The 144,179-nt window shown below is 35.7% G+C and overlaps 13 protein-coding genes and 1 pseudogene across 14 annotated transcripts; 5 read left to right on the top strand and 9 right to left on the bottom strand.

The window, feature by feature from the left end:
* Positions 1 to 27,151: 27,151 nt before the first annotated feature.
* LOC145586438 (imidazole glycerol phosphate synthase hisHF, chloroplastic-like) lies at positions 27,152 to 43,220 on the bottom strand. The gene is made up of 20 exons (XM_081643277.1): positions 43,086 to 43,220; positions 42,052 to 42,231; positions 41,867 to 41,949; positions 40,189 to 40,283; positions 38,938 to 39,041; positions 37,548 to 37,717; positions 37,333 to 37,447; positions 36,093 to 36,145; positions 35,960 to 35,998; positions 35,450 to 35,548; positions 34,497 to 34,559; positions 34,351 to 34,413; positions 34,088 to 34,170; positions 33,899 to 34,007; positions 33,761 to 33,814; positions 31,882 to 31,969; positions 31,104 to 31,141; positions 28,915 to 29,020; positions 28,088 to 28,254; positions 27,152 to 27,714 (listed from the first exon to the last, which is right to left on the bottom strand). The coding sequence occupies exons 2-20, from the start codon at positions 42,227 to 42,229 to the stop codon at positions 27,655 to 27,657; spliced, it is 1,767 nt and encodes a 588-aa protein (XP_081499403.1). The 5' UTR covers positions 42,230 to 42,231; positions 43,086 to 43,220; the 3' UTR covers positions 27,152 to 27,654.
* Positions 43,221 to 45,299: 2,079 nt separating this feature from the next.
* On the bottom strand, positions 45,300 to 50,006 carry LOC145585215 (FBD-associated F-box protein At5g60610-like). Its single transcript, XM_081641937.1, has 6 exons — positions 49,820 to 50,006; positions 49,327 to 49,458; positions 48,332 to 49,225; positions 48,053 to 48,196; positions 46,788 to 47,137; positions 45,300 to 45,622 (listed from the first exon to the last, which is right to left on the bottom strand). Exons 2-5 carry the CDS (start codon positions 49,369 to 49,371, stop codon positions 46,799 to 46,801), a joined length of 1,422 nt encoding a protein of 473 aa, XP_081498063.1. The 5' UTR covers positions 49,372 to 49,458; positions 49,820 to 50,006; the 3' UTR covers positions 45,300 to 45,622; positions 46,788 to 46,798.
* A 2,978-nt stretch (positions 50,007 to 52,984) lies between these two features.
* LOC145585213 (uncharacterized) lies at positions 52,985 to 59,340 on the bottom strand. The gene is made up of 10 exons (XM_081641936.1): positions 59,172 to 59,340; positions 57,074 to 57,165; positions 56,690 to 56,902; positions 56,295 to 56,516; positions 56,086 to 56,225; positions 55,389 to 55,685; positions 54,963 to 55,253; positions 54,542 to 54,805; positions 54,136 to 54,408; positions 52,985 to 53,978 (listed from the first exon to the last, which is right to left on the bottom strand). The coding sequence occupies exons 1-10, from the start codon at positions 59,172 to 59,174 to the stop codon at positions 53,182 to 53,184; spliced, it is 2,592 nt and encodes an 863-aa protein (XP_081498062.1). The 5' UTR covers positions 59,175 to 59,340; the 3' UTR covers positions 52,985 to 53,181.
* A 320-nt stretch (positions 59,341 to 59,660) lies between these two features.
* Positions 59,661 to 61,799, top strand: LOC145584204 (protein FAR1-RELATED SEQUENCE 5-like). Its single transcript, XM_081641102.1, has 3 exons — positions 59,661 to 59,763; positions 60,326 to 61,619; positions 61,717 to 61,799. The coding sequence occupies exons 1-3, from the start codon at positions 59,713 to 59,715 to the stop codon at positions 61,797 to 61,799; spliced, it is 1,428 nt and encodes a 475-aa protein (XP_081497228.1). The 5' UTR covers positions 59,661 to 59,712.
* Positions 61,800 to 61,836: 37 nt separating this feature from the next.
* On the top strand, positions 61,837 to 63,157 carry LOC145585212 (uncharacterized). Its single transcript, XM_081641935.1, has 2 exons — positions 61,837 to 62,348; positions 62,436 to 63,157. The coding sequence occupies exons 1-2, from the start codon at positions 61,868 to 61,870 to the stop codon at positions 63,059 to 63,061; spliced, it is 1,107 nt and encodes a 368-aa protein (XP_081498061.1). The 5' UTR covers positions 61,837 to 61,867; the 3' UTR covers positions 63,062 to 63,157.
* An 8,283-nt stretch (positions 63,158 to 71,440) lies between these two features.
* On the top strand, positions 71,441 to 73,438 carry LOC145584203 (L-type lectin-domain containing receptor kinase S.6-like). Its single transcript, XM_081641101.1, has one exon. It carries the CDS (start codon positions 71,441 to 71,443, stop codon positions 73,436 to 73,438), a length of 1,998 nt encoding a protein of 665 aa, XP_081497227.1.
* A 4,176-nt stretch (positions 73,439 to 77,614) lies between these two features.
* Positions 77,615 to 78,398, bottom strand: LOC145586436 (putative NAD(P)H dehydrogenase subunit CRR3, chloroplastic). Its single transcript, XM_081643276.1, has 2 exons — positions 78,144 to 78,398; positions 77,615 to 77,931 (listed from the first exon to the last, which is right to left on the bottom strand). Exons 1-2 carry the CDS (start codon positions 78,353 to 78,355, stop codon positions 77,667 to 77,669), a joined length of 477 nt encoding a protein of 158 aa, XP_081499402.1. The 5' UTR covers positions 78,356 to 78,398; the 3' UTR covers positions 77,615 to 77,666.
* Positions 78,399 to 80,133: 1,735 nt separating this feature from the next.
* LOC145584201 (PHD finger-containing protein 1-like) lies at positions 80,134 to 82,673 on the top strand. The gene is made up of 5 exons (XM_081641100.1): positions 80,134 to 80,669; positions 80,859 to 81,077; positions 81,158 to 81,282; positions 81,429 to 81,628; positions 82,227 to 82,673. The coding sequence occupies exons 1-4, from the start codon at positions 80,134 to 80,136 to the stop codon at positions 81,488 to 81,490; spliced, it is 942 nt and encodes a 313-aa protein (XP_081497226.1). The 3' UTR covers positions 81,491 to 81,628; positions 82,227 to 82,673.
* On the bottom strand, positions 82,637 to 84,149 carry LOC145586435 (protein MITOFERRINLIKE 1, chloroplastic pseudogene; annotated as a pseudogene).
* A 28,917-nt stretch (positions 84,150 to 113,066) lies between these two features.
* LOC145586434 (glycine-rich RNA-binding protein RZ1A-like) lies at positions 113,067 to 116,578 on the top strand. Its single transcript, XM_081643275.1, has 4 exons — positions 113,067 to 113,131; positions 114,689 to 114,807; positions 115,641 to 116,223; positions 116,301 to 116,578. The coding sequence occupies exons 2-3, from the start codon at positions 114,697 to 114,699 to the stop codon at positions 116,202 to 116,204; spliced, it is 675 nt and encodes a 224-aa protein (XP_081499401.1). The 5' UTR covers positions 113,067 to 113,131; positions 114,689 to 114,696; the 3' UTR covers positions 116,205 to 116,223; positions 116,301 to 116,578.
* A 5,888-nt stretch (positions 116,579 to 122,466) lies between these two features.
* On the bottom strand, positions 122,467 to 124,047 carry LOC145585211 (U-box domain-containing protein 28-like). Its single transcript, XM_081641934.1, has one exon. The coding sequence runs from the start codon at positions 123,990 to 123,992 to the stop codon at positions 122,814 to 122,816; it is 1,179 nt and encodes a 392-aa protein (XP_081498060.1). The 5' UTR covers positions 123,993 to 124,047; the 3' UTR covers positions 122,467 to 122,813.
* A 5,761-nt stretch (positions 124,048 to 129,808) lies between these two features.
* LOC145585210 (uncharacterized) lies at positions 129,809 to 132,191 on the bottom strand. 2 transcript variants are annotated; one of them, XM_081641932.1, is made up of 6 exons: positions 131,447 to 132,191; positions 131,180 to 131,354; positions 130,921 to 131,052; positions 130,690 to 130,827; positions 130,384 to 130,575; positions 129,809 to 130,294 (listed from the first exon to the last, which is right to left on the bottom strand). In XM_081641932.1, exons 1-6 carry the CDS (start codon positions 132,100 to 132,102, stop codon positions 129,992 to 129,994), a joined length of 1,596 nt encoding a protein of 531 aa, XP_081498058.1. In that variant the 5' UTR covers positions 132,103 to 132,191; the 3' UTR covers positions 129,809 to 129,991. The 2 variants fall into 2 exon arrangements, with proteins under 2 accessions (XP_081498058.1, XP_081498059.1); XM_081641933.1 differs by lacking the exon at positions 130,384 to 130,575 and having other exon boundaries at positions 131,447 to 132,190.
* Positions 132,192 to 139,019: 6,828 nt separating this feature from the next.
* Positions 139,020 to 139,823, bottom strand: LOC145584200 (zinc finger BED domain-containing protein RICESLEEPER 2-like). The gene has a single exon (XM_081641099.1). The coding sequence runs from the start codon at positions 139,821 to 139,823 to the stop codon at positions 139,020 to 139,022; it is 804 nt and encodes a 267-aa protein (XP_081497225.1).
* LOC145584199 (zinc finger BED domain-containing protein RICESLEEPER 3-like) lies at positions 139,823 to 140,590 on the bottom strand. The gene has a single exon (XM_081641098.1). It carries the CDS (start codon positions 140,588 to 140,590, stop codon positions 139,823 to 139,825), a length of 768 nt encoding a protein of 255 aa, XP_081497224.1.
* Between the last annotated feature and the right edge of the window lie 3,589 nt (positions 140,591 to 144,179).

Below are 144,179 nucleotides of genomic sequence, written 5' to 3'. Positions count from 1 at the left end.
TGGTGTTTTGAAAATTAATATAAAATCCAAAAAAGAAATAAAATTAACTAAAAATAATTGCTATATTTAATTAATTAATTAAGAAAAGGATAGAAAAAAATATTTAGAAAAAATTAAAACGGGGCCATAAAGTCATTAACCGACTCAAGTTTAATATCAAAACGCAACTGAGCACGCGCGGCCTCCCTGCTGACTTGGCGCCATGCGCTACACTTAGCGTGTGGCGCCAAGCACTGATGGGTGGCGCCAATGTCGGGGCTGTGATGCCAATTGACGCTGACTCTGTATTTCAGTCAGATTGAAACTCCTCGCAATTTGTACATAAATAGCCCCCTGCTCAGCCGATTCTTCTCATAGTTCCAGCGAAAAAAATTATTCTCCTCCTTAGAGAAAAATAATAACCATGTCTTTAGCCACTAAAACTTTCACCCAATATTCTCATGAATGGTGTCGATCTCTTAATGCTAGAGGAAGAAAAGAATTGGATTTATTTCACTTGGGGGGAATTTATGGCATCAAAGGGGTAGATTTAGACATAGACTTCATACATACCGCTTTAGAATTTTGAAACATCGATACACATTGTTTCAGAATAGGATATGATAAAATTAGCCCTTTGCCAGAGGAATTTGGTGCTATTTTAGGCTTCCCTGCAATAGACCTGGTAGTAATCCCTAGAGTAGATGCATATTACTATAAGGATTTTGAGCGCTTCTTTAATTTGAAGGAAAGGGATTTATCAAAAATAGTAGATGGCAATGTAGTGAACTTGAAAGAATTCGCATGCTACTATTTTGATAAACCTCTTTCTGAATCTTTTCACATATATAGAAGAAGGGCGTTCTTATTCTGCATGCTTAATCAATATTGTCTTAGTAGTGGTAAAAGTAACGAGGGTCAATCAATTATAACCACTGTACTAGAACAAATTGAATCAGGGTGAAATCCAATGCCATTGATAGTTGGAGATACTATGATTAGTCTAGATGAATTGAAAAGGGACCCAAAAGCACCTCTTCGCAGCTCTCCAATTTTATTACAGGTAGAAAAATAATATTTTTAATTACAGAAATCAAAAAATATATTTTTGTATTGTAATATTAATTTATTTGCATTGCAATTTTTTACAGATGTGGCTAATGGAGAGGCTAGGATTAATTAGCCCTGCGGACAACATTGAAAATTATACTCCCACCTGCTTCGTGATAAGGAAGAAGCGCATCCCTAAAATTGGGCGCCATGGGTGGAGGAAAGTCTTTGAATCACGTGATTTTACTATCAAGTGGGTCATCCCATGGTGGAAAATAAAAAGGATGGTTGGTGTCAACAAGCAACCTTTCTGCCGTCTCCCAAGCTTGTCTCGTGTAACATACTATTATCCCTGCAGGGTAAAAAGACAATATGGCTTGCTTCAAAATATTCCTTCCAGGGATCTTCGTCCTCCCTATGAGTACCCCGTATCTCAAGAAGTAGATAAATTTGACATTTACTGGAGCGCTAGACCTTTATGGGAAGTGATTACCCAAAAGGTGCCCCCTTCTTTACCTAATGATGTAAAGAAGTAGTTGCTGAAGAAATCTTCAATTGATCAGGGTAGAACCGATGTGAAGAATCGTCTAGGTGACAGGGTGACACTGGCCAAAGAACGCTTAGGTGCAAGAATTGAATTCAAAACACCTACAATGCCTAGGAAGAAGAATACTACTAAAGACAAGGGGAAAAGGAAAGCTACCAACACAGACAAAAAGGTTTGGGTGGAAAAGATGCATGGGGTGCTAGCTGAAGGGGAAACAATCTATTCCAAAATTAAATGTAGGTCCTCTAAAGGATGCCTACTAGCTAAAGTAATGGATGAAGAGGAGGAAACAGAAAAGAATTGGAAAAGAGCTAAAAAGGAGAAGAAAGATAAGAACATTGCTTAGCTTTAGATTTATTAGATTGTTAATCTTTATTTAAAGTTAATTTATTTGAGCATTATTTAAATTCCATTAACAATGTAGTTTTATTTTATTAATGAAATTTCAGCTTTCAATTAAATTGTTACTTTAAATTTATTTTATTAAAGCAATGAAAAACCGAAAAAAAATTAATTTTCCAGAAATTTTTCGAGTACGGAAGTCGAAAATTTTCCGAAAAACACCGAAATTCGCCCAGATGTTATTGCTGAGTTGGCGTCAGTAATTACAGTTTGGCGCCAGCTATTGAGGTCTAGCGCCAGGCGCCAATACCATCGGCTGGCGCTAATGACCTATTGCTGGCGCCAGACTCTGTTCTGCGACGCCAATAGTTTTCCGCCTTTTGTTGAATTTTAGTTGATTCTGGAACGCGGAGATGTCGAAGAATAAAGTGGCCGCACCCGTAATGGGTTGCCTACGTATCCTTTCCTAAGGATTCAGGCCGAACGTAGCTCTCTTGAGTGTCCTACTCAAGTAATTATGGGTAGTATTTTTTAAGTTGGTCAAGATTGGTCATGTTTGAGAATTCATTGCCATCCATGTCAGTTAATTTTTCCGCACCACCTGACAGGATTGTTTTGACAATGTAAGGGCCAGACAATTAGGTCTAAACTTTCCCCTTGGATCTAAAACATTTTTCCTTAGTGCTTTTAATACCAAATCTCCTACTTTGATATTTCTTGTCTTGATCTTCTTATTAAAATGTCTAGCCCTACGAGTTTGATAGCACTGAGTGTGATGTAGGGCTTCTAGTCGTTTTTCGTCGAGTAGGATCAATTCTTCATATCGTGCCCTAGTCCATTCAACTTCATCTAGTTTACTCTCTAGCGCAATGCGTAGAGATGGTATTTCTAGTTCGACAGGTTGTACGGCATCCATTCCATATACCAAAGAAAATGGTGTATTTCCTGTTGACGTACGGATTGACGTGCGATAACCCCACAGTGCAAAATGGAGCTTGTCAGGCCAATCCTTATAATTTTCTGTCATTTTCTCGATGATAGTCTTTAAATTCTTATTAGCTGCCTCGACTGCTCCGTTTGCTTGAGGTCTATAAGGGGACGAATGATAATGTTGGATACCATATTTATGTAGCAATTCTTCACATTCGGCTTGAAAGTGAGTTCCATTGTCACTTATCATTTCATGTGGGACTCCATATCGGCAAATGATATTTCTCTTGATAAAGAGTGCTACATGTTTTGCAGTGAGTTTAGCATATGATTGCGCCTCAACCCACTTTGTAAAGTAATCGATTGCTACTAGAATAAATTCGTGGCCTCCAGTCCCTGGGGGAGTGATTTTGCCAATTATGTCAATTCCCCATGTAGAGAATGGCCATGGTGATGTGTAGGTGTAGAGCAAAGATGGAGGAACATGTTGTAAATTGGCATAAATTTGACACTTAGGACATCTTTTCACGTATTGATGGCAGTCCCTAATCATGGTAGTCCAATAATACCCTTCTCGCATTATTTTCTGGACTAACATCTTGCCATTTACATGAGTTCCACAGATTCCTTCGTGGACCATTCTCATTATTCTTTGTGCATCCACCTTTCCTACACATAGGAGAGCTCGACCTTTAGGTACCCTTTTATGTAGCTCGTTGTCTATGAGTACATATTGAGAAGCCAAAAGTCTTAAGGCTCGTTTTGCTCTTTTGTCAGCATGAGGAGGGTATTCTCCATTGGTGACATAGTTGAGAATGTCTGTGTACCATGGTTCTTCTTCTTGTTCTTCTTCTTCGTCTTGGACTGGGTCGTCGTCTTCTATATCCTGTATATATGCTGGTTTGTGCCTTTTTTCGATAGTCAGAGGCATTTGCTCGATATCCGTGGGAATCCTAACCATTGAGGCTAATCTTGCCAAGGCATCAGCAAATTGGTTTTCTTCTCTAGGTAGATATGTGTATTCTACCTTCTCTAACTGGTCGGTAAGAGTTTCCAGATAAGTTTGGTAAGGGGCTAGGCTTTCGCTCCTTACTTTCCACCTTTTAGATATTTGATTGATAATCAGAGAGGAATCTCCGAATATCCTTAACTTCTTTACTCCCAATGCCAGGGCTGTTTCAAGGCCTACCACACATGCTTCATATTCAGCAGCGTTGTTGGTAACGTCGAAATCAAGCTTTATTGAGATTGGGACGTGTTCTTCTTTAGGTGATACTAGTAGCACTCCGACGCCACATCCCTTTTGGTTTGAGGCTCCGTCGAAATACAAGGTCCAAGTATCATCTTCGGTGACCATCAAATCTTCATCTGGAAATTCATTGTCTTGTATTGGTGTCGAGTCTTCTATTGGAAAATCTGCCAGAAAGTTTGACACCACGGATCCTTTAATAGCTTTTTGTGGCATGAACCGCACGTCGAACTGGGCTAAGTTGACTATCCATCTTGAAATTCGTCCATTGAGTGTTGATTTCTCGAACAGATATTTGAGTGGATCCAATCGAGATACTACGAAAACGGTATGCACCAACATGCAATGTCTCAACTTTGTTGTGGCCCATACCAAAGCGAGGCACAATTTCTCGAGTGGTGTATAGCGTGTTTCGTATTCGAGCATCTTCTTACTTAGGTAATAGATTGCATTCTCTTTGTTTTCTACCTCTTGTGCTAGCATGGCTCCCATTGTCTCTTTGGTAACCGTCAAATATAACCTTAGAGGTATTCCAGGAAGTGCTGGCGCTAATACGGGAGGATTTGCGAGATAGGCTTTGATCCTGTCAAAGGCTTTTTGACACTCATCATCCCATATTACTGGTACATTCTTCTTGAGCTTTTTGAAGATTGGTTCACATATCGTTGTCAGTTTTGATATGAACCTACTTATGTATTGCAACCGGCCAATGAATCCTCGAATCTGTTTCTCGGTCTTGGGCGGTGGCATCGACATGATTGCTTTAAGCCTGGTTGGATCTATCTCTATTCCTCTAGAGCTTACGACGCATCCCAAGAGCTTGCCTGAGGTGACTCCAAAAGCACATTTTGATGGATTCAACCTCATATTGTATTTTCTTAGCCTTTCGAAAAATTTCCTTAAGGCTACTTGATGGCCTGGACGGTCCTTTGATTTCACAATCATGTCTTCGACATATACTTCAACTTCTTTGTGCATCATGTCATGGAGTAAGGCAGTTGCTGCACGTTGATAAGTAGCACCTGTGTTTTTCAACCCAAATGGCATTACTGTGTAACAGTAAGTGCCCCATGGTGTGATAAAGGTTGTTTTCTCCATGTCTTCTTCTGCCATGAGAATCTGATTGTACCCTGCATATTCGTCCATGAATGAGAGAAGCGCGTGATTTGCCGTGTTGTCTACCAGAATATCGATGTGTGGCAAAGGAAAGTCGTCCTTTGGACTTGCCTTATTTAGATCTCGATAGTCGACAAACATCCTTACCCTTCCGTCTTTCTTTGGAACTGGGACGACGTTAGCGACCCATTCGGGGTATTTGGATACCTTGATGAAACCTGCAGTTATTTGTTTTTGAACTTCTTCTTTTATTTTAAGTGCCACGTCGGGTTTCATTCGACGCAACTTTTGTTTTACAGGTTTCATTCCTGGAATTAATGGTATAGTGTGTTGAGCTATTTCTCTGTTAATGCCTGGAATATCTTCATATGACCAAGCAAATACATTGATAAATTCTTTAAGCAAGTTAATTAAATCGGTTCTTTCTTGTTTATTCAATGTTAGTCTGATTTTAACTTCTCTTTTATGAGTTGAATCATTTGAGGTGTCAACTGTTTCAGTCTCTTCAATTACTGGTGTTTTCTTTTCAAGTGTTTCCATTGCTTTAATAATTTCTTTATCTTTTTCATCGTTAGCTAAGCAATGTTCGTCATCTTGGGTTGGGGAAGAACACGAGAAGTAAGGAGAATGAGAGATATAATTATACTCTGAGATCATTACATCAAAGAGTGATATGTCCTCAGGGATTGGATCACTAACTATCCTAGGAAAAGAAATAGGAAGGGGAGGCATTATAGCTAAGGACTTAGAAGATTCTAAAGGAAAAGACTCTGACTCAGACTCTGACTCTAACTCTGACGATTCTTCAAACATCGGCCCTTGCCCTGTCGTGATTGATATCTTCCTTCCACTCGGAGTAGTCACCTTGATAGTCTTGCGCCACCCTTGCACTGATCCTTCAGCTGGAGTAATTAGCTTCGAGGGATCAAAGTTTTCGCTTTGTAGGACCGTTTGAATGAGTGAGGAGTTATCTTCCTCATAAACTGGCTCATTCTTTTCTCGCCCAAACAGTAATCCCATGACGTTAAAGTTAAAGCATGGGGGTGCTTTCTCTTTATGGACGGGAGTTGGGATTTCGTCAGTGAAGTAACAATCCAAGAAAATCTCAAATCCTGGTTGTCGTATGCCATTTACAACAAATGGTTTGGGAAATTCATGGCATGGATAGTCCTCTCCTTCTTTTATAAACTGACCATTAAGCGTAAGAGGGTACTAATCCATTGGAATTGCTTTCTTTTGAATGCGAGCGTCCCTACGTGCTTTCAACTTGTCCTGGGCTCGCTTGAGATCCTTTCGAGTCGGTTCGAAACCAAGTCCGAAAGTATCAAGTTTAGGGAGGCCAGGTGACTCCACCGATTTTGCTATCCCCTTCTTCTTTCCTAAAGTCATCCCAGGGAAGTGTCCTTGTTTCTTCAGTATGGTGTTGATAATCATGTTGGAATGGGGGTCGTGGCAAAGAGATGTCCTTTCATCCTCTTGGATTAAGGAGACTTCTTCGTTAAAGCCCCATAGGTCTTCATCATCTTCGTCGTGTTCCACATTGATGATTGGATTTTCTATTGATTTGATCCTCATCGGCGAAGCGTCAATAGTGATTGGAATTCCTCCCACTATGGCTTTCACTTGTTGGTGGAGAGATGAAGGGACGGCCTTTAGATCATGGAGCCAAGGGCGTCCTAACAACAGATTGAATGAGGCTTTGATGTCCACCACTTGAAAAGTAGTAGCATGTTCTATTGCTCCTGCCGTCACAGTTAGGGTTATTTTGCCAAGAGCTTGACGTCGAGTATTATCGTAAGCTCTTATTCCTTGTGTGGACGGAGTTAAATCCTCATCCCTTATGCCGAGCATCCTCGCGGTCCTAAGTGGACAGACATTGATAGCTGATCCATTGTCTACAAGAGTCATGGGAACATTCATCCTTTTGCAGACTACCGTGAGGTTCAGCGCCTTGTAGTGTTTGTCACCTTCTGGGGGTAGATCTTTATCAGAGAAGGTGATTAGATTAATCGGACTAGGGAGGTCACTTGTGAGGAAGTTAGCTAGTCCCTCAGGAGTAGTGTCAGAATCTATCCCGATTTTATCCAAGGCATTCATCACAGCCAACCTATGTTCTCGAGAGGTTGCCAGAAGCTTCCATACATTCATCTTGACTTTTGTATTCTTGAATTGTTTAACAATGTCATTGTCTTCGATGATAGGTATGGGAACTTGTTGTACAGTAGGCATAGGTTGTGTTGAGACGGGAGGTTGCATTCTTCCGGATCTTGTAAGGACGTCTATTGATGAATCTTCTTCAGCCCAAATGTCGTCCGTGGTGTATGATACAGAAGGTGAAGGTCCTACTATGTCTTTTAGGTAGACATCTTCTTCATCACTGTCCCATACTCCATTAACAGTTATGTCCTCTTCTTGTTGAACTTGGACTAATTCCTTTTTATCAATCATTTTCTGCACCAAATCCTTGAATTTGAAGCAGTTTTCTAGGGTGTGCCCCCCCTGACTGATGGTACTGACAGTAATATCTATCTGTCCTTTTTAATGATTCAAATGGTCTCGGTTCGAGAGGTTTGACCTTGCCACTCTCGGAGAGCATTTCAAACATTTGTGCATACGGGATCCCAATTGGAGTATAAACTTTATTGCTCTTCTTGGGTCTTTCGGTGACTTGTAAGGGAAAATACTTTGCCTCATAATTCGTTTTCACTGGTGTGGATTCTCTTTTAGGTTCTTCTTTTGGACATGGAAGTTCATCATATTTCTTGTGAAGTTCGTTCATAATTTTGAGAGTTTCACGTAACAGTTGCGATGTCTCCCTCATAAACAGTGTGAGCAATCGTATGTCTTCCTCGTTTGCTGGTTCTGGAAGGTTATCTTTGACATCGAAAAAGATCTCTTCTTCTCCTTCTTCGACATTGGTTGCTTTGACAGGCTTAATGAGAGATGAGGGGTCAACTTCGCTTTCTTCATCGGAGATAGCCAAAGTATGAGCTAGAGGTACATTGTCAATACTCGGCTTCTTACTGGCAGGGGGCAACGGCAGCTTGTTATTGTCAATTAGGTCTTGGATAGCTTCCTTAAGCTTCCAACAGCTTTCAGTAGAATGGCCCCTACCTTGGTGATATTTGCAATGTGCGTTGGGGTTCCAGTTAGGCGACCTTTTCTCAACTGGTGGATCTCCAAATGGTCCAATGGGAGTTATAAGACCTTTTGCATTTAATCGATCAAATGCGGTGTCATAACTCATGCCAATAGGAGTGAAGTTTCTCCTAAATGGTTTCTTTTGTCCTTGGTTATTCATGGCGAGGACTTCTCCTAGATTAAAGGTGCTAATACTATTTGAGTGGGCGGTTTTGGAAGAAGAAGGATTGTCGCTCTTCTTTCCTTTCCAGCCACTGTTGGAGCTATTGTTGGCAGCTTTAGATTTAGCCAAGTCATCTTCAATATTAATCCCAATATCATAAACAGCCTTAAAGGTATGAAGGTTATTTTGATATTAAGATGTTTTGAATATTTTTCTTGAAGGTTTTTAATGAACAGTCTCACGGACTCTTTTTCACTTGGTACCTCGATCATTTTAGCTGAGGTTTCTCTCCACTTGTTAAAGAAAGCAGTGAAGCCTTCATTCTCCTTCTGTTTGAGGATTTCAAGTTCTCTATGGTCAGTTTCGACTTGAATGTTGCATTTGTACCTATCAACGAAAGCGTTTGCTATGGATTCCCAGGTAGAGGTCTTTTCTTTTTCAAGAGAAAAGAACCATTGTTGGCAAACGGTCTCGAGAGATAGTGAGAACAGAGAAGGGAAGACTTTCTTATCGATACCCTTGATACTCATTATTGTTTCAAATGCTCTTAAGTGGAAGTAAGGGTTGTCGATTGCCCTAAATTTTGGGATGTCGTTGGCACTGAACTTCTGTGGAAGAAGATCTTTATCCACCGAGACCCCTTGGGATGTGAGTTATTGAAACTTGTAGTCGCTGGACAACTTGCTTAGGCTCTCTTGCATGAGGTCCATTTGTTGTTGCTTCACGGGATCATCGATCTTAAGTGCGAGAAGCTTCAGTGTCTCAGTTACAGTAGCCAGTTGGTTCTTGAGATCATTGACTTCTTCTTGAGTTGCCATTATGACTCTTGCTTTCCTCTTGCGGGCTATAGGTTTGTCGAAAAGTTGGACTTGCACGAAGAGGTTATCTTTGATTAATCGTCCTTCCTTTCTTGACCACGCGCTGTAAATTAAGCCAATTTGCGTTTTAATTACTTGACTCGAATCAACTTGACTTTATGGTTTTTATTTTTTATAAAAAAAAAGTATGCATATTTTTAGGGAATAATAATGTACATGTGTTTAGGGAACTAAGTATTATTATTTATTGGAGGATTAATATCCGACTTACCCCCCTAAAAAAATGACGAAAAAGGCGCGCACATAAGACTCTCTTAATCATGGTCAAAACATGTGTATTAGTGTGTGTATTGAGTGTAAGTGACATGCTTGGACTCTTGTGTAAGACCATGGGACTTAGTGCCTAAACTCGAATATTAGTTTAATTAAGCATCATTGTCGGCAAAATTAACCGAATTAAACAGAAAACTGACTAATTAGACAGTAGGTGATGACTCGACAAATAATCCGAACTGTCGGCCAAGCGACAGGACTGGCGTCACAATATAGTGATTGGCGCCAGACGTTTTAGTTAATGTCTGGCGCTACACACCATACAGTGGCGCTACAGCTCAGACCTTGGCGCCAATATTGGAGCTTTGGTCTGGGACTGTTTTCGGTATTATTAGTCAAATGGGGTATGCCTAAAGTCGTACTAGGTCAATTCCGATTAAAAAAAACTTTATTGACTCAAATTAATTAATTAATTAATTAGTTAGGCAAAGTTCTTTAAGTCATTAATTTTAGTCTCAACACAAATCAACAAACGGTTAGGAGAGACATAGAATATATATGCACAACATATAATGCACAATTAGTCAAGTAGGCACAATATGATGCAATGAGTTCGCAACCTAACCATGGATCTAGTTCTCTAAAGTTCGGGATATGATTTAGTCAAATAGGGTCCATGGTTAATTGTCCGGATGCACCGCGCAGAAGCCTAACCGTAAAGGGTTAGCGCGTGTGGATGGGACACCGCGAGTTTTTAGAAAAAACTCACTTCCATGGTCTGGTGAATTCAACCTCTCAGATGTACCCTTTGTTGCCAGGAGCGTTCAATCGGGTACTGTAGACACCCATTTGTGTCTCCCCAAAACCAAACCCAGTGATGAATACCTTTCACGTCTAACCATAATCGAATAAGGTGAAAGTGTGAAAAGTCTAGTGTTGCGGTTAGTTTTTGTTAAAATTCTTTCTTTCTGTTTTCGAAAACCCACTCTATTTTATGAAAACGTCCATTACAGTTTAGTTTGGTCCATGATAAGGGTCCAATAATGGTGTAGTTGGATGGGTCTTGAAAATACCTTTCCAACGATATATTATAAGCTTAATTCCGATGGATAATGAGGAAGTTATGGCCAAAATACTAAACTGGGCCCAAACCGGATTTTACCTACGACCCAATGATCATGAGGAGGGTCCAAAGGTTTAATCCTATTCCTAAACTAATTAGGATTGATTAGAAACTTCTATAAGTTTCTAAAATATCTTAATTATCCTTTTTTGAAAAGATAAGATTAAGGAATTTGATTTAAATATAAACTTTCCTTTTTTATAAAACTTTCCTTTTTAAAAGTCCTAATTCTATTCGGATTTAAACATGTTCAAAGACAGTCAGATATTATTTTCGTGCCTCATATTTTTTATCCAAATTTTATATGGTTGGATAGATCTTGAAATTATCTTTCCAATGATATATTATAATAATAATTCCGAGCTATAACGGAAAAAATATGAATAAGATATCAAACTCTATCCAAAACTGATACCGTCTCACTATTTCGTTTATATCTTTTATTCTACAACATATTTTAATCTGATTTTAATTGTGTTAGAAAGTAGACTTCAAGATCTTTCCAACGACATCTTATTCATCTTATTCCGATTTCTGGATTAAAAGATATGATAAAAACAAAATCCGCAAATACTGTTGTCTACGAGTTTTATTTCGATTCGAATTTGGATTCTTTTCTTAATTCTTCGACCCTCTTTTTTCCTATAAATAGAGGTCATATCTACCCTTTTTCAATCACCAACTCTCATCAAGATTTTCTTCATTATTCTCTCTCTCTCTCTTTTTTTAAACTAGCCTTTTCTCAAATACAAAATTCCGCATTCACAAGATCTAGAAACACCTAGCCATATTCGAAGTTGCCTTCGCCCTAGACGTGAAAGGTTTTAATTTCTGAGGGTTTGGTCCCAAATCTCTATTTCAATTATTTAATTTAATTGCTTTGATTATTATTTTCCTTGAAGTTACTAACGTGTGTATTTTGTTATTAGAAAGAGGTACGAGGCACCCAAGTAAGTACTTTAATTGATTTATTGATATTATGATGTAGAAATCATGTTTAGATTGTTATTTTGATTCCTAGTGTCATGTTAGGATGTTTTCCTTAATTTGATGTTTAGGGTGACAACAATAAATTCCTAGTATCATGTCTAGGGTATTTTTAATATCAAATATGATTGTTGCGATGCCTCCTATGTTCTTTCTAATATTTATGATTGTTAGTATCATGTTAGGGTTAAAGATTTGATTTTTATTGCTTAGTGACATGCTAGGGTTTGTTATTAATCTTGTTAGTATCATGCCTAGGATCTTGCAATTATTATGCTTTAATATTAACATGAACATGATTATGATTATAATCGTTATAATTTATGATTATGAATATTATTATTATTATTTTGATGATAATTATTTTATTTATGATGATATTATTATTATTATAATTATTATTCATGATATTGATTATTTATTATGTTGCTTGATATTTATTTTATTGCTTGATCACCTTTTATGCATGTTTAAAGGGAATTTTTACTTGTAATCACGCTTAATAAGATATTAATAATCTTGTTAGGGCTAATATGATTATAATTCAAGTGATCGCCAATAATAGTTTATTTGTGCATTAATATTCAACCAACATAGATTAAACAGGTTTAGGGTTAACCTATTGATTGTATGTTAATCAGAAAGCGCACATGAATACGAGAAGAATAAAGTAGAGGCCTATTATTAGGGCAGGTTCAATCTCTTTTAGGTTGGATTTGTACCATCATCCCCGAACCCTTATTTGGTTCATGACCTTATGGAGTTGACGATCTCTTGGATCGTTAAGGGGTGTAACCTTCATCCTATGAACGGTTTACAAGTTCCTTAAAAACTTGTTGGCGACTCTTTTGCTCTATCTTCTTCCCTTTTGGACGCCACCGTATTTTAGTGTATGAACACAGTGGGGTTCAAGCTAGTGGGATTTTAAAGGCTTGAAACTATTCCCTACAGTTTTTGGCGACTCCACTGGGGAGGATTTCTATTTTAATTCCTAAATTTGTTTCGTCAATGATTTAGAATGAGTGGATGAGACTCGAAAAGTTCTCAGTATTTCATGTGCGTAATTTTGATTAACATTATTGTCATATGCATAAAAAGGTTCTCATTGGAAAGACCATCCGTAATGAGTCAAAAACATAGGATTTTACACGTAGGAAATTTGAGAAATGTCTTTCACAACTAGGACTGAAATAACACCACGCGAAACTGGAAGATTTTATCGAGCACAGAAAGCTGCTGAGGCATGTGGGAAGTAGCGTCAGGGGCCAGAGCTTGGCGCCACACTTTTAGCCGTAGCGCCAGATGCCAGTATTGGCGCCAGGTGCTACAGTTAATAGTTGGCGCCAGTCTCTATTTGCTGGCGCCAATTTCCCCCAATACCGAGCCAGAAATATGCGTTCTAATTTCGACCGGTTTTTCGTATTGTTTGCTCGATCCTACTTCCTGATTGAATTTTTTCTCACTTTTCTGAAACCCATATGTGTTCTACATATGGACATAACCCTCTGAGAATTCATGGTCCATCTACCCGATTGAACGCTCCTGGCAACAAAGGGTACATCCGAGATGTTGAATTCGCCAAACCATGGAAGCGAGTTTTTTTCTAAAACTCGCGGTGTCTCATCCACTCGCGCCAACCCTTCACGGTTAGGCTTCCGCGCGGTGCATCCGGACAATTAAACATGGACCCTCTATTGACTAACCCATATCCCGAACTTTAGAGAACTAGAGCCATGGTTAGGTTGCAAACTCATTGCATCATATTGTGCCTACTTGACTAATTGTGCATTATTTGTTGTGCATACTCTATGTGATTTTTCCTAACCATTTGTTTGACTTGTGTTAAGACTAAATAAACTGATTAATGACTAAAGGACTTTGTTTAATTAATTAATTAATTAATTTGAGCTAATAAATAAACATAAAATCGAGTCAAAGTTTCTTTAAGTCAACCCGGATTTTTATTCCCGTATTTTGCACAAACGTCAACTTGTTATGGTCATAGCTGGAGTTCTAGAAAGAACTACGAGTCATAAAACCTATGGATCTGTAGCCCCGAGTTTTTTTCTTTAATTTGGCGTTGGTTTCATCCCAATCAGAGTCGCAGATCAAAAGTTATGACTAAAATACCACAGTCTGTCTAGTTTAATGCATATACGTGAAGTCTTAACTTAGACTTTGCTTGAGTCTAGTCACATAGTCTAGCCACATGGTCATGACACGAGTCTTAACATGTCACCTACACTCACTAGTCTTAGCACACACTTTGAGTATACATCACCATGGCCATATTTTAGGTTCATGCATGAGTCGGTCTTTTCCGTCATTTGAGTTGGGGGGTATATTCTATTCCTAATTCTTCATATCCCTCCATCTAAATCTTCTTTCGCATTCTATTCCAATCTTTCTTCACTTCTTCCATCCATGTGTGTTGAATCGAGTTTGAGTCATATGATTGACAAACAAAAAATGAGGGTAATGATGAAACAACACAAGACAAGAGGCGAGTTTCAACGACAAGATTTCGTGACCTCTTTTTCTATTTCTTTTTCTTTTTTTTCCTTTCCCCAATAAGTCTAGCATAAGCACCTTTCTTTTCCCTTAGATTATTTTTGTAGATTCCTTATATATTTTCTTTTAATAAAAATGAGCATTTATTTCCTTACATATGATCATTTCATTATAAAAAAAAAAAATCCATGTTGAATTAAGCACAAGGTATACCAATGATTTGAGGCACCCCTTGTAGCCACATCATATCTCATTTCACCCTTCAATTATACATCCTTTCTTCATAAACCACTTTAAGCCTCGTCTAACGATAGACCTTTCTTTTTTTTTCAACCCACATCTATCTAACCTTGGGATGGGATGGTGTGCAACTTATGCAATTTTCAAAGAACAGAGCTTGAGTGATTCAAAAATTAAAATAGCAAAAATAAGCAAAATCAAAAAATAATAAATAAAAGTGTACAAAAGGGCAAGTGTTCCAATGTCTATGATGTGAAAATATCTTTGATATGAGCACGTCTCAGATTGCGTCTCTTATCGAGTGCTCGGTACCGTGCCTGAGAAACATGAATGCCAAGTGAGTGATAGACCGCATGATCGAGATTGCCCACACTTACTAAAATAAAATAAATGCTAAAGCAAAAAGAGCTAAAAAAAGAGTAGAAAACCTCAAGCATGAAAATACAAATATTCAAAAGCAAGGTTGCACACCTTGGGGGCTTATCTAGGGTCTTGAACCTTTTTTATCCCCTTCTTCTTCAATCCTTTAGCCTAACCACGTTACAACCCTTAAAAAGACCTTTTTGAGGTATACACACTTGTGCGAGGTTTGGCTAGAGCTACGTTCGGCCTGATTCCTAACGGATACGTAGGCAACCTCACATCGAGGTGCGGCCATAATAAAAATGCATTCATATTCACATTCACACACTTCCACCATGATCATATCAAGGGATTTACTATGCTCATCCCTTTTCACTTAGAGCTAGACTTGGGGGCTTGATCCCTACATCATTAGCTTACCTAGCCTAAGAGTCACCACCATTTGACTCTTTTCAATATATTTTTCCACACACTTAGCTCTTGCGGCCTAGATTTAGTGTCACTTTCACACACTGCACAGATACATGACCAAATATATTTCCCTTATGACCCCTTTGTCACGAAATCTTAACGCTGAAGCATGCTTCGTCAAAATCACTCATAATTGTCATTGCATCACGAAGTATGAAGTGCTTAGCCTCCGTGCCTAAGTTACCCAAATACTTTCATCATGGAGTCAACCATTGAGATAGCCTAGGATGGATTAATCCTTGAACCTTGAGAGATAGTATCAAACAACATTTGACTAAGCTCATTCAACATGCATCTTCAAACTTTTGATTTTCTTTTTCACGTCTTTCTTTTTCGGGAGAAAGTCGGTACCCTCCACAAAATTAACGGAAAATTTTTGCTTTTTTGCATTTTTCGAGTCGAACGATCACATTACAATGCACACACGAGTCATGTACACATTGAGTCATGTCGTGTCATATCACTTTGATTTGATTCTAACACACGTGTCATTTTACTTTGAGTCGAGTCAACCTTGAGTCAGTCAATCATATTGAGTTAAGTTTATGCCTTGAGTCGTGTTAAGTCAATGAGTCAAGCAATGCTAAACCTTAGGTCAACCCTAAGATAATTAAAGAAATTGGCAAAGTTCTATAGTCAAAAAATAAATACAGGTGCAGCAGAATAGGGAAGACCCTACTCCAATTCTTGGCGCCAGAGATATCTCAGCAACGACAAAGCTCGAAGCCTCTTAGAAAGGTGATTTCGACCTCATGCAGCAATTTCGGGTTCCTTGGTACGCCAGTTAGCCCCTATAAGCAATTTGAAATGATTAGTAGTCGGCTCGATTACAATCGTAGTAAGTGATTGACCTGACAAAAGATCGTCTCATTTAGCTTAAGCGCCTAAGTATTGGCTCATCACATGCGCCAAAGCATCGGTTCAAAAGCAAGCACTTAAACGACAATATTTCCAAATATGGATTGTCGTGCATTCTTATTAAACGACAAAGTTTTCCAAAAAATTGTCATCCCCAACTGACAATATTTCCAAAAATGGATTGTCGTGCATCTTCTTCAACGACAATTTTTCCAAGATTGGATTGTCATCTCTGGCAAAGTTTCCAAGCGTGGATTGTCGTGCTCCTTCTTTGTTTGGCAATTTTTTCCAAGTTCGGATTGTCATCGCTGGCAAGTTCTCCGAAATTGGATTGTCATACACCCAGTTCCCTATAGCAAAATTTCCCAAAGGATTGTTGTAGGTTTCTATTCATCATAAATATCGGCAAAAGTTCCTCAACGTGGATTGTCATTCATTTCAGTAAGTGGCAAATTTTCCCGAAGTGGATTGTTGGTCGACTCTTTCTTGCAAATGTTCCAAGACGCGGATTGTCAATAGTGACAATATTTTCCCAAAAGGATTGTCGCATAGCGTTGGCAAATTTCCAAGGTGGATTGCTTTCAAGAGTTATATTCCAAGATGTGGATTGTCGATCGTAGCAAAGTTCTTATGAAAGATTGTTACGAAGCATTGGCAACTTTTCCAAAGATTGGATTTTGGCAAATTTTTCGAGGTACGGGTTGTCGCTTCATCGTGACAACATTTCCAAGGATGGATTGTTACGTGGCATTGACAACTTTCCCTAAATCGGATTGTCATACATCATACAAGAGTTATGTTGGCAACTATTCCCAAAGAAAAGAGGATTGTCATCACAGCAAAAGCACCGACATACTGGTTCACAAGCAGCAAAGCGCCGACGTACTGGCATGGCAGTATTAAGGATTAAAAAGCAGTGATCTTTTCGAAGACTATCACAGCGGAAATTGAACATATCAAAAAGAAGCTCTTTGTTCAGAGACGCGTGAACATATCAAAAAGAAGCTCTTTGTTCAGAGACGAGTGAACATCGAAACAACAAGGTGGCGTTCCCTAGATTGTGGAGAGTTGTCACAAACAACTGAGGATTGTTTCAAGAGAAGCAATCTTCGATAGAATTCCCTTGGATGTGGAATATTATCAAAGCGGGGAGGATCGTTTCAGGCGAAGCAATCTTCTGATTTGGAAGCAGTTACAGGCGTAGCGGTTTTCAAGCGGGATGGCATTCTCTAGCTTGTAGGAGGTCATCAAAACAATTGGTTACTTTCAGAGACGTGTGCTCGACGGTGCAAGATACGCGTTTCTTAACTCTTTTATCTGTTTAACTAACGCTAGTTTTGCAGGTATCGACGTTATAAGATTGATTTAGGATCGCAGAACGTTCTGAATCATTCTCCGTCCCTATCGATACTTTGACTTTTGTTTTCGAAACATGCGTTTCTCCAAACTCAGTCAAAGTGGGGGCTTCTGTAGACACCCATTTGTGTCTCCCCAAAACCAAACCCAGTGATGAATACCTTTCACGTATAACCATAATCGAATGAGGTGAAAGTGTGAAAAGTCTAGTGTTGCGGTTAGTTTTTGTTAAAATTCTTTCTTTCTGTTTTCGAAAACCCACTCTATTTTATGAAAACGTCCATTCCAGTTTAGTTTGGTCAATGATAAGGGTCCAATAATGGTGTAGTTGGATGGGTCTTGAAAATACCTTTCCAACGATATATTATAATCTTAATTCCGATGGATAATGAGGAAGTTATGGCCAAAATACTAAACTGGGCCCAAACCGGATTTTACCTACGACCCAATGATCATGAGGAGGGTCCAAAGGTTTAATCCTATTCCTAAACTAATTAGGATTGATTAGAATCTTCTATAAGTTTCTAAAATATCTTAATTATCCTTTTTTGAAAAGATAAGATTAAGGAATTTGATTTAAATATAAACTTTCCTTTTTTATAAAACTTTCCTTTTTAAAAGTCCTAATTCTATTCGGATTTAAACATGTTCAAAGACAGTCAGATATTATTTCCGTGCCTCATATTTTTTATCCAAATTTTATATGGTTGAATAGATATTGAAATTATCTTTCCAATGATATATTATAATAATAATTCCGAGCTATAACGGAAAAGATATGAATAAGATATCAAACTCTATCCAAAACTGATACCGTCTCACTATTTCGTTCATATCTTTTAATCTACAACATATTTTAATCTGATTTTAATTGGGTTAGAAAGTAGACTTCAATATCTTTCCAACGACATCTTATTCATCTTATTCCGATTTCTGGATCAAAAGATATGATAAAAACAAAATCCGCAAAAACTGCTGTCTACGAGTTTTATTTCGATTCGAATTTGGATTCTTTTCTTAGTTCTTCGACCCTCTTTTTTCCTATAAATAGAGGTCATATCTCCCCTTTTTCAATCACCAACTCTCATCAAGATTTTCTTCATTATTCTCTCTCTCTCTTTTTCTAAACTAGCCTTTTCTCAAATACAAAGTTCCGCATTCACAAGATCTAGAAACACCTAGCCATATTCGAAGTTGCCTTCGCCCTAGACGTGAAAGATTTTAATTTCTGAGGGTTTGGTCCCAAATCTCTATTTCAATTATTTAATTTAATTGCTTTGATTATTATTTTCCTTGAAGTTACTAACGTGTGTATTTTGTTATTAGAAAGAGGTACGAGGCATCCAAGTAAGTACTTTAATTGATTTATTGATATTATGATGTAGAAATCATGTTTAGATTGTTATTTTGATTCCTAGTGTCATGTTAGGATATTTTCCTTAATTTGATGTTTAGGGTGACAACAATAAATTCCTAGTATCATGTCTAGGGTATTTTTAATATCAAATATGATTGTTGCAATGCCTCCTATGTTCTTTCTAATATTTATGATTGTTAGTATCATGTTAGGGTTAAAGATTTGATTTTTATTGCTTAGTGACATGCTAGGGTTTGTTATTAATCTTGTTAGTATCATGCCTAGGATCTTGCAATTATTATGCTTTAATATTAACATGAACATGATTATGATTATAATCGTTATAATTTATGATTATGAATATTATTATTATTATTTTGATGATAATTATTTTATTTATGATGATATTATTATTATTATAATTATTATTCATGATATTGATTATTTATTATGTTTCTTGATATTTATTTTATTGTTTGATCACCTTTTATGCATGTTTAAAGGGAATTTGTACTTGTAATCACGCTTAATAAGATATTAATAATCTTGTTAGGGTTAATATGATTATAATTCAAGGTAGTGATCGCCAATAATAGTTTATTTGTGCATTAATATTCAACCAACATAGATTAAACAGGTTTAGGGTAAATCTATTGATTGTATGTTAGTCAGAAAGCGCACATGAATACGAGCAGAATAAAGTAGAGGCCTATTATTAGGGCAGGTTCAATCTCTTTTAGGTTGGATTTGTACCATCATCCCCGAACCCTTATTTGGTTCATGACCTTATGGAGTTGACGATCTCTTGGATCGTTAAGGGGTGTAACCTTCATCCTATGAACGGTTTACAAGTTCCTTAAAAACTTGTTGGCGACTCTTTTGCTCTATCTTCTTCCCTTTTGGACGCCACCGTACTTTAGTGTATGATCACATTGGGGTTCAAGCTAGTGGGATTTTAAAGGCTTGAAACTATTCCCTACAGGTAGATAGAGCATGAATTCCCAGAGGGTTATGTCCATATGTAGAACACATATGGGTTTCAGAAAAGTGAGAAAAAATTCAATCAGGAAGCAAGATCGAGCAAACAATACGAAAAACCGATCGAAATTAGAACGCATATTTCTGGCTCGGTATTAGGGGAAATTGGCGCCAGCAAACAGAGACTGGCACCAACTTTTAACTGTAGCGCCTGGCGCCAATACTGGCGTCTGGCGCTACGGTTAAAAAATTGGCGCCAAGCTCTGGCCCCTGACGCTACTTCCCACATGCCTCAGCAGCTTTCTGTGCTCAATAAAATCATCCAGTTTCGCGCGGTTTTATTTCAGTCCTAGTTGTGAAAGACATTTCTCAAATTTCTTACGTGTAAAATCCTATATTTTTGACTCATTACGGATGGTCTTCCAATGAGAACCTTTTTATGCATATGACAATAATGTTAATCAAAATTACGCACATGAAATACTTAGAACTTTTCGAGTCTCATCCACTCATTCTAAATCATTGCCGAAACAAATTCAGGAATTAAAATAGAAATCCTCCCCAGTGGAGTCGCCAAAAAACTGTAGGGAATAATTTCAAGCCTTTAAAATCCCACTAGCTTGAACCCCACTGTGATCATACACTAAAGTACGGTGGCGTCCAAAAGGGAAGAAGATAGAGCAAAAGAGTCGCCAACAAGTTTTTAAGGAACTTGTAAACCGTTCACGAGGTGAAGTTTACACCCCTTAACGATCCAAGAGATCGTCAACTCCATAAGGTCATGAACCAAATAAGGGTTCGGGGATGATGGTACAAATCCAACCTAAAAGAGATTGAACCTGCCCTAATAATAGGCCTCTACTTTATTCTGCTCGTATTCATGTGCGCTTTCTGATTAACATACAATCAATAGGTTAACCCTAAACCTGTTTAATCTATGTTGGTTGAATATTAATGCACACATAAACTATTATTGGCGATCACTTGAATTTATAATCACAATTAACCCTAACAAGATTATTAATTATCTTATTAAGCGTGATTGCAAGTACCAATTCCCTTTAAACATTCAATAAAGGTGATCAAGCAATAACAATAAATATAATATGTATCAAGAAACATAATAAATAATCAACATCATTAATAATAATAACATCAATCATAATTAATAATCATAATCATGTTAAAGCATAGCAAGATCCTAGGCATGATACTAACAAGATTAATAACAAACCCTAGCATGTCACTAAACAATAAAAATCAAAGCTTTAAGCTTTAACCCTAACATGATACTAACATCATAAATATTAGGAAGAATAAAAGGCATCATACTTTTAATCATACTTGATATTAAAGTTACCCTAGACATAATACTATGAATCAAAATAACAATCTAAGCATGATTTCTACATCATAATATCAATTAAACCATTAAAGTACTTACTTGGATGCCTCGTATCTCTTTCTAATAACAAAATACACGCGCTAGTAACTTCAAGGAAAATAATAATCAAAACAATTAAATTAAATAATTGAAAGAGAGATTTGGGACCAAACCCTCAGAAATTAAAACCTTTCACGTCTAGGGCGAAGGCAACTTCGAATATGGCTAGGTGTTTCTAGATCTTGTGAATGCGGAATTTTGTATTAAAAAGCAAGAAAGAATTGTAGAAAGAAAAGAATGTTATAGAATTAATATTATTGATGAATGAGAGAGATGAATGAATTGCGAATGAAGACTTGTGAATAAAGAGAGTTGATGAATGAAAACGGAGTTTTTAATACAATATTTATAGAGAAAATCATCCAAAAAAGATAATTTAACAAAACAGAGTCTGAAGATCGAAAAACAGCATTGGCGCCAGCCCTGGCTAGTTGGCGCCAGCACCAGTGGCTAGCGCCTGGCGCCAAACCTGGTTCTAGGCGCCAAGGCCTGGGGTTGGACACCAAACTGATTTTCAACGCGTTTTCGAAAATCTGATAAATTTCCCGTACTGGAAGATAAAATAATATAATTCCATCGAAAATGCTATTTAATCTTGATTAAAACTCTGAAGAGTCCTAATTGAATTAGGAATGATAAGGACCTTCTAGAATGTTCTAGAAGACTAAAACCATTCCTAATTGCATTAAGAATGATAAATTATATTAGGCCCTCCCCTAGATCATTAGGCCGTACATAAAGCTCAAACCATGCCCAGTTTAGTAAATTGGCCATAACTTCCTCAATATTCATCGGAATTGGGCTTATAATATATCGTTGGAAAGGTCTTTGCAAGCCCCATCCAAATACACCTCTATTGGACCCATATCATGGACCAACCAAACTGGATTGACTGTTTTCTTAAAATAAAGTTTACAAAAACAGGGAGGAGAGAAAAGAAATAAAACTTTCCGCAACACTAAACCTTTCCACACTTCGTTTCATTCGATTATTATTCGACGTGAAAGGCACTCAGCTCATCACCGGGTTTGGTTTTGGGGAGACACAAATGGGTGTCTACATGTATAAAGAAGTATTAAACATCGTAAATTATATATGTATGTAGTTTTGTTATAACATTTATTTAGTAACTATTAGCAATGTTTGTTTTAGTGTAATTTCATAGCTATACTATTATATATATTAGATTTTTTTTGTCATGTTAATGCTTCCATTTTACTTTATTAAAGATTTATTTCATCATCTATACTATTTATATAACCTTTATACATGTGCGAGGTTGGATCAATGATGACATATTATGTAAATTATTTTTTATGCCCACTTCAATGATGTTAAAATGTAGGAAATGAACACAAGATACACAACCATGTCGTTGTATTACCCTTACGACATTGAATGTGAATATGAGAGTGCGTTTATTATGGATGATCACTGAACAAAGTAGAGCTAGAGGTACAAATTACGTCCATCGTTCATGGAGTATGGTATTCATTGACTCAGAGGTTTGAACTATATTTTTACTTAGTGCTTACTTTTTTTTCGATTTATTCATTTATTTCACACTCATGTATAAAATTTTAAATTTCTAGGGGGACAAAGTTCAAATTACATTATTTAATACTGACATTGATAAATATTAGGAGATCTTGAAACAAGGAAAGGTTTATTCAATTGCTCAGCTAGAGCTTATGCCTCTAGATACATCTTACAAATATGCCAATAACCAAATGAGGTTGAAATTTGGCAACAAGACCATGATAATAGAAATTCTTGATAATTGTGATGATATCCCAAGGTACAATTTCAAGTTTATTGAATTTTGCCCCATTCCACAGTACCTTCACATGCGCAATTCTCCTCTCATCGGTATGTGTATTTTAGTATTTAAAATAAATAGTATGAATATTGTTTGCATTTTTAACATTAATTATTGAGTTTTAATGGTCATATCCGATCTTTTTTTTTTTTTTGATGATGAATGTACACAGATGTTATTGGATTGGTTATATATGTGTCTGGATCATATAGAGTCTCGGGTGGGAGACAACAATTCAAAAGAGATGTGTTACTCTGCAACACAAAGTAAGAGCATATTACATAAGTTACAATATATTTATGTAATTATAACAACTTATGCAATGTTAAGGTTTTTTTTTTTTTTTAATTTTTATTTACAAATAAAATGACATATTTTGATTTACAACATGGAAACAATGAGGCTAACTTTATGGGAAGGGTTTGCTCATGATCAAGGTCGTTTCTTATTCTATGAGCTTAATCAAGATCATGTGTTGGGTGCATCCATAGTATCAATTGGCTTCTATTATGGTAAAATAAGGTTTTTAAAATTAGATAACCATAGAAAGACGATGGTGTCATTTTCATTATTATCATTGCTTTGAATACTTTTACTAACCTTCCAATAGGTGCATGTCTTCCGACTGTTGGACGTACCAGACTTTTTATTGATCCTGATATTGATGAAACTGATGATCTACATGGCTGGTAAGTGATGCATATCTAGAGGATATGTAGAAGAGCCATTAAAATGATATCTTTTGTTAATAATAGTTATCCTTTGGGTGGTTATTATAGATAATATTTAGCAGTTATCTATCTTTTATTATGATAGATTTAGTTGTAAAATTAGTTTATCTTTTGTTTTTAGAAAGTTCCATAGTTTATTTTGCCTATATAAAGGGCTTTAGGTTGTAACGTTTTCAAGAGAGATTTGAGTTTTGATTATCATATGAAAACCGTGAGCTTAGCTTGTGTTTATGGTTTGTTAAACCTTGTCGTTGTGCTAAACTTTGATTCTTGAACCGAGCCTTCAAGTATCGCCTCTCAACCGAGCCTTGGGAGTTCTATCATTGTGTCACAAATATTCTTTAACTTTTTTTTTCCTCAAGAAAGACGAATACATACAACTATAAATCTATAATCGTATAATAAACATATTAAATCCAAGAAAGGTTTAAAGATTGTTTCTTTTATTCAAGAAACTCAAAATAGCTGCGTAATTACGCATCAAATTGGTGTGACTGCTGGGATACTTATGTAAGTTTATGTTGCATACTTATGTACTTATATAACTCATATAGGTATGCGGATGATAGATATGTCCAAAAACATATCAGCTGGAGTCAGATATTAGCCAATAGTATCTCTGAAATGGAAATGGTGTTTAATGCTAAAAGGATCAAGTTAAATCAGTTTTCAGCTGCTCATAATGTATGTATATCAACAATTATTTTTTTTCATTTTCTTATACATGAGATATTAATACTTCCTCCGTTCTTTTTTTATTGCACCATGAGGGATTTCAAGCTTACCAACGCATTTTTTTAGCTATGAATATCTTCAATTATACTTTTGTAAAAATAATTAAAAAAAAAAAATTGATATTTGAAAAGAAGATTTCGAGACGAATCTAACTAGATCCCACATGACTATATTTTTCCAAATGGATAAATCACAAATGATGGTCAAAGAAGATTAAGTGAATAGTGTGAAAGTTTTAATGGTGCAATAAAATAAAAACGGATGAAGTATTTGATGTGTGTTTGCAGGTAAAATATTTTCAAATACTAGCAAAAGTGTTATCCATAGATTCTTCTATGCCTATTTGGTATGAATCATGTGCTCGGCACTTAAGGAGAGCTGATATGTGCGTGGAGTGTGACCCCTCCTTCAGTAGGCCAAGGTATTTTCACTTTTTTATTTTAGGAAAATTTGTAAATAATAATCCCAACTTTGCTCCATTTTTTTTTAATAATCCCAACTTTGGATTATTCTGGAATAATTCCAACTTTGGGGGTTATTTATTTTCTTCAATCCCAAACCGGTCAACAAAAGTCAATGACTTATTATATCAGGTAACTTGACCCTGATTGGTCCAAAAAATAAAAAATAAAAATTATTTAAAAAAATAAAAAAAATCCCAGCTCCTCCCCTTTCCTCCAAATGACCACCATAGCCCATTAGCCCACATCTCTACCGCCCATCCCAACCCCCTACCTCGTCGGCCTGACACCCCTCCCCCACCCCTGGCGCCGCCCCTCCCCATTCCCTCTAAATCACTATTCTGCCTCCCCGAAACCCCCTCCCATTCCCCACACAAACACCAAGTAAACCGTCACCACCATCACCATACTACAACAACACCACCAAAGTCGAACATCACCAACAACTACTCCATCTCTTCCTTACCGTTAACAACATCACAGCAGCCCGCAAAAGTCCCAACTTTAGCCCATTTCAGAATAATCCAAACAAATTTTAAATTTTTTTAAAAAACATTGGTGTTTTAAGGGAAGGGGGTTACGGGAATTGGTGGAGGTGGTTCAACGGGGAAGGGGGAAGGGCTACGGGATAGGAGGAGGGGAGTGGGTTTTCCGGTGCGGGAGAAGATTATTAGGGTAGCTAGGGTTCCGGTGGCGGTGGGGCTGGGGTGGTCAGGGAAGGGGTGGGGCTGAGCTGGGATGGGTTTCTGATTTGTTTATAATTTTTTTCTGTTTTAGTTTTTTTTTTTTTGGCTAATTGGCACTTGACATGTGGCATTTAAAGAAAAAAAAAAAGAATTTAACTTGTTCAACAGGTAACCGGTAATTGGGATTGAAGAAAATAAACAACCCCTAAAGTTGGGATTATTCCAGAATAATCCGAAATTGGGATTATTAAAAGAAAATGGAGCAAAGTTGGGATTATTATTTATAAATTTTCCTTATTTTACTAAAAAATATAATTATAACGTGCTTTACATATCACTATACCCAATTATTTCATATCAATAATAACAGATATAGAATCAATGTAAAAATTGGTGACGCTACAAATACCTTGTCTATTACACTCTTTGGCCAATATGCTGAGATGATTATCGGTTGTCCAATATCAAGTATTTAAGCGATGACAAATGATGTAAGTATATCCTTTAATCATATATATTAAGGAATTACTCACCTGCATAATGGCTACATTTGTTATTTAGAACAGGAATTTGGAGACTAGAGACTACTTTCTAGAGGAGTATCTGAGTGAACGATTGATGAATACATTCACTTTCATATTACATGTTCCTGTCTTCCTGAGATAGGACATGATGATATCATAGTTGCATCTGTTTTACAAGTAAGATGGGAGGAAGAATTCTATTATCTGAAACGAGAGATGTGTGGATAATCTAATTGAAGACTTAGATTTATTTAGCATAATATTTCAAGACTTAAATTATTATTATTTTTTTTTTTTTTTAATATGAACTCAACACTTGTTTTTTTTTTTTTTCTTTCTTATTTGTAATTAATTTGTTTTTTGTTTTTTTCATTATTTTGGTTTTTGTTGTTATTATTTTTGAGTTTATTTATATACTTTATATTTTTTTTAATCCTATCCTATAACCCGTGCATTAATACGGGCACATTCTAGTTAAATTAAATTGTAAGCATGTAGCTTACCATTGGAGTGACAATATTGATGTAGCTACATCAAGCTTTGCTTGATTTTTCAAAGAACACTTCATCCACTTATATTATAATATGTGTATAATTAAAATCATTTAATTTATTTACTTATTTTTTCAAGCTACAACATTCTATTGCTCACCATTAAAGCACCTTGTAGCTTAATAATATATACTAGCTCAAAATTTTGATGTGTCAAGGTAAGCAACAAGCTCTTGTAGCTTACCATTGGATATGCTCTTAGGTATTGTTTGATTACACTAATTTACCGACACCCAAAATTCCTAGGAAATGCAAATGTGGTAAGTTGATTAGTTCACCAAAAAAGTGCAAAATGGAGGAAGTAATTGGAATTTAAAGTTAAAATTCCTAGGTCATTCAAGATTCTCATAATACAAAATTAGGGGAATGGTAAGTGAACATTCATTGCTCATAAGTTAGGCAAAATGTATGCCAAATCAACATTTATTGCTCATAAATTAGGCAAAATGTATGTATTACAAAATTAGGGGAATGGTATGTGAATCAAGCATTAGAGCTGCAAAAAAGAATCCAATAAATTCACGCAATTGCCCTGACAGTAGAAACTCTCGAGGTTAGTTGATTATGAAAGATTATCAACTTGATCCTCTGTCCCTAAAAAATTGCGCTCTCTATCTCTTTCCTCATCACTAAAATTGCCCACCCGTGATCACAGATTTGGCTTTGCCTTAAACAAGTGAAGAAAAGGGTTATAGACAATCTGTTGGGGCCAGAGCGAGTACTAGGCAGAAGACCATTATAAGTACAACATACAACACCAAAACAGAACTATCAATCTGACTTCCACCCAAAAAATAGACGACTTTCCCTTTCAACCAGGCTAAGGTTCACCCCATATCAGTAGGATTACTTCACATTCTGACTTCAACGCCTTCCTTCAATAAATGCTCCTTCACAGATTGAACAGGTACCTGCCCACAAATAACATGTTTCAATATGCCTATGTGACAGATTATGGAAATTAAATCAGATTTAGGATGTAAATGTTCAAAAAGAAAAACTTCAACAAGTTGTCATATACTCTTATTACACCACCAATACTACTTTTATTAACAGGCAGAGGATGTATTTTATATTTCAAGGAAATAGGCACAGAATTGCTTATGATTTCTGAATTCTGATAGCCAGTAGGGTTGTAAACTTATAAGCATTTTTCAAGCAGAAGAGGGGAAACAACAGGAAAATCCCAACTACTACATGAGATATAATACACAAATCATCCTTCTGAAGTGTCATTTGGAAGCTTGAAAGCTATTAAAAGAGGAATCCATGGGTAAAATTTACCTCCTTGCGATGGAATATCCCAGCAGCAAGAGCAGCAGAAGCATTTGTCTTCTTGAAAACTTCTGAAAAGTGTTCAACAGAACCAGCACCACTACTTGCAATTACAGGGATGCTAACAGCATCAGAGATGAGGTTTACAAGATCTATATCAAATCCTTTTCCTTGACCTGGCATAATGAAACATATCACAAGAAAGGAGGTAATGAGAATCATAATTCACGCGATGCAATTTTAATTTTCTGGTCAGGAAACAAATTGATGTCAATATTATCATGTAAAACTGCCAAATCAGAATCCAAACTTTTACCCTAGTGAAACGAGAGGGAAAAAAAACTAAATAAACAAAGAAATCCTACTGTGTAATCTTGAATACAAAAATAACACCCAACTGCAAAAGTTACACAAGATGACTAAAGAACCCAGTCAAGGATCATTTGAATGCATAATATGACCTCTAAGACTGGAAATGTGAAGTAAAAAGCAAATTGACATTGACAAATGGCTAAAGCATGAGTATTAGGGGTTCTTCAATGACAGAAGATCATAATCAATAATTGTTTTCCGTTAATGATCATGAAACAACACTTATTAGAGAAGAATAACAGAGCACATTCATGCAACTACTACTGATCTAGAAGGAACAGTACAATAGACCAAATCCAAACAGGAAAAACATACAAGCAGGGTTTTTAAGTCAAAAACATGTCCATAATACATGCAGCACTACTCTTAATTCAAAGTATACATGTTTCTCTCAGCTATGTCACGCCAAGCATAGTATTCAGAGTCTTAGGACATTCAATTCTATGTCAAGCAGGAACGCCTACCATCACAATCTATGCAGTTCAGCAATATTTCACCAGCTCCTAACTCCTGCACAGCTTTTGCAAGCTCATACGCTCCGATTGGGCGGCCTTCTCTCCCACCATTGACCTTAAGAAAGAAAAAGCATGTGCACCATTGTATTAATAAAATTTTAGACACCAACATAGCACCATGCAAAGCTTAGACAATTCAGAAACATTATTCAACTGACTTTTATGAACTCCTGCTTGATAAAGGAGCATAAACATGTTTGTTGCCAATCAACATAAGAAAGTGCAATATCTCATTGACTAGTTATCACGTAGCATTTGGAACAACATTGAATTGTGTTTAACGATGAGTAGACCAACATACAAGTCTAAACATATCAATTGATGAAAAAAGTAATTAGTACGGAGTATTTCATATTCTATATAAACTAGATGAAAAGCTAATTTTAATACTCTTTTTTTTTAGTTCAGTTAGATAGATAAGAAAGTTAATATTTTGAACATTATATGTTACATAAACACTTCTACCATGGAAAATCACTATACACCAAACTATTTGTTGATTTCCCTCATAATCACATTAATGGAGTTGACCATACAACATTTAAGAGAAAGGGAATTCGATTTATCTAATCCTTGTGTAAAGTTATATAGGGACCAAACTCCTTCATACAACATCTTCATCCCAATGACCCAATGGACTGAAGGTGTATACCACCACCTCATGAAGGTGCAAGTAATAGGCAATTTAACAAGTGGCACCTAGGTAAAAATTCTTAAATAGGATGATACATGAAGCAAAAGAATGGTGCCATAATTAAGTGTGAATTATGATTCATGTCAAGAAAATGGTGATTCATAATTAAGCCTATATTATGATTCATGTCAGGAAAGTGATGATTCATTGAGTCTAAAAGATAAAAAAAAATTAAATAAATAAATAAATTTGGTGAGAATCGGATTTTTTTCTTTTGTAAAATCTCTTTTGTTTTTCATTTTATAATATACTTCCTCTGTTCCCCAATATTGCAACAATTAACATGTTAGGAAGTTTCACAAGTATTGCAACATTTCCTTATTTGTGCATGCTTTCTCTTTATATCTCTCTCATCACATGGGTCTCTAATTCTATGTCTCTTTATCTCTCTCGTCATCTTAAAATCCGTGCACAATCCCCATGTTGCAATATTATGGGAACAGAGGAAATATGGTTTTGCATCATAGTCGTAGTGGTTGGTTGCTTAGTTCCCTGGATTTTAAAAGGAAATCACCAAGATGACTTAGTTGGTTCAATTCACCAAACACATTACAAAATTGCCAGAAAGCAATGCACCACCACATCATATCCTTGTCCTTACCTAACCCTGCAAAACAAATGTGTAGCCAACAATCCATAATTTTGAATACTAGCCACTCTCCAGTCTCCACCTAAGGTAGTATGCAATTTCACAATGAAGGAAAACTGTGAACAAGAGACTAGCACTAGAGAAACATCAGGTGAAGGAAATAGTCAGCCTATGCCTTTGAAGAATGTCATTAGTATTAATTCTACGATTCCTACTGCCAATGTTAGAAAAAAGCTTCACCTTTGAAGGAACTTTTGCCTTCCGTCTCAAATTTGCAACCAGGAAAAATAGAAAAACTTAGGGGGCTGAGTCAAGCAACAGAGAAACTGTTAACATGAAAATGTTCCTTAAGAGTCTCTCGTCCAAACCTTTGAATACACTACTGCAATCAATGGGAAGTACAACAGCTTCTCTAACTCTTCATGTGGAGCAACAATGGGAAGTACAACAGCCCTCATTCATGCATTGTCTACAACTCATACCCTCTTATATTCAAATTAGATGTTCGGTCAAAAGATTCAAAATAACTTCAAAAGGACCTACTATGATCACATGTATAATAAAACATAGCAAAGCCTAGAATAAAAATCATTGCTAATTCCTTAGAGAGCTCAAGCTTAGGGTAGGTGACATCAAACTAAAAAGGTTAGGAGTCATAATATACGTAATATTTAGTTCTATTTGCATCTAAAATTAATAGTGATAGAGAATAGCTATTATCCATGATTATTTGAATGTGAGGAAAACATAAATATATTCAGCAATTACAAGGGACATAAAACAGTCTTCCAAGAGGCAATTACATTAAGCTTTGAATTAAAAGTAATCACATAGCAGGTCAGAGAATTTACTTACAGTGCACTGATACCAAGCATATGTTTCTCCATTTGGACCTGAAAACCATCATGGCATTTAGAAAAATAATAATAATAAAATGAATACATTATCTGAACATGAGATGATCGAAGATAGAGAAAAATAATAAAAAAAAAAATATACATTAACAAATACAATGTTAAACCTCAAACTAAAACAAGTACTAGTCCAACAGTTTTTTTTATAGCCGATTGACAAATTAGTACAACAACTATTAATACAAGGTACAAAAGACATATTAAATCTGAATTTGATGTAAAGGATGATCCCAATCAAGATATTGTCAAACAGGACCATAGTTCTTAAATTGGAGTTAGAATGAAGATATTGATCAAGATTTCACCCAAAATGCTGACAACTTATTGTGAGTTGTGATCATTAAAAAGCCAAACACCAAATTTCTGTATTTTATTATATTTTTGATATGTAAATATTCAAAACAATTGAAAATCATAAAAACATCATGAACTACAGTATATAAGCGCAATAAGTCCTATACTTGAATACTAAGGCAATCATGATATAAATTAGGCACAAAAGAGCCGTGTAAAAACCAAATGATTCAAGATTCAACATATTTGGTTCCAACAACAAATAAAAAATTGACAATCACTATTTGTCATAAAATCATACTTGAGTTTAATTTTAACTAAACTGACATTGAAAATCATTAAGTTCAAATTAGGTAATCTTGCCAGCAATTCGGCATGTAATAGATGTAAAATCAAACTAGCATACACCATGAAAGGTAATCTACCTGGATTAGTAACCTTAACAGACTTGAATGGCACATCATTAGGAGTATTTATGTATACTCGACGGGGATCAATGCTTACCACAACTGCCTGCAAAACAATGCATTAATCTCTTAAATACAGCATTGCTAAATGAAATTATTATGTGATTCAAAATGAAATGTTTTTTTTTACAGCACAACAGTACCACTAGCTGGATCATCTGCATGCATACAACAATAGTGAAAATATATCACAAGTATACAAAAGATTCTATAATAAGATGGCTACAATTTTCTACATCCTTTGGCCAAAAGCATCATGAAAATAGGCTTGTCCATTTCATTTTAAGTAGAGAAATATGTAATACTTACTTTCTTTTTTTAATTGCGCCATTTAGATTTTTACACTATTCACACAATATCCTTGACCATCTTTTGTGACTTATTCATAAGGAAAACATAGTCATGTGGGATCTAATTAAATTCGTCTCAACATCTAGTTTTTCAATATCAATTTTTTTTTTTTAATGATTTTTACTCAAGTATAATTGAAGAAATTAATCTCCAAAGAAATGCATTGGCAAGCGTGAAATCCCAAATGGTACAATTTAAAAAAAGGAAGTACATATTAACCCCTTCACTAAAGAGCGCTAAAGGCAAACACCATTACAATCGTAATAGAAAACAGTATTGTGCATATGGCAAAAGTACACGAGTATCTCATGAAATCTCCCTAAATTTGAATTTGTTTTATTTCAATCACAAATATTACATGCACACCTACAACAATAATAAATAAGTAGATACTGCTAAAAAAATTTGACAGTACCATGCCAAACGGATAAAAAGCAGGCAAACTAAAATGGCCTAAATCACAAAATAATAAATACTAGTATACTTTACAAGAAAGATGGGCCAGTAAATAGAGAAAAATGCATGGAACACACCTATCAGAAGACAAAATCCCCCCCCCCCCCCCCTCTTTTTCCACATACAGACAAAAACACCACATTTTTTGTGTGAGGATGCAAATTTGGCGCTGAAAACCACCAAAGATTGCTCACTGGCAATCTCTATTGTAGTAACAACCACCAAATTCCCTAATTGGTTTAGCCACCCATGAATTCACATTCAATCAATAGAGGGCTTCTGCTAGAATTAACACTTTAAATATGGGGTGATATTCAATTTGAAAAAAAAAAATTTAAAAAAAAAAGGCCATTCGAATATTTCCTTGTCATATAAGGTGGCAACTTGGTTTTAAAAAGCGCGCCTCGGCCCAGGCTATGGGAAATGGGCTTTACCTCAGACACCTACAGAAGGCGCGCGCCTCGTGAGCCTCAAAGCGCCTTGGGTAAGGTGCGCCTCAAGGAAAATGTTTAAGTTATACTTTGAAGAATGGTGGACATTTTTACAAATTCAGACTACCTGAGAAGCTTAGATTTACATATATCATTATTTAATTAATTATGAATCTTTTCAATTGGTATTCAATCAAAGTAAAATATAATTTGAAATAAATATATAAATACATGCGCCTTCGCCTTGCACCTCACGCCTAGGCTGCAAGGACCATTTGCGCCTTGGTGCGTCTTGCGCCTTTTAAAACTAAGGGTGGCAAGGTTACACTTTACACCTAGGCACATTTTGGGCATACTTTATAAACTAAGAAGGGCGTATTTGGGTGGGTGAAAGTTTGAAGCTAACTAGAGTGTTGCAATTTTTCAAAACTTCCCAAAATGGAAAGTGTTCCAAAATTTTTGAAACGGAGAAAGTACAAACATAAATATCAGATACTGCCTCCTTTATCATTGATTATCATGGTACTAAGAGTATCTAGAAATATGGCAGCTAAGATGAACCGTAAAAGAAAAAATGCACAAGTAACTACAGGATATACCTGATTGCCATAAACTTGTGAAATCTGTTCCAAGCTGCTTCTTCCACTTTTCACCTACATAATTCAGTCAAAAACTACTCTAAAACCGACAACGAAGAAGCAAACAAAATATCAAAAAATTGTCTTAAAAAGACATACTCCAGTTAGCAAGTACTCTTCAGCAGCATAAACAGCATCACTACCGATAGAAATTTTATCAGCACCTGACCTAAAATATTCTGAAGCAACTTCCAAACTAGTGTAGTGCCTGACAGGGAAACAAAAGCAAAATCAAATTTAGTCAGCTGTCTTTTATGGTACTTCATGCGAACAAAGTGGTGTATTTACCTTCCATTTGCATCAGTAAAATCCCTAATGCCACCTCCCACAGTCAATGGAACAAAAACATTCTCCGAAGCAAATCTCAGAACCTAAATTTAATAAGAGAACAACAGAAATGGAATATTAGTAAATAAAAAACAAACACACACACACACACAATGGGTAGTGGAGAAAAAGCTAAACTTTAAAGATTAACATGCAGAGGAAAAAAAGAAGAAAAAAAAAATAAGTAAAAGAGCAATGCAGCCAAAGAAGCTCGATAAAAAAACCTGCAACATTGGCAAGTCACCCAATGGAAAGTCCCTAAAACCTGTGATGTTGAGAAAACTGATCTACAAAAGAAGGGATAACTTCAGCTTTAACCTCTTAAAGTACAATATCACTATAGTATACATTCAACCAGAGAAACACATACCTCATCAGCTCCATCTTCATAGTATTGCCCAGCAAGTTCCACTGGCTTTCCAAGATTTCTTACCTAAAAAATAATAAAAAAAATAAAAAAAAACTCCATCAACAATCAGCAATTGCTAAAGTAAACTAGGGAGAAAAGCAAAAGAAAAAAGAAAAGTAAAACAACCTATTGTACAATTTGTTTCAGTCAATGATGAGAGTTTAATGCAAAGAGTTTTAAGAGGAAGATACAAAATACCTAATTCAAGATTTTCAATACCAAGTCTAAGCATTTCAGGCAAAATCAAATCTACTATTTAAAGTAGAAGGGGTGTGAGGCAAAAGGGACAATTATGGTATTCTTAAGGAGAGAGAAACTTATGAAAGAAAAGGCTTGAATAAAAAAAAAATTAAATAAAAGACTCATGTTTGGTTATTCCCCCTTACTAGACTCATGATTCAAGGGAGTGGAAACAGAGTAAGAGAAATGAAGTAAAAGGAGAGCATGAGTAAGAAAATAGTGGATAAAGTAAAGAGAGAGTTGGCAGAAATGTGTAGATATTATGGGGTAAGAGGGTAAAATGGCCAAACATAGAATAAAGTAGAAGGCTACCATCATTGACAAAGATATCAGGATAGCATAAAACTAGAAAGCAGCAAAGACCATGCTGACTTTCTCAACAAGGCCAAATCGTTTCAGTTGGGCTGTATAATTAGGGATTTTCAATTGATAGAACCGATATTGTTAATAATTTGTGTTTAATTATCTTGCAAAACCGTGAGAAATTATGCATCATAAATCATATATATTAGTAATATTACGTGTAACAAATGGAAACATAAGATATTATGTCACTTTCATCGCGGACACACATTGAGTTGCATCATAAATTGCAATAAAGAAACTTATGTGGTACCTCATTTTCATCAGTTTGTTCTCTAACATCATATTGATCTCCTTTTGTAACAACATACCTCATTTTCACCTGTTTGTTCTCGAACATCATATTGATCTCCTTTTGTAACAACAAGATCTCCTTTGTCGTTTGCCCTAACATCAAGACAAGCAATCACCTAGAAAACATGTTCACCAACTTAGCATGTCCAATGGAAGCAAAGTTATACATTCAATAAAATATAAAGCACAGAAACTTCAATATCTAGCACTCTAGCAGTACAGAAACTGTTCTTTGAACGAATATACAATTTGGACTAAAAAATGACTTTCCAGGAGAACCATAGTTGAGTTCTTAACATGGTCCGGATTCTCCGGAATATAGTGAAATATAATATGCAACTTAAAATATAATATGCCAAGTTACCTCAATAAATGAACATATTGAGGATCTAGTTAAACTAGTAATTATGGAGGCACTGGAGCTCCAAACAGTAAATCAGAGAGACAAAAATTTCACAAGTGACCTTGACCTGTAAACTTTGATGAAATGAAATAATGAAACAAAGTAACAGTTTTTAAGAAAATACCCTCTTTGCCAATTTAGATGCTTTTCCTTCAATTGGTTTCTGTTAAGCAACAAGCTTTAAGTTCTTAGATTGAAAATTAGCAAGCGTATACAAGATAAAATTGTATTTATGTTTCAAAATCACTACAAACTACCTTTGATATGGACTCCGGGTGTAAGAAACGTCTTAATATAGAAAGACCAACATCTGTTAGATTCAATCAGAGACAGATAAGCATACGAAGTTGCCTCGGTAAATAATTTGCTTTGCTCATAAGCAATATAGTACGTCAATTAAAAGATTATCAATCCATCATATAAAAAAATTCGTACAAATACAAAGACATCTAATATATTACCAAACCTGAAGAGCATCCAAGTAAAATAAGTTGCAACTACATTTAAGCAAGAATGTCATCACGCTAGTGGAAGATAATGATTAAAAGACTAAGGCCTTGTTTAGTAGATGTAGGAAGTAAATTTCCATGGGAAATTCTAATTCATGGGAAATTACTTCCTTTATAAAAATTACTAGGAATTACATAAATGTGTTTGGTTGTCGTGTGGGAATTGGAAATCCTAACAATTGTGAATGACCAAGGGTGGGGTGGGTTAGCAACTTCCCATATTTTGTGGGAAGTGGAAATTCCCATGAATTGTGACTTCCCCCATTTTTAATTTTTATTGTCAACCAAACAACATACCCAAAAGGAAATTCATGGGAATTTTGAGTGCCTATGGAAACTAAAGGTAACCAAACAACACCTAAGCATGTTGCACTTGTAGCAAATTAAAGATATGTTGAAAGAACTGAAATTGATAGAATAACTACAGATCATGGTTTATAAATGTTTTTTGTGCAAATGTATGGGTGTTCAAAAACCCACGATCCCATCCAAAGCAAACATTCCAACACTGAATTACCCTGCATTGAACATTACAACCCATGTTTCACTCAAAAGTTACTTGCTATTCAGTGAAGGATTCCCCACGTTTTACAAGTAATGGCTCTAAGCCCCTAAGAAGCTACTTTAACTACTGTAATAGCATAAAATAATTGTAAGATCCTAGAAAGTGTTAGAAATCAAAAACATATCCCTATTACTATAAGTTCACGATCAAGCAACATTTCAGTTCCCGCAGCATCACCCCGTGATAGCGAGCAAAGCCATAAGTATGGTAAGCGTAATCATCTACTCGAATATCACTAAATACCCACAAAAATTAAGATAGAGTTCTTATGTCATGACCAATAGTTCTAATCATATAGGTTAGTTCCAAACAGCTCTGAAAATTAAAAAAAAACGCTAACTATTCTCAGTCAAACATAGGAGGAAGGATAAATCATGATATGAAACCCATAACAATAATTAAAATACAAGGAAAACGTCTTGCCTCCACTCTTCTCTGGGTGAAACTGAACAGCATTCACATTTCCCCTTCGGACAGAAGCAATGAATTTGTCTCCATAGTCGCAAGTTGCAGTCACCCACTCTTCATTACTATGGGACTGAAAAAACAATACAGTTAGCTACAACATAACAGGAGGGCGCTTAAGGAAAGTGTAAGCACTTGACTTGTGATCGGTAATTAACAGAATGAAACCATACAGGCATGGCACGATAAGAATGAACAAAGTAGACATGACGGCTTGCTACATCTTCCAAAATTCCAGCATCCTTCTCAATTTGCAAGGAATTCCAGCCAATATGCGGTACTCTCAATCCTTTACTGGAATCAAAGCGTCCAACAACACCGGGTATCAAACCTAAGCCCTTCACTAAGGAAAAACAACTAATGATGGACAAGTCGAAGCCTTTTATTCATAAAATTAAAAAAGGAAAAAAAAAAAAAAAAAAAACAATTGATCATAACATATCAATCAAATTTCATACAATGAAATAAAGCCAGCCTTATGTTGATGGAATACTATGCCATCAAACTGATGAAGGCATCGGATACAGACGTAATTTTAGATTGAGATGATCAATAAACAAATAAAAAATGTAAGGCTATTTTAAATTTTTAATCACCTAGCTTAAATTTAATAACGTAGCTTACGTCATGAAACAAAATGGCACTAACATTTATCGTGGCAATTAAGCTCAGATCGAAAGATATAATAAATCATACATATAGTATCATTTTTCCATATTTAATACTGATTGCAGCCTCAATCTCCAAGAATTTAATCGATTGAAGGTTATGTTACAATTATTGCAAGAAGGCATCACCTAGTCAAATACAGGGGACAAGCTATTTGATGGCTATTCAGGTGATGCCATGATGATAAAAACAATAAGCCAGATAAAATTAATGCTTCTGCACCAATGTTTACATCCTGCTAGAAAGCATATGGCCATAAGAGTCGGCATGCCATATAAAGTAAAAAGGTGAGGACACATAAAAAGGTGAATAAAATAAGAGAGGTATGTACAGTGGTGAAAAGGTGTAAGAAAAAGGTAGATAATGCTATAAGTGTGTGAGTTGGAAGGTATACATATAATACATTGTGGGGTAAGAGAGGTAAAGTAGTCGATGAGATTTGGCAAAATTGAAATAAATTTAAAATGTTTAGACTTTCTTCAATTTTCAAAAATTGAAAGTGTTGAGAGCTTTATGATTCGGAGGTCGCACATTTTTAACCAAACATATTGTTCTCATCTAATTGTGAGAATAATTACAATTTTCGTCAAATAAGATAAAATACCACATTTTCTGCCTTTCCCACTTATATATAACAGACCTTTTTCAGTCCTATTCATCATACTATTGAGGAATTTTATAACGTTGGAATATCATTAGTTTAGTGCTAAATTTAAAATTGATCCCCCCCCCCCCCCTCTAAAAAAACAAAACAAAACAAATATATGAAAAAATCATACTTTTACCATTGTTACCATACTTTGAGCCAAAATCATCACAACCTTTTAGTCAAAAGTTTCATCTCAATGCTTCAACAAGAACAAGAAAGTCATAAATGAAGGATAAAACATTTACCAAATCCATTTTCTTCACTAGATTCAAAAAGCAGTTGGAGGCCCAAACAAATGCCTAAGAAAGGGCGATCATTCTTGATGTAATCACGTAGAGCATCAGCCATCCTATGGACAATTGAAAAACAAACAAGATATTATTAATATTGAGAGAAAAAGGCGCAAGTTAAAGAAAAACAAACAAAAAAAAAAAGCATTGTACAACTACAAGATTTGACTTTCATACAAAGCTAAGACAACAGAAATAAGGTTTGATCTTGGAGTGAATCAACCAAACATATAAAGATTGATATAACACAAATAGGAGAGCAATAAACAACAACAACAACAACAACAACAAGTGTAGATGACAGTTATGAAACCCGATAGTATCAGGACATCAACTATGGTTCACATAAGATGTGCCTTCAAAACGCCCATTAACAATCTAGCCCAGACCGTCCAATAAAAACAGGAATTTAGAATTACTAACCAATAAGTTGAAACAATCTTATAATGATTGATATAATACCAGAACCTTTTTTTTTTTTAAAAAAAAAAAAAAAAAAAAAGCCAGCAAGTACAGTAAAGTGAGAAAGGCAGTCAGTCATGATTTAGCATAAGATATTCTTAATGATGCTAACTAAAAGCTTATTTGTTAGATCAGGATTTGCTACCCATTGATTATACTTTGGCATCTGTTCACTTACAAAAAACGTCAATTCATCTGTAAGTTGTAGTTTTTGTTCAGCTATTATAAAATAACCATTGAGATGCATCTACAAGCAAATATGTTTAGCACCATCGTGAACTGGACATAAACAATAAATTATATAACTCGAAATGCAATAAAAATGCTAAGCAGAATAAGAAGCCTAAACAAAGAGATGTACACATAGTTCATCAACAACATTCAACACTCCACACAGATACCAGGAGATAAAGAAAAACTTAAATTTATGATAACAAAAAAGGCTTGACGAGAGTCTAGAGCTTAGAAACTCTCAATTTAAACCTCTAATTGTATAGAAAGGCTTTTCTATCCACATCGGTAATCAGTCATTGAAATAAAGGAGCATCTATTCTAGTAGAACTATACAACTTATTCAATAATTACAGGGAAAGATCAATACATAATCTACCAAATACGATGGAACTGACAAAATAATAGCAAGAAAAAAAAAAAAAAAAAAAAAAAAAAAAAAAAAAAAAGGTGAATGGATTGTTAAAAGCCTTTTGAGAATAACACAATTTGCAAGACAATTAGACAACTCACCCCTTTTCATTTAGAACATTCATTGCTGCAGCAAATGCTCCAACACCAGGAAATATAAGACGATTTGCATTCACAATATCATCGGGTGTTTGGACCTAAATATTTGATAGTAAATGTTAGTATCAAACAAGTGATATTTGTTATCAAAGAGGAGTATAAGATATCTGATACATATCCACTATCCTCATAAAACATGCACAAACAACTTTGAGCAAGCCAAATTATTTGCAACAAATGTTTTCTTCCTTTTTTACTTTTCATTCTTTCTATCTCTCCTCATCAAATGCAACTTTATTTTTCCATATACCACTCACAAACAAATTTCACCTAAATGTTGGTGATTTTCACAACATTGCAAATAAATTGAAACGAAGGTAATATAAACTTAGAAGGAACATTAATCTTCCAAAATCACTAACAAAGGCAAATTAGTTATTTCAATGATGAATGATGTAATAGAATAAAAAATTGATTAAGTAACAAATTTTATTCCATGACCAAATATATGAGCTACAATCCAGATTTAAAACTTTAAAAGGTTTAAATTGCTTTATAATATAGAAGAGCACATATCGAATGAGTTGGTATCTGACGTCAATTAGTGTTTTCAATGCTTAAGTCATCACATAATCCAAATCTGGTGTCTCATGCCTTAGATGACGATTAGAACATGCGAGAGTGGCTTGTGAATATTTTTTAAATAACCTCTATCAAAGCTTAAAAAATTAAAAAAAAAAAATTTAAAAATTAAAAAAAAAAACTTGTTAGCAAGCAGAGTTCAAGACAGTGTATAAAAAGGGCGTTAAGGCACTAGGCGATTAGGATGGAACACTATGCTCTAGCCCTAGGCGAGGCGCATTCAAAAAGGCGCATTGAGGCGCATGTGCACCTTAGGCCCACGTAAGCAAATTTCTCATAAAATTATGTTTTGAGGATCCTCAATTACTCATCAACAAAGATAAAGCTCCATAACAAGTGTAACCAGAATTCTCTAATTTCTAATCTACTCCAAGTGATATTTTTTAATGCCCTTAAATATTGTTTTTTATTTTCCATTTCAGCTCTCATAAATCAAGAAGTAACTTCTTAAAACTTTCAATGGGCAAATCAAATTAACATCCTTTTAGGGATTTTGTTTCACATGTTGCAATTGCAAACACCAAGAGATTACACACTGCAAAAAATAAATCGTATATACTAGAGACAAAGCAAATAGTTAACTCTATACTCTAATACTCCCCCTTTCTTAAATGATTGCATCACTTGCCTTATTCAACCGTTCATACATAAATGCATCGCTACTATATTAGGTAACCTTCTCTAAATTTTTTAAATTTCTCTCTCCTAAGCCATGATCCCCACTCATCATTTATATTTGTTTATCTCCCCCTTTAATATTGGCTTTCAAATTTTTTTTTTATTTCTTCTCTTTCTTACAAACCTCTTTTGTTGACATAGAGAATCGACATCAGTGTTTTTATCCATAGAATTACATTTTGAGGATCCTCAATTACTCATTAACACAGATAGTTGATACATCATCATATTTTGAACACAGACCTTAAAGCAAAGTGATTACAAGAATGCTAAGCAAATACATAATGAAAAAACAAAGAATGCAAGGAAAATAAATACTTCGTATGATAATTAAAAGCATGCAAGGAAATAAATTACCCACATCTCTGATATCGAAACCAAGGCGGCGAATGGCATTCCTCAAACTCCTTACATTTCCGGCACCGTAATCCAGCAATGTCACAGCTGTTTGCTCCAGCAACAATGTGCAAACAACTTTAAGTCAGACTATTGAAAAGATGTGCTTCACGTATAGCTGAAGAGTGAGGAGAGAGAGAGAAGGGTAACCATTATCTCCGCCACCAGCGACCGCATGAATAGAGAAGGTTGTCGGTGACTTGACTCTGACATTTTTCTTTGGTAAGTGGACACGTTGCTGAAGAAAGAGTCCACCATAGCCAGAAACTGGAGAGGTGGTTGATGATGAAGATAACCCAATTATGGTGTGAGAAGCTGCCACCTCCATACCTTTATGAGTCAAAGTTGCTAGTTAAACTAACAAATAATAGTAAGAAGGTTTTGTTTAGTTCACTTTAATTCTCCTGATATGATCTGATATGGTCTATCTTTTTTTTTCTAATTTGATCTTACTTAATTTTCCTATTTGGAGCCAATATAAACTTTTTTCTGGCTTTAATTTGTTCTGTTCTGTTTTTAGGAGTAAAACTCATATAAATATTGATCATTATTAATAGGATAAGGGGTATTTGATTCACTACTTGGAGAGGAAAGTAGCCTAAACAGCGCCATTTGGTCACCCTCCATCCTTCATTATGTCTCTCAGCCTAACGGTCTAACCGAGCTATAAGAAACTTCATCTGCAATCTGTAACACCCACCACACAAATTACACCAATTCATATCCCCACCATTATCTTCCCTTGACATCCATCATGCCAAATACCATTGTCCCGAACCGCCTTCTCCCCGTAAACAGGAGAGTTCTACAATCTAATTAGACCATGAAAACTATAGAGGTCCTAATGTCATAGTTCAATCCTAACATAAAAGGATTCTGCAACATATTAGCAACCAAATTTGATTCAATTATCAATTAGGCTCAAAAATTACATAAATTTAGGAAGAAAAGGTCCAATTTCATAGTTACATTCTAACATTGAAGGCACATTTGATTCAATAATCAAATTAGGTCACATAATTTTCTTCGCTAGCTACAAAATCGAGTTTAGTAATTACTTGTATAACAATAGTAGAATAATTGAGCTTAGAAGAAAATTTGAGTAAACTGAGAATTAATTCAACGATTAACCCTAGACTTTGAGACTGAAATTCGAAGATTACAAAAAGAAACAAACATCTTACCTCAGAAACTGCTTCAATGGAAGGAAAAAGTTGCTTCAATGGAGTGCGCTTCAATGGGAAACTGATATAGAGTGAGAACTGACAGAGAACAGCTCTAGGTTTTTGGGGTTTTTTTAATCAAGGGGTCATTTGGTTTAACATATTGGAATTGATTAAGGGGGCGTTTGGTTCGCGGATTATAGGTATAAGGTATGGGTTTAGAACGACCAAAACCCATACCATATGTTTGGTTGTCAAAATTTTGATTTTTAAACCCATACCTCAAACCCATGAGGTATGGGGTTTGGAAACCTTGGGGGGGAGGTGGGTTTGGCTCATTCCATTCCCTTAGGTATCAAATACATGAAATTAAGGGGATGATATTTCATTCCAGAATTGAACCAAACACATGGTATTAAGTATCAAGTTCCAACCCGATACCACCTTAACCCTATTCTTGATTCTAAACCTATACCACTGTGCGAACCAAACGCCCCCTAAGGCTTTGATCACTAAAATTAATTTCAGTTCAATAAAAATAAGTTTTGTTCAGTAAAATTCAATTTTTTTACAAAAGAATTATAATAGAAAATCAGTAGAAAAAATTTCAGTTTAGCAAAAAATAATTTCAATTCAGTAAAATTAATTTAAGTTCAGTAAAAATAATTTAAGTTCAGCAAAAAATAATTTCAATTCAGTAAAATTAATTTAATTTCAGTAAAAATAATTTAAGTTCGGCAAATATAATTTTGTTTCAGTAAAAATAATTTCAGTTCAGCAAAAATAAGGTGAAGTGAACGGGGCCTAAGAACTCATACTATTTCTTTTTTCGTGTTTAAAGAGCCACAAGGGCGACTAGGCGGTGGTGAAAATTTCATAGTTTCACCTTAACCACTTGAGCTATATTGTGGTTGTATGGATTGAGAACCCCATACCTTGTTAAACTTATTTAGTGTGAAATTAAAATGGATTTGTAGGTCATTGGCGGATTCGATATGAGTTTAGTGGATTCAACTAAACCAATAATAGAATTGGAGAAAATTCGTAATTTGGAAAGAAAAAAAAAACATAAATCTATATCTATATCTATATCTATACTTTAGTATTTAAAAACACAAACCACAAATCTATACTAAGCCACATGTCACCATAATCAATCATATGCCACATGCCACCTCTCTTAATCCTTTTTAAATTTTCATTTTAATATAAAAACAAAATATATAAATAGTGTTTGAGTCTTTAATCTTTAGGCATTTTAAAACTTACAAATTTAAGTAAGAACATTAAGTGTTTCATATTTAATATAGTAAATTAAAGTTAAACTAATTAGCGTTCATTATATTAACAATAAAATAGTTTTTTCATCTCCTTAACTTAAATATAACTTAAACCAATGTGTCATTTCATGCCCTACAATATACTATATGTATTTATACCTAGCTAAATTCCACAACAACACCGACACTTTTCAAGAAAAATAACCTAAGTAACAACCCGTGCATCGAACGGGTCGTAAGGCTAGTTAAATACAAATGCTACATTGTTGCAAAATTTATCAAAAATCCACAACAAAATGTGAATTGTAATGCTATGTTAGTGTTTTATTATTTGCTCCACTTTCTTGTTGCAGGCTTGCAGCTGTATTTTACAAATTGCTCCATTTATTTTTTGGAAATTTTTAACAATAATTTACTATGGAGTACTTGTATTTTTTCCCCCACTTACGGTCTCCTCATATCATATTTTAATATTTTTCATATCCTTTTTACTCCCCAATCCCAACATATATTCATTTTTGCTTTTTCGGATTTTTTTATTCTTAACCAACCCCAATTTCCATTATACTATTTTCTACTACTCATTCTAAACCTCGTACGAAATACAAAAATTTGCATAACCTGAACTTTTGCAAGGACGTACAGACGTACTATTTCTATCAGAAGCTTTGTTACAATAGCTAATTAGTAATTAGCTATTCACCCGGATTAATACGAGTAGTTTCCAAAAAAGAAGTTTGCCCCTTGAACAATCCAGCTATTAAGTAATAAAGTAATTAAAAACAAAAAAAACAAAAAAAAGGTACATACGGAGTATTCAATTATTCATAGTCCAAAGGATGAAAAAATCCACAGGAAATAATAGCAGAAGAAACCATATAAGGAGAAACCTTTATTTTTTTTTTTTGAGAGAAACATATAAGGAGAAACCTAATACATTATAGTTACAAATTAATGAAAATAACCATTAAATACATAATAATTAAATTACAATGAAGATCATAAATTACAACAATACACGAGTTCAAGCAACTCAAAATAAAATTTAAAAAAATCTGGTATATGTAATTCAGAAAAACCAAATAATTTACAACAAACTCGAAGATCAAAACCAGACATGGTGGCCAACACCTCAATCCATCACCATGAATGTGCACAACAGACATGGGCAACATCTGTCAAATCAGACGCACAAAGGACTCAGGGAAGTCCTACACAGGAGGACATCAAATGCTAGTACTAGTGTTAAAAGCACATTTTCACAAACTCATAATCATCCTGAAACAGGAAGACACATAAGTCAAAAGTTCTGAATAAACAGAACGAAAGCAATGAAAAATAAAACTCCGCCAGTGGGTTTTCCGCTGTCAGTCCCAAGCCTGGATAAAGGAGGAGGGTTACAGTAAGCCAGTGACAGCCAGTGTAAAACTTTGTCACATCCCCTTGGCATGAGCCACAATGATTGAGAGTAGTACTATGATGGGTGACCTCCTGAGAAGTCCTCATGTTGGTTCATGTAGCCGACCCCACTAATGGGATAAACTATTAAGGCGTTCAAGGCGAAGAAGAAGAAGAAGAAGAAAGCAATGAAAAAACAACTAAGAATAAAAAGTGAGAATTGGTATATTGAAAGAAGAGATAGATAAATTTGAGATTTACATGTAAAAAAATTGGACTGATTTATTTGAGGGATAATAGGCAGACATGGGAGGAACCCATGTTAGGGTTTCGTATTCTCTTTCAAAGTTTCTTTCACTAGAAACTTCATAAGTTGGAAACACGCTATATCTTGACTTTAACAGTATACCATGGTCCAGTGTACTCACAGCAGCAATGGAGTGCATTATAGTTTAACTTGCAATAATATGATATAGCTTAGAAACAGATTTATGTAATGCTCAAGAAGATGCAATTCCATAACTTCATCAGTAGTTCTATGGTTTGTATCTACTAATTTCAGTTAGCGCTTGCAACCATATGTTTATTACTGTTTATTTGTTCATACATGTTTGGGTTCATAGGTATTGTTCAAACTTTTATAAACAAGTTTTTAGTTGTTCAGACTTTTGTAAACATGTTTGGATTCATAGGGTATTTGTTCAGACTTTTATAAACAAATCATAAATAAATAAAAGGCATGTATACAAAACTAATTCCACTGTTTGGCGAGGAAATACTTCAAAGGACAGAGCAAGTTAACTGAAATCTGCAATGCCAGTGATAGAGATGGTGAAGATAGGGGTGGATCTTGGTCATAGCCGGCAGCCCCATTCCCCCCTAAGTTTTTCTGAGTTGTTGGTTATAAGTAGTAATGTAGTATGATGTCTAATAAATGCATATAAAAAGAAAATTGATGGATGTAGAATTTTTGAAGAAACATGTTAGAATCATCATACTAAACATCAAAATTTCAAACAAATTATGTGAACAGAATGGTACTCACCAAGCAAAGATCTAAAAATAAGGATATGTTGAAATTGGACAGCAATGGTTTGCAGGTTTGCCAAATTTGAATGCAACTTCTTGAGGAAGTGTCTTTATGAATTCCAAAACACGATCTTTTGCGTAACTGTTGGTAGGGTCACGATATATGATGATTCGTGGATGGGTAAAGATTACATCTTTCAGCTTGATGGAATTCTCAACCACATAGGTAGCAAACTCAATGTCAATTGGCAGTCCCAAAAAACCAAAGTGCTCCAAGGTCTTCAAGTTTTTCAGGGGACGCCCTTTGTGTTTGACTATATTCCTTTGAGGTACATTAGCCTTATAAACCCAAGGATGCCTTGAGAACTGCAACATGAGAAAAACAAGATCAGTATAAAAAACTAACGACCCGTATGGTAGTTGGTTATAACTGGTGATAAAGGAAATTGCTTCCCCATGGTAATTAAAATGCAAGCTTAGGAGAAAGATTGCTTCCTTACGGAGGAAAAACCACAAACTTTACTCTTAAGTTAAATCAAGTCTACCCTTTAAGATAGTTACTAAATTTGCAAACATCTACCAATATAAAGCCTATACACTTAAGCTAACAACTACTGCATTCACTCTTTAATGTGCTTGACAATTACCCGTTAGCCCAAAAAATCAAAGAAAGAGGAAAAAGAGTGAAAAGGCAGGGGTTGTCAGTAAGCATATGGACAAAATGCAGGTCCTTTGGTGGGGGTAAGAGCATATACAATGGGCATATATTTGGTTTCCCAAATTGAGGAGGCTCCCCAAATCTATAAACAGCTCACATATGAGTTGAAGTGTTGTCCGACATTTCTATTACAAATTTTGTTTAGGATGGAAAATGGCAAACTTCGCTCATTAACTAACAGGTGCAACCAACCTTTTAGACTATTCATGAAATATACCAAATGGTGAATAAAAGAAGAGGATAGTGGGTTTGGCTAATCAAAGATGGATAAAAAATAAGGTAGTCCATAAATGAGAGTTTAAAATAGGACATGTTAACAATACAAATTCAAGGTGATGTTCAAGCTCTCAGCTCTAGCTCAGTCTACACAACTGCTTACAGCTTGCTTAGTTATGATGGTTACTTGGTTAGAAGACTTAGAACCCTGAGCTTAAAATGGAATTTGTGATGGGACTTTGTTAAATTATTTCAGGACAAGACTTTGTAATGAAATGAGATACAAATATAAAGTTAATCAACAGTATATCAAGTTTATATGTGAGGGTGTGTACGGGGAGATCTACCTTCAAAGTGAGCTTCTCCAGAACCGGAGATTCACCAATTAAGTAAGCCCACCCAAGTAGGCTTTCATCACCCTTTGCTTGGACATGGAGTTCTAAATGCTTAAGGTTTGACATGATTGGTGGTTTAGATATCCCTGTATTCCACTGCATAAGACGGTGATAGTTGATTATGAATATGACAAAGAAGAAGAAAAAAAGCAAGTACATATATAGGTGGGATTGATATTTATTCATAATAGGAATAAGAGTCATTCACAAAGGCATTAATATCATGCATACCTGGATAGGGTAGGCAGTTTTTAAGAACAAGTGCCAACTCAAATACTCCAAGTTGGACAAGTATTGTGAAAGGGATCTATAAGCATAGGCCACAACCTCTCCTCTATAATTTCCACTTCCGATTGATACCTTAGAAAGCAATGAAGCTCTAATATTCAGTGCTATAGGATGCCCATGCAGAGTGAATGACACAAGTTTTGGGGCCATAATGTCAATGCACGACAGATAATAACAGCATGATAACTCCAGATGTTTGAGTTGTAGGGATGTTTGAGGCATGTTTATACACTTCAAACCGCTTGACCCATCAACAATGCACAAATTCTCCAGGGCATGGCAAGAAAGCAGAACGCACTCTATGTCTTTGTCAGTTACATTGACATATTTAAGACACAAAGATGTTAGGGAAACCAAATTACAATGCAAACCAAGAGACAACAAACGACATTCAAGGGGCCAAGTGTAGCAATTTATCAACGAAAAAGCTCTACCAATTTGTGGTGTGAAGTCCAATTCAAGCCTTTTGACATGTTTTTCTATAGCAAAGGCCAGCCACCTATCGATATCAGACTCATAACTTACGTCCAGGTCAAAAACCACGCTTAGCTCGTCTATAGCCACACCAAGATGAGATTCCAAAACACTTTTCACCATCGTCACAAAATTCGATCTTTCTTGGGGAAGTAACAGATAATTTCGTGCAACCCAATGCACAATAGGGTGATCATCTTTAAAGATTAAGATGGGAAAACATCGCCAAATGTAATTCCACCCGTGCGAAAGAACACTAGTTTGTGCAGCTTCCTTGATTGTGAGGAGGGACATGATCGACATCAGAATATCATGCGGCAACTGACTCAGTCGATCATTATCACTGCCTTTTCCTTGATAAGGCTAAGCTTATTATAATCATGACATACAGTGCAGACGAAACACAAATCAGCATGACTCATAAGTTTGATATAAGTAATGTTAAGGAAACAAATATAATGCACCTGATACTTGCAAGATTTGAGTGCAGGCCATGTCCGTTTCTCCATAATCAAACAAGACAAAGACAATCAAAGCTTCACAGTAACCTAACCTAAGCTTAACTTAGCTCTGCAAGATTCAACAGCACCAAAAAACTATCAAAGTAGTCAAAATCCAGTTACAGAAAAGCTTAACTGTTAATAATAGTAAACCAAACAATTAACAAGTCCAAATTGAACACTATGATTATGAAGAATATCATCAAAAAATTCGGAATTAGTAAAGATGGGAACTTTAAGACCAAATTGGATTTTTAGGCACATAATTAAAGGGTTTTGCATTACATTAACAACGGAATTTGGTTTAGTTATCAAATTAGGCTCATAATTTTCTTCTCTAACAACATAATCACAAGTTGTGATCTTTTTAATTAAATTAAATTAGATCAACCATAAACCCTGACATTGATATTCGATTATTACAAAAAAAGAAAAGAAAAAAAAAAAAACCATTTACCTCGGATTCTGCTTCAATGGAGGATAGTAATATCAATAATGGAGAATGAGGAGAGCGTAGAGGTTGGAAGATGAGCAACAGAGGAGGACAGGTTTGGCTTTTATTTTTTATTTTTATTTTATTTTTATTTTTTTAAATTATGCAAGAGAGTGGCAAAAGCGCAAAACCCCCAAGCCTTGTTGGGTTCACAATAAGGAATTATCTCCAACGATTTCCCACATTTTTTTTTTTTTTTTGTCAGGATATTTATCTATATACTACCTCCGTTTTTTTAGTTGACACGTATTTCTTTTCAGAAATTTTGTTTTAGTTGACACGTTTTCTTTTAGGATAACTTTTTACCAAACGTGTCAACTATATAGAAACAAAGGAAGTATATATCTACAATAAATTAATAACCCTTCTATAGAAAAGGTGGAAAATAAAACATTGAAACAGAGAAGGAAGATTAGCTATTTTTTTATATGTAGTATACCCATTAAAATTTACAAATTAACTGTATATTTATGACTTTCACAAAAATATCATCATAGTAATTCCAATGGCAAGCTAATTGTCAAATTAGCTTGTCATGCCACATAAGCTTTTAAACTAATTGTCAATTTAGCCCCAATGGCTAACTAATACTTTCTCCGTTCTTTTTTACTTGACCCGATTTGACTTTTCCACTATTCACCACCCCTCCTTTGACCGTGTTTTATGAATAATATGTAAGGAAAAACATATTTATGTTGGATCATTTTGAATTCGTCTCAATAAGTACTATCATAATACATAACTTTTATATTTTTTAATTATGGAGAATTAAAGTTATTGGCCGTTAAAGTTTTGCATTGGCAAGCGTGATAAAAGAAACAGGTCAAGTAAAAAAGAACAGAGGAAGTAGCTTTGCTATTTAAATGGACTTCAATTGCTTGACCAAACTAATTGCATTTCCATGCTCCAATGGTTAAGCTAGTGGCTAGAGATTATTTAATATTGCAAGCAAGTCCTAGTTACCACCATTAGAGTTGATCTCAAATACCCAAATGACTAACAAACTAAACGTCAAGGAGCGTCGCGGCGTAGTGGGGGTCTAGGCTGCCAGCAAAGTAGTTTCAAGGTGGTGGCCCGGGGTTTCGACGACGGTGGAAAGGCGGAAAGCGGTTTACGGTTCAAGCTTAGGTAGAGAGGGAGGGGGTAACGTAGTTTAGTGGAAAGAGTGGGCACTGGCGCGGGGTAGGTGGGAGGGGTGGCCTGATGCGAGGCTGGTGGGAGGTGGGTGGCGGTTGTGGCGAGATGGCTAGGCGTGCAAGGTTGTTCCATTGCCGGCGAAAGGTGAGTGGCTGGTGGTTATAGTGGTGGTTTTTTATTAAAAAAAAAGAATTCTAAGTTTTTTTTATTAATAATTAATCAAATAATTAAAAAAAACAATAAAATGCAGCCACGTGAAAAATATTAGCCCTAATGACTAACGGAGTTAATGTCTATTAGTCATTTGGGCATTTAATGACATTTTCATTAAACTCAAGGGCATATGGTGAATTTTGAATTTTCATGGGTATATGATAAATAAAAAATTTAACCCAGGGACATTTGGTGAAAAAGCCGTTAAAAAAATAGTAACATAATCCCAATATTTATCTTTCACAAATATATATATATATATATATATATATATATATATATATATATATATATATATATATATATAGAGAGAGAGAGAGAGAGAGAGAGAGAGAGAGAGAGAGAGAGAGAGAGAGAGCGCAACACTAGTCTTATGGCGGTCCCGTAGAATAGAATAATCTTTCAAGGGAATACTTCGGTCACATAATACCCCATGGCCGCTCTCCACTTAAGCCACCCCGACTTAATCATGTAGGCCACGTCTTGATCAATGTCACCATTCTTCTGGATGATCGACCCAAGATATTTAAAACATTCACTATGGTTAAGTCCTTTTCATCTAAACTCACCACCTCATTGTTTGTCCCCCTTTAAGTACCAAAGCAGCATACCAAATATTCAGTTTTGCTCCGACTTAGCTTAACCCTGTAGATTCCAACCTTTTCGAATTAACCCATCTGTTTCATCCACCAAAACGATATCATCCGCAAATAGGATACTCCATGGGATTTCATCTCGAATTAGCCTAGTTACTTCATGCAGAACTGTTGCAAAAATGAGTTATGAATATATTCTCAATATCAATATTAATTGTATATTTGAAGTACATCAACCTTCGTTTACCCACGATTTTTGTGTCTTGGAATTTCAGATTTCTTTTCTCATTGATTCAATTTTCGTAATCGATTACTATTGTCATAATTATTTGCTGTCATAAGTTCATAACTATTGTATACATTAACCTATTTGCTGTCATAACTAGAGGTGGTTATTGGACAGGGCACCTCAATGATAATAGGGTCAGGACCAAGCTTATAGGGCTTTTAATGGACAGGGCTTTTAATGGACAGGGCCCTTATTGGGTAGGGTCAATATAGGACCAACATGTTTTTCCAATTTAGTTGATAAAGAAAATACATAATGTAAAAATAATTATATAGATTAATTTGTATTCATATGTATTTAATAATGGCTTTGTCCAATATTTATTTTAATTGATATTTTAAAGGCCCGCCCATTATCGACCCGCATTGGCCCGACCCTATATTGACCCTATAAAATGTGACCCTCTTTGACCCTGACCCGCAACCGACCCGCACCGACCATGACCCGACCCGCCCAATAACCAGGTCTAGTCATAACTATTGTACAGAATTAGTTCTCTCCAAAATCTGAGCTGTTAATGTGTTTACACTATCGGAGGTGTTGTAGTATCAACGAGAAAATTTGACATCAAAAATGAGTAAGATTACCAATGTATCAGAGTTCGACTGCTTGTTGATCAGTACAGCATTCAACATATAATGCATAGTCAGAAATCCCAACCAAATATATGTACAATGTAGATGTGGACAAGAAATGAATACCAGATTGACTACCAAGACATAACATTAAAAAAACCAGTAAGCGCCTAACACATGAAACAAATCTAATGTTAGAGATTCAAACCACAGTTGCTGCAATACTGATTCTGATTACAGGTACCATGTGTGTAACAATGTAAGAAAGGAGATAGGTTTACAGCATGTACAGAAGTACAATATGATTACTGAAGGGTGGTTCACTTGAAAGTTATTAAATTAACTGTCACAAGATAGTGCAAAAGTTTGAAGATTCAAAGAGATACTGACTTCAGGATTAGCCTTTAAAACAGCAGGCAGAATATACATTCATGTTAATATCGTGAAAATCATGTATATGTTTGTGACTATTGTGAGAAATAGTTGTTAGCAAAATGTACCTACCAACCTGGGTTTCTAAAGTAGTCCAACCACCAAGGACTTATCATGGAAGGTTCTAAAAATCGAAGTAATGTACTGCAAGGCAGAATCTAACTTCTCTTTGTATTCCTTCAGCGGCTCCAATTCTGCTTCCAGTGACTTGATTTCCGGTAGCAGGTTTGCCTCCATGGTTCTTTTCGAACTCAGCATCTCTTCTCTATGCTGAATATCCTTTTTGGTATGAGCCAGTTCACTCCTTAGAGTAGGGTACTGACTAAGATAAGAAGCAAGCTTCTCAAGATAGTTACATCGCTTGCAGAGCCATTTCACATTGATCCCTACAGCTTCACCAAGTTGCAGCACACTTCTTAGGTGGTTCACATGATGGGAGCATAGGCCGCTTAAGCAGACTGATTCAAGGTCCTGAACAGCTTTGCATATGTTCTCCAATGGAACCTTGGGATCAATTTTGCAATTTAAAGCAATATCTCCATGCATTTCAAGAATTTTGGTAAGAGTAGGGGCCAAGTCAGATTTGACGTTGTACCGGCCAACTTGTGTGCCAACACAATTTGAGTTGATGTCATGGTAATTACCTGCCATTTCTAAAATGGAGGCTGGTATTGTCATAAAACTTGACTCTCTAAAGCTTTCAGACCCACTTTTGGGAGATTCTTCACCATCAAAATCCAAGATTACAATAGGAGCAACAGATGAAGGGATAAATGCTTCGGGCTTTTCTTCTTCAAGATCAACAATAACGGGAGTCGCACTTAAACCTTTATCAAGAGGTATCTCATGCTGATCTTCTAGGGGAGGAAATTGTGGTAGACCTGAAAACATACCCCAAAAAAAGGGTAAATAAGGTGTAGAAAGGAGATAAAATATCTAATACAGGAGCAGGAGGGTGTTAATAGTATAGAACGTTGAAAGTTGAAAATAATTAAAAAAAAAAAAAAAAAAACATTTGTAATTATCCTGTTCACATACCATCATCAGCTGGGGAATTAACTTCATGAAAAACTTTTTTGTCAACAGTATATTGATGATCAGCTAAGGGTTCATCTTTAGAGCAAGGATTGCTTTGTCCATTGCTTGAAGGATTCGGCTCTTTTACCTCAGAATCTTCTTGATTACCAACCAAAGGGACTAAAAAGGCTTTATTCATGGGATTAGAGGCTAGATAGACACTGCTGTCTTGTAATTGAAGCTGTGAGGATTCCAAAAGTTCATTCGGAAGCAATGCACCATGCAGCTTAATACCTAAACATACACAAGATATAAAAAAGAGAAGGCCTATATTTCTTAGTATTATAATAATTAACAACGAAGGAAATATATCACTCAAAATGAATAATATTGATGAAAAGCAACTTTGATTTGGCAAACTTTATACCATCTTCACAGTTCAGCTGCTCTGCCTCAGCTGATTTTCCTTCAATGATTCTGCTCTCCCTAACTGTTGCAGACCAATTAGATCCCTGCTGCTGGGAATTGAAACCTTTGATTGGCTTAACTGAAATGGTCTCCTCACCACAGTCTTTTGAATCAAAAGGGTTTCCAAGACTAGAGCGGGAAACATCACATATATTCAAGGTCTCGTTATTTTGTGATCTTTCTTTTGTAAGTGTGGTCAAAGGAGGAACAAGCTCTTTTGGATCTTCACCAATGAAACAAACAGGACAAAAAAAAAAGAGAGAGAGAGAAAACTAATAAACTCATTTTTACAAACTAGAGCATATGATAACCAAAAATTTGTTATATAAACAAGAAACATTTGAGTGAATTGACTATGACCAATGATGGAAAAGATATACCTTGGCCAGCTGACCTATCATCTACTTTTGAGGATTTCAGTTTTATAATGTTCTCTGAAGAATCAATCATATCATTCGGCAGACCAGCGCTCACTTGTTTCCCTGAAGTAATGATAGAGGACTCATCAACAGTTGTGGTTTTAGGTATCTTTATCTTAACTCGCGGTAGACATTCTTCTGGATGAGGGGCTTCTACAATTGGGCAGGTTTCAGCTAGGCTTTGTTTGTTGGATGTCTGAAATAGCATAGTGGCTTTCTGGTCATTGCCTGATACCACTTTCCTTTCTTTACCTGTGTTAATGCCCACATATATAGAGGTCAAACATGTAACCGCAAAATCTAGTTGTACCTCATTGAAAGTGAATCTAGTAGTTTTAGACCCGTCATAAATCTTTGCACCTCCTCACTTAAAGAGCAATATCTTACCTCTTTTACTCCTAGCTCTCTTGCATTCAGGCCTTAATGGTGGTATGCATTCGCGCCTTAGATGAGACCTTATTTTTCTAGTCTTCTTGAGTGTTTTCCACTGCTTGGATATAGCACCAGTTTTGGTTGATAAAGGGGTACTAAGACTGGCTGTTTTTTCTCCTGGGCAGCCCACTGCTCTTACACCTTTGCCGGTCCCATTTTTTACAGCACTTGGTCGGTAGCATGTAGATGGACTTTCTTGTCGAAATTCTTTTTCTTTAAATGTCCCCCAAAGATAGTATTTTCCTTGAATTTCTGAACAAAATCAACTGTCAATATCATTAAGTATTATCTATCAATATCAATGGAAGTAAAGGATATAATTTCCAATCAACCCTTCGATTACATCCATCAAACGGAAGAAAAATTATAAAGTACTCCCTCCGTTTCTTTTGCTCATGTTTCACTATTTGCTAAGTTTTCAAAGCTTGCATCTAAGCTTAAAAATATTGAAAACATATTATATAAATTATAAAATTCTGATGTTTGGGAACTACACATTCAAGACAGATCAAACTAGATCCCACGTGATTATTTTATCAACAAGATCTAAAATTAAACTTGCAATAGAATATTTGAATTCGAAAAAAGTACACCAAAAATAGACGGAAGGAGTATTAAGTTTCCATATATGAAGTATAAAGTTGTAAATTACTGCGTTTCTCTGGAGCCAATATCTCAAAGGAAGTAAAAACGAACAACTCTAAGTTCTTAATCTTGGCTGTCATGGCTAGGTCATTTGATTTCATGTACTCCATCAAAACGTTGTAATCAGCCTCATTCCTGTCACAAAAGCTTAACAAAAAAGTGGTATTATTTTCCAACTCTTTTATTAACAAATGAAAAACTTATTAAAAATGATACCTCAAAAATTCAGGAAAGATGTAAAGTCCAATATTGCAGTCAGCAGCCCCCAATTCATCAAAATCCTTAGGCCAAACCTCGCACCTCTTTTTCATGCTGAAAAAAATAGAGGGTGGCATTGATCGTACAATATTGACAACTTTTGAATATGAAGTCTTTGGCATAAAGGCCTCAAGCCCTTTCAAACTTGTATATAAACTTCCAACGGTATTGAAAACTCCCCTATCAAGAAGAAAACAAACCATGTGCACGATGAAGGGGGCCGAAGCCAAAAAAAAAAAAAAAAAAAAAAGGAAGAAAGAAAGGAAAGAGAGAAGCAAACTAAATTATCTGCCTCCCAATCAAAATATGAACAAAATGTAGGAAGAACACATGAGATATGTTAAACACCACACCTCCAAATTGGCCCTACTACCGGGATTGCACTAGCATCAGGCAGAGCAAAATCTAAAATTCTCAATGGACCACTACCAGCAAATTCAACCTTTTCATCTTGTTTATCCCCATATTTTATCACTTTTGCCAGTAATTCAACTGTTGATGGGCATGAATCGCATTTCCAACTGAAATCTTCATTAATATCATCAGCTGATAAGCCAAGACAATATCTGAAAATAAAAAACATAGTTGATTTTATACAGTCCTGATTGCCAGAGATATCAGCAGAAAATTAACCAAGTTTTCTAGCCATTAACTGACTTTCTGCAGAAATCAAATAATCAAACTCCACGCATTCACTCCTGAAGAATTCCTTGAATAAGAATGATTGTCCAACTTACATGTGCTCAACCGTGTCCCAACATTCGGTACAATAAATTAAATATCTAGAGAAATCTTTCTCTCCATATCCACATGTTTGACAGATTTTGTCCTACAGGAAAAAGAAACAGCATTATCTATCAAATACATGAATGGCTTGTTAGTTGGAGACTCTGTGCATGACAAACTTAAAAAGGGAGCTTTCGAGGAAAGTCTTAATTCTGACCATGCTAACAAACTGAGTCTGCTAAGAAGAGTATGTATATAAGGATGATGGTATGCATTGCAGTTTACACATATTATGAAAAATATCAAGTTACGGACCATGATTTTTGTGGTAAAATTTATTAACTAGCATAAATTTAAATTGAATGAAATTTCAAGTCGTAAACAGTATTCAAACATGCAGAATCAATCAAAATCAATCAACGCCTTAATCCCATCAGTTGGCATGTGGTTTAAGCAGCATGTGGTTTAAACAGTATGCAAACATGCAGAATAAGTCGTAATTTTATAAGTTGGCATGTGGTTTAAGAAGCACGTGATTAAAGCATCCATTTCAACATTAAGCGAACACCAACACAATGGAATTGAGTTGCACAATTTGTTATCATAACTCGCATGCCTTTTGTTGTTTCATAAAATTAATTTATAATCATTACACTTATAAAAATTACTTTTTCAATTAACATATAGCTACAAACAAGACAATTTATGAATTATACCAAAGAGCAACCCACTAATCCAGCAATGTCAAACAAATTTGAAGGGTATTTCAGGGGTATCTGAAATCATACTTTTAGATGATAGAGGGTAATTCGAGGCTGTCGACCCACATTATACTGATCGGATCAGGGTAAATCAACGGTGACAACCCACATATATTTCTAGGTAATTTGGGTAATTCAAGTGTGAAAATCCACATTGTACATCTAGATTATATGGGGACAATGGGGTTTACTACTAATCTAAGAAAGTAAGCTGGCAATCTGGCATACATCCTCTATGTTTTAAAAAGAAAAGAGGCCCCCAAGATTTTCCAATAACATAGATTGTGAAACCAATATTGACTATAACCATTTTATGTAAATTAAGAACTAGTTGCATTTCCTTGCAGTCTTAAGATAATTCTTACAGAACCAACCAGTTGGATCAAAAACAATCCTGCAACTTTCAAATACTAAGCTCTAATATCTTGCAGGCTTGCATCCATATTAACCAGATAACTCGAGGACGACCCACATTATGCTTCTAACTTCTAAGTGTATAGAGTGTTTATTTAGGACAAGATCATCATCATCATAAAAGATTAATTTGAACAGTAAAAAATAAACCTTCATTTAAGAAGGTAAGCGCACAGATTTACCCTTACATCTTACAAAGTAAAAGGTCCAAAATCATAAATTACAAAGGCTGGATTATTAACAAGGAAAATGACATTATAAAAAAACCATCATACATTCTGCTCATCTCTGGTTTATCTTCCTTTCTTCACAAAGATAATACTCCAGCAACTTAATACGGAGTAATATATTTAATGCTTATATGGCGCCCTTAGGGTTGCATATATCAATTAACAAATTTCTAAACCCGAAATACACTAAAATTTGTTGTTCATTCTTACCAAACTTCTTAGAATAACCAATTGAACAAGCAAATGATTAGACAAATATAGCAATTACCAATTTGTCACTCTAGGATTCATTAAACAACTAAAAGCTCCAATTCTAAAACAATAAGTTACAACAAACCCATAAAAGCAGAAACCCCATTTCATGAAAAACTTAAAAATTATCTCAAAAAGAAAACCCACAACCTTTTTTTTTTTTTTTTTTTTTTTCACAAAACCCACAACTTAAGAGACTTACACATTCCAAATATAGTAAAAAATTATAAAATAATAATAATTAATGTAATAAAAATAAATACAATAATAAAAATAAATACAATTTTACAGAAAGAAGCAAAAATGACGACATAACATGCAAAAAGGAAGATCAAGGAGAGATTAATTGAGGATATGATCACAGAAAATATGATAGAACAACTTTCAGTGCTCGACTTTATTAAAATAGGCAATTTATATTAACAGGAAAAAGAAAAAAAAAAAAAACTCACCATTTTTTGCAGAGGAATTAATCTAGAGATGAAGAGCTGATTTTTGGGTTTTCAGGGTGTAAATACAAAAAATTCGCCATTTTTGCCACTTCTCAAGTTGGATTCCCACCAAAATACCAAATGTGTGATAATGTGTGATATTTTTTCCTGAAGGAACTAAACATTTGATTTTTCACTTTTCAACCCAAAAGAGGAATTTATTGAAGGTGTAAAATGGAGAAAATACAAGTTATATGAATCTGATATGGGGGTTGTTATTTAACGCCCACAAATTACTCAAAACGCCCGTAAAATTACAAAATAATTACGATATTACCCTTGACTCTATTTCTTACCCTCTTCAACTCTATTTCTTATCTTCCATCCCTTTCATAACTCTAACTCTCAAAACCGAGCTAAAGTAAACTCTACCACCACCGAACACCGCCACGGTTACCAGCATCAACACCACCGCCAGTACCACCAACACCCAACACCACTACCACCACCACCACCACCACCACCACCACCACCAGCACCACCACTATCGCCACCCGGTTACATGTCGGAGGCGGAAAGCAGGGTGTCCACCCCGCCGGACCCACTTGGTGAGGTAAATTTTTAATTTTTCTCGCCGAAAATGTACAAAACCGCCTGAAATAACCGATTTGACCATGGTCAAAACGCCCAGGAAAAGCGGTTTGACCATGGTCAAACCGCTTAGGACAACCGGTTTACCGTGGTCAAAACGGGTTTTCTAGGCGGTTTGACCATGGTCAAACCGCTTTTTCTGGGCGTTTTGACCATGGTCAAACCGCTTTTCCTGAGCGTTTTGACCATGGTCAAACCGGTTTTCTAGGGCGGTTTTGTACTTTTTTTTTTTAAAAAAAATCTTTGCTTTAATTACTATTATTATTATTATTTCTATTATTATTATTTCTATTATTATTATTTTTACTATTATTATTATTACTATTATTATTATTATTTCTAATATTTTTATTATTATTATTTCTATTATTATTTTTATTATTATTGTTATTATTTCTACTACTATTATTGTTATTTTTATGATAAGTAGAATTAAGTTGTGATCATTGTTGTGATTATTATGTTTTTTATTTCCATTATTATCATGGTTATTATGCTAAATTTCATGTTATTTCTTTGTTTAGGCGTCATTGCCGGATTATGGGGGTGATGGAGTTGACTACAGTGCAGTCTTTATAACGTCAACGATGTTCCCAACTTTTGAAGAGGCCTTTGAATGGGCTCAAAACATCTCTATTGGTTGCGGCTTTTTCCTTACAAAGTCTTCGTATAAGACACAACGAGATGGTCGGCCGGTCAAGTATCTGAAGTGCGATCGTGCCCATAGAAATACAGCCGAAGACAGGGATATGGAGAATGCTGTACGAAAAAACACAAAAAGAAAGGGTATCAAATGTCCTTTTCGGATCAAGATCACATGTGTGGTAGATGATCTTGGGTGGCAAATAATTCCTGTATCTGGTTTGCATGGCATGCACAACCACCCTATGATGGTTTATCGAGAGGGTCATAGACAAGTGAGTGGTTTAAGTCCGGCTGCGAAGCAATTGGTTCGACAAATGAGTTCAGCATGTGCAAAACCTAGTAACATAATGGCAGCTGTGAAAGATGCGTATCCCAATGAGAACCCTAACATGAGGCACATCTACAATTTCAGAAGTCGTTTAAGGGTTGATGATAGTGAAGGGAGAGATGTCGTAAACCAGTTTCTTCACTTGGCCAACGAGCACAAGTACGTTAGTTGGGTAGCTGCTGACCCCGACACACGTGTTGTCACCCATGCCTTTATGGCACATCCAGAGATGGCGAATATGTTGCGGACTTATCCACATGTCATAGGGATGGATTCCACATACAAGACAAACAGGTACAACATGGCGTTCTTCGAGATTGTTGGGGTCACACCGACAAACCAAAACTTTTTGATCAGGTATGCTTTAATGAAGACAGAGTCTTATGAGAGTTACAAGTGGGTGTTGGAGAAATTGAAGCTGTATATGGGTTTTGAAGTGACTCCTACTGCGATTCTAACTGATCGAGAGTTGGGACTGTTGAAGGCGGTGAAAGAGGTATTCCCAGACACAGCTCACTTGTTATGTAGATGGCATATCAACAAAGATGTGTTGGCCAAGGTATATCATTTGTGTAAGAAAGATATGGTGTTAGCTGAGAAATTTAGAAATGGGAGGTGGTCAAAACTCATGAATGCAACAACTGAGGCTGAGTATGAATTTGAGTTGCGTCAAATGAGGGATACTTGGGGAAGATCATGGCGTACCGTTGTGGATTATGTGGAAAAAACTTGGCTTGTACACAAGGAGAAGTTTATCTTGGCATGGACGAATCAGGTGTTGCACTTTGGCAACGTGAACACGTGTAGGGTAGAGAGCCAACATTCTGTGCTTAAACAATGGCTCGGTAGTTCCAGAGGGTCGTTGGATTCAATATTCAGTCGTGTGCACCGCGCCACAGAGGGTCTGCTTATTGGAATTCGTCATCATTTGGAGGACTCCAGACGACGAATTGGAGTGGAGTATAGGGGCATGCCGTTGCACAATCTCAGTGGCCATATGTCCTTCCACGGTCTCAAAATTCTGAAGCATGAGGTGACCAGGATGAGAGAGTCATCTGATGATGTGTACGAGCGATGTGGTTGTGCGTTGTTGATGACACACGGCCTACCATGTGCTTGTACCATATATACCTCGATTCAGGGTGGCACGGGTTTATATTTGGATCAGGTCCATCCTTTTTGGAAGACTCTCGTCATTGGGGATGGTGTAGGCATTCATACTTTTGCTGATGAGTCGGAACAGGACACTGCACAATTTAGATCCCTAGTTGATGAGGTTCTACAACGCGACCCCGGTTTTGTGCGGAGTGTGAACCGAGTGTTGTTTGCGGAGCTTCACCCTGAAGAAGGAGATTACGAAGAACCTGAGATAAACGAGACAACCAGGGGTCGACCACAAGGCCAGCAGTGGTCCTCGTCTACTAGACGGGATGCAAGTGGGTTCGAGCACATTCCGAGCAGTCGTAGTCGTGGTCGTGCTCGTGGGCGAAGTCGTGGTAGAAGCAGGGGTCGTTCTACATCCAGCTCCGGTCGTGGAATATCAAATGAATCTGTAAACATGAGGACGCCACCTGGTATAAATTGTTATTATTATTAATATTTTTGTACATTACGTAATGAATGGCGAATATGTAATTAATGCGTTGATGATGTATTTACAGGTAATCAGATGAACATCGACGAGTTTTTGTACGTCGATTGGTTTCCAAATGTCATGTTGCCGTATTTGGAAGGATGGGTAGACCCTATCGGTGATGGCAACTGCGGATTTCGTTGTGTTGCAGAATTCTTTTGGGGTAACCAGGAGGAATGGATATTGGCCAGGACTGTGATTGCGAATGAGATAACCAGGCATCCTAACGTCTACTCTCACATTTACGGTGATCAATTGGAAAATGAGGTTCGTCGTATCACGTGGACTGGTGGTAAGTGCACAGGCGACCATTGGATGGCAGTGTTTCAAGACTTGTTCCCGATCGCAAATCTGTTCAACGCTGTCATTATGCTATTCGGTACAGGCATTGATGGTGTAGGTGTGTATCCATGCATCACTGTGTTACCGTGGAGTGCCCCGTCCACTTCCACGGGCCCAAGTAGGGAGCTTGCACTACTAACGGTGGGGAACTATCACTACGTGCGGTTGCAAATGTCTCCTAATTTCCCTGTTCCCCCAATAGCCGGATTTTGGTATGACGTTCGTGAATTTAGCGTCCAAGATTGGGACCAACGATATGCAAGTAGGATAGCAACATGGCATAATATTAATAGAAATTCTACTTGTAATTAAAAACGCAATTTAAATTCCAGTTTTAATTAGTTTTTAATTACAATTTTAGTTATAATTAAAAATTACATTAAATTCTATTACATTCTCATCATTGCATCCCACGCCGCAATAAGCTCCTGGGCCTCAACCACTGTTGGGGTGACCTCACCGCCCGTGTCTGCAATGAATCGCCGAATCACATGCATGGAACGACCCATCCACTGCAAAATACAAAGCAAATAATCATAACGTATAATATTTTGTACAATAATAAAATAATACAATGATGCACTTCATAAAATACTTACGTAATCAGTGTTCGTCCTCTCCGGAACTGCCGGAGGGGCTAGTTCCGCAGTATCGCAGATAAGCCGAGGATGGGAGTACGTAAAAAACCATGGCAAATAGTCAGGTGAGCATGTGGGAATCTCATCTAGTAGAGGTGGATGGACATGCAAGCCGAGACAGCAGCTCCCAGGACCGAACTTCTTCCATAAGACCTGACCCCGAAAAGTGACGCTGTATGACCGGACATTAGCAGGTCTATACGCCTCGTCAGGGACAAAACCAGGGAGCGGTATCCCCTGCACGTGACCAAGTTGCCGTAAGACCCTGTCTGGGTTATACGGCTCGACGATGTCCCGACACTGTATACAGCCCATGTAAGTGGTCCTCGGGACGTCCTGCGCAGGGGTGAGAGAGTAGGGCCGCCAGTTAACCTGCATATGCAATAACAATAAGAATGTTACGTTACATGACAACACGTTAAACAATATTACACATTTAATAAAACAATAACCATACCTCAGCATCAGTCATCTGATCAAGTCGGGCCCGAAATGATGCGAGTCGGTGCTCATCCCTGGACTGTGCTCTAGTATCCCACATCGAGGCACGAGCCTCACCAGGCTGTACCACCAAAGCTCCCTGACATGGCCGAAAGGATGGGAAGTACTCATATATCCATGCCTGGAGAAGCGTGAGACAACCACCAATGGCCTTACACTCAACACGGGAGGCGATACCCAACTGACGATAAAGGAAAGCAAGTGCAGCTGACCCCCAAGAGTAACGGTCAAGATCGTCAGTAGACTTCTTCAACTCCAAAATGCAGGAGGGAAGAAGGCGGTTACCACTCTTGTCAACGAATAAGGTGCTACCGAAGAGTGTAACAAAGAAAGCCATGAACTGAACGTCGGGAACCCGATCCAACAACTTGCACCGCTCATAAATGGTAGTCACCGCAACAGCACCGTTTTCCCAAACTGCTCTTGGTTTCACCAACAGCTCATCCCTACTCAACCCCAGCAACTCCTGAAAATCAGCCTGGAGAGACGCACTGTCGCTGACCATGTCCACCAAGTCCCCGTCAACGGGGATCCCAAGAATGTAAGCGACGTCGTGTAGCATGATGGTCATCTCACCAAAAGGGAGGTGAAAAGTGTTCGTATCCGGCTGCCACCGTTCAACGAACGCAGAGATCAGAGGCCAATCAATGTGGGAATGCATGATAGACGGCAAGTGTCGTAGTCCAGTGACACTAACGCGCTCACGTAAATCAGCACTCAACTCTGTCTCCCACTCCTGCAGCGACTTGCACCACTGAATCCTATTGTGGCACCTCAACGGCTCACGATCCTGTCCGACCCAAATACGTGACGCAATATGAGCCGCGTAGCTGGGAATAAGACTCCCATCAACTGGACCCCCCGGCATCGCCTCCTGAACAAGCCAAGTCGTATCCGCGTCTCGAGCAGCACGAGACCTACGAGTACGGCCAGTGCTCGTACTCGCACTACTAGAAGCCACAAACCTCCCTCCTCTACCTTGCATGACGAAAACCCCTGATGGCGCCTCCTCGTGCTCGCCTCCTGCGGAAGTCGAGGCATCCTCCATTTAGTCATGATCAGGATCATAATCGTACATGTCATCATCCGCCACTCGAGAAGCTGCCCTCTCCCTCCTAACAGAAGCATCAACACCTCGAGATCGTGTATGTCGAGGACCTGATCCTTCCACATGTGTGAACTCGATGTTTAACCTCCTCATGTTTCGTGGCTGTTATTTAATTAATAAATGTAATTGGTATACGATTCAATAAATTTAATATATATAGAAATATAAATGCAATTACTTTTTTTTATCTAATTTCCTAAATATAATGCTATTAATATATAAACTAAAATTTACCAAATATATTAATTAAACTCAACGTAAAATATAAAACTATATTAGTTGATTATCTAAACATACACCTAATTATTTTAAAATTCAAATACACAAATACATTATTTTATTTCTAAACATAAATTTAATAAAGCTACACATATAAAAAAACAAACATATACAATATCATTTTTTTCCTAAACATATAATTAATAAAGCTAAACATATACGAACATATTATTTAATTTCTTATACATAAAACGTGAACTTAAATTAAACAAATATATATAATTAATATTTTTTTAAATTATACATAAAACGTGAACTTCAAATAAATATTTTTTTTTTACTAAACAAATATTAAAATTAATCTAAACAATTAATAAACAAATATATTATTAGTATAAATTTAAATTAAAAAAAAATAATAATTTAAATTCCAGTGCTCAACCGCTCAAGATATCCGGTTTGACCATGGTCAAACCGCCCAGTGAAAACGGTTGACCGTGGCCAAACCGGATTTCCTGGGCGGTTTGACCATGGTTAAAACGCCCATGAAATCCGTTTCGACCACGGTCAAACCGCCCAGGGAATCCGGTTTGGCCACGGTCAACCGTTTTCACTGGGCGGTTTGACCATGGTCAAACCGGATATTTTGAGCGATTTGACCATGGATAAACCGCCTATTTTGGGCGATTCGGTCAAGCGTTAAAAAAAAAAACCGAACCTGCTCCTCCGGCACGCCGTCTTCCTCCCTCGACCGTCCGACGTTCTTCGTCCTCGGCATCTTGGCGGTTCTCCGGTGGTGTTTTTGGGTGCTTGTGGTGGTGGTGGTAAGGGGGTTGGGTGTTGGTGAAAGTGGTGGTGGTTTTTTGTTTTTTTGGTTTGAAGGGAGTTGAAGAGAATGGTTTAGGGTAGAGTGGTTCAAGGGTAGAGTGGTAATTTCGTTGTAATTTTGCGGGCGTTTTGAGTAATTTGCGGGCGTCAAATAGCAGTTCACTATATCTATTATCTAGGGGCAAGCTCGTCTCTTTCATTAATTAGTTGGGGATAATAGTGTAATTTTGTGAGATAAGTGCTTTGAATGGCAAATTGGCAATGTCTACCTTCGTTACTCCCCTCCGTGTTTTAATAAGTGTTGCAGTTTAACTTTTTTTACTATTTGATTTTGACTTGATTAATACTCCCTCCGTCCCCTTTTGATAGTCCCTTATAAGCATTTTTCACGGGAAATAATAAACACAATAATAATAGTTAAAGTACATTGAAAAGGTAAATTGATATTGGGTATGCAAAAAAGTAGAGACAGAAATAATAAAAGTACATGGGAAAACAAAATTTACATGGGAAATTTAAATTTGCACAAATATTATTGCAAATTGGAAGAAATTTTGATAAAAATTTTATATTGATGGTTGTTGGAAAAGGCAAATTGGGTGAACATTTTGGGACAAAAATTTGCACATAAGGAACTATCAAAAGGGGACGGAGGGAGTATTATATACATTAAAAACAAATGTTGTTGTATAATTCATTGTTAGATTTGTTATAATATATACTTTCATAATATCAATTTTCTTATAATTTTACTAACATATAATTAGATAAATTAATGGTCAAAGTTAAATCTCGACATGCGTGATCGATCAAACTGTATCACTTATTAAACATAAAGGGAGTACTCGATTTTCATATTGTTTGGTACTCCATCTGTTTCATAATAATCACAACATTTTTTATTTATTTTTTCTTACATATACTTGGTGTTTTATGATAAATTAATACTCCTTAGTAGTAATTGCTACACATCTTTTTTACTCCCTCATTTCCTTATTGATAGTCTCTTATAGACAATTTTCACGAGAATTAATAAACATAAATAGAAGTAGGAAAAGTACATTGGAAAGATAAATTTACATTGGGTATGCAAAAAAGGAGGAAGAGAAAGTAATAAAAGTACATGGAAAAACAAAAATAATCAATCAATCAATCAATCAATCAATCAATTAACCTATACTAAAAGCGAACCTAAAGTGACACTTGTCACGATGTTATAAAAAATTTTCCCGCCTTTTCATCTTTCCTTCTTTTTTTTTTTTTTTGCCAAATTTTAATGACTTCCATTTTATAACCTACTATAATACTTATTTCCATTTTGACAACACATTTAATCCAATCATACTCAATTTAAATTTTTTTAATTATTTTTCAACATATATTTTATATACTATAAATCTTTTAGTTACAAATATACTAACATAGTTTAAAATTAAGGTATTGACATATATCATCATCCAAGATTATCATAATATTATTATAATTTTTTTTCCTCCGACTTAAAATTTATTTTAATTAAAAATAGGAATAATAATTTTGGTAGGATACTTTGTATAAATCTTACAAATATACATAACGTTTATAAGAACAACTGAACAAAATCATTTTATTATATTATGCTCCTCCGTTTTTTTTATAAGTTATGGTTGAATTTGCACATTTGTTGAGACACAACTTTGACCATCATATCTTTAATTAGAGACTATTATTTTGTTACAAATATTTTTTTTTTGGATAAATTTGTTGAATTAACACCATTCTTTATAAATTTTGTTGTAAAATTTAATTATGACCGTGCATGGCACGGGATTTAACCTAGTTTTAAGACTAAAATTTAGTCAAAATGGACTATCAATAAGGGACGTGAGTTGTTTGGTACTTCCTCCATTTTGTAGTAATTGCTACACATCTTTATTAGTTTATTTCATTATCATCAATATACCTATACTAAAGGCGAAACCAGAAATGACACTTGTCATAACCTGGTTAAAAAATTTCCCTCCAAAAGGTGTTTTTTTTTTGTTTATTTTTTATTTATTTTTTTTTATTTATTTTTTTCCCAAAGCTTCTTAAAGAAGTATTTAATTTAATACTTACTTTACAATAATATTTCTTTTCTATTTGACAAGTATATTCATTTTTACACATTAAACAAAGATTAATTTGTTTATTTTATGACGGGAACAAAGTCATATAATGTAATCTTATCTATAAATTTGTAATGTAATCCATAGTTATTTTCATTAGTCGTGCATACATTTCTTCCTCTGTTTTCTTTAATGATTTTAAAAAAACTGTGATTACAGAACTTTCATCCTATTTTGTAATTTAATATTATGTTTTACAGTAAAATAATTGTATTAAACTAATGATAAATATTGAAATTATCGTGCATGGCACGGGATCTAACCTAGTTTGGTATAAACCCAATTACTTCCTTTGTCCCTATTTGATAGTCAATTATTCCATTTTTGTTGCCTTAAAATGTTAGTTATATTTGCTTTTTTTTTCAAGTACCATTAATATTAATTTTTTTTTACCAAAATTCTCTCCAATTTGCAAAAATACTTGTGCAAATTTAACTTTCGCATGTAAATTTTGCTTTACCATGTATTTTAATTACTTTCTCTATCTATTTTTTTGCATATCCAATATAGATTTATTTTTTTAATATACTTTTCCTACTTGTTATTTATGTTTATTAATTCCCTTGAAAATTGCCCAAGAGTAACTATCAAATAGGGATGGTGTTCTCTTCTATCAACCTTATTGACATTACTTTATTATTATTTCACTCTCCTAGTAACAATTAAATATACCCCTACCAACTATACATTATTTAACTTTGTATTAAATTCATCTTTTGACCTCACCTTATAATTTTTCTACAACTATGTGTCACGCCTAATATTGCAATTTTTGTAAGGAAAATGCTAATGAACGCCCCGATGACGTTGGATAAGCTAGTTAAAAGTAGAAATATTAAATTAAAACTAACATTAATTACACCGATCGACGCGTGATTTTGTCATGCTTTTCCAAAGTAATACTACTGATTTAAAAATGCTTATCCAACGCCGCGGGGGCGTTTGTTAGCAAGATTTTTTGTAAAATGGAGAAAGTTTCAATTTTCTTTGTTACTAAGTCTCCCTTAACTTTGTTATTGTACTGTAGTTGGCACAGCCTAAGCCCTATTCTTCACCTTCAACTTACAACTTGTGCTTCGTAGCTGGTGAAAATGGAGGAATTATATGTAAAACTATAAAGTATGTAAGTTAAATTCTGAAATTACCAAGAATGGACTTCGTCAATTTTTAAATGCCTTAAAGATATGTGAGTTTTCATTCCTCCACTGATTTCGGCTTAGCACTATCATTTTTTGCAGTGAAATCTAGAATATCAAAGGGAGAAATAAAGGGTACGAATAACTCTAAAGGTCAGATTTCGTCTACCTCAATGTTTTGTTAAAATGAACATTTACAATCACTAAAATTGATGGTTGAAGGAGGAAAGAGAAAATGAGGGGAGAGGGGGAAAGCAACTAATGATAATTAACACCTGTTAGTTGTTAATTACTCCGTACATAAGGAAAATGTTATACACATCCTTTAAGGCTACTTACATAAAAGGTTTTGCGTAGAACGGACTCACGTGAGACTGGGAAACTCGATCAAAGCCCCGCACCAACATTTTACAAATCGATAATATTGTCTTATTCCTCACTAAAATGGTCTTATTATTCCTGATAATAATTATCTTATTCCTTACTAAAATTATCTTATTACGGACTAAAATAATCTTATTCTTGACTAAAATTTTCTAATTCCTGACAAATATAAACAATATTAATATTAATCTAATACTGACAATACTAATCTAATACTTTTTTTTTTTTTTTTTTTTTTTTAACGGGGACAATACTAATCTAATACTTGACAATACTACTCTAATACCTGACAATAAACATTTAATACCAAATAATAAACATCTAATACCTGACATTATTTTCTCCTTCACCACTGGCCCTCTTCTTCCACGGCTACAATATTTTCTCTCCTCATTACATCAATGGAAACCCCTCCAAATTGGGATTTCCCACATTACATCAAATTGGAAGTGGGTAACGAGAAGATTCTAGAATGCAACATTGGAGTATAAGCAGCCTGAGCTCCATACTTGCGGCAAAGCACCCTAAACGGAAGCTCAGAGCAATCAACTATGGGAGCAACTATCAATTTAGGTCGACCCAACTTCTTCCAATGGGCCCAAGCCCTCTATGGATGTAGCGTGTGGTTAGAGAAGCCATGAATGAGAGCTTTGGAAGTTGAACAAGGTGATGGTTATGGCGGAGAAGAGAGAATCTCATTACCAGATCATTGCCGGCAGTTTCTAGTTGTGGGGGAAAGCAGCGGTGGTGGAGGAAGAAGGTGAAGGTGGAAGTGGGTAACGAGGTGGTGATGGTTGGATTTGGATTTTAGCGAGAGTTGGTGAATGAATGGTGTTGTGACTCGTGAGTGTTGGCGGCGGACTCACAGTGAGTCCGTCCCGCCCAAAACTTTACCTTACATATAAGTACTACCTCTAGTCGAAATCGCAACTTTGGAATATCTTAAATCTCACAAATAATACCCCAAAGTTGCGAATAATTTGGACCGGATGTAGTATTAAATTACACTTAAAAATCGTAAAAAGTTAAAAAAATCATAAAAATATAAACACTGATTTACGCGTGTTATTGTCATGAATTTCTAATTTATACAATTTCTAATAGAATATTTAATGTTAATATATATAACCTTAGGGCTACATATATCATTATCTATTACATTTTTTTTTTTTTTTTTGAAGAAATCATTACTCATTACATAAATACCTTTACATAGATATGAACTGTTATCAAGATAACCTTTGTATTTTCTATCTTTGTAAAAAAAAAAAAAAAAAAAAAAAAAAAAAAACCCAAATTTTCTTGTAAAAATCCATTTCCACTAAATTATTAAGTTAACCAAATCAAGAATTATAAAAAAAAAAAAAAAAAAAAAAAAAAAAAAAAAAAAAAAAAAAAACCCAAATTTTCTTGTAAAAATCCATTTCCACTAAATTATTAAGTTAACCAAATCAAGAATTATAAAAAAAAAAAAAAAAAAAAAAAAGAAAAAGATAATTTATTATAAAATGAAATTAAAATTAAAAAATCAGAAAAAAGAAATGGTGCTCTGTTTTCCCTCCCTTCCTCCCAACGTCTTCCTCCCTTCTTTCTACTCTATCCTCTTCTCAAACCAGAAGCTACTACTAGTACTTCACTAAAACTTCAAAATTTACAGAGAAAACCAAGATTAAATCCACCCAAAACCTCAAAATTCTCAAATTCCAAGATTCAAACTTCCAAATTCAACCATGTTTCAAAAATTCATCATAATCTTCACTATAATCTTCACATTCAACATCCCCTGTTCATCCTCCATCTCCTTCATCCCTGCAAACAACATCACCTTCTTCGGCGATGCGAACTTAATCATCGATTCTGCAACAAACCTTTCTTCCATTAGTTTAACCCAACAAAACCCTTCTTCTTCAGGCAGAGCATTCTACTTTTACCCACTTCAATTTCTTGATCATTCAACTAATTCCTCTGTTTCTTTCTTTTCTCGGTTCTCCTTCATTATTACGCCTTCTTCTCCCTCAAACCCTGGTGATGGAATCGCTTTCTTGATCACCTCTGATTTGGGGTTGTTTAGTTCTAAATTTGGGCATTTGGGTTTGCCTGAATTCAGCTTGAACTCTCAAGAATCGTTTTTCGCAGTCGAATTCGATACGAAATTTGATGCATTAGTTGGCGATGTTAATGATAATCATGTGGGTATTGATGTGAATTCTGACATTTCTTTGGTTTCTGTTGATGGGTTTTTGGGTGGAGTTGATTTAAGTAGTGGAAAGAAGATTAATGCTTGGATTGAGTACAGAAATTCAGTAAAAACTATCAGAATTTGGGTTAGTTACCTCCCAATTAAACCCTTGAATCCTGTTCTTTCTGCTAAAATTGATCTTTCTAAGCATTTGAAGGAGTCAATGTATGTGGGATTCTCTGCTTCTAATAGAGATGGGTCTGCATTACATGTTATCAATGGATGGGAGTTCAAGACTTTCGAGTTCGATTTTTCGACTGTTGATAGAGATGAGGAGGGAGGTGATTGTGTGAATTGTACTCCGGGTGAAGATTCTGATGATGATAACAAGAAAGATGAGATTGCATTGACTGGAATTATTTCTGCATTGAGTTTTTTGGCAGTTGTTGTTGTGATTTATTTTGTCTGGTTGTCAAGGAAAAGTGTGATCTCAGATAGGGAGAAAAACAGGAGGAATGAGTTGAAGAAAGGGCCTATGAAGTTGCATCTGTCGGAGATCGAAACGGCTACTGATGGTTTCAGCAGGAGTAGGATCATAGGCCAAGGAACATCAGCAACAGTTTATAAGGGAATTCTTTTCCATGAACAAGTAGTTGCTGTTAAAAGATTCAATGATGCTAGTGATGGTAATCTCATTAGAACCTTTACCAATGAATGTTCTTCTATGACTCGAAAATTGAAGCACAAAAACCTTGTTCAATTGTTGGGATGGTGCTGTGAAAAAAATGAACTTATCTTGGTGTATGAGTTTCTGCCTAATGGTAACCTTGATCAGAATCTGCATACAGATTCGGATGCTTTTCGTGTTCTAACTTGTGAACAAAGGCTGAACATTGTGCTTGGTATAGCTTCTGGTCTCACATACTTGCATGAAGAATGCAACAGGCAGATCATTCATAGGGATGTTAAGACTAGTAATGTGATGCTTGATTCGGATTTTAACCCTAAACTTGGTGATTTTGGGTTGGTTGAGGTGTATGACCGAGATTCTAGATTGAGGAAACCTACTATTCCAGCTGGGACAATAGGGTACATAGCCCCGGAGTATCTTCACTTGGGTGTTCCTACTATTAAGTCTGATGTTTACAGTTTCGGAGTGGTGGTTTTGGAGGTGGTGACTGGAAGAAGGCCAACCGAGAACAAACAAGGTTATCTCATTGATTGGATATGGAACCTGTGGGAGAGGGGTAAGCTGATTGAGGCCGTTGATTGGAGGATGATGGGGCGGTATAGTAAGGAAGACATGGAAAGGATGCTCAAGGTTGGTCTGTGCTGTGTGCACTTAGATAACAAGAAAAGGCCTACTATTAAGGAAGCACATATGATGTTAAAAGGGGAACTGCAGGTGCCTGATTTACCAGCTAAGAGGCCTGATGTGAAGTTTCGAGCAGCCAATCATGGGGCTTCGAGAAAGATACTGAAAGTTGGAGGTGATGATGTTGAGGAGTGTCCTTGGTCAACTCCAAGAACTCATTTCAGTGAGTACTGATGATTAGGTGCAGGTTTCTACAGGAGATTAGCTCTTGAGCTGTGGATTCAGATGTCAGTTTATCGTAGTCTTAGATTTTGATTTTTACTTGTAAGCATGCTGGTAAGAAAAATAACTGTATAGCAGAAAATCAAGTTTACTAATTTCATTCTCAAGTTTTACTACATGAATTCTAGTCTAGGGGATAAAAACCTTTTTTTTTTGTTTGAGAACAATAGTGTCAATAATTCAGCTCAAAAGCTGCTCAGTTCCTCAGTCTATGTAGTCATTGTAAAAAAGATAATCGTTTACAAAAAACTCTGAATCTTCTCGATTTCTACTAGAACCTCTATTTGATTGCATCTAGTGTACCATCATGCTTTCTCTTTGCTTCATGATTTCATGAGCAGGTCATGTGACAATATATATTATTAAAGCGAAACCTGAAGTACCTGTCTTTGTAGCATTCTTCTGTTTTCCTGCAAAGACAACATTAGGTGCTAAAGTTATATCTTAAAAGCTGCAGTAGCATATTGACAAGTCTTTATGTTTGGATATCAAAAAAAAAAAAAAAAAGTTATATCTTAAAAACTCATTGGTGAGGGTTGATTTAAGTTTTGAAAATTACTCAGATTGCTTAGAATTCTTGTATTAAATAGTTTTGTTAATTCTGTTATTCTGTATGTTGGCAGTGTAATGTATGATGATTCCTGCTATGTAGTTTGGCAACCTATGGTGGTAACTTGTTTCAAACTTCTGATGCAAGAATTTTCTAAGTATAAGTACACTTTGTGTGAGAAATTTGTCATATTTAAGAATTTGGCCAACAAACTACTGATTAGAGCTTTATTCAAGAGCAATCTCTTCATTCCCTAATGCTGATTCTAAGAAATAACAAACTTTTTTTAATAAAAATGCTCCTGTAAATTGTTTGTGGGAAGTGCCTACTGGTTTTCCTATTAGTTTCAGTAAAAACTTTTACTTCTGAAACGTGTTGTTACTTGTTAGTAACAGTAAAACAAATTTTAAGTACCATAAGAAAAGCTCTCAAATTTTCAAGTTAGGGACACGATGCTGCTTGTTTGATTCAGAGGCCTGAAATCATTTGTAGCAGAACCTGAAACCCCCAACACATTACACAAGAACTTGCAGAAGTAGTCTTGCATAGATAGGTCTTAATAAGGTAATGCTTGCTATCATCATATTTACACTACTGGTGGATAGTATACTCCTTGCTTTACCTAGCATAACATTTTCCTAAATTAATCTCATAATTCCTCAATGGATATTCGAGAATCATTGTATCTTTTACTTCCCTTGTAATATACTAACGTAATTTCCTGGACCTCATTTTGCTGTAAAAGGTCTTCAGATCAGGAGAAGTGGCAGAGCAAATAATCAAAGATTTAGTCTTCTTTACATAGGTTGATTTTGCTTCGACGTGCAGCCTTATGTGTTTTGTGTTGTTAGCATGTAACTTGTACGATCAATGTTGTTAAGACTTCCTCAAATGCAGAAGCAAGTAGTATTGGTTACAATCATTCTTACTGTGAATGAGCAGGATAAATGCAATTTAAGCCACTAACTGCATAATTCTGTTTAGGGGAGATATCTGTGTTGATGCAGTCATGCAAATTTACAAGAAATTAGCTGATCAAGTGATCATCCAGTTAATATTGACAGGAAATCCACATTATTAGGAATTTTTGTATATGATACACAGATATAGTTGATTTAAATTTGATTTGATTAACAACTGAATTGGCATTTTATTTAATGGCAAGTAGAGGTCAAATCCAGGAAGTAAAATAGAGATTAGGAAATATAATAATTAATGAGTAAAAAAAATTGTACTGTATAATCTATTTGACAAGTGATGAGATTTCAAATCAATTTGTGAAACTAATTAATTTAATTGGTTTAAGTCTAGTGATCCGTAAAGGTACTCCATAGTAGAATTTGAGAAGTTGTGAAAATACCCATGAGAAGGGAATTAAGTGCTTGTTTGGTTCACAAGGGAGTTATATACCCATGAGAAGTAATTACCTTATTTATTTCCTAGGAAACGGCCATAATTTGTTTGGTTGACAATAAAGGAAATCTCAATTTCCATGAATTTCTATTGACCAAGGAGATAGTAGGTAAATAAATTACCATGTTTGGTAGAAAATCAAAATTCATAGAAATTTCTATTCCCTTTCAATACTAACCAAACAACCACTCAAAATTTCATTTCCTATGAATTTTAACTTCCCCGCATTATTGGTTAACCAAACAATTAGAGATAACATTTCGTTTACATCACAACTCTCTTTACAGCACCATGTATACCGAATTAAAAAAAATAATAATAAAAGATAAAAAAAAAATTAAAAAAAAAAAAATAAAACACACAAAAGGCAAAAACCATACAAGTACAATATTCTGTTCTTCCACAGCTTTTAGCCTTTTACTACCATAAGCTGTATAAAAATTAAGTATTTATGGAAAACGAGTGGTTCATGTAGCAAGACATACTATTTTCAGTTTTTTAACTCACTATATAATAGGTAAGTCCCTCACAAATTTGCTTTTTGTTCTTTTTTCATGAAAATATACAAAAATAATACTGTAAAGTAAGGTTAGTTGAAAGCTTTAAAGCCATTTCCAACTGCTTTTCATGTTTCTTTCAATTCCTATTAAGCTGCAACAAAACATAAGAATAAAGTTCCCAAGAGAAAGACTAGCTCAATTCTTCTTTATTAAGGTCAGTTTCTTCTTTATTAAGGTCAGTTTCTTCTTCATAATCTCCTATAATTTTACTTTGTTTTCTAATTTTGCAATTTTTTTTAGGAACATTTTGATTTTTTTAAAACTGCTATAAAAGAGGTAATGGGATTACCCACCTACAAGAGTTGGGTAGCTGTTTTAAAGCAAACATCATGAAATGTTTAAGTTTGAAGAATATAATTTGTGTAAATTTTTTTATGGCATGTTTGATCAAAGAAAATGCAAGAGGTGTGAAAAATATTAGGTAGGTCCATCATACACTCGAATGTCATTTTATGTTCTTTCACTTTAACATACTAGAAGCACATGTGAAAAAAGTGTGATGATAAGAAGAATGTAAGAGGGTGTAAAATTACATTTCTCTTGTATTTAATCTAGAAATTGAATACTTAAAACATAGGAAATTATGGATTTAGTTCAATTTCTAAGATCTTCGTAATAGATTATATAATTACTTGGGCTGATCATTACAACCCGAATATATTATACTTAAAAGTTTAAATCCATATTCAAGCAAGAAAGAACAACCCATGAATTGAAAATGTGGCTGTTAAAGCTCACCCTATTTGTACAATGTTTTTTTTCACAAAACAAAACATGGATTACTTGCTTGTACAATGTACATGTTCTTTATTTCAAGTACAAGAAGATGATATTCTCATTAAATTGGTAATAAATGTAAACTGGTACGGCCTGTATCTTGGAAGTGAACTACATTATAATGAATTAAATGAAGTTGCTAGCTTGCATAATTTTAGGAATTTCTCATAATATAGGGAGAGATGTTAAGTTGCTAGCTTCCTAGAATGGAAAAGTGAGCACACCCAGCCTAGCTACCGGTCACGGCCTACTTGGACCAGTCCACATAGAGCAAGGCTGTTTATCGATCGCCCAGCTCGTTAGCCCGGCTAATTTTGACATGAACTAAGAGCATCCGAACTGGACCATCCATGAATTGGCTCAGCCCAGTTGACAGTTGTGTACTCCGATCATACAATACAAGTGGAATACATAAGAGTCATACTAATATAGGAAACTCTGAGTTTCAATGCAACTTCCTTCATAATATTTTTGTCTACCAAACAAAAGTGGTAGAAATTTCTACTATACTTCACGTTTTAGAGAACTCTTTGCTGATGCCTTAAATCATAGTGTTGGTTGCAGAAAGAATGAGTGTGTGCCAGACATGCGGAATGAGAGGCATCCCTGAACTATTAGTTGTATGTAGCAAGTGCCAAATTGCCTCCGAACACGTGTAAGTTTCTAAGCTTTCGTAGTTTAAATTCCATGAAAGAACAATAAGTAAGATAAGCACAAAAATCAAGTCAAATTAGAGTTCATTTGTATATGCATCATGCTGGCTTTGTGTCTCTCAGTAAATACTGATAGAGTTCAGATCGTATTGTCGAGTTCTGTCACAATTTGCAATCTCTTTATATGATGGTATGATATAGTATTAAAGAAAATGTGTAATTCATATTTACATGAGTAAGTCATCAAGAACAGGAGAGGTAAAAGGTAACTTAACAGCACCAGTAGCAATAAAGAACAAGAGGAACCAAGCAGGTGCAATCCAAAAAAACATAACCTCTAAAATTTTCTTTCCAGATGACCGAGCAGCTCTCTCAGTTTGTTCATTCATCCACTCTCCAGTTTCGCGTAGTGCTCGTTCAGTTTTGCCCTCTGTCTTTCCTACTGAATTCGATAATACTGCATCGAACACACTATTCTTCTCTGCAGGATCACTGCATTACATATACAAAGTATAAAGCAACAAAAAAAGATGAGTGATAACAGACTAATAATACAAAAAATGGTTTAAAATTATCTGAAGTTTGTACTATGCACCAACAATAATCCCAAGTTTTAATTATCTGGGATAGCGTATACTTCGTTCTACTTCTCTAACATATTAAAATAGAGTCTGAAAGAGATAAGTAAGGTGTGAGGTGCTTGCCTTATACTAGCAGGATCATGGTCGCGGTATTTGCCAGCACCAATGGCTCGTTCTATCTCCGCAATAGAGGGCTGAATTTGCGGATTGTGGCTTGGTTTTGGAGGAGTAATCTTTGAAGGGTTCCGGGGTGCTGTGTGCTTAGAAGAATTCTGAGAGAGAGAAGCAAGAGTGATAACAGGTTTGGTTATGGAAATACAGCCTGATAAAATCATTTTGTGGTGTTTAGTGGGGATTTTGAGGATAGAGTGGGTATATGTAAATATGTGGCTGCATTGGTTGTTTATATCTATCTTCTTGTCTTATTGAAAGTGCTGCCTTTTTCATGAATATATTTATGGTCTATCTTTTTTGTAATGCCAAAAGGGAATTTTTGAGGGACAAAAATAAAATCACTCTTGAACTTTATTTATTTATTTTCTACTTTTTGCATTGGTGGTAAATAATTTTTTTTTTTTTTTTCAAAAATTTTTATAAAAAAAGTATTAGGCTTCCATCTTTCACAAGACTTTGGTATAATTATTTATTTTGCCTCATTTTATAAAGTTCAAAATCTGAGGTATTTGATCGACGAGCTTAGAGATGTTATGAAAGTTCAGGAATCATTTGTAAATGATTACAATAATTTACATTATTATTATTTTTTAGAAGTAAAAAACTGTTTTTTTTTTTTTTTTTAAATGAAACTAATCTGTTTTCAAACCTTTTCCTGTGATTGGTTCCGTACACGAATATTAGAAAAGATCATAAGAGTAAGGAAGGAAGAGAGCAGAAACGGAAAGGTGAGAGAAGGGAAAAGAGCAGTGATGATTTGAATTCTTTTATGGTATGTTTGGATATATTGATTTCATTTCAAATTCTGGATTTGAGTCAATGTTGTTGTTTGGTAAACTGCAAGAATTTGGATTTGTATTTGCTTCAATTCCAGGACCATTAAACATGGCTCAATTTGATAGAATTTCAAATGCTTAGTGAAACCCTGTCATTTACAATTCACTTCCTTAGATTGACGAATATCGATGGGCATGTATCCTCATCTTTTCCAAAATGAACAAGTGGTCAACATTTATGCAATTTGCTTGTCTCCATTTTTGCAATCTTCTCTTTTTTAGTTGCTTTCTCTCTCCTCTGTTAGTAACAGAGCTTCATTTAAATGCATTTTTTCAATTTCTTTTCCATAATTTTTATAAATTATAAAGTCAACATCTTACGTAAAATTCCAGAACTCCAATTTCTAGAGTTTCCCAAACACATAAAATAGAATTTTAATTTCAGAATTTGGAATTCAAGAATTGAAATTTAGAAATAGAAATGAAATAAAGATAACCAAACACAACCTTAAGGAAAACAATTTACCTCATTGGGAATATTATTGTAATTTTAAATTAAATTCTCTTGTATACTACGGAGTATATATTTAAGGGTCTAATTGCACTATAAAAAGTCCATGAAAATATAGTATATCTAAGCATATGCATCTATTCCAATCTGTCTCATTGAAGACTATATTGGACCACCAGGACTACATATTGAACCACCATTCACGATAATTACACACATTTGTTGCTACTAGGGGCCGAAAAGGTAGAATTACAATTTAATTCCCCTTGGAAACACTAGTCAATCTTGGGATATAAATTCAGATTTAGTTCCTGCACTTTTTTAGGTATCAGTGAAAGAAGCTTCAGGAACAGGGTTACAGGGTTTTCTGTTAGGAAATTGTGGCTTCTGAATTATTTTCATATGATAAGTATTTCTGCTAGTTTTGACCCTAAGCTCTAAGAAAGTGTTGAGCTCCTATTTCTTTTAAGGTAACGGTAGCTCCCATGTATTGTTAATTAGTTGACTTTAGCTTCAGTTACAAGTTGAGTACTTCAGTTACAAGTTGAGTACTTGAACATCACGTATGTAACTAGAAGAAAAAAGAATCATTTAAAGGGATTATGTGGGAATTAACAAAATAATATCTTTGGGACTAGATCTTCTCTTATCTATGGCAATGTATATCCATAGCATATGCTTAGAGAAAGTTTTTGTATCTAAGAAAGATATGTATATAGGTAGTGTGAACTTACCTTGTCCAAATAATTTCCTGCATTTCAGTTACTGCCGTAATAAGTTGGCAGAGACAGATGATGATGAAGTCGAATGGACTTGTGAATTTTGTGAGCCAAGGGTCGTTGAACTGTCTGATTCAACAAACAGTGTTTCAGACACAGAAAGTGGTGAACTAAAAGATGATGCAAAGGAGCCACTTCATACATCATTAATTGAGGAAGCTCAGAGTGTGAGAAATGCCGAGGCTGGTCCATCAACCAATGAGATACAGTTTTTCTGCAGAGATTTGGAAAAGAGTCATGATCCAAAAAGGCAAACACACAAATATGTTGTTGGAGACCTGCATTTTCCAGATGAAGACTTTGAAGCAACAAGTGCTAGGGCGGCTAAGTCTGGCTCTCAAGAAACATCCTGTATCCTTGAAGATGACTTCTGTAGCAATATAGAGCCACTACCAGATCCTTTTTGGAAGTAATGCTCCCCTTCTCTTGTGTCCTGGAACAACTAATTTAATGTACATGATATTAGTTTAATCCCCCGCAAAAGAGGATACAAGGACAAAAACATCAAGATTCGCCCTAAAACAGGAAGGCAGGAAATAGTTTTGAAACAACTGTTTTAATAAGGAGTTCTAATATGCATATGGTTATTATTTTGCAGGGGAAGTTTTAAGATATATGGAGAAAAATCTAGTACTGTCCATGAAATGATGGCACACTTATCCAACGAAGCATGCAAAGAAGCATCAGAGGTGACAAGTTCTTTGCCTGTGCTCCTACGCTTAGAGATGGTTTCTAAATTCAGCATTTGGCCTGTGAAGTTCAAGGAAACACTGCCAACAGCTTATAATATTGCAGTGTACTTTTTTCCTGATCACTGGTAATCTTCAACTAAAATATGTATGTCAAACTAATTTATCCAAATTTTCTGATTTGATAAAGCAATTGCACATCTTACAGCACTGAAAGAATGTACGACTGCCTAGTGGATGACATAGTTGACCGTGAATTAGCCATGATATCAAGGATCAATAATGTTGAGCTCCTGATCTTTTCATCTTGTGAGCTGCCACCAAATTATTGGAGTAAGCCCAAATCATTTGAAACTTTTGCAAATATAATCTTACTCTATTAGTCTATCAGTACTTACTACTTAACCTGTTTCAAGTTATATATTTAAAAGGAATATATCTAATGATAGATGGGGAACAAATGTAATGCTCATATGCAGGATTCAAACGGAAATATTATCTATGGGGTATGTTTAGAAGAAAGAAGAAAACCTTACCTTAACACCAACATGATGATTCTTCATCCAGCATACATAGTAGCATCAACCATACGGCTCCTTCAAAATTGTCAACTGAAAAAGGTGGTAACTGAGTCTGACACAGAGAACTTGGCTATTCTGAGACAATTCACAAAGGACTGGTAAGTAATTTCATGCACCCATACTTGACCACTAACTAAACTACTTTACTTTTTACTCTTTCGAACATAAAGATGTTGGAGGCAAGCTAAGTAAAGAACGATTGTAAAATACATCTTTTCTTTCCTTGTTGAATCATTGTACAAGTTTTTTCACGGGAAATAGGAGCTACAGTATAGACCTCAGTAATCCATTCTCCCATTCTGCACTTAATACCTCACTATTTCTTCTGTTTAAATCTCAACAGAAGAGTATCTGCATGCTTAAGACTGGAGAAATTTGAAAAATCAGTCAGTAGAACAGCCATAGGCCCATAGCCCATAGGTTATACCACAACTATGTCACATCCACCCAAACAAAAACCTGTATCAAGCATTGTTTTACTTTTACTCTGAAGAAGAAATCATAAACTAAAAAATACCAACTGAACTTCATTCAAATATTCAGCATCAGTCTGCAAACAAGGGTCTGGGGAGGGAAATCGGGAATGACATGTCTATAACTATAATGGGAATATGGGATGTTAAAGTTTCCGTTACATTCACAACTCTTTGCAGTTAGCACTTCAGACACATGATTGCTTGTATATTGCAAATGCAGGAAATTATTTAACAAATGCAATGCAATGATTTTGTGCTAACAAGAAGCAAGGAAATTTGCTGAAAGCTAAGCACAGCATGCTCGTGTTAGCTGCTCTGGCGCATATTACCTGGTGTGTGAAAGGTATAAAAGACTTATGCCATGTCATGCAAATTATGCAAGGAGTGCTTCTCCATATGCTGCTGTAAACTCATACAGGAAAGGCTATCCCTGATCATCAAAACTTGATGTCAATATTGCTAAGCTAAGTTGTTAGGTTAATTCAATTTTCTGTTCTTTTATATTACTTTGGGGAGGCAGGGGATTGTCAATTTATGAATTGAGCCAATAGTACTTCAGCGCCAGTGTGGTGCCTTTGTAAATAACAAGAATATGTAATCCATAACAAACTTCTTTGTAATATATATCAATATGCAAACCAGCATGAAATTACAATTACATTCATCACTTCATCCTTGACCAAATAATTTCACCTTAACTTATTATTATTTATTCTCCTTTAATGTTGTTTGCTTACAACTGTATTAAACTACAGAGAGCAGCTAATCTAAGTAACAAAATTGCGAAAAGATTTCAACTCAAACAAAAACAAACTCAATTTTAAATTCTCCTACATACAAAAATGGCAGGAAGAGAATCACCATTCACCATAATCACCAAACAGTCATCTTAATCCAGAACCCTCCGTGTTATGAAGAAGCTGCAGCCAACATCTCCTTAGCCTGCTGATCTTTATGCTTAAGATACTGTTCCATAATCGCAAGCCTTGCAGTCTCAAATGCAAAATAGCCAATTGCAGAAAAACAAGCACTATGAACAACTCTAGGTCCCATACCCCTAGTAAAACCAACCCAACCTTCATCCATCATAATCTGCTTAACAGTGGCACTAACCCCACCAAGTGTAGCAGCAGCAACCTTAGTCACAGCCTCCCCATGAACTTGAGTCATCAACCTAGTCTTAACAACATCCAATGGAGTGGTCAAAGAGGCCGAAATCACCCCGGCCAATGCCCCACAACAAACACTCTCCAATGGTGTCATCTTCCCCTTCTCCGTCTTCCTCAAAACCGCGGCTTTAAGCCACTCGAACGAGGCATAACTCAAAACCCCAGAAGGCAAATTCCTCAGCAATGTAGCTGAATAACCAGCATACAACCCCAAAATCCCATCCTTCTCCAAAATTCTAACAACAACCTCCCAAGACCGGCCCTTCGCACCCGCCTGCATTCGTTGCGTAATCAATTCCTTAGGCACCATTATAGCAGAAGACACAACATTCCCCATTAAACCAGCAGTAGGAGGAATCAACACAGGAGGAAAACTATCAAATTTAGACAAAAACGACTTCCCAAATTCACAAGTAGCAAAATAAACAGCAGAAGAAAAAGTAGAACCAACAAATGCAGCTGAAACCCCACTATAAAACCCTAGAATACCTTTCGATTGGAAGGTCTTAACAATGGCGTCGAGGGTATTTGCGTAAATTTGACTAGCCCCTTTTGTCTGAAGCTTCGTCTTCACAGTTTCAAGCGGGTAAAGGCAAACATACGTAAAAGCTCCGGCAGATCCTCCGGCACCCGCTCCGATAGACGCGCGTTCGAAGATAGAAAGGTCTTTTAAGGCAGAATTTGAGGTGGGTTTTTGCGGAATTTCAGAATTAGGTGATGGGTTTTGGAGCTTGAGTTCCATAGAAATGGAGGTTGAGAGGAATTGGGGGAGACAGACATTGCTGTTAATGGCGGATTTTCGGGTTTTGGGGGAAATGAGGACGGCATTTAGGAGAGAGAAAGAGGTGTTGAAATTGAAATCGAAATCAGAGGTTGAATTGAGTAGTAATGGTGATAATGGAGTTAGTGAGAATGAAGATGATGATGAAGAGGTTAATCGAGCTTTCATCGTGATTGTTAGGATTGGAAGTTGAAGTTCTGGGTTTTTGAGTAAGTAATTTGTGAACGTTGAGAATTCACTGTGTATACTGTATACGACGTGTTTGGATTCTGGGCACACGTACGACGTACCGCAATCTCTTTAACCTTTTTTTTTTTTTTTTTTTTTTGGAATTTTTTTTTTTTGGGTTTTTCTATACAGTTAAGAATCACTTTTCTATGTTGTGCCCTTGCTTATATGACTTTCTACAGTGTAACTCGAAGGTACAATTAGTAATTGTACGGTAACCTCATCGTTAAGCTGCCGTTATTGCGTTCCGTTAGAGTGCGTGTAGGTGATATGTTATAACTTTTGGGAGGAATTTTTCCCTCTAAAAAGACCAATTTCCCTCCCTCCCTCCTTCTTCCTTTAAAACCCCTAAATTTTATTACAATTCTTTAAAGGATCAATTTTTGTAAGTTTCAGATAAAGCAAGAGGCCATGTCTAATTCTCGCTGCTCATTATCCTCGATTTCTTCCTGTGCATTACAATTTTTTTGCCCACGTTGCTTTTGCAACCCTCCGAAACTGGCAAAGTTGAAGATTTCAAGAACAAATCGCAACTCTAGGAAAGCGTTCTTCAAGTGCAATGATTGCGGTTTCTTCAAGTGGCTGGATGAAGGTGATTTGCAGGGTCTAGAAGTATTAAGGACAGATGAAAATGAAATTGCAGTTGTGAAAGAGAAACTAACAGAGCTCTGTGGCTACACTAGGGAAGTAGTTAAAATGGGTGTGCTTATATATGTATGTGGTTTTAGTGATAATAGTGATGTTAAAAAGTGTGGAATCAAGTGATTGTAGTAATTTCTCTCAAAAAAAAAAGAAGTGATTGTAATAGCAAGAATTCAGTTAGTTGTATGTGTTAATGAATTGGGTTGAAATACCCTCTTTTTAATGTTTCAATTTCTGTTTGTTTGATTGAAATTTCTGTTTGTTTCAATTTTGTTTGATAATATCTTGAATTGAAAACAATGGATAAGTGATAATAAAGCAAGAAATGATAAGAAAGTTATATGCATTATATTAAAACTTGTAGAAAGATAAGTTTTTGGCAGCAAAAAAGTAATCCACCCATTCACAGAGATTATCTCACCCATAAGTTCGACAAAAAAAAAAAAAACACAATCCCCATCAGAATTAAGTGGGGCAGATTTACATAAGTGCAGCAGATATGTATATAACTAGTACTACTAAAAGTTTGTAGATGCAAAAATATCAACACCAAATCAACAAAGTTTCAATTGACATCCAAAAAAAGGCATTGTGATGCTCAAAATGTATGCTGCAAACTTCTAAAGATCAAGGGGACTCATAACATGGCAAGCCTTTCATGATCTTTTGCCTCTTTGGACTGATGCTTTCATTCATAGAAGTTATTGTTGTTGGGGCAGGTTGAGAAGAAGGGCCTTCTGCAGCTGGTTGCTTGTTTCTTTTTCTTAAGACTGGTTGGCTTGAGCACTCTGCACCTGTATCAGTTGAGTTCATCCCAATCATCTGATCAATCAAGTTTACTGCAGTGTCAGTCTAACTTGCTTCTGGCCTTGTATTTCTCTTAGCCTTTCTGGTAGTGTTAGAAGTGGTGGATGTCTTCCCTTGCTGCCGTAGCACTTCCTTCTTAGTTGGACCACCTTTGCAAGTAGTTAAATTATGCCCAAATTGTTTGCAGTTTGAGCATTACACAGTAGCATACCTCTTCCCTTTTCTCTTTTCCCCTTCTTCTCTTCTCCTATTTCTAGAAGGTCTTCCAACGCTTCTTTTCATTGTAGGAGGGAGTAGCTTAGGAACATCCATCTCAGGCCACTGACCAGGATCAGGAATAGGCAATATGTTGCCATTGTAAGCTAACTTGTACCTGGACACGGAGTACCACTCCCTGACAAAATCAGTTGGATCCTTCCCAGCATCAATGATAGCCCTTATTCCATGCCTACATGGAATACCATTTACTTGCCACGTACCACACACACATGACCAGCTATTCAGTGACACAGGGAGCATACTCCTTCCCTCAGATACCTCATACTCACCCCTACTAGAAGGATATGCATGGCATTTTCTAGACTCTTTTGTGAGCACCCTAACCCTCTCCCTAATGTTAGGGCATATACCTTCCTCCACCTACTGGTCAGCAAGTTGTTGCCTTGTAGCATGCCTAACCATAGCAATTCTTCTAACTCCTCTGATTATAAAATGAGGAAAAGTTAGCAATGCTTGATGTGAATAAAACTGTTGTAACTAAGAAAATGCATTACCTTCAAGTAATGTGAGTAGGGACAACTTCTATCAACACCAATTGTGTTGTTAAAACTTTCTACAAAGTTATTTGTATTCTCATCACAAGACAGTTGGCAGTCAAATTTCCACCTTGTCCATCTGTCAAGGGGACCAATATCTTTGAACCACTTAACAGCTTCAAGTCCAGCAGTAGAAGCAATTTTTTGAAGTTCTTTTTCTTGAAGCTGAATGCTAAATAAGCATTAGTCACTGCCCAAAACAGTTTGTGCATGAGTATACCTGGATACTTAGACTTGAAATTCTTGCATAAATTTCTTGCACAATATCTTCTTGGAACTGTTGGCCACACTTGATCCAAAGAGGGGTTAATTCCCTAAAAAAAGTAACACATTATGTTATCATGAAGTTTGGGCAATTAAAATATACATCATGCAATTTAAGAGTGCAAGAGAATTGCATACCTTCTGCTGATCTGACATTATTGTCCAATCAACTCTTCCTGTTCTAGTCAGAATGTTCTTGAGGTGGTGGAAGAACCAAGACCAGCTTGACTTGTTCTCTGAATCCACAACAGCTACAGCAACAGAGAATATTTCATTATTCTCATCTAATGCCACAGCTGACAAGAGTATTCCTCCACAGTTGCCTTTCAAATGGCAACCATCAACACCAACTAAGCCTCTGCAACCTTAAATAAGACCCTCAAATTGTGCAGCAAAGCTGATGAAGATTGACTTGAACTAGAGGTTTGGCTCAAGTTGATGCAGTTCCTTCCATGTGCAGAATGCAACGGACCTAGGGTTTCTTCCCTTGAGCAACTGGCAATACACATTCAGATTCAAATAAGACTCATCATGTCCTCCTTGTATGATCTCCATTGCAATACTCTTCATCTTGTACAGGGTAGAGGTATCCATTGTAACACCATACCTCTCCCAAAGTAATGATTTAGAGCTTTCCCCTTGATTTCTGGACTTGCTCTAATATTTTCCACTAACTTTCTAGCAGCCCACTTGCAGTTGCACATGGGATTGTTTACCATATTCATGTCACAAGTGTGTCCATGCTTAATGCTTTTTATTTCCCAGGTGATCCCATCTAAAAGCACACTTGCATGTATTCTCCATCTACATCTACTGTCAGCACATTCAACAGTATATCTATCATGCTCTGCTTTCCTAACAACCAAACTAAAACCTTCTTGGATGCAAAAGTCTCTAAGTGCATCCTTAAAGTGGTCCCTGTCAACAAACATTTGCCATGGTCTTAATGCAATTCTTCCCATTTCTGCATCATCATATACCTCACCATTATTATACAGCTTACTTATGTAACCCCCATCCAATTCATAAAACTTCTCATTACACCTAAAAGGCTCCCAACCTCCATCAACATAATTCTGATTTAGTAAATCTGCCACATTCTCCTCCACTTCATTTGGATCAGTATCCTCACCTTCACTCTCAGTCTCCTTATCTTCCTGTCCTTCAGGCATGTATTCACCATCAGTGTCAGAACAACTCCCATCATCACTATGCACACCAGTACCATCATCACTATGCACACCAGCACCATCACTATGTTGGACCCCAACACCCCTTCTCCTGCACCCCCTACTACTCTCTTCTTCTGGTACAGTTTGTGAAGTCTGACTAAAAGGAACAAATAGTCCCTTTACCCTTGCAGTGGTGTTAGGCATTTTCTTGCCATGTGGAAAGAGCAGGACTCTACTTTGACATGACCTGGTTTTTCTCAAAAGCTCAGTTGGGGGTTCATTTTGGTTAGCTTCTGGTGGAGGGTTCAAAGGTGCCTTCCTAAGATTAGGGTTGGGAATACTTTGTAAAAGCCTAGGACTTCTTCTGAGTGTAAGAGGTGACAGGTCAGAAGCATATTTGTTAAAGTATGCATCAGTAGATAGTGTGATATGTGGGGGAGAGTGAGGAGAAATTTCTTCAAGCAACCTTGGTAATCTCCTAGGCTGACTTAAAGGAAGGGTCACCTTTGGAGGTGAAAGGGATGTGGTCAACCTTGGGCTCCTCCTAACAGGTTCTCCTATAGTTAAAGCCCCAGATTCAGTAGGAGGGTGTTCAACTTGTACTGGTTGTTTGTTTTTCCTGGAGGGTATCTTTGGCATAAAAGACCTACGTGGGGCAGATTTAATTGAGCTTTGTTTATAAATTCCAATTGAAATGTGGTTGGGTTAGATAGACTTGTAGAAGGTGGGCCAACAATATTACTTGGCCCAGTTATAAGTGTTGGGCCAGTAGTTGAAGATGGGCCAGTACATGAAGATGGCCCACAAGAAGATGGGACAGAACAAGCAGGCCTAGTGACATTACTTGCCTTGGGCAAAATTTGTTGGGGTTTAACTGTTCTAGCCAAATTCATTATAAAGCTAGGCTCTCTCAAACAACCCACCCACACATCTATCACTTTTCCTTCCATATTCTCAAACATTTTCATCATTGTCCCATCATCCACTAACTTAATCACTACAAGAAAATAACCTTTTCGTAGCGATTATTTTAACCTTTAGTATCCATTGTAATTGCAACAAAAAGCTTTCCCAACGAATGGTCATTCGATATAATATCCCCCGTTGCCTTAGCCGTTAGTAGTGGTTTTCAATATCGCTGGGGTTGGCCTCAATAATCGATACAAAAAACTACATCCAATCGCGGTGATTATTGTACGATTACAATCGCTATAAATGTTTAACTCATTTTCTTCAAAAAAAAAAAAACATGCGTATGATCTTTACAAGATTCGAACATGAAACCTCAAACTCTTATATTAAATGTTTCACCAATAAGCTATGACATATTTTATGTATTTTTTTGTCAAACAATATTTATATATCTAGTGTTGAAAAGGCTTTTCGTATCGATTTTTAGGATTTAGTGGCGATTGTAAATGATACGATTTCTCAAAATTATATAAATGTGTAAAAATAGTGTTGATATGTATTATTATGTTTTCCGTATCGATTTAATATGGGAAAACCATGACGATTGTAAAAATGATACAACATCCTTAATTATTTCACAAACATACTTGCATATTGTAGCGAATGTACAATCGCTACAAAATAATCGCTACGAAAAGAGATTTTTCTTGTAGTGATAATAACCTTCTCCTTATAACAATAAGGGAAATTCTCAATGGTACTCTTAAACTTTTTATTTTTCTCAATGGTAAACATCAAAAAATCAAATTATCTTTGGTAATCAGCTATTTATGTTATAAATTCAGTGGTGACATTAATGAGATTAATCTACAATTATAAGGCTAACCATAGTTAACTAAAGGTGAAATGACTAATATATCCTTGAAAAATAAGATTTTCTAATATTTTTTAAACAATTAAATTATTTCAAAAAAAAATACCAAACACAATTTCCCCCAACCACCACAACCAGTGAACCGCAGCCACCACCCACGTCTAGCCTCGATCCCCCTTCCCTCAGAGCCTCCGGCGCCGGCGCCGCACGAGCCACCAGCCCCCATCCCTACCCCCACGAAACTCTAAACCCTTAAGGCAAAACCCCAACCCTCGAAAAACCCCAATCAAGAAGGCAACAATGGTGTCGAAAAACCTTAAACCGCAAATATCATCTGGAATTTTAATTCCGATGCCGGCAAATCCCCAACAACCACGTCGATCTGGACCTAGGGTTTGTGAAGTTAGCATTAGATTCATGTTACCGATTTCTGGCCGTCGCAGTTGTTGAACCGATTCGTTGAACGCAAATCCGCTAGCCCGATTAAATCTTCATCGAAACCTAAAGCTGCTATAAATGGTGAAAATGATGAGTGATGGTGGGTGTGCTGTTAATGGTGAAATGATGATGATGAGATGATGATGATTATGGTGGGCACCGTGAAAAAAAAGAAAGGAAATGGCCGTTGGAGTCGGCGCCGGGTCGTGGGTAGCAAGGGCTGGCTGGGTTGGGGGAGGAGAAGAAGTGAGTGGGTTTTTTTTTTTTAAACATAAGGGTACTTTAGACATTCTCTTTTCCCTCCCTTCTAAAACATTAACCATGGTTAATATTTGTTTAAAATGCTTAACTAATGTTACCATTATATTAGTTTTATAAATTATAGATTACCATAGATAATTTAATATTTTAGTGTTTACCATTGAGAAAAAAATAAATCTGATGAGTACCGTTGAGAATTTCCCTAACAATAATGCAGCCCAGGGTAACTCAAACCCTCTATTTGCAAATTCCTCACACATATCATTAAACACATCAATTAACAAACACTTATCCACATCATCAATTGTTAAATCAACACAATTAGCACCATAATGGATTTTCAAAATCCTCTCGTCATCCATCTGCAAGTTGTTTCCAGTAAATATATCAAAATGTAAGCAATTTAACATCAAAAACACTGATGTATCCATTTTATATAGTATTTTACCCCCGTCCCTTGGTCATAATTAGTAGTGTTTTTGGCTCTTTAGAGCCACTTTTATTACTAATTGGTGTTTTCTAGTGTTTTCGTAGATTTGGTTGACTTTTGCAGGGATTTATGCTTTTGGAGTATTTTCCCGAGACATTTAGGAGCAATCACGAGCATTGGAAAAGCACGACCAAAGTTTATAGCCCAGGGACGGCTAGAGACATCGAACCGGTGATTAAGGGCTCGGTAGAGGTGATACCGGTGCATTTGGACCGAGTATTCAAGACCCAAAGAGGAAACCCAGATTGGCCCGAAGAATTGGAGCCCAATCGAAGTCCAAATAGTGGCCCAAATGATCCGCCCGGCCAAAAAGGCTGGCGCCCGGAGGCGCGCCCGGCCGGGCGGGAGGAGCGCCCGGCCGGGCGCGAGATTAGCTATTAGAGATAGGGGTGTCCGTTCGGTTTTCGGTTTGGATTTAGTCCAAATCCGATCCAATCCGAAATATAATTCGGTTTCAATTTTTCAATCCGATCCGATCCGAATTTCTCTCTTGATCCAATCCGATCCAATCCGAATTAAAATTCGGTTATTTGGATCAGATCCGAAAATCCGAATTATAATACATTACTTTTTAGCTCCTAATACAATTATAAAAATAAAGCTTTAATACAAATAAAAGTCTTTAAAATAATGAGTAAAATAAATAGTTCAACGTCAAGTCATTAATTAATTAATACAAAGTCTCCTTAATTTATTTTTTGTAGTAGTAAGTATTTGAGCTAAACTTCAAAAAATAAAGAAATCCATATTTATACAAGCTTAATTTTACAATTCGGTTTTCGGTTTGAATTGGATCCAATTAGGGTAAATCCGATCCAATCCGAAAATCCAAATTTCCAAAAAATCTCAATCCAATCCAATCCGATTTAAAGTTCGGATCCGATCCGAATTGATAATTCGGTTTAGATTGGATTGGATTTCGGTTTTTATCCGAATTATGGACACCCCTAATTAGAGATAAAAAGGCGCGCCCGATCGGGCGGTGCCTCGCCCGATCGGGCGCGTGTTTATTTAGGAGACAATTAGAGTCGTTTTAATTTGTTTTAGTTTAGGATTTTTGTACGGAGTATAAATACTCCTCCGTAATACGATTGTAGGACTACTTCTTCTTCTTCTCTTAATCCTTTCTCCTAGACTTTCTCTCTCTACTTAGTTTTCTCTCTCTAAACTCTCTCTCTAAACCTTTGTTATTATATCTTTGATTAATTCCAGATTTATTTTGGTAACGATTTCTCTTCCCTTAATCTTAGTTATTTATTTTATTCCTTTGATCATGATTTATTTTATTGCTTTGCTTAGTTTATATTTAATTATGTGTGAGTAGTTTAATTTCTAGGGTTTATGGGGATCTAATAAATGATATGAAGGGGTAAATTATTGTTGTTGATTATCAATGCTAGATTAATTTCCTATTGATTGATTTAATGCTCTGTGACTAGATTAGGCCTATCTTTTATGCATGAGTTTGACAATATTGATTCAAGAATCGAGAGATGAGAATTAATGTTTAGGTCTAGTTTCAATAGGCAAGTTAATTTATAAATGGTTAAGTCAAGATTCGAGAGATGAGATTTAATACCGATAGATTAATTGTGTGATTGTAATAAGTAGCGAGAGCCCTTTACAATCTGGTTAATTGATGCATTGATGATTGACTATTATTGATTGTTGGTATTGCATGATGATTTCTTATTGGATTGTTTTAATGTTTTACAATTGCGGCTTGTAAAAGTATAGCAATATTAAATTGATGAATCGAGCAGATGTTAATTTGATATTAAAGGCTATTTTCAATAAGAACTTAGATCTAGTAAATTGCGAGAGCCTGTTAGATCTATGTTGATTAATAAATTGCGAGAGCCTGTTAATCATGTTATTTATGCCATGTCAATGATTGATTACCCTATTTTACCCCGGAGTATTATTTATTGGTGAACCTATACCCTAGATCCTTTTATATATTATTTTCTCCCTTTTCCTACTCTTTTTAGTTTAGTTTCATATTCAACTTTTAATATTGGTTACTTAAATAATTTAGAGTATAATATTTAATTAGGAGTAAAAAGACTTGTTTCCCTGTGGAGATCGACCCTACTTCCCTATCTACTTTAGTTAGTGAATTAGGTAATTATTTTTGATTAGGGGATGCGACTTTACCCTGTCACACACTCATCATACCCACGCTATATTTAACCTCAACAAAGCCATGATACAATCACAAAATTATGGTAACAAAATTACCCACAAATAATCAAGCACAAACAATTAACCTAACAAGATTACCCACAAACAATCACGCACTTAATCAAAACCAAACCACCAAATACACTACTTACCAAACAAATTTATCAACTTTATGCGTTTAACATCTCAAACATTACATAATTCACCAAATATGGAACAACTACGAAGGGTCGAAGTTACAAGCATAGTACATACCTTCGTTGCCAATTGCGTCTTTTTAAGTTACAAGCATGTATGTCACAGGGAGAAACACCAAATTATCCACAACAATTTGCTTCTTTTTAGCTGAAAAATTGCGTCTTAGGGTTTCTGATCATTGAATGAAACAGATGGAAGTAAAGAGAAGTAAGAGAAGAGGAGGGAATTTAAAAGGAGAGAGAAAGTTTAGTATACAGTACGAGTTAGGTGACGGAATAAATGCCACACCAACGTCCGTCATAAATGCTTGCTGACGTAGGTTACCGTACAATTACTAATTGTACCTTCGGGTTACACTGTAGAAAGTCATATAAGCAAGGGCACAACGTAGAAAAGTGATTCTTGTAAGGTCACTGTATAGAAAAACCCTTTTTTTTTTTTACAAAGTTTTTGGAAATTTGCTCATGAGGAAAATGAATGTGGAAAATTTTCCTCTAGGGCTTCACGGTGGTGAGGAAGTTGGTTTTCCTCACGAGGAATCCTCATGGCAGCATGATTTGATGGTAAGACTAAATTATGGAATGTTAAGTTAATGTTAGAACATTTGGAGAAGTACCAAGTAAAAAACAAAAACCCCTAGCCTCCTCTCTCTCTTCTCTCTCCTAAACTCTAGCCTTCATTGTTAATTTTGAAGGGGCTTCCATCAGATTTCACCGGTGGAAAGTCCCAATCTTTATTTTCTTTTAAGCTTTTTGTTTCTAAGGTTACAATAATAATGTCTCCTTCGAAAGAAAGGGTCTATCTCCTTCGAAAGACAAGGTATTTTCGATCTCCTTCGAAAGACAAGGTTTTTCGGACTCCTTCGAAAGACAAGGTTTTACGGACTCCTTCGAAAGACAAGGTTTTATTTGGTCTCCGATTGTGCGGGGCTACTGACAAGGTAAAGTCGTATCCCCTAATCAAAAGTAAATACCTAAGTCCTCTAAGTAAAGTAGATAGGGAAGTAGGGTCAAACTCCACGGGGAAACAAGTCTTTCTACTCCTAATTAATTATTATAATCTAAATTATCTAAGTAACCAATATTTTTGGGAATAAATTCTATACTACGAAGAATAAGGTCAAAAGAAATAAAGTAGGGGAAAATCAAATATTAAAAGACCTAGGGCATAGGTTCACTAATAAACAATATTGCAGGGCAAATCATAATAAGCAATCATCAAGCATTGATTAATCGGATTATAAAGGGCTTTCGCTACGTATTATAATCACGGAGTTAATTTACCGGTATTAAATCTCATCTGTCGAATCTCGACTTAACCATTTATAAATTAATCCGCCTATTGAAACTAATAAGCCTAAACATCAATTCTCATCTATCGAATCTCGAATTAATATTGCTAAACTCATACAATTAAATCTGGCCAAACCTAATTGCATAGCATTAAATCAATTGGTAGGAAATTAACCAGCATTGATAATTAACAATCACAAAATTACCCCTTCATATCATTTATTAGATCCCCATAAACCCTAGAAATAAAACTACTCAAGCATCATCATAACTAAACTAATCAAATAAATAAAGCAAAGCATAATCAAAGAAGTAAATAAAATAACTGAAATTGAAAGAAAAGGAATTGTTAACAAAAGAAATCTGGATTAATGAAAAGTAATTAAGAACAAAAGTTGAGAGAGAATTTAAGAGAGAGAAATATCCTAAGTAGAGAGAGAAAATCTAAAAAAGAAGGTCATCCAAAATTACGTACATAATTCGTACTTAAACATTCCTCAAAACAAAAATTAAAACTAATCTAATCAGCTCTGAGAAAAAAACACGCGCCCGATCGGGCCCGCCTTTTTTGCCTTGCCCGCTGCTGGTGTGCCGCGCCCGATCGAGCTTACGCTCACCCGATCGGGCGCGCCTCTTCCTTAAGGGTCTTTATGCGCGCAGCCGCCCGATCGGGCGTATGCCCGATTGAGCCCGGTCTTCTTCTTCGAGGCTTGGATTTTGATTGGGCTCAATTCCTCGGCCCAATCTAAGTTTCCTCATCGGGTCTTGATTAATCGATCCAATAGCCCCGGTATCTCATACCGAGCCCTTAATCATTGGCTCTCACCGATCCTGGACTTCAAAATGGCCGTGTCTTTCTAGCTTCCGTAGTTGATCCATAAAAACCCGAAAAAATGCTCCAAAAGTGCAATTTCCTGTAAAATACAACTAAAACTTCGAAAACACTAGAAAACACAAATTAGTAATAAAAGTGGCTCTAAGGAGCCAAAAACACTACTAATTATGACCGCGGGACGGGGGTAAAACGCTATATAAATTGGACATATCAGCTACGATTTATTATGGCTTGAATTCGAGTTACGGAATCAGTACAAGAATTAACTTTCTCACGAAATTGCGAAGCGACGACGGATGTAATATCCTGTATTTTCATACGTATTTTCCTAATTAATTAATTAATTATTATTTTCTAAAAAGGGTATTTTAGCCATTCAACTTACTATTTAAATCTTGGAGCCAAAATGATTTTTGAATTTTGGCGCCAAAAGTATTTTAAAAACAAATTATTATTTTGGATAAGATTTATTATCCATTTATCCTATTTTAAAAACCGGATTATTTATATATTTCGAATATTTTAATTATAGCAAAAGCTATATTTTATTATTTTTTTAATAAGTCCGAAAATCCCATTTGTATGACTAATAAATTTTGGATTTTCCTATGTGAAAATCTGATTTTATTAGTTAAATTATTTGGTGAATATTTGGTATTTTATTATTTAGTTATTTTATTCAATAAATATTATTTACACAATTATTTTAATTCCTTAAAACTAGCAAAATAATTCCTAAATACTAAATAGGAGGGCCGAAAATATGAGCTTAGGAAAAATAAAAAATTTCGGCCATCCCATGTAGATTTTGGAAAAAATATTTTGGTAATTTGTATTTTTAATTATCTCCTTAAAATCTCCTATTTTCCTTAATTCTAATTCTCCATTTTTTTAATATCAAATCATTATATTTTCTTGCCATTCATTCTTATTAATTATTCCCCAAGTAATCCCAATTTCCTTAAGATTTTTCATGACATACATACCTTCCATATTCAATTATACACAATCTCTTCAATATTAAAACTTTCCTTAAATCTTTACTCACTTCTCCAAGTAATCCCTTAAAACCCCTACTTACCATAATTCTTCCTACATTTTCTACCCTAATTCTTGCATGAGTTAGCCTATAAATACCCCTTCATACCTCTCACATTCTTCACACCAATTCTCTTCTTTTCTTCTCCTCAATTTACACAAATTATCCCATTTTTCGAGCACTTCTGGTCAGTTTAGGGGTATTGACGTTTCACAGAAAATTATTCCTCTCAAAAAATCCATGAGGTTAGGCTCGAGAATCACCCAATTTGAAGTTATAACAAAGGAGTTATAGCCTATGCAAGTTCTGCCTACTTTTTCCAACGCAAATCCTATTCTTCTTTCTCCTTGGTTTCTTATCTTTCTTCTTCTTTTCTCTTATTCAATTATTATTATTATTATTATTATTATGGGAGATTAATATAAAATTATTATGAGTAGTTTTAATTATATTTTAATTAATTTAAAAGGTTCATGTACATATAGTTGGGAGGGTTTAATTTAATTGTTTGTGACTATTTGATAACCTTATATTAATTAAGGTTATATTTATTTGTAGGGTGTTTTTTTATCAAGCTACTTGAGAGTTCTTTTGAAGTAATTTTTCGCTAAGCAAGGATCAAGGTACGTTAGGTGGCTAGATACCTTGAAAGTGATCGATTTGAATGAACATGTTTGAATGATTATGTTGCTTGAATTAAATTGACTTGAATTATGGTTTATGAAATAAAAGTATGTTTAAAAGATTGGTTTTAATAATTAAATTGGAGCATTGATTTTTATAACATGTTTTGATTAAGGAAAAATGGAAAAGAAAAATCCAACCTTTGCACTTTTTCCTCCCAAAAATCCAACCTTCATTTTATTCCTCAAAAATCCAACCTTTATACCCCACCTTCTCCAAAAGATCCATTACCTGTTGATGACCGATTTTTGCAAGTTATATGCCAAGTGTCCGCCATTAATTGGTCAATAATTTTTTTTATTATTAAAAAACAAAAATAATTAAAAGAAAAAAAAAGCAAAACAAATTCTGAAAACCCCTGCCCCACCCTCCTTCCCTGACCACCCTATCCCCACCGCGCACCGCCCACCAGAACCTAGCAACCCCATTCTCCCACCGTACCAACTCCAAAACCACCGTACCAACTCCAAACCACCCAGCCAATCGAATCACCAACAACCAAATCAATGAAAAACCTCTCCAACATCTGCTTGTTAATCACCAACTACCAAATTCTGATTTTGTTCTTGTTCTTCACCCAAATTAACTCGTATTGTAAACAAATTCTAGGGGTTCTAATTCATGAATCAACTAAGAATACATCTTCGCTTAATCTAAGAACATCGACTTGTAATGAATTTTCGCTGCTTAATTTGAAGCTTGAATTCGATTTGGGGAATAATTGATTCATGTAAACACTGTGGTTTGAACCAGAGATTTGCGAAGATGAAGAAAATGGCTGAAATTGTTCGGCATTTTTGAGTTGATTGAGTCGAGTCGGCCCGAATGCGAAGCCATGGTTGGAGAGAAGATTAGAGCTCCGATGGAGGAGCGCGGCAGAGTCGGGGTTGGATATTGGAGCGGCAGGAGGGTGGCATTGGGGATTTCGGGGCGGCAGGTGGGTGGGTCTTGGGGTTTCGGGGTGGCAAGTGGGCGGATCTTGGGGTTTCGGGGCGGCAGGTGGTTGGGTTTTGGGGAGGCAAGGAGGTGGCCAGTGGTTGCATTTTATGATGTGGTGGGTTGTTGTGGTTGTTTTCCGTTTTGTGGTGGAGGAATTGGTGGGTGGGTTGGTTGTTTCCGTTTATGAGGAGGAGAGAGAAAAAGGGTGAGTGAGAAGGGAAATTTGTAGAATTTAAAAAAATAATAATAATTATAAACTACCTGTTAAACAAGTTAAAGGTCAAATGGATCTTTTGGAGAAGGTGGGGTATAAAGGTTGGATTTTTGAGGAATAAAATGAAGGTTGGATTTTTTGGAGGAAAAAGTGCAAAGGTTGGATTTTTCTTTTCCATTTTTCCTTTGATTAATTAATTTATTATTCATGTTTAAAAAGGGATTGATTTTAAAATCATGTTGAATTTATTAAAAAGGAGTTTGGATTGTGTTCATTAAAGGTTGAATTATTGGATTTAAAAGAGGATTTATTGAATCATTGAATTATTATTATTAATGCTTTATAAGCATGTTAATAATCCCACTATGCGGATTTGGTTTATTTATAAGGCCTTGGACTTTGTATGACCGGGTCTTTCCTTAAGAATAGCCTTGTAACATAGGGAGACTAGCTTGGGGGGTGTGCACACGTACTTGGGAGAGGAATTGGTTTTATTGGTTTTATTGGTTTATTATGAAGAATTTGTTTTTATAATATGAGGAGTTGGTTTTAAAATAATTGGAATTGGTTTTATCGATTATTGAGATTGGAATATTGAGAATTTGGTTTTGAATCATGAGTTTGGAATTATTAGATTAATTATTGGAACTGGTTTTAAAGCATGTTTGCAAATAAATTGAGTTTAATTATCTTGCACTTATCGTACTTAGCATATTTTGCTAACCCGTACTTCTTATTTGTTTTGGTTCGCCCTGTTTACTATAATGGTAAGCAGTGTTATTTCAGGTGAAGTGAATAAAATGATGTATGGAGTCCCGGGATTTGATTTCACTAAAATTAGGAATCTTGGTCTTTGTATTTAATTTGAGTACTCATGACATTGGTTTTCCTTTATAGTTATTATTAATAAGAAGAGTTTTGAAGTTTCCGCTGCAAAGTATTGTTTTGTTTAGTAAGTTGAGTAGCCTTGCGTAATCACGCGGCAGTAATACGCCTATGTCTATCTCTACGGTATAATTATACGTATTATACTGGTATTTCCGTAAAGGGAGATTTGGGGGTGTTACAACAGATCCACTCAAAAAGTTGTATGAGACAACGAATCGAGAATGTGCCGAATTGTTACCAATTAATTATTCTTGTTTGATTTTGATAAATTCGTTTTCATTATCGTTAGTTGTCAATTGTAGATGTCGTATGGCTTTATTTAATGAAATTTAATGTTCTTTAGGACTTTTTTCAAAAAAAAAAAAAAAAAAAGAACATTTGGAGAAGTATAGCAATCGAATATTTCTTTTATGCACATAATTTACAAGCTGCTTTTTTAATAGTTTGATATTGTAGACACCAAATTGTGTCTCCCCAAAACCAAACCCAGTGATGAATGTCGTTCACGTTGTGTTATTATCGAATTAGGTGAAAGTGGTTTGAAAGTCAAGTGTTGCGGTTTAGTTTTAATTTAAATTCTTTTCTTTCTGTTTTTGAAAATGACTTTGTTTATTTGAAAATAGTCGAACCAGTTTACGTTTGGTCCATGATAAAGGTCCAATAATAGTGTAGTTGGATGGGGCTCGAAAAGACCTTTCCAACGATATATTATAAGCCCGATTCCGATGAATATTGAGGAAATTATGGCCAAAATACTAAACTGGGCCTGGTTAATTATTTTAAATACGGCCCAATGATCTAGAGGAGGGCCCAATGTTAATTATTATTCCTAAAATTATTAGGATTAATTATAGTTTTCTAGAAGTTTCTAGAAGGTTCTTTTAATTCTAATATTATTAGATTTAATAATTAATTATTTTTAATAGATTTTTATTTGGAATAAAATATCGTTTTATTATCTTAAAAATATATATTTTATCTTCTGTACGGATTCCGTAGATCAAGTTGATTAAAGATCGGATTCCGCGTGAAGAAAAACGCGCTAATACAGGTTGTCGCCAAACGACAAGTCTGTCGCCGCGCGACAGACCCTGTCGCCTCGCGACAGAGTTAATTCCTGGCGACAGCGTGGAGTTTTATTCCTTATCAAATTCTATGTTTTTCCGGATCATTTTCATTATAAATAGCGTCCGAATCCCTGTTTTGAGAAATCATTCACAATCATCAACTCTTTCTCAATTCTCTCTATTCCCTCTCAAGAATTATTTAATTCTCTTCTTTCTCTCTTTCTAAACCAACTTTTATTAAACACAATATTCCGCATTCGCAAGACTTAGAGTTTCTTAGCCAAGTTCGAAGTTGCCTTCGCCCTAGACGTGCAAGGTTGATAATTTCTGAGGGTTTGGTCCAAAACTAGTCAAAACTTTATTTAATTTGATTTTTCTTTAATTCTTTAATTATTCTTTATTATTTTCATTGAAGTTACTAACTTGTGTATTTTGTTATTAGAAAGAGGTACGAGGCTTCAAAGTATGTAATCTTATTACTCTCTTTCAATGTAGAAAGCATGCTTATTATTGTTTAATATTCCTAGTATCATGTTAGGATGTTTAATGCTTTCTAGTATCATGTTAGGATGTTATTTTATACTTTCTAGTATCATGTTAGCATGTTAGTACCATGTTAGGTTTAAAGCTTTGATCTTTATTGTTTAATGACATGCTAGGGTTTGTTATTAATCTTGTTAGTATCATGCCTAGGATCTTGCTATTATTATTGAGCTTTATTATGCCTTATCATGCTATTATCATTATCGTTATTTATGTTGCTTGATATGTTTTATTGTTATTGCTTGATCACACCTTTTATGATTGTTAAAGGGAATTTGTACTTGAAATCACGCTTAATAAGATAATTATTAATTTGGTTTAGGCTAATGTGATTTTAATTCAAGTGATCGCCAATAATAGTTTTATTTGTGCATTAATATTCAACCAACATAGATAAACAGGTTAGGTTCAATATAATGTTTGTATGTTATTCGAAAAGCGCACATGAATACGAGCAGAACAAAGTAGAGGCCTATTTTATAGGGCGGGTCCTTTATTTTGTAGATTGGATTCGTACCTTCATCCCCGGACCCTGTTTGGTTCAAGACCTTATGGAGTAGTTGATGGTCCTTTTGGATTATCTTTTGGGTTTACAAGTTCCTAAAACTTGTTGGCGACTCTTTTTGCTCTTTTTCTTTCCCTTTGGAACGCCACCGTACTTTAGTGTATGATCACAGTGGGGTTCAAGTTTGGGGTTATCATGATGCTTGAAATATTCCCTACAGTTTTTGGCGAACTCCACTGGGGAGGATTTCTATTTATATTCCTGAAATTTATTTAATTTTGGCAATTATTTAGAATGAGCGGATGAGACTTGAAAAATTCTAAGTATTTCATGTGCGTGATTTGATTAACATTATTGTCATATGCATTAAAAGTTCCTCATGGGAGTACCCCATGAGTCAATCCATAGGAATTTTACACGTAGGAAATTTGAGAAATATCTTTCATGACTAGAATCGAAAAGATGATGCGAAATCTGGAAAATTCGAAGAACACAGAAACTTGCCAAGGCATGTAGGAACTAGCGTCTAGAAAACAGGGCTTGTCGCCCGTAAAAAGTTTCTGTCGCCTGGCGACAGTTCTGTCGCTTGGCGACAGGAGCTTTTTTGCGGCGACAGTCCCTGTAGTCTGGCGGCAAGTTCTTCCAATACCGAGCCAGGGGTCTGCCTTCTTGCTTTGACCATTTCTAGCATTGTTGGCTCGATTTTGCTTATTGATTGAGTCATTTTCTCACTTTTCTGAACCCATATGTGTTCTACATATGGAAATAACCCTCTGGGGGTTCCTGCTTCACCTGCCCAATGGAATATTCCACTATCATGTGCAAAGTTCAGATTTGGGTACGTGTAATGTTTGTGAATCCACCAAACCATGGAGTCGAGTTCGATTTCATCACGAACTCGCGGAATCCTGTCCATTCGCTCCAACCCTCCCGGTAGGCTTGTGTGCAATGCATATGGATTCTTAACCATGGACCTTTTTGACTTAACCCATATCCTCGAACTTTAGAGAACTAGAGCCACGGTTAGGTTGCAAACTCATCTTGTGACTATGTGAACTACTTGTGCACCCTTGCTTGTATTTATTATATATGTGTTAACCGTTTGTTTGACTTGTGTTAAAGACTAAATAAATTGACTAATGACTAAAAGGATTTTGTCTAATTAATTAATTAATTTTGAATTAATTAAAGACTAATAAGTTAATCAATTCGACTTAGCATGACTTTAGGCATGTCCATTTATAGTAAAATTACTGGAAACAGTCCAGATTAATGTTCCAGCAATGGCGCAGGAATTTGGACTGTGGCGCTGCAGTTTAGCGTCTGTCGCCTGGCGACAATTTTGTCGTCTGGCGACAGGCTCTAAACAGTGGCGACAGTCCTGTTGTTTTAGCGACAGTCCAGTTTTTTTTTTTTTTTTTTTTTTTTTTTGCTCGAGTCATCACGACGAGTCTAATTAACAGTCTACTAATCGGTTAATCGATTTATTAATGGTTCAAACCATGTTTAAGTCTTAAATTGAATTTAGGCACTTAAAGTCCCATGGTCATACACTAGTAGTCAAAGCATGTCACTCACATACACATAAAGCACACACATAACATGTTTGTCACATTATGACCATGTCTAGAGAGTCTTGAATGCGTGTTTTCCGTCATTTTTTTTAGGGGGGTAAGTCGGATATTAATCCTCCAATTTTTAAAATTCCCTTAAAATATATACCCCATTTTCTCACTTTTTCTTTTAAATCTTTTGAACATAAAGTCAAGTCAATTAGAGTCGAGTATTAAAACAAATATAGTTTAAATTACAGCGCGTGGTCAAGAAAGGAAGGGCGTTTAATCAAGGACAACACTTTTGTTCAAATCTTACTTTTTGACAAACCAGTCGGTAGGAAAAGGAAAGCTAAGAAGGCAATGGCTAGTCAAGAAGAACTTAATGAAGTCAAAGGACAGGTAGCCAACTTGGCTGAAATGTTACAAAACCTATCGTTGCAAATAAGTAATCCTGAAAAACAAAAACAAATGGACCTAATCCAGGAAAGCTTGGGCAAATTGTCCAGCGACTTTAGATTTCAAGAAATTAGCTCCCAAGGGGTCTTGGTGGATAAGGACCTTCTCCCACAAAAGTTCAATCCCAATGACATCCCTAAGTTCAAGGCTATGGACAATCCTTATTTTCATTTAAGAGCTTTTGAAACTGTAATGAGTATTAAGGGGATAGATTGAAAAGCATTTCATTCTGTATTTTCATTATCCTTAGAAGCTGTATGTCAACAGTGGTACTTTTCACTTGATAAAGAAAAAACCTCTAGTTGGGAATCCATTGTGAGAGCTTTCATTGAAAGGTATAAATGCAATATACAAGTTGAAACCGATCATAGAGAATTAGAAATGCTAAAACAAAAAGAAAATGAAGGTTTCACCTCCTTCTTTAATAAATGGAGGGAAACTACAGCAAAAATGGTTAAAGTGCCTAGTGAAAAAGAATCCGTTAGAATGTTCATTAAGAACCTCCAAGAAAAATACTCTAAGAACCTTAAGTACCAAAGCAACTTAAACACTTTCAAAGCTGTATATGATATTGGAATTAGTATTGAAGATGACCTTGCTAAACAAAAAGTTGCTAATAACAACTCAAGTAGTGGCTGGAAAAATAAGAAGAACGACAATCCTTCTTCATCCAAATCTACCCACTCAAATAATGTTAACACTTTTCCTCTAAATGAAGTTTTGGCAATGAATAATTATCAAGGACAAAAGAAACCATTTAGGAAGAATTATACTCCTATTGGTATGAGTTATGACACCGCATTTGATCGCTTACATGTAAAAGGTCTTATAACTCCTATTGGACCATTTGGGGACCCACCTGTCGAAAGGAGAACGGCTAGCTGGAACCCAAATGCACATTGCAAATATCACCAAGGTAGGGGTCATCCTATAGAAAATTGTTGGAGACTAAATGAAGCCATTCAAGATTTGATCGATAGTAACAAGCTCCCATTGCCTCCTGCAAGTAAGAAACCAAGTATCAATACCGCACCGCTGTCGGATTCCTTGGCCATTTCTGACGAAGAAAACCAAGAAGATCCATCTAGCCTCATAGAGCCTATCGAGACCATTGAAGAAGAAATCTTCGAAGATGCTCTCGAATTCCATGGCCAGGAACCTACAACCAAGCAAGAAGTAGTGGCATTGACATTAATATTGACAGAATTGAAAAAGTTGATCTCACAAACCTTTGAGGCTATAAAAGAGAAAAATGAGTTACTTAAAAATAGATCCCCATCTAAACAAAAGAAACCTTTTTCTCTCCAAGTAATTGACACTCCCAAAAAGAATAATAGAAAATATACTCCAATTGGGACGTCATACACAAACATGTTCAAAATGCTCTTCGAGAATGGAAAGAAGATTTCAATAACTACAGGACAAGGACCAATGTTCGAAGAATCGTTTGAGTCAGAGTCTGAGTTAGAGTCTTCCCCTATCGAGTCTTCTAAGTCTTTAGCTGTAGCACCCTCATCTTCCATTTCTACTCCTAGGATAGTTAGCAATCAAGTCCCAACGAACATTTCTTTATTTGATGTAATGATTTCTGAATTTAATAATATGTCTTCTTCCCCGTATTCTTCTTGTTCTTCTTTATCTAAAGATGACGAGCATTGCTTAACTAATGATGAAAATGATAAAGAAATAATTAAAGCAATGGAAACACTTGAAAATAAGACTCCAACAACGCACCAACAACCAAACAACGCCGACTGTAAAAAAAAAAAAAAATTCGCCGAATTAAGCACAAGGTATACCAATGATTTAAGGCACCCCTTGTAGCCATATCATATCTCTCACCCTTTAAATATATAATCCTTTTCTTGATAAACCACTTTGAGCCTCGTCTAACGATAGACCTTTCTTTTTTCAACCCATATCTACTAACCTTGGGATGGGATGGTGTGTAACTTATGCAAGTTCCAAATATGAAAGCTTGAGTGATTTCAAAAGAGTAAAATAAAAATAAGCAAAAATGAATAAAAGTGTACAAAAGGGCAAGTGTTCCAATGTCTTGGATATAAAAATATCTTTGATAAGAACATGTCTCAGATTGCGTCTCTTATCGAGTGCTCGGTACCGTGCCTGAGAAACATGAATGCCAGGTGAGTGGTAGACCGCATGATCGAGATTGCCCACACTTAAAAAAAAAAAAAAAGAGAGAGAGAGCTCAAAAAAAATGAGAAACCTCAAGCATAAAAATAAAAAAGATTCAAAAGCATGGTTGCACACCTTGGGGGCTTATTCAGGGTCTTGAGCCTTTATCCCTTTCTTTCTTTAACCTTTAGCTTAACCACATTACAACCCTTAAAAGACCTTTTTTGAGGTATACACACACTTGTGCGAGGTTGGGCTAGAGCTACGTTTAGCCTGATTCCTAACGGATACGTAGGCAACCCAGACAGGGTGCGGCCGCTTTAATCTTTTCAAATTCTGTATCCCCGAAATAAAAACGCATGTCTGCAAAGTCTCAAAACTGGCGCCAGACGATAGCCTCTGTCGCCAGACGACAATTTTGTCCCCAGGCGACAGAGCCCAATGGTCAGCGACAGTGAATCAGATAGCAGCGCCAGCTTTCTGCGAGTGTCTAGACCAGTTTCGCATGTTCTGGAAATTTATTCGATTTCCGTACTCGAATTAATTCTCCGAAAAATAAATGTTGTAATTGTTTTCATTGCTTTAATTGAAAGTTAATTAAAATAAAAGCTGGAATTTTATTAATTAATAAAGAAAGTACATTATTGATAAAATAAAAGCTGAAAAATTAACTAAAACAAATTAACTTTGTCTAATAAATCAAAGGAAAAGCAATGCTCTAATCTTTTTTCTCTTTCTTGATTCTTTTCCAATTTGTGTCTTCATTCTCTTCCTCTTGATCCATAACCTTTGCTAGGAGACAACCATTAGAAGACCTACACTCTATCCTAGTATAGATGGTTTCTCCCTCCGCTAGAACTCCATGTTTCTTTTCTACCCAAACTTCCTTCTTTGTAGAGTCAACTTTTCTTTTTCCTTGATTTTTCTTAGCACTTTTCTTTCCTGGCATAATAGGAGTTTTGAATTCAATCCTTTCCCCTAGACGTTCTTTAGCAGGGACCTTTTTGTCACCTAGACGATCCTTCACATTGGTCTTCTCGATTTTGACTTGAGATTTTTGGAATCTTCCATCAAGCCATTGTTTCACTTTATTTGACAAACAAGGTGGCTCCTTGTGGGTAATCACCTCCCATAAGGGCCTACCCCTCCAGTATCCGTCAAAACGCTCAATCTCTTGTGACACAGGAAATTCATAAGGACGGCGGAGATCTCCTATAGGGATAGTTTGTGCAAGACCATATTGTCTCATAACTCTACAAGGAAAATAAAAGGTTAATCTTGACAAGCTCGGGAGACGACAATATGCTTGGTTACTACAACCAACCATTGCCTTAATCCTCCACCAAGGAACAATCCAGCTTATGGTAAAGTCACCGGCAGCAAACACCTTGCTCCACTCACGGCAACCTATTTTCAAAAATCGTTTCTTTCGCCAGACTATGCAATTTGGAACATATATGTGTATATCGTCAGGAGGATTAATAAGCTTTAACCTCTCCATGAGCCATATCTGTAAAATATGTATTTAATTAGTATTACAGTGAAAAATAATATTCTTTATTTCTTGATAAATTAAAAATAGCATTATTTTATACCTGTAATAAAATTGGAGAACCTCGAAAAGGTGCTCTCGGATTCTTTCTTAATGCATCCAACCATAGCATAGTCTCTCCAATAATTAGCGGCATTGGATTTCTCCCAGATTCAACTTGTTCTATAACAAATATAATCATTGACTGGCCTTCATTATCATTACCACTAACTAAGAGCAATTGGTTAAACAAGCAATAAAGAAAAGCCCTTCTCTTATAGACACGGAAATCGGGATTAGGATTATCATAAAAATAATGTGCAAATTCCGTCAAATCAACTATATTCCCATGCACTATATGTTTTAAAGCCGTACCCCTCAAATCAAAAAAGCATTCAAAATCTTTATAATAATATTCATTGATTCTAGGCATTACCGCAAGACCTTTGGAATAATAACCTATAATGGCTCCAAATTCTTCCGGTAAAGGACATATTTCATCATGGAAAAATCTAAAACAGTGAGTATCAATATCCCAATAGTCTATGGCAGAATAAATAAAATCAATGTCAAGACTCATCCCCTTGATTCCAAACATACCCCCGATATGACAAATATCTAATGCTTTTTTATCTTTAGCAGTTAAATGACGACACCATTCATCCATGTATCCACAAAAAGTTCTTTTAGCTAAAGGCATGATTTCTAGTTAATTAGCTAAGTAATAAACTGGTTAAATTATGCAGTAAACGGATGATTTGGGGGCTATTTATAACTTTTTTTTCATGGCAGACTTCAAATCCTGTAGGAAACAGGATAGCGCGTCTGTCGCCAGGCGACAAAATTGTCGCGTGGCGACAACGGCTGTCGCATGGCGACAGACCCTGTCGCGTGGCGACAGACCCTGTCGCGTGGCGACAGGATGAATTACGCGGCACCAGCCTATTTCTTTGCAGCGACACCTATTACGCGTAGGAAACCGTGTTTTTACGTACTTGATTTCGACTTTGACTTGACTTACTGTTCTATTCCTATTCATACACCCTTATTATTATTATTATTATTATTATTATTATTATTATTATCATATATCATATTAAGCTTAATTAATTTTAGGCTTATCATATTTTCTTCCTTCATTTTTTCTTTTTTATTTCTTTTTTGGGGGAGAGAGTCGGTACCCTCCACTAATATTAAAAATGACGGAAATTTCGCGCAAAAATTACACTTTCTCACACACTTACGTGCACAACACATTTGTTACATAATAATAAATCTGGCAAATAAAATGTTAATAAATAATAAAGTGCATATATATACAAGTGTCTAATACATGAGTCATATGAATAAGATAGACAAAGTCCTACAAAAGTCAAAAATAAATAAACACAGGTACAACTATGGCGCCGGAGGTCGCAAGTCGCGAAGGATGCCGAATGTATCGAAAAATGTCCTACTTCGCAGAGTGCTGGGCCCCTCCTCATGGTTCTGTGGGTTTAGTTTAGTAATTTGGGTTCCTTTGTACGCCAGTTAGCCCCTTTAAGCAAATTGACATGATTTAGTCAGCTTGATTGCAATGCACTGAGTGATCGACTTGATGAAGATCGTCTCACTTAACTTAAAGCGCCTAAGTACTGGCTCATAATAAGGCACCGAAATATTGGTTCAACAGATATACCGAAATATTGGTTCAATAGAAGCACCAAAGTAATGGTTTACAAAGGCAAAAACACCGAAGTACTGGCACAAATATACAAAAGCGATGACAAACAACAATATATTAAGGGTCAATAAGTAAAATGATTCTTTGGCAATATCCCAACATAGAGAGGAGTTGTCTAGTGGCGAAGCACGGCCGTGGCGAGGTAGTGTCACAAATAGTGGAGATGGCGAAGCAAGGTCAACTTCGACGGTCCCTCAAGGTAAAGAAGAGATTGTCTATAGCGGCGACGTACTGCCGTGGCGACGTACGGCCACACCTTGGAAATGACAACATACAGTTATTTTCGACGATGTTCCCGAAATACTGTGGAGGATTGGCACCAAGAATATTGAAGACGACGACATATGGTTATCCTCAACGATGGCGTTCACGAGGCACTGTGGGTGTTGTCACAAACAACAAAAGCAGCAGCAAAATGGTTACGCTCAGAGACGGTGCAAGATACGCGTTTCTTAACTCTTTTATCTGTTTAACTAATGATTAGTTTGCAGGTATCGGCGTTATAAGAATGATTTGGAATCGCAGAACATTTTGAATCATTCTCCGTCCCTATCGATACTTTGACTCTCGTTTTTCGAAACATAAGTTTCTCCAAACTCAGTCAAAGTGGGGGCTTCTGTAGACACCAAATTGTGTCTCCCCAAAACCAAACCCAGTGATGAATGCCTTTCACGTTGTGTTATTATCGAATTAGGTGAAAGTGGTTTGAAAGTCAAGTGTTGCGGTTTAGTTTTAATTTAAATTCTTTTCTTTCTGTTTTTGAAAATGACTTTGTTTATTTGAAAATAGTCGAACCAGTTTACGTTTGGTCCATGATAAAGGTCCAATAATAGTGTAGTTGGATGGGGCTCGAAAAGACCTTTCCAACGATATATTATAAGCCCGATTCCGATGAATATTGAGGAAATTATGGCCAAAATACTAAACTGGGCCTGGTTAATTATTTTAAATACGGCCCAATGATCTAGAGGGCCCAATGTTAATTATTATTCCTAAAATTATTAGGATTAATTATAGTTTTCTAGAAGTTTCTAGAAGGTTCTTTTAATTCTAATATTATTAGATTTAATAATTAATTATTTTTAATAGATTTTTATTTGGAATAAAATATCGTTTTATTATCTTAAAAATATATATATTTTATCTTCTGTACGGATTCCGTAGATCAAGTTGATTAAAGATCGGATTCCGCGTGAAGAAAAACGCGCTAATACAGGTTGTCGCCAAACGACAAGTCTGTCGCCACGCGATAGACCCTGTCGCCTCGCGACAGACATTGTCGCGTCGCGACAGAGTTAATTCCTGGCGACAGCGTGGAGTTTTATTCCTTATCAAATTCTATGTTTTTCCGGATTATTTTCATTATAAATAGCGTCCGAATCCCTGTTTTGAGAAATCATTCACAATCATCAACTCTTTCTCAATTCTCTCTATTCCCTCTCAAGAATTATTTAATTCTTTTCTTTCTCTCTTTCTAAACCAACTTTTATTAAACACAATATTCCGCATTCGCAAGACTTAGAGTTTCTTAGCCAAGTTCGAAGTTGCCTTCGCCCTAGACGTGCAAGGTTGATAATTTCTGAGGGTTTGGTCCAAAACTAGTCAAAACTTTATTTAATTTGATTTTTCTTTAATTCTTTAATTATTCTTTATTATTTTCATTGAAGTTACTAACTTGTGTATTTTGTTATTAGAAAGAGGTACGAGGCTTCAAAGTATGTAATCTTATTACTCTCTTTCAATGTAGAAAGCATGCTTATTATTGTTTAATATTCCTAGTATCATGTTAGGATGTTTAATGCTTTCTAGTATCATGTTAGGATGTTATTTTATGCTTTCTAGTATCATATTAGCATGTTAGCACCATGTTAGGTTTAAAGCTTTGATCTTTATTGTTTAGTGACATGCTAGGGTTTGTTATTAATCTTGTTAGTATCATGCCTAGGATCTTGCTATTATTATTGAGCTTTATTATGCCTTATCATGCTATTATCATTATCGTTATTTATGTTGCTTGATATGTTTTATTGTTATTGCTTGATCACACCTTTTATGATTGTTAAAGGGAATTTGTACTTGAAATCACGCTTAATAAGATAATTATTAATTTGGTTTAGGCTAATGTGATTTTAATTCAAGTGATCGCCAATAATAGTTTTATTTGTGCATTAATATTCAACCAACATAGATAAACAGGTTAGGTTCAATATAATGTTTGTATGTTATTCGAAAAGCGCACATGAATACGAGCAGAATAAAGTAGAGGCCTATTTTATAGGGCTGGTCCTTTCTTTTGTAGATTGGATTCGTACCTTCATCCCCGGACCCTGTTTGGTTCAAGACCTTATGGAGTAGTTGATGGTCCTTTTGGATTATCTTTTGGGTTTACAAGTTCCTAAAACTTGTTGGCGACTCTTTTTGCTCTTTTTCTTTCCCTTTGGAACGCCACCGTACTTTAGTGTATGATCACAGTGGGGTTCAAGTTTGGGGTTATCATGATGCTTGAAATATTCCCTACAGATATCGATCTTATAATAACTAATAGGGTTACACGATATAACTATTGTGATACAAAGAAAAATCCAATTAGTTCAGAATGGGTTGATGTTATGGTGAAGGAGTGCAAACAAAGGTATAGTCAAGGTAAGAAGAATAAAATTGGGATTCTTACTAAGGATGATCAAACCAAGACCTCTTCCATCACCAATTCAAGCTTCAACAACTCGAAAATGCATTATGGAGGCCACCCAAAGTTTTACCCTTGATGAAATGCTACATTGAACTGATATCATTGGCCAATCATCAGCCTACGAGGTCTATTGAATAAAGCTTTTAGGAGAGTCTCCTATTTGAGTTTCATAAAAAGAGCTCGAAAGTTTTATGAAACATAACCATGATGGATACAACCAACTCGTGGACAAGCCTTGCTAACATCTACTTGTATTTGAAAACCATTCTACAAAAAGTGTATATATTTTTTTTGAAAGAGTACAAAAAGTGTATATTATTATGTGTTTATCATAACTAATACTCCCTCCACCCCTTATGGTGAAAATTCATGGGAATTAAGAAACTTAACTAAGAAGTACAACTCTATTTGGAAAAGAAACTGAAAATGATTAATGAGCTAATTCTAGAGATAAAAAGTTTTTTTATTTTTAATTTTTTTTTGTTTGTTTTGTTTTGTTTTGTTTACCCAATAATTTAATAATAAAAATGATGTTTTATTATCATGAATGTTACCAATTGCTTAGTAAAATTAGTTTGTGATTACCATTGATAATCAAAAGTTTTAGACTTTATTACTGAGAAAAAATAAAAGTTTGTGGTTATCACAGAGAATTTCTTTCTTTTTTTTTTTTTATTAAATGTAAAAGGTCAACAAAGAGCACATGAAATGGAAGTTGGGTTTCATTTGATGAAACCTTACAAATTGAACTCAAACTGATAAGCTAGTATTCCCTCCGTCTCCAAAACTTCGACCATTTTGGTTTGATTTCGCGGTTATTAAGAACTTAACAAAAGAAATAAAAACATATTGGAAAGATAAATTTACATGGGGTTTGTACAAAAATAGAAAGATAAAGTGTTAAAAATACATGAAAAAACAAAATTTTATACGGGGAAGCTAATTTTGCACAAATATTGTTGTAAATTGGTGGGTATTTTAATGCAAATGGGTCAATCATTTTGGGACCAAAATTAGGCCAAAAGGGTCAAAGTTTTGGGGACGAAGGGAGTAAATGAAATAAAAATGCTGAAACTAATAACTAGTAATTCACCGCCTAGCAAATTTCAAGTGCTCCAAAAAACATCCCTAAGTAAAGCTTAATTCCATGCGCTACCTTATCAATTTCAATTAATATATCACCTTCAGTTCATATTCAGTTAGAGTTATCAAAACAAATCGATATCTTACCCGAGCTGAACATGACAAGAAAAACCCTAACCACATCGAAATCAAAACTAAACAAGTAAACTAGACCTGATCAAAGTTTGTCCGATCGACTGTCTAGCAAGATTTTGGGCAAAAATTTCAATTTAGACTGATTTTTTTATTTTATTTTTTTGGACGAGTTTGGGAATGTGTTTTTATGCATCTTTGGTTGATTTTTTTTTTGCTTGGCCCAAAAGCCCACACAGCCCGACCACTTTGGTTGGGTCTGGGCATAAAAAATCCAACTCGAAGCTTGGCCCAACCCGGTCCAACCAAGAAGTGGGCTGATTTTTTGGCATCGGCCCAGCCCCGACTCGCTCAATGATCACCTATAAAGTAAACGGTCTGATATTGACCTAAAATTTTACCCGATTCGGACCTAAAATATCTAGCATTTCAGCCACGTCATCCCTAAACGCCACGCATTGGCTCAACACCTAGTAGATATTTATATGGCCTTCTCAGAAGTCTAAGAACATTCATCCTGAGTTTTGCTATTCGACTCTGGCCAATTAGGGTTTATCGTAAACTCACCACTCAAGGTTCTCCTTTCTCTCTCCTCTCTATTACGCAATCTCTCTATTATATTTTTCGGTGCTTCATAATTAGATCTGAATTCTCATCATAATTTATCGATTGATTTCCTCTTCTTTGTTTGATTTAATTTCATTGTTTTGAGGTCAGATCTGTGATAAATTTCTACCTTTTTGTTGATTAATTGCTTAATTCTGTTCTGCACAATAGGTTTTTTTTAATCAATAGCATGAATTTCTTAATTGTGTGTTATTTTGTTTGAATAAATTTGATTTGAAAACCTAATTTTATTTCTTCATGGATTTTGTTGAACTTCATGCCTTTTCGATTGAGAGTTCTGTGCTTCATGAATATGATAACATTGTGCTGGATAGACAAGCAGATTGATGCTGTTCATGTGATTTGATTTTGTGGCTGCATTAATCTTTGGTGTCTGTGAGAGGTTAGAGTATTGGAATTTGGGGTTTGTAATCAATATTCGGTGCTTGTGAGGGGTTAGACTATTGGTTTTTGGGGTTCGTGGCTCGTAATCGAAGTCGATTGGCTTGCAGTAGATCTTATTAACTGGACATATAGGGGGGGGGGGGGAGGGGAACTAGGATATCATTTTATCGTAGAGGACACACACATTTGTTGGAGGTTATTGTGAGTAGTTATTGGAATCCCTTGTCGAAGGCAGAAGGGGAGAAGAGTATCCATTTTTTTAAGCAGGCTTACTGCTTCCGCATTTGTTGGAGTGTAATTTAGATGCTTAGCTTGCTTGCTTTAAGCATTGGTCAATTGTTGATCTCAATGACTAGATAATTGAAATAAAAGAGTTTGGTTTTTGGGGGTGGAGAGATAGGCTGAGAGTACTGAGCTTATAAAGATATGTGTGTTGAAAATTGTGTTCTGTAATAAGTTAAAAAATGAAGATTTGAAGGAGAAACGAATGCTGTTGATGGTGGAGGATGGATGATGTCCTCTCTCCTCTCTCTTTCCTCTAATCGAAATTAGGGATGGGTATTGATGGCTGCAAGATGGTGGTTGTGGAGGCGGTGTTGGGGTTGAGGAGTGGAGGAGTGGAGGAAGATGTATTGTTTGTATGGTGTTGGTTGGATGTCTATTACTCCATTTTTTTCCCTTAGATTTGGATTATTGTCCATTAATTTTGAACTGTATATAGATTGGTTTCTTTCATTTTGATGTGATTTAGTGGTAGTGGTGGCTTTTTGCAGTGGCAGAGGGAGGTGGCAGGGTTGGAGTAATGGGTTAGGGTGGGCTATTAGATGGTTTAATATAAGTGTTTCAATTCATGTGGGGTTCACTTTTAGCCATCTTCTTACAAAGACTGAAAAATTTTGCGATGCATTTGAAAAATATGGTCGTCCTGATAGGCGTTGGTTATAAGCATAATCTGAATACTTCTCTGCTTCTTGTGCATGATTCTAATTTTTTGATACAATGTGTACTTCTTTGGATTTTATATACACCTCATGACCTCAATACTGCTCTTCTTTTGGTGCTTTTTTTTCAATTGGAAGATTTTTGAGGGAAATGTTGTTCACCTAATTTGTATTCTGTAGATAAAATCATGGGAGACGTGGATGAATTTCGCTGTTTCGTTGGAAGCCTTTCTTGGTCTACAACTGACAGAGGTTTGAGAGATGCATTTGAAAAATATGGTCGTCTGCTTGAAGCGAAAGTAAGATTTTTAATTCCTTTGTTGGGTATTTGTTACAGTTTTTTTTATGGCCGTCTGCTTGAAGCGGAAGTAAGATTTTTAATTCCTTTGTTGGGCATTTGTTACAGTTTTTTTTTTATTGTATTCATATTAGTATGATCCTTGTGGTATTTAGTTATTTACCAAGATTAATTACTTTATGGTATGAAATATGCCATGTTGATATATATATATATAAAAATAATAATAAGGACCGTTCAAATCTGATCAACATGATAAAATATTGGGTTATGATAAATTTTGGGTGCTGTCTATATTGAATTTGTAGTGATCTATTTTTATTTTCTACATTTCTATAACTATTTTTTTTTTTTAATTTTTATTTTTTTAGGTATGTGTAAGTGGTTGTAAAAGGGTAGTATTATTTGTTATCTTTCTTGTGTATGGGTTCATTGCGTGAATGTTGGATGTATCCTGGCTATGCACTATGAACTGGTCTTCCTCTGCGCTATTTTGGTATTTTAACTGTAATTTTGCATATTGCTGGTAGACTTAATAGTAACTATTTTCTTGAGAAAATTTGCAAATTATAGCTTCATATTGGCTTCGATTTTAATATTACTGATGGAATTGTGTTGATCAATCAGTGATTGTGTAGTGTTGTATAGTGGCGAATCGAGTTAGGTTCAATAGTGTTTTATAAAATGTGAATTCTTATTCGTAGAACTGTGTTTGTATCTTTTGATTTGCAGTAGCTCTCTTAATTTTAGTTCTTTAGGTTCTTTTTGATTGATTTTAGGTTCTTTTTCTTGGTTTCATCAAATCCTGACCAGCGGCTTCTACTTTTAATACAGGTTGTTTTAGACAAATTTTCTGGACGATCTCGTGGATTTGGTTTTGTTTCTTTTGATGACAAGAGAGCTATGGAGGAAGCTATTGAGGAAATGAATGGCGTGGATTTAGATGGACGTCCCATAACTGTAGAAAGGGCTCAACCTACGCAAGCCTCTTCTAGGGACCGAGATGGGGACTATGACCGTGACCGTGATCGTGGTGGTCGTGATCGCGATCGTGACCGTGATCGTGAACGCCCCCGTGGGTTTGGCGGAGGTCCAAGGGGATCTGGTGGTGGTGGTGACTGTTTTAAATGTGGTAAGCCTGGACATTTTGCTCGTGAATGTCCATCTGATGATGGTGGTAGGGGTGGTGGCAGATATGGTGGAAGAGGAGAAAGAAAAGGTGGTGGCAGCTATGGACCTGACCGAGGTGGGGATCGCTACAGCGGCGGAGGTGGTGGTGGAGGTGGTGGTGGACGTTACAGAGATTCTGGTAGCCGTGGAGCAGGATATGGAAGTGATAGGTACAGCCGTGACCGTTCTGGCCCATATGACCGTGCAGGATCTGGTGGCTACCGCTAATGCTTTGAAAGGACAATAGGTATGTAACAGTCTTTCTGCTTGTGGCTTGTCATTTACTATTAACCTATGCTTACCCAATTATCATTTTGATTCCAGCTGTGCAGAGGATGTCTGTTCTACAAGATTATCTTCATGAAGAGAAGGAGCTTTTTACTGTGTTGTACTTAATGGAAGACATCTTATGTGGTTTCAGACTTGGAATGCGTAATTAGAGTTGAACTATTTTCTGTATCTACATCAGGAAAGCCATTTGTCCCAGTGTGGGAAAATTTTCTGTTTCAGGAGCTCAGTGATGTTATGATGCGATCTTATGCTTGCTTAGTGGAGACTTCTGATTTGGCTCTTTAGATATATGAATCTTGTTTTCGCTGCTATACCTGGCTGTTTACATGCACGTGCATTGCTCTTTCTTCGCTGCCGTTTGGTTTTGGTGTGGGTTAATGGGACATATGACTGGGTTGAGCGCCTTGTTCCTGAGTATATATCCATTTTGGTTGCTATGATCTGTGTACGTGTAACTGGAAGGGTGCAAGCTCTTTTGTTCTTGTGGCATTATCCTTTGCTCTCCCCCCCTGCCTAATGCAATTTTAAAACAAATTTTGGAAAAGGATTGAGCTGGGTAATTTCTTATCCTAATTCGATGCTTGTTCAAATTTCAACGTTATTATGGCATTAATTGTTTTGTGCTTTTGGCAGGCTGTATTTGCCTTTTGTGGTCGTTTTTTGGTACATGGTTGGGTTCCATTGTTGCTAATGTTGTCCTTATTTGTGGTCCTGTAAGCTCTTTGGAATTCATCAGCAAGATGAATATGAGGGTGCAGTGAGGCAGGGTGTTCCTTTTGTAATCTGCTAGACGAATGGAAACTCTGGTCGTTTCTAGATCCGTGATCTTATAGGTTGATCAATTTACAGAGATTGGCTCTTTTTGGTCATGTGTATACGCTTGTTATCATGCATGCTTGTTTGTTAACAAGGACCTGACCAGTGGGGTAGTTCTTGAAAGTTGGTCCTTTTCCCTACTTTAAGTTCCTATTAGGCTCAAGGATATGATAGAGAGAATTACGAATTGCCATGGGAATCATTCTACACTGTTGTTTTTAGGGGAGTGAGCTACTTGTCCTGTTCCTGCTGAGAATTCAATTATTCAATTCAGGCAGAAGTGATAAAAGATGTTTTAGCGTGGTCGAATAAAATGATATCTTTGGTCATATAGAGTATAGGCACATGCTAGAGTGGAATGGTATGTCTAATGGCTTTTTTATTTTATCTTCCTGAGTTCTTTTCTGTGCTGTTTTGTTGGGATACTGCTAAGCTGCTTTCTGCGAATCTCTCTGTGTGTGTGTGTGTGTGTGTCCTTCTGTGCCTGTCTACCTGTGTGTGTGTGTGTCCTTCTGTGCCTGTCTACCTATGTGTGCCATTTTTTTTACCTTTCTGTGGCTTGGTGCATAAAGAACATGAATTACTCTTATCTCATGGTAATGCATGACGTTAAGTTTTTCATGAAAAATCTGTTATTAGGTGTTGTAGTGTTCGATCTATACATAAATCATCATGCTGAATTTATGAAACTCTAATTTCAGTTTAGTATAATTTTATGGATTTATTATTGATGCCTGAATAGTGCTGCAAAGTGGATGGCCAAAATCTTTTATTGGGCTTCTTGATTATGGTGAGCTCATTCCCTATTCTAAATAATTTTAGTCCGTAGTTAGTTAGTTACTTCATGTAATTGTGTGGTGGTTGCATTACATATTCTTGCAATTATTCCCTGAGACTCGAGTAATCGAGTTTTATGAATTAGATTTATAAGCAAGTGTTCTTTGGTGATCTGGAAAACGAATAGTAGAATAGTTTGAAATTTGATTATCTGGGTTTGGTTTATTGAATAGAGTTATGGAGGGAAAAATCCTTTTTGACTGTCACATCTAGTTAGGAACTCTTTGGTGATTTGGCTAATGAATAATAGAAAAAGTTGAAATTTGATTTGTCGGCTAATGCTCCCATGCTGAAAACATGATGTTATTGTTATTGTGGCTGCTAGTGTTCCTGCTTTATTGTGAATGATTTTGTTCAAATGGAGTGGAGTGTGTTTACTTCATTGTTTATTGGGAGGTTGTTTTTTGGTTTTCTTGATATTTCGTCTTCTGGAAGATGAAGACAAAGGTGATGTTCCCTTTTTTTAGAGTATAGTTGCTTTGCACATCTAGAATTCTTTGGCAGGATACTGAATATAGAGTGAGGAACACCAAAGTCTTCTAGTTGAGTAAAAGCTACACGGGACAATTATTGATTTTGTGGGTGTTGTTCCAAATTCTTCTGGTACCGTTTCGTATCTTGGCAGTTACACAAATTTGTGCTACTCTGGGAATCTTTGGTGTTATTAGAGGTTGGTTTAGTGAGTTTTCGCCGGCCGTGATATCTTTGATGACTGAGATTGGTACTGTGAGGTCTTGAAGAATCACGAGGAAATGTGAGGGCTCGTTAGTGCTCTTATGTTTCTAGGCTAGCCTTATTGAGCTATATTGTATGGCTATTTATCAATTATATTCTGTTAATTTATAGGAAAACAGTCTATTTTAAAAATTACATTTTGTTTAGATTATGCTCCCTTATTTTGTTGTTTCAAATATTATTTGGCTTTTTACAAGTTATTGTGATTTTTCTGATGTAGTTTCAAATTTTGGTATTGATGAGAAGATGTATATTACGCTGTATTAAAACTTAAAGTATCCTAAGATCTACAGATAAACTGTGAAGCCCCAAAGTAACCTAATAGATAATCTTATTATATAATATACTTAGTATATGTATATATATAGGCCCGAAACAGTGAATATTAGAACTAATTTTAGATTTGTTAATACTCATTACATATAAGGTGAAAATATTTTTAGGTACGTTACTCGTTAATAAAATGAATGGATATCCTAAAACTATTTCTAAGGTTAGGGATCATTAACCCTTGTGTGGGATCATTAACCCTTGTGTTACTCATGAATCTATAAGGTAGTGTTTTGATATGATTTAAACCTATATACAGTGTTTTATTTGATTTAAAAATGATTTATACTTGGTGTTTGACATTCAAGGAGTAGACCAATACTTATGTTATTAACTCTATTAAGATTAGAGTTTCAATTTTGTGAACATTCCATTGTTTAACTGTGTGATTAGGGCTCTTTAAATTCAAATAAATGCATCAAATTATTAGAACAATGGTTAACTTTTCACAAGGCAATTAGTACTTGCTCACTTATTTGATTTTGGTTGACTTTTAAAATAATCCGATATTTGGCAAAACATATTTTTCTTTCAAAAAGTAATTTAGAGTACTTGATTTAATGGTAAGGAACTAAAGATTGTGTTTCACAAATAACTATCATGGGGGTGTCGAATCAATCCCCAACTAGGGACAACTTGAGGGTGTGAATTTCTTTACCCTATTCTCCACATTCCAATTTTCTAACTATTTCCTTACATCTAATTGTATTGGCTTATGAGAGGTTACAAATTGTTATGGTATCCATTATATGAACGATAGAAGCCAAAAGATGACAAATTTGACGAGAAGCACTTTATGTATAGAAAGCCTCACATTGACCAATTATCCGAATTGTATCAAGTCCCTAGACAAAATACGTCAATCATTGAAGAACGAATAAATATAATTCTTTGAAGAATATGGAATTGTGGAAAGAAAGATCTTGGATCATGAAGCATTAGGGGTGAATCTTTTGACTTTGGTAGAGAATGTGTCCTGGATGTTAAGGATATGACGATAATTTATCAAATATGTATGAGAAATTCTCGACCATTATAAATATTGTACATCCATCATGCGTTGCTTGTATGATTGATGGTGATGCTGCTTAGTGTGAGTATCTTGCACAAGCACAATATTGGTAATGGACCTAGTGGTTTTGTGGGAGTGAGAGTGAGACAGTATTCGTGTTTCATAAGAAGATAAGATGCTCATAATCTATTTGAAGACTCTATAGTGAAAGAGGTAGATTTAAAACTCAAAAATGGACTAATAACGAGAATATTGGAATTGGATTTTACCGATTTGGACCGGTTTAAAATTTTATTTTGTACTTTTTATGATTTTTTTTTTCGCCACAATAATATGGAATAAAAAAAAGAGTAAAGGATAATGATTACGACTTCTTTTTCATATAAGTCAAATTTTAAATACCTATGATATAATTTAGAGAATAAACTGATAATATAATTTAGAGAATAAACCGATAATTTCAAAGGTTTACATTCAACTAAAAATCAATTGCGATCAAAGACATGTTTTTAAAAGGTTGGGACCTTATAATCATTTTTTCCGAGTTGAAGAATGTATTGGCTCTCTTGGCCTAATTCGGCCCATTTTATTTTAAACACCTCTAGTTATTATGTGAGATAATGGAGGAATTTGAGAACTTGTTCTCTTCATGTTTTGATTTAAGTTTATTAATAATAAGGGCTTGTCCACATTTACTTAATTTCAGTTCAGTTCAGCTCCAATCAGTTCAGTTCAGTTCAGTTCAGTTTAGTTCAGCTCCAATCAGTTCAGTTAAATTCAGCTCCTAATTTCCCTCTCTCATAAAATATTCATTTCAGTTCAGTTCAGTTCCAATCAATTCAGTTCAGTTCAGTTCCAATCAGTTCAATTCAGTTCAATTCAACTCCAATCAGTTCAGCTCAGTTCAGTTCATCCCAGTTCAGTAAATGTGAACAGGCCCTAAGTCTACTTTAAGTTTGATATGACGTAGTCACGTAGATGTTTGAGAAAACTTTAACCGCACTACAATGATGAAAGAAATTTTTCTTAGATGGTATCCTCCAAAATTGTAATTTTCATAATTATTTTATGAAATTGCACGTAGATTAAATATGTTTACTAATTAATAAATAAAAATAAAAAGATTTGATCTAGTATAAAAAAAATTGCAATTCAACTTGAGTTTTGATGAAATAATGAAAACAATTTCCCCATTCTTTCTAAAGCCGCGTTAATTTAAAACGAATTCCTCATTATTCTTAAAGAGTTAAAACTAGGCCAGCTTGAAACAAGTTTCCCATTCTCTTTAAAGACGCATTAACTTCCAACCGTGACATATGCAATCACTTATATTTCGTATACGTTAGCTAACATAAAAAGCAAAATTAAAAAAACTTTTCCCAAATTCCATATATTAAATGTTTTTCAATAAAGTATCAAGAACTAGACAATATAAAACCAATCGTTTAAAAGAATTTTATATACAACTTCAAACTAAAAACAAATTCCAATCCAAGATTAATTTTAAGGATAATGAATCAGATTAGAAATTGTAAAATTATATACTTTGACCTGAAGAAAATACTAGTTTATTTTTTTTTTTTTTAAATTTTTGTTAATTTTTTAAAAATCTAATTCAGATTTTGAACACCTTTAATCATTATTTGTTAAGGTGAGATGGAGGATGTTGAGGATTTTTTTTCTATTATTTAAAATAAGATGTTTTGATTTGATTTTATTAAGGTTGGATCGGTTTGGTTTGATTTTATCTTACCTTAAATATAAGAAAAATTACTATCAAACTTAAGTATTGTAACATTCATCACAAGTTTACAACTTGTACTACACAAATATAAAATATTCATATTGTTATTATTATTAATAAATGCCGTTAAAGGTATTTACTAATGGAAATTGAAAACAAATTCTTTGGTATGGTTTGATTTGTTACGATTTTAATTAAGGGTCTGTTCATATTTACTGAACTGAGCTGAGCTAAACTGAACTGAACTGAATCGAACTGAACTAAGCTGAAATGAATATTTTATGAGAGAGGGAAATTAAGAGCTGAACTGAACTGAAAATAGGTAAATATGAACAGGCCCTAAATTAAGTAAAACATTTCTAAAATAAGTTGAATTAAAGACTTTTAGTTTGACTCTAATCAAGGTTTGTGATCCTTCAAATTTGATTAGAGTCCTATTCAACATGTTTATAATTCAAAAAAAAAAAAAAAAAAAACAAAAACAAAAAAAACCACTAGCGTGTCAAAGAGCTCCTAAACAATTTAACTATAGTAGGAAGTTTTTGTAACGGAAAAATGCAATTAAACTTGAGTCTTGATAAAGCAATGAAAACGAGCTCTCCATTCATTCTTAAGCCACATTAACTGTCAATTGAAGAAGATGGAATATCATTTTTTTTTTTTTTTATTTTTAATTTTTTATTTTTTTTTTCGTATACAACTATCATTAAGCTGAATTGGTTTCCTAACAAATACCTTTGTTACTTCCCGAACACATAATATTTTCAACAAATTACTTCTATCAAGAACTAGACAACATTTTTGACGGAAAACAATACTTCAAATTACACAATATATAATGTCAAAAAACATAACTTGTAGCCTGTAGACATAAATTTCTTTAATCCAAGTATTTTCATGTATGATGTATTGGTCAATTTTGTATCAATTTACAAGTTTTTCCATTGAACTAACAATGAAATCTTTAAACCTATCTAACTCCACCCTAACCTACCCCCAAATTCTAACTTAAATTTGCATTTCCTCCAACTTTTTTCATTCTTTTGCTTGCCTAAAATCTTCATTACAACATTTAATATGGCATAATATGAGTGGTTTTGGTATCATAACCACCCAAACAAGACTTATAATTAACCCTCAAAATCTTCACCAAATCACCACACATTTGCTTAACAATTGGTGAAACATCACTTTGAAGCAACACCAAACACTTCCCTAAACCATTGTTCTTCCCCAATATTTCCTTCACCTTCTCATCCCTAAATAGATAGCAGACACTCCACAACACCGCGACACCGTGCTCGGTCGCCTTCGCCGACACCTTCATCAACCTCCGAACGATCTCCACCACACATCTCTCCGCCTCGATGATCGCCGCTCTTCCCTCCGTACACGTGGCAACCACCTCTAGCATCTCCATTGATTTTTGAATAATCATGGTTTCATTTCTCCCTGCGTCGCAGATGATCTCGGATACTCTACGCACCACCCCTAACCTTACTACCTCCATTTTCGACGCTTTTGTGGTTGCGATTGCGATTAACGCCATTAATCCAGCTTCGATTGAAGAATCTGAATCACATTTGATCAAATTGTAAAGCTCAACAATCAAACTCCGCGTTTCGATCAACGAGGTTATTGTTTTCTTATCAATGGCGATTTTCGAGACAATTTTAGCGACTGCGATCTTCGATTCGACGCTTCCATTTCGCAAAACAACAACGAATTTATCAAAACAACCAGAATTCATCATCAATTTGTTGTTAATCTTCTCACCATCACAAAAACTCAAAATCATGAAGATCAACTCCAGATTCTCGATTTTCTGATCAGATTTCACAATCAATTTCACAATCAAATCCAAATACCTCTCCAAAACTCTACAATCCTCCTCAGAATTCGCCACTCGTTCGAGTATCTTCTTCAACGAGAGAGTAACATCACGCGCATTCTCCACATCCTTCAGAATCGCCGAGAGATGATTCCGAGGAGAGAGGGAGTGAGAGACCGACCATAGATGAATCAGACGATGAAGCGTGAGGTTAGGGACGAAGGAAGGCGAGGAGAGAGACTGCATCGTAGCAGGACAAGTGGTGTTGCCGCCATCGAGCCAAGTTTGGATGCTGGTGCGATCGTAGGTGACGCCGGTAGAGAGAGAAACGGGGGATTTCATGAGTTCGAGAGAGATTGGGCATCGGAAGTAGGTTGGGATGCTGATGCAAAGCTCGGATTGAGGTCTCGCCATTTTCATGGAGGAGAGAGAAAATGTGAGTTGCAAAGAGAGGAGAGAGAAAGATGGTGGGTTGTTGAGGAGAGAGAAAGAAGAAGAAATGAGGGGTTTTATAGGGAGGTGGAGTCAAAAAGTCAATGGTCAGAGATTAGGAGAGTGTTTAGTCAAAAGGGGGAAGTTGGAAAGGGATTTTAAGAAGGTAAGGATTGGCGTGTGGAATATGATTGGATTAAAATATTTAAAAAATTGATGATGACAGCTTTTATTAAGCTATAAATGTAAAAAAATGTTTTGGTGATTAATGCATGATTTTGTATTTTTGAAATTTATTACTCCGGAATGCTTAAGGATAATATTAGAGCCTCTTTAAAAAAGGTATTGTTATATGTAGTTCTAAGGATAATATTAGAGCCTTTTTAAAAAGGTAGTGATATATATAGGCTCTTTAATAAAAAGGTAAAGGCTATAAAAATGTTAGGTAAGGATTAAGATATGTAGTTTTAAGGGATATATATAATCATTAAATACATTTTTGGAAATTGTATAAAATTAGGAATTCATGACAAAAATACGCGTAAATCAGTGTAATTAGTGTTTGTATTTTTATGATTTCTTAACTTTTTACGATTTTTAATTGTGAATTTAATGCTTATATGTAACCCTAAGGGCTATGTATGACATTTTCCTTAAAAAAAAAGGTAATATTAGAGCCATAGAAGTATTAATTTGGATGTTTGGTTTAGATTTGATGAAGTCGGGTCGGATTAAGTCTATTTCAAATTTGAGTTATACAATATTATTGTGTTCATACAAATTGAAATCTAAATCGGATACTTTTAGGATCGATTGTATTAGGTTATGACAATTTGAAGTGTCTCTAGTAAGGATTGAATCCCTAATCAAACTTTTTCGCTAGACCAAATTTATTTTGGTTAAAAATGTAATTTAATTACGAAATATTATACATAGACATAACGCTCGTATATACAATACAAAATACAGATTACAGAATACTCACAAGTTCATACGGAAATAGAATTACGGAGTGTGAGAAATAGTTAAAATATGGGGAAAAAGGAAGCACAGCTGTGTGTAAGGTGGACTATCCGTGTGCGTGGGTGGACCCGATGGTGCATTATTTAAATTTATCGAAGTGAGAAAACAGGGGATGTTGGAATGTGGCTGTGGTGTTACGCTACGAGTATTGAATTGGTTGAAATTTATGTTTGGAAATTGAGGCAGGTTGGTTGGTCCAAGTTTTGGATTAGACCGTTTGAAAGTTGTCATTTCTAAATTACAAAGGCAAATTACTTTCCAACTCCATTTGCATGTACCCGGTGTACAGTATTTTTACTGTACATCGGGTTTTTCTCAGGTGCAACTTCTTTATTTTTTTTTTTTTTTATTTTTTTTTTTTTAAAATAGCTTAATTTAAAATCACGGAATTTTATACCTAAATCAAAAAAACGCAGAACAATGGAGGAGAGAGAAAGTGAGAAAACGCAGAACAATGGAGGAGAGAGAAAGTGAGAAATCGCAAAAATTGCAAAAAACGATCATCAATCGAGGAGAAAAAAGGTTAGAAAACGCAAAAATTGCAGAAATCGATCATCAATAAAGGAGAAAAAGGTGAGAAAACGCACAAATAGAAGAATTCGATCATCAATCGAGGAGAAAAAAGGTGAGAAAACTTACAAATTGCAGAAATCGATCATCAATGGAGAATTCGACTTTCGATACAACAAAATGCAGCAATCTCATTCACGAATTGCTACAAAAACAGAGGCAAGTTGAGACTGAATTTGAAATCGATTTAAATCGATCGATTATAGAAGAAGAAGAAACTTATTGTTTTGGAGATGAATTCGTACCAATATTCAACCATCCAGACAATGCAGAAGCAATTGATAATGCAGAAGACGCAATACACAATGCTGAAAATCAAGTGGTTCCTGATAAATCAATTGATTCAAATTCAGAACAAACAACCAAAACAAATGCAACTGAAGGTAATTTCTATAAATTTTTGAGATTGTATGCTAAAAAGAACCCTTTGAATACATAATTGTTACCCTTTTTATGCATAAACGTGACCCTATTTATGCCTAAATGTTACCCTCAGATTGAATGCAGAACTTTTGAGATTGCATGCAAAAAGTAACCCTTTGATTGCCTAAATGTTACCCTTTTCATGCTTAAAAGTGACCCTATTTATGCACAAATGTTACACTCAGATTGTATGCAAAAAGTAACCCTTTGAATGTCTAAATGTTACCCTTTTCATGCTTAAAAGTGACCCTATTTATGCACAAATGTTACACTCAAATTGTATGCTGAAAATTCAAGTTGTATGCAGAAAGTATCCCTTTGAATACCTAAATGTTACCTTTTTCATGCATAAAAGTTACCCTATTTTCACACGAATGTTACCCTTTTTTATGCTGGCTGTGGTTATTATCTGATTTGTTTGTATTAAATAACAGATACAAATCCAATTGATGCTTCTGGTTTAGATCTTAGAGGATCATTTGTTGGTGTGGTAAGAGAAACTTTTGAAGAAATTTTGGAATTGTATGAAAAACATGCTGCTATACTGGGATTTTCAATAAGAAAACATACAACTAGATTCAAACAACACACAAAAATAGTAACTGAGAAAAACTATGTGTGTTCTGCTGAGGGAAAGAGACATTCAGGTCAGAAGAAAACAAAGTTAGTTGAAATGGTTGATGAAGAGGATGTAAATGTAAAAGCAAGAAAGCCAAGACAAGTAGCCATTACAAGATCAAATTGCAAGGCATGCATAAGAGCAAAAGTGAATAAAGAAGGACAGTTTGAGGTGGTGTCTCATGTTATTCAGCATAACCACGAGCTAACAAAGCCACAGTGGCATTATTTGCATCGTTCTGAAAGAAAAATGACAAAGGAAAAAACTGAAGCAATCAAAACAATGAAATCTTCAGGTTTAACTACAATGGACACTTACTATTACATGGCTACAGAGGCTGGAGGAGAACAGAATGTAGGCCATAGTGTTGTAGATCACCTGAATTTCTGCTCAAGGTTAAGAATGGAACAAATTGAGGCTGGAGATGCTCAAACTTTAGTGAACATTTTAAGTCAAGAACAATCAGAGGATCAAAACTTCTTTTTTAGAGTGAAGTTTGACAAAGAAGGAAGAATTTGCAATATCTTTTGGAGAGATTCAATGATGCTAGAAGACTATAGGATATATGGAGATGTTCTTGTCTTTGATACAACATACAGAACCAACAGATATAATCTTATATGTGCTCCATTTGTTGGCATAAATAACCACTGGCATAATTGTATGTTTGCATGTGCTTTTATTGGGGATGAAACAACAGATTCATTTGTGTGGTTATTACAAACCTTCTTCAAAGCTATGGAGGATAGAAAACCAACTTCAATATTCACTGACCAGGACCAAGCAATGGCAAATGCAATTCTGGAGGTAAAAGATTTATATTGACATCTTACAGATTTGAGATCTGACAATAAAGTTTTTCTTTTCACATAAAAGTTACCCTTTTATCTGCATAAAGTTATCCTTTTTAGTGCATAAAGTAACCCTTTTAACAGCATAAAGTGACCCCTTTATTTTCAATGCAGGTGATTCCAAATACAAGGCATAGACTTTGTATATGGCATTTGGAGCAAAATGCCATAACCAGATTTGGAGCTCTTAAAAAAGACAAAGAATTCAAATTTGCATTCAACCAGTGCTTAAAGATGTGTGTGACAGAACAAGAATTCGAAGAAAAGTGGCAGGCAATGTTGCAGAAATATGAGTTGACAGAACACTCTTGGTACAAAAGAGTGTATGAGTTGAAAGACAAATGGTGTCCTGCCCTTAGTAGAGATTTCTTTTCAGCAGGAATCTTATCATCACAAAGGAGTGAAAGCACTAATCATGCTATAGGATTCAGAGCAAGTAAAACAACTACTTTGACAGAATTTTATACCATATTTAAGAAGACAACCAATCGTTGGAGAAGCACAGAGAAATATGATGAGTTTACCTGTAGCAAGTCAATAGCATTCACTTCATTGCCTCTCTCTGGAATGCTAAAGCATGCTGCACAGGTAAAAAGTTAACTGACAACTACATAAATTACACCTAATATATGGCAATTTAAATGAACCTACATGATTTTGATGAACAGGTTTTCACTTTATCACTCTTTAGAGATTTTGAAGAGGAGTTTGGATACTCTATGGCAACAACTGTTCAGATGTTAGGCAGTAATGAAGAATGCCTACTTTATCAAGTAACACTAGAAGACAAGCCATGGTCTGCACATCAAGTAAACTATATACATGAGAGCCAAACTGTATGGTGCACTTGCAAAAATTTTGAAGCATCTGGATGGTTATGTTATCATTGCATCAGAATTCTACATTTGCATTCAGTAACAAGAATACCAGATAAGTATGTTTCAAAAAGATGGACTAAGTTTGCAAAAACAGAGGCATGGGATAGGTTGAAGAATCAGGATCCTAAACAGCAATATATTCCATGGAGGCAAACAATGATGAGGAAATACTACAATCTAATCTTAAAAAGTCAAGAAAATGAAGACACAAGAGCATTTATGGAAGAAAGCTTCAGAAACAATCTTAAAATGGTGGAAGACTTACTTGCTATTGCTGCTCAGAAAGAAAGTGCAGAAGCTGCTTCTAACATTCCTGATGTGGCAGACAGCACTCAAAGCAATACTGACGTTTCTTCAGCATCGAGTACAAGCACAAGTGTACCACAAATACTTGATCCTAAAACGGCTGTAACAAAAGGAAGAAGCAAGAGAGCAAAAGGAGGACTTGAAAAAAGCAAGAGAAAAAGAAAACCAGCATTGCCACCTCCAAATTCAGAATTTGGATCAAAAACACCTAACTTACGACTCTTTTAAGATCTTTTTTTGAACATTTTTTTTTTCGAAATTAATATACCTTGTATTGTTAAGCTTCAGAAACAGTCTTAAAATGGTGGAAGACTTACTTGCTATTGCTGCTTAGAAAGAAAGTACAGAAGCTGCTTCTAACATTCCTGATGTGGCAGACAGCACTCAAAGCAATACTGACGTTTCTTCAGCATCGAGTACAAGCACAAGTGTACCACAAATACTTGATCCTAAAACGGCTGTAACAAAAGGAAGAAGCAAAAGAGCAAAAGGAGGACTTGAAAAAAGCAAGAGAAAAAGAAAACCAGCACTGCCACCTCCAAATTCAGAATTTGGATCAAAAACACCTAACTTACGACTCTTTTAAGATCTTTTTTTGAACTTTTTTTTTTTTGAAATTAATATACCTTGTATTGTTAAACTATTTTTCTTTTGTTTTTTTACTCTATGACAAGTTTAATGAAAATGTGATTGACACTTTTATTAGCAGATATTTAATTCTTGGAAACATTAACTTATGTTACCCTTTTCATGAATTAAAGTAACCCTTTTCATGCATAAACGTTATCCTTTATATCCACTAAAAGTTACGCTTTCTGGTAATAAAAGTTACCGCTTTTGTCAATAAAAGTTACCCTATCTATCCAAAAAAAGTATACCTTATCCTTTCTATCCACTAAATTAACCTTCTCTTTGTTAATAGTTACCCTTTCAAGTAATAAAAGTTACCCCTTTTGTCAATAAAAGTTACCCTTTCAAGTAATAAAAGTTACCCCTTTTGTCAATAAAAGTTACCCTTTTCATGCATAAAAGTTACCCTATCTACCCAAAAAAGTATACCTTATCAAATATAAAAAGTAACCCTTTTTATGCCACAAAGTAACCCTTTTTATGCACAAAAGTGACCCCAAAAAACATACACAAGAACCTTTCAAATTACTTAATGTATGCACATACATCAGTATTCCAAAAGAACAAAAAACTAACCACTAAGTTTAATTACATCATTTAACTTGATGTATATGCACAAACATTAAGTTTTTTCATTGTTCAAAAAATGCTCCTAGACCTAATCAACCTTTGCTTCTAACAGTCATTTCACCCTTTAGAAGGAGTGTACTTGTCTGTCTTCTTTTTTGCCCTTTTTCCTTTGGGATTCTCTTCGTCTGCCTCTGCCTTTGCTTCTACTTCAGCTGCCATTATTCTTTCTTCATTATCTTTCTTCTTCTTTGCAGCAATTGCATCCTTTCTTCTCATTTCAATTTCTTGGCAATAAGCAGGATCTTTCTTCTTCTCATTGAACTTCTCTAATTCTGACAACACATCATTCCTAGATTCATTCAAATCACACAGCACCAGTGTCGTACAAATCTCACCTCGCAGAAATTTTCTCCCAATAATCTCACAACAGAAAAAAAAAACTTATCAATATGTAATTAATAAAAGCATTAGAAAGGGAAAAACTACATACAAAATAGATGAATAATTACTGTTTTGAGTTCATTTAATTTGAACGATTCGCCAACAAAATGGAGCATGTGATACATAACAAACACCCCACAGTCCAAATTGTCAACTTTTTCTTTTCTCCATTCCAACTCAACAATTTGAAACCTATAAGAAGGTAGCTGAACACTCTTTGGATGATTTCTTTTTCCGAGAAAAACACCCATTTGATCACACTGACATAAAATATAAAAGTTTAGAATAAAATAAAACAAGAAAAAAGAAAAAAAAAATTTAAATGGAAACAATAAGTAAACAGAAACATAACAATGAAATCAACATAAACATACCAAGTGTGAAGACAATTCTTTGGTATATTCAAGAGCATCATCACGCCAGATGATATTGTCAAGATAATATACCACCTCTTTTGTATGATCAATAACAAACAAAATGTAGTGATTCTCAATAAGAACAGGAAAATATATCTGAAACAGAAAAAATTAAAACACTGATTTAGACAGATTAACACAAAACAGAACTTTTTTAAAGTTTTGATAGTAATTTATCATGAAATATACCAGTTCAGCATCCATAATATCACATTCAGGATTCTCATAGCTCACCCAACCTTCCCATAAACCGTGCAAATCATTAACAGCTTGTGAAACTTCACCTTTGCCAATGTTTTCACAAACATGCAAGAATGCAAACTATTAAAAGTATGAGAACTTGTTTATATAAAAAGATAATAACTTTAGTGCACATAAAGGGTAACTTTAGTGCACATAAAGGGTAACTTTAGTGCATATAAAAAAAAAAAAAAATCAAATTACTTACACTTTGCCTCACACCAAAGAAGAATTTTCGAGGACCAGAATCAAAACATGCCTTCTCGTTCAAATACAGACAGTAGCAATCAATGATGCACCATCTAATTCTAAGTGGAGCTACCAGGGATACCATGTCTTCTCTTGGAATTAAAAAATTCATCCCAATAGTAACAAGATTCTCACTGCAACAATAAAAAATAAGATAAGCATTAAACAAAAAAATAAAGGAAAAAAAACATATAAAATATAATTATTATAAAAAATGAAATTTAACTTCCTCATCATTGAATCATCCTTCAGTAAACAATAATCAAGAATTTCCTGATGTAACTTGGGCAATTTCTTGAAAATCCGAGCATTAGACCTCAAAAACAGAGTAAGAAAAGGAACATCCACACCTACTGGCCCACAGTCGAGTGAGCAAAAAGATTTATTGCCTCTGACGATACGTCTAGAAGCATTTGCTACAGAAGGCCCAGCATCATCCTCAGACCTATTCATCAAAACACTTTTTCCTTTACCATTGACATCATCCTCAGACCTATTCAAATTCAAATCTTCTGCAGATTCATTATTAGGATCATCATTGTTATGACCTTCAGGTTCATAAAAATCACGAAACATTTCATGAATAGACTTCATCTTGTTACACTCCTCAATTAAACCATCTAAAAGCTTCAGGTAATGAGGATCAGAAAGTAACTGTTGTGTTTGAGAAAATACAACAGGATCATCAGAGGATAATGATTCAGTTCTGCGAGAAGCAATCATATCACTCAAGGTTTGAAAACCCTGTGACTGAACCAACAATAATACATCCATATTTCTTTTGACTAAAAGAAATGTTTCATGAACAGCCTGCAAACATATGAACCAATAAGAAACTATACAAATGTAAAAAATAAAAATAAAAAACAAATGAAAATTCATGATATATGCATAAAGTTACCCTTTTAAATGCATAAAGTTACCCTTTATTATGCATAAAGTTACCCTTTAAAATGCATAAAGTAACCCTTATAACTGAATATTTAGGGTAACTTTAGTGCACAAAAAGGGTAACTTTAGTGCACAAAAAGGGTAACTTTAGTGCACAAAAAGGGTAACTTTAGTGCATATAAAGAGATAATAACTAAATAAATAAAAAAAAAGAGCACTTACATCAGTTGAAATTTCTTTAATTTCATCATCAGTCATCACACTTTCTGGAAGATCAAATGCAAGAATGCGGCCACTTCTACCACTTGTAGAAGCCCCTTGACCACAAGTTTGCTTAACAACAGGAGTTATAGGATCCCTAACTTCAGGCTGTGAAACAGGATATGTAAGGGTATCTAATGGTCCCTGCCCAAAATCACCAGCTTTAATCTCCAAATTGATCCGCTTCTTAATCTTCGCATCAGTCCAATGTTGAATCAAAGGAAGGGTACTACTTTCCTTTTCTCCTTGGAAATTTAATCGATGAAAATACATAATTTGCAAAGCTAGCAAACAACCACTTACATTTTGAGCATTTTCATCATTCTTATAATTCACAACAGCCTTCTTTAATTTTTTCAAAACATATGAACACCAATCAAATGTTTTGATTTCATCAACATTTTCCACAGCCTTCAGCAACTTCAATGAAACAGTCCTATTAGTAGTAGGAGCTAAGAAGCTAGACATAGCATGTAGCACAAAACATCTCTTGAATTCTTCACCACCATCATCCAAATCAACCATCCTAGACTCCACTTTTGACAAATGTAGAGGTTGCTTCTCAGTAAGACCATAATCATGTCTCCATGACTGAATGATACGTTTATCTACACTACCTTCTTCAGGATTCTTCTGAAGTTCAGGAACATCAATCTCACTCATAGGCAAGCCAAAGACATCACATATATCATTTTTAGTAACTACAAACTCTTTACCAGCAGCAATAGTGAACATGCAGCTACCTCCATTAAAGTGTTCAACCAGCCAATGTAGCATTTGACGATTCAAAGTTTTCAATTTCAGATGTAATAAACCACCAAAACCTATTTCTTCAACAGCTTTTTGTTGATTAGGACTAAAATTACTCATCATTAATTCCAATGTGTGTGGTCTGCACCTTGCAATCAAGGGTCTTTTTTCCCTAAATAATAATAATATAAGTAAAACAATATCAGAATCAGAATCAGAATCATGATATATATGATTAAAAAAATACAAAACAAAAAACATTTATACTTACACAACAGTATCAGAATCAGAATCAGAAACTACTTGCAATTCAACATCTGCTTTGGCCTTCTTAGATACAATTTTAGACTTCTTAGGAGATGCTTTAACCTTCTGAGACTCTGCTTTGGCCTTCTTAGGAACAGTTTTAGCCTTCACAGTTTTAGCCTTCACAATGTTAGACTTCCCAGTTTTAGACTCTGTTTTGTCCTTCTCAGGAGCTGTCTTGTTCTTTTTAGCAGGCCCTTTACCCATTCCTTTTCCCCTTGAAGGCGATTTATAACGATATCCACCTATTGAACCACCTATATCTAATTAATACAGAGGATAACCATAAATTACAAATTCACAAATTACTCAGGGGAAAATTTAGAATATATGCATAAAAATCCTTTTTACTGCATAAAGTCACCCTTAAAATACAACAAGTAACCCTTTTAAATAAAAAAGTAACCCTTTAACAAGCATAAAGTGACCCTTTTAACTATATAAAGTGACCCTTTTAACTATATAAAGTGACCCTTTTCACTGCATAAAGTCACCCTTTAAACTACAACAAGTAACCCTTTTAAATACAAACGTGACCCTTTTGACAGAATAAAGTGACCCTTTTCACAGCATAAAGTGACCCTTTTCAAAGCATAAAATAACCTTTGTCATGCATATAAATAACATATGTATATATTACTCACACACAATGCACAATGCACATATTACTGGTACTCAAACACATATACACAAACACAATGCAGATATGCATACTATTCTCATAATCTAACTAAAACCTAACATAAAAATTTGAAGAATAATGAATAAAACTTCTGAAAACAAACATGCAAAATTTGTTTAACATGTAACAACACCACAACACATATATATCAAATTTTGAACCAATTATCACAATGAACAATAAAATAAAGCAAAATTAAACATAATAACTTCAAAATTGAAATTCAATTATCATAATATGCATAATAAATCAACAGAAAACAATAAAAAAATAACATGCACTACTAATTCGACATATATAAGCGAAAATTCAATTGAAAATTCGAAAAAATGATGAAAAATTAAATAAACACACCTTCTTCAGCATCTACAGCCTTCTTTGTAATCTTCTTCTTCACCATTGCTGAAACTAACAGTACAAAAAACGAAAACAAAATCAAAATCAAAAAACCTAAAAATCGAAGAACCAAAACAATTTAAACTAACAAAAATCTCAAAAAAATAAGTAAACTAACCACAATTAAGCGATAAACAACTTCACAAGTGAAAGAAAAGTGAGAAAAAGCTCGAAAAAGCTCGAAAAGCAACAATGGAGGAGAGAGAAATCGCAGTTAACTGGTTTTTAGAGAGAGAAAAACGAGGAGAGAGAAAGCGTAAATGAGTGAATGAAGGAGAAAATCAAGGAGAGAGAAAGTTCTTTTTCTTTAATTTTGGAAAGCACGTGCCAGAGGACAGTTTTTTTGTCCATAAAATCCGCCATTCAATATCATTATTGAACACCCGCTTTTTTTAAAAATTAGTGATTACTTTCTTTGTTTTAGATTAATTTAAACACTTTGATCTTTTACAATTGTAAGAAGTAAATTTTTTTTTTTTTTTTTTTTTTTTTTTTTTTTTTTTTTTTGGGGTGAAGCCGAGGGGCAAACCCCATACATATCTCAGTTTTTTTAATTGACACATTTTAAAACTTTTTTTTTTTGAAGGAAAATTTCACAAGAATAATCCAACCTTTCGCTGGTTCTCCCAAAATAATTCAACCTTTAGATTAACCCTGAATAATCCTAAGTTTACTTATTATTCTCTCCTAGCAAACCTATTTTACCAGCAACCGACTGAATAAGTCAACATTAGTTTTTCTTTATTATTATTTTTTTCCCTCCTATTCTTTCCTCCTTCTTCCTCCTTAGTTCCAAGACCAGACATCAATGGAGGAGGGATTGAACTATCATGAGAGCCCTAACCCACCATCCTTTAAACACCACCACCACCACCCAACAACCTCCCCCCAGCCACTCCCTCACCTTCCCTGGTTTGCCGCCGCTCCCACCACCGGCCACTAATGACACACCACTCCCTTTCCCCGCCTCCATGCAGCTCCTGCAACCCCCTTTGCGATTAGCCTGCAACTCAGCCACCACAACCTCTGCCACCACTTACCCCACCATAACCAAACCCAGACCGGAAACCTTTCCTCCACTCCTACCCATACTCGAACCACCAACCTCACCTAGCCGAAACCATTAAACCCTGTCCCACCCAAAACCCGAAACCCCAACCCGCACCATTGTCCTTCTCTTCTCTCTCTTTTCTCAATTTAATTTGGGGCTGAATTGGGTTGTGGTCGTACATTGTTGATGTTGTGGGTGGTCGTTGATGTTGTGGGCGTCGTTTGCGGTTGAATTGTGGGTTGGTACTTGGTAATGGATGGATGTTGTGTTGAGTGGTGATGTTGGTGGTGTTGAGGTGGTTGTAGGTGGTGGTACCATAGTCTGTAGATGGTGGTGAGTGGTTTAGGTGGTGATAATGGAGGAAGGGAGAGGAGAGAGAAACGGGCAGGAAGGGGAAAGGAGAAAGAATTTTTGTTTTGTTTTGTTTTGTTTTGTTTTTTTTTTAAATTTTCAATTAAAAATATTTTTTAATTAAAAAAAAATTGACCAATTAAAAAGTGCCACATGGATGGTAACCGGCTATAAAGGGTAAGGTGACCTGCTAGGGTTGCTTGAAGAAAATAATTGTAAACTTAGGATTATTCAAGGTTAATCGAAAGGTTGGATTATTTTGGGAGAATGAGTGAAAGGTTGGATTATTTGTGTGGAATTTTCCTTTTTTGAAAGAAAGAAGGAACTTATATTAAGAAGATCAAGTAACATCCATCTTTTGTGTTATAATTTTTTTATGTTTGTGATCAAATTTGGTCCTTAACATGTGTTCTTTTGTCTATTATATATATTATGTGACGCAATCAACTACTCATTAATCAACCAGGTAACAACAATTTTATGTTACATTACATGACAAAGTTGCATAGTCACGAGGAGTAACCTAACCATTGTATGAGAAGTATCATGTTCTATAGGCTACCTTTACAACAATAAACTAATTTTAGGTCTGTACTCATTCGTCTTCCAATGTCCAGAGAGAAATAGCTAACAACATATATGGATCCCGATGTTTGGGGAAAAAGTAGAGAGAAACAATTGGCATACTAGAGAGAAACAACTGGCATATTAAGAAATGAAATAAACATTTAAGGAAACGTCCACAAAATAATATCATGAAATATATGCAAGGATAGAGAGACTATTAAGGATTCGAATTCAATTTATCTACATGTATAATTAAGTTATCTAATTAGCTGTTAAATTTGTCGTTTTAATATGAATTACCCTTTTTGAAAAGATTACTTAAAGACACATTGCCATCATAAATTTTGAAAATGGTTCCTTAAAGATTGACAACAGTTGTTAAAAAAAAAAAAAAAAATTACAACACCAAAAAAAAGGAATTTTAAACTTACACATTGAATTTTTTTCAAATAAAATACAATAAAATCATGCATTAAATAAGTTATCATCAACACATCTATACTAATCTATTGAAAAACGTTCATAAGAAAGTCTATGTGTCACGTAAACCCCTTTATTAAGCCACATCATCCACTCAACTCCTTATTACGCCACGTGGCTCTCCCTTCCATATGTTTCTCATTACATGTCATACACTTATGATTGAAAAAATTCTCTACAAGATTTGAACATGCCTCTAATTCTTTTTTTTTTTTTGAAAGCACATGCCTCTAATTCTAGAATTGAGTGTCTTACCACCAAGTTATGTGATAGTTTATGTTATATTTTGATACAAAACTAGTTATTGGCTCAGGCGATGTCCCAGGTCATTATTAGCTTATTACTTTAATCGAACTATGTATATTTTGGCTTGTTTGTCACTGAAAGCTTAAGTGGTGGTTTTTTTTTTTATTTTTTATTTTTTATTAAGATGATAGCTTAAGTAGCTTAGTTTGTTGCTTGTATGAACTGGTTTGACTATAAGAATAATTTTTTTTTTTGAATTAAAATCAACTCGTTGTAAAAAACAAAATGATAAATCAAATCTTTATAATAAATTTGATGTCAAAATATATACTACTCTATAATGCACAAAAATATTTTACTATATAATTATAATTTTATGAATTAATGCACAAAATAATAAAAATGGAGTTGTTTGGGGTATTTTTACCCTAAACACTTGGACCAATGAGGGCCTGCCACGTGTCAGAGGTTGGCAAGTCACCTCTGACCAATCCCCAGCTAACACGTGGCACTCCCAGATCAATTCTCAGAATTGCGGCCTTCAAGGGCTCAATTCCCCAAATTCGCACTTTTGCGGCGCAGCCCACCTGCCCTAGGTCAGAATGACCTAGTGGAGGGCACTTTCCCCCATGACCCTACAAATAGGGAGATATTTCCTCATTTTGGGGGCATTCACTAGGGCTGTAAAACGTGTCGTGTCGTGTCGTGTTCGTGTTCGTGTCAATATTAAACGGGTTGGAAAACACTTGACCCAAACTTAACCCATTTATTAAACGGGTTGAAAACCCTTGACCCAAACCTAACCCATTTATTAAACGGGTTACCCGGGTAACCTTTTAACCCACATAAATTATATAATAAACTAATTAATATTCAACATAATAATTAAAAAGACATACATCATTAATGATACTACAAGAGATTAAAGTTACTGATTTTGGCAAAAGATACTACAAGAACATAAAGTTAGTGGTTTAAGCAACCCAACCAATACATAAGAGTTGTCCCAAGTCCCAACCTTCAAAATGACAACTTCTAAAACATGCATCAGTACTTAATTTCATGGATTACATGTATGATTAAGTTTGTTTAATTGTGCTTGCTGCTCCACTTTGAGGTCTTCGACTGCTACTTGCTTCATTTGAGCTTGAAGGAGGAGAATCATCCACATCTAACTTCAACACTCATCACAAATCTCATTGACTTTGAGTTCTTCAAGAGCTGACAAGTAAAAAAAAAAAGATTTAGTTGCTAACTGTTAAAGATATAAAGAATAATATGTAAAGTGTTTAAGAATTAAGATGTGTAAAAAATAACCATTTACCTTCTTCCTCACATACCCAATCCCGAAGGCAAATCACAGCTTCAACTGTTTCAGGCTTCATTGAACTTCTGAACTTGTCAAGCACTCTCCCTCCTATGCTGAATGCAGCTTCGGAAGCCACAGTAGACAATGGAATAGTTAAAATATCCCTTGCCATTTGAGAGAGAACAAGAAACCGAAACTGGTAGTTCTTCCAATAAGCAAGAATATCAACTTTTACATCTCGGGGTAACTTTACTTCCTCTAAATAAAGTTCCAGCTCACTCTTAGGAGAAACGACAAACTCTTGGCTTGAAAAAGAATCAAAATCCTAAGAATAATAGAAAAGAGATAAAAATTATTATTTTCAACTCCATGCATATACGATCAAACAATTACCATATATAAAAAATATTAGTTTCAACTCAATATCATACCTTCATGAAATCAGATTCTGAAGTCAGTGGATTAGTTGTGTAACTTGTGCCATACATTTGATGAGAAGCATAGTTTGCCTACTTTGATGCAGGGGAAGGATAAAGCTTGTTGTACTCCTCAAAAAGGGAAAACAACTTACTTTTTAACAATGCAAGTTCTACACAACTAGTAACCCCATAAATTTTGGTAAAAGCCCATTCCACAATCTGAAACTTAAAGCGAGGATCCAAAATCACAGCAATGGCCATCAAGGAGCTGAAGTCTGCCCAATATTTCTCAAACTTTGCATACATTTTTGTGGCCATAAGTTTCAAGGGATTATCACTAGACTCTGTTTTTTCCATTTCCTCTTTCAATAGTAATCTCACCCTAGCCACATTAGAGAAATAAAGGTTTGCAGTTGGGTATTTAGTCCCAGAAACAGCACAAGTGACCTCATAAAAGACTGCTAAGAAAGATTGAATTTTTTCAATTTTACTCCACTCTCCAGACGATGGGCAATGCACATAATTAGAATCAGAAAATTGCAAATGTTCAAAGGCTTTTCTGTAGTATAAGGCATTTTTCAACATAAGGTAAGTGGAGTTCCACCTTGTTGGTACATCCTGCCTTAATCCTTTCGTATTTTCTATGCTCACCATTGAAACAGAGTCCAAAATTTTTTGTTTTCTTGTCTGTGATCCCTTACAATACTTAATGCTCTCTCTAATCTTATCCACAGCTACATCCACAACTTTTAGACCATCTTGAACTATTAAATTAAGAATATGTGCACAACAACGATTATGCAAATATTCACCATCACACAAAAGAGCAAGTTGGTCCTTCAACAACCCAACACACAAATCATTAGCAGATGCATTATCAAGAGTAATTGTCATTACTTTTTTTTAATTCCCCAATCATTCAACAAATCAAGGATTTTTTTAGTCAATGCAACACCAGTGTGAGGAGGGGGCAAAAAAGAGAAGTTTAGGATCCCCTTTCTCAAATTCCAATCTTTATCCACAAAATGGGCAGTAAGAGATATATAGCCATCAGTGTTAATAGCAGTCCAACAATCAGAGGTCAAAGCAATTCTACCAGGAAGAGACTGTAACATATCCTTAAGTCTATCCTTTTCCCTTTTATAAATCCTCATAACATCAGACTTAGTAGTATTTCTAGAAAAGACCTTCACATCAGGGTACAAATAACTAAAGGCACGCCTAACACCCGCATACTCAGCAAATTGAAAAGGCAAATCATGCTCCATAATAGCCATAGCAATAATTTCACGAAATACTTCTGAATTAAACTTAAGTGACACATTAGCCAAATTACCAGCATTATTTCTTTGTAACAGAAGTTGACCAATGTCATTTGTGGAAATTTTTTTGCAGTTATTAACATGCCTTTGCAAATTTCCAGTGTCATGTTTACTATCAGCATTGTATATTTTCCCACATTTGTTGCATTTGCATCGCAAGTTTCCCTCGTTATCAGGTGAAATAAAGGTAGAAAAAGACCATAATGGAGAAATTAATTTCCTTTTCCTTTTACCTCCAGCAGTTGGTTTGTATGCAGTCGATTCAGTCTTGTCATTACTGCTATTGCCCACCTCTTCATCTGAATCGGGAAGATTAACAAAAACATACTCTGACTCCATATCCTTTCGTACACTGAAAATTTTTAGTAAACAAAATTCTAATTAGAATAAAAAGAATTGAATTCCATACTTCATTAACTATGTAAATTAGAGAAGCCACAACTTTATATAAAAACAATCCAAGTGTTTTGTTTTTCGCTAAAAAATAATAGATATGTAGATCTAAATTTGGGGGAAAATCCATTTGAGCTTAATTACAGAAAACAAAAAAAAATTAAGAAGAAGATGAAGATTACCTTGTTGATAAATGGTTGTGTCCACTGATTTACCAAGAGGAGGAGATTAGAGAATATTTACTTTTTAGTGAAAATTAAAGAAAAAATATGAAGGATATTTGGAGGTGGAATATGGAACTATGGAAGATGGCGTTGGTTTTGAGGAAATGAAAGTCTTAAAGAGTAACACTATCTAGAACCCTCTAAGTGGAAAAGTGAAGTAAAAAAGTTAAAAAATTTTATTTATCGCCAAATTATACTGCCAAACAATTCCCAAAATTTAAGTATAGCGCCAAATCGCCAATGCTTTCTAGTTTCTACAACCAGTTTAGAATAATGTTTCAAAAAAAAAGGTTTATAATAAAAAATTCAGGTTTCTTTTTCTACATAATAATCGGGTTAAGCGTGTCGGGTCGTGTTAACGGATTGTCGTTCAACCCATTTACATAATCGGGTTATGCGTGTCGGTTTCGGGTTGAAAATTTCAACCCAAACCTAACCCGTTTAATTTCGTGTCGGGTTCATGTCGACCCAATTATTTAAATGGGTCGAGAATTCTTGACCCAAACCCGCTTATTTCGTGTCAGGTTGTCGTGTCGTGTCAGCTTTTGACAGCCCTAGTATTCACAATCATTTATTACATCCATTTTCTTTCACATCAGAGAATATCTGAGCTTGGAATCCAAGCAGATCCCCACCTTAAATTCCGCACTTTTTATCTTTCTTCAAGTTACTAACTTGATCGTTGGAGGCGGAGCTCCACCCATCCGGAGTCTCCGTTGCTTTTGCAGGTACAGACTCAGACAGATCAATCTTCGAGTTGTAACTCTCCCAAGGGACAAAAACACCCAAAACATTTGGCACCGTCTGTGGGGAGAGTACCTCAAGATGGTTCAAGATTCTGTACCGATTCCTAACTCTACTACTTTGCAGCTGGTTACTCAACTGGGTAACCTAGAAAATTTTCAACCGGTTATTCATCCGGGTAGCTTTGGAATTTCACAGCTTTCTTCTCAGCCTCAGCCAGAGGTCTTTACTGAGGAAGAAGATGATGAGGATGATGATGTGGAGACCTATACAACCAGGGATGGCTCCCTCATCTCTAAGTCCATGCGTTCCAGGGATCAACTGGAACGTGATGAAGACCAGGCGGGTCCAAGCAGGCGGCCCCCTGGGCGGCCAGAAGGGGAAACCCGGAAGGCCAGAGGAGAAGATCCGGTCACCCGGGATGAGCTCATGAAATTCATGAACTCCTTCAAGGGTGAAATCAAGGAGATGATCAACAAAAACAAGGCTGGCTCTAGCAAGAGTCAGCTGGCTAAAAAGACTCCCTCTGTTGGGAGGAAGAAGCCAGTCAAGGACAGACAGCCAACTCCTCATCCCAAGGAGAAGGCATCCACAAAACTTGACTGGACTAAAATTCTGTTGCCCAAGAGGCAGCCCCTGCAACAACAGCCGGAGGCCAACAAGAAGTCTGCCTTCGATGCTCGATATATCATTGATCGAAGGAGACAGCAGCAGTTGTCCGAGTCAGCTTCTACATCAAGCTTTCCAGACAGCTTTAGAGAAACTTCTGCAAGGAACTCACTGTCCTTGCATGAGAGTCGGACAGGCGGCAAGACCGTCAACACTAAACCTCAACTCATGATAGGGTCTATGCCATACGCACCCCAGGCGCAATATGGGCAATATGGCCTCCAATTTATGCAGCCACCCCCATTCGGAGGTCAGGCGGCATACAACAATGTCCAGCCACTGGACTGACAGCTCCGGCTGCTGAAGCTTGGTGAACAGCCTTCTGCGTTCGCCAAGAATATAACCGAGGCGGCCTAGTCGGCCAAGGTTAAGAATGTGTTGGTGGGTACTTATGATGGTACCACCAACCCTGAAGACCACCTGATGGCATACACCAACCTTATGTATTTACAGGGTTGGGACGATGCCACCTGGTGTCGTTGTTTTCCGGCTACATTGAAGGGCATTGCCCAACAATGGTTTGGCAACTTGCCAGCCGGATCTATTGATTGCTTCAAGAAGCTAGCCTTCTTGTTTGCCACCAACTTTTCAATGAACATCCCTGCCAAGAAAACAAGTTTAGACTTGAGCACCATTAAGCAGGGAGAGAGAGAAGGGCTACGCTCATATGTCAGGCGGTTCAACCTGATCAGAATCCAGATCCAGGGACTGTCTGACGAGGTAGCATTTACAGACTTCTTTAAGGGTCTGAGAGACGGGTCTAACTTCAAGTTCGACCTTGTCAGAAAAGGGGCATTTATGCTGCAGGCGGCCCTGAGGGAGGCGGAAAGCTATATTCAAGCAACCGACCTCTGCACGCCTGATAGCCAGTCGGACTCCAAGAAGTCCGACAAGCAAAAAGAGAGCCGGTCTGCTCAGCCGGCAAAGAAAAATGAAGAGAGCAAGAAAAGAAAAGAAGTCTGGGCGGTCAGTGATTCTGAGCAGTCGTCCCAGAAGAAGAAAAAAGAGTTTAAACCATACGTCCCCCGGTATGAATTTAACAAAGACTCCAACTCCATCCTCATGGAGGTAAAGGACCGGCTGTCTATTGAGAAGCCGAATCCAATGAAGAGTTCCGTCCAGTCACGGAACAAGAACAAATACTGCCAATTCCATGAGGAGGTTGGCCATGACACCAATGACTGCTTCAGGCTTCAGCGGGCGTTGGACCGTCTGGCTGACAAAGGGATGTTGAAGTCCTACATTTCTAATTCCCCAGCCGGGGCAAAGAAGAAGAATAAGGGTCAGTCCTCCAAGACAACCCACCAGCCTACTAGTAGCTCGGATACCGATAAGGATCCGGTCTACACTATAGCAGGCGGATTCTCATGTGGTGGCCCTACCATCCGGGGCACCAAAAGCCATCTTCGAAAGATGGACAAGGATGATGATGAGCAGGCGTTTGCCAGTTCCACCTTCCCAGATGTCCTCATTACTGAGAAGGACAGAGGCAGCGTCCGCCGTCCGCATGACGACCCGATCGTCATTGAATGTAAGGTCGCCAACCAATTGGTTGGACGCATCCTTATTGACACCGGCAGCTCGTCGGACATCATGGGCCATGTTTCCCGAGGGAGGCCGCCTTCTCTCAGGGCAGCAGTCGACTCCCCGACTTCCTAGAATCACAAGGTAGCATAGCCCGAAGCGTGAGCGGGCGCGGAGAAGAAAAGGCCAAACACTTCGGCCTAACGGGTGAGATAAATCAAAGAGATCAGGAGCAGGAGGCTACACCTTTCTTTTCTTTTCTTTTTTGAATACTTCACAGTCCCCTTTTTCGATTTTATCGTAGAACTCTTGTTCAAGAAGGACTCGGGCACGGGATGGTACTTACTTTCATACAGGTGCTGCATGGCTGTCGT

The sequence above is a fragment of the Chenopodium album genome, chromosome 16 (assembly GCF_948465745.1).
Source record: "Chenopodium album chromosome 16, dcCheAlbu1.1, whole genome shotgun sequence".
Taxonomy (NCBI): Eukaryota; Viridiplantae; Streptophyta; class Magnoliopsida; order Caryophyllales; family Amaranthaceae; genus Chenopodium; species Chenopodium album.
This window is presented reverse-complemented; position numbering and strand designations above follow the sequence as displayed.

Coding starts and splice junctions, on each gene's coding strand:
- LOC145586438 (XM_081643277.1), bottom strand. CDS start 42,229: ATGGAGGTGGCAGCTTCTCACACCATAATTGGGTTATCTTCATCATCA. Junction 41,950..42,051: donor CGCTGGTGGCGGAGATAATG/GTTACCCTTCTC, acceptor TGGAGCAAACAG/CTGTGACATTGCTGGATTAC. Junction 33,815..33,898: donor AAGAGTACTTGCTAACTGGA/GTATGTCTTTTT, acceptor TGAATTATGTAG/GTGAAAAGTGGAAGAAGCAG.
- LOC145585215 (XM_081641937.1), bottom strand. CDS start 49,371: ATGGAGAAACGGACATGGCCTGCACTCAAATCTTGCAAGTATCAG. Junction 48,197..48,331: donor AAACTGCCTACCCTATCCAG/GTATGCATGATA, acceptor CGTCTTATGCAG/TGGAATACAGGGATATCTAA. Junction 47,138..48,052: donor TGGAGAAGCTCACTTTGAAG/GTAGATCTCCCC, acceptor CTCATGTTGCAG/TTCTCAAGGCATCCTTGGGT.
- LOC145585213 (XM_081641936.1), bottom strand. Junction 56,226..56,294: donor ATCTTTCCTGAATTTTTGAG/GTATCATTTTTA, acceptor TTTTTTGTTAAG/CTTTTGTGACAGGAATGAGG. Junction 53,979..54,135: donor TAATTCCCCAGCTGATGATG/GTATGTGAACAG, acceptor GTATGTTTTCAG/GTCTACCACAATTTCCTCCC.
- LOC145584204 (XM_081641102.1), top strand. CDS start 59,713: ATGTCGGAGGCGGAAAGCAGGGTGTCCACCCCGCCGGACCCACTTGGT. Junction 59,764..60,325: donor CGCCGGACCCACTTGGTGAG/GTAAATTTTTAA, acceptor TTCTTTGTTTAG/GCGTCATTGCCGGATTATGG. Junction 61,620..61,716: donor TGTGCTTAAACAATGGCTCG/GTAGTTCCAGAG, acceptor GGAGGACTCCAG/ACGACGAATTGGAGTGGAGT.
- LOC145585212 (XM_081641935.1), top strand. CDS start 61,868: ATGACACACGGCCTACCATGTGCTTGTACCATATATACCTCGATTCAG. Junction 62,349..62,435: donor AAACATGAGGACGCCACCTG/GTATAAATTGTT, acceptor ATGTATTTACAG/GTAATCAGATGAACATCGAC.
- LOC145584203 (XM_081641101.1), top strand. CDS start 71,441: ATGTTTCAAAAATTCATCATAATCTTCACTATAATCTTCACATTCAAC.
- LOC145586436 (XM_081643276.1), bottom strand. CDS start 78,355: ATGATTTTATCAGGCTGTATTTCCATAACCAAACCTGTTATCACTCTT. Junction 77,932..78,143: donor CATGATCCTGCTAGTATAAG/GCAAGCACCTCA, acceptor TATGTAATGCAG/TGATCCTGCAGAGAAGAATA.
- LOC145584201 (XM_081641100.1), top strand. CDS start 80,134: ATGGCAATGTATATCCATAGCATATGCTTAGAGAAAGTTTTTGTATCT. Junction 81,078..81,157: donor TACTTTTTTCCTGATCACTG/GTAATCTTCAAC, acceptor CACATCTTACAG/CACTGAAAGAATGTACGACT. Junction 81,283..81,428: donor GCTGCCACCAAATTATTGGA/GTAAGCCCAAAT, acceptor GCTCATATGCAG/GATTCAAACGGAAATATTAT.
- LOC145586434 (XM_081643275.1), top strand. CDS start 114,697: ATGGGAGACGTGGATGAATTTCGCTGTTTCGTTGGAAGCCTTTCTTGG. Junction 114,808..115,640: donor GTCGTCTGCTTGAAGCGAAA/GTAAGATTTTTA, acceptor CTTTTAATACAG/GTTGTTTTAGACAAATTTTC.
- LOC145585211 (XM_081641934.1), bottom strand. CDS start 123,992: ATGAAAATGGCGAGACCTCAATCCGAGCTTTGCATCAGCATCCCAACC.
- LOC145585210 (XM_081641932.1), bottom strand. CDS start 132,102: ATGAATTTTCATTTGTTTTTTATTTTTATTTTTTACATTTGTATAGTT. Junction 130,828..130,920: donor ATATTATGGATGCTGAACTG/GTATATTTCATG, acceptor TTTCTGTTTCAG/ATATATTTTCCTGTTCTTAT. Junction 130,295..130,383: donor AATTAAATGAACTCAAAACA/GTAATTATTCAT, acceptor TTCTGTTGTGAG/ATTATTGGGAGAAAATTTCT.
- LOC145584200 (XM_081641099.1), bottom strand. CDS start 139,823: ATGACAATTACTCTTGATAATGCATCTGCTAATGATTTGTGTGTTGGG.
- LOC145584199 (XM_081641098.1), bottom strand. CDS start 140,590: ATGGAGTCAGAGTATGTTTTTGTTAATCTTCCCGATTCAGATGAAGAG.